We start from the raw sequence: 111,910 nt of genomic DNA, 5'->3' as shown, positions 1-111,910 counted from the left end.
AAAAAAAAAAAAAAAAAAAAAAAAAAAAAAAAAGGAACAAATCTAGAGAAGTGGTTTCCAAGTTTCAGGGCAGGGGTGGTCATGACCTTCATGCTCTTTCTTATGTCTGCACTTAATATGTGAAAGTGCTGGATCCAACTATCCCCAGAGGCCCAATCTCATTAACTTCACCTGAGCCACTATTCCTACTGATGGGGGAAACTTAAGGATCACCAAGAGGGTCATATAATTAAGTCTTGGGTGGGGAGGAAGTTTGTGAACCATTGGTATAGAATATTAGTTATTTTCCTTCCCCAAGAACATTTGATTAAAATAATTCCTAGACCTGAAGTAATAAGCAGTCTTGTATATGGTCCTGTGGATTGGTCCCTCTTTGAAAGGATTCAAATGGAATGTGTTCATCTGCATTAAGTTGGTCTACATTTATATTCTTAAATGGTTCCTCAGTAGCTAACCCAACCAATGTATTAGGATTTTCAGTAGGTATAATTAGATCCCCATCAAATTGGCCTTGCCTTCCATTGCTAGATGGAGTTCCAGTGCTGGAAGAGTGAAGCTTTGCTAATTTGGAGTCAAAGCATGGTAAGTGCAGGATGCTAGGTGGTCTTTGTTGCTGTCTCTCACCCTCATTTTCTTGGACTTCATTTTGAATGCCTTCAGGCTTGGAGCCTTCATCAATGGTACCAATAACAAGTTGCTCAGGAGTAAGGGCAACAGATCTTTCATTAAGCTGGTTTCCTTCAAAAATTTGTTCTAGAATATTGTTCCCATCTCCTCCAAGATCATTCTTGAGACACGGTATATTTTTTGATTGAGGAGAGCTGGTCTCAGAAGAGGACATCATTCCTGTTTGGTCCAGTTGATTCTTTACAGAACATGGTGTATTCCTTCTCAGAGTAGACACATCATCTCTAAAAGGACTTGTGTTTTGGCTTTCGCCAGGCAGTTTCTTCTCTGAGCTGTTTCTTTGACCAGGGAGAATGCTTGTTGGGGAGACAATAGGTCTTGTATGCTTGGTAAGACTACTTTCTGTGTACATAGGGTTGGTGGCTTGGTTCTCCCCTGGTGCAAGATCATAGGATAAAGTGTAATCTTGAAGAGCCAGTGGATTGTCCTTGTGTCCCGTGGAGCCACTAACACAGCAAGAACCTCTTGGGCTGTGGTGAAATAAATGTGCTTCTTTTTGTCCTGATGGGTAGCTTTGAGGAATGAAGTCTGGGAAAGCCAAATGTTGTCTCTCTGGTGAATTTAAACTAGTAATTTGCATGTCATAGTTCAAATTCTGACCTTCCTGCCATGTTGGATTTTTCTGAAGCCCGGCTGGGGTATTACCGGAATAGGGATTGTTCTCTTTCTGGTCTGGTAGACTAGCTTTCTGTGAATTTGTTGCCTGATCCCAGAAATTTCTGTTGAAATATGACTCTCTTTCTTTCTGTCCTTGGGGTTGAATCCTGTGGTCCCAGGAATTCCATGAAGGAAAGAAAGTGCTTTCTTCTTCTCCAATAGCGTTATTACCATAATAGCCCCTGTTCTCCACAGGTGGTGATATAGTGGGACCTGGATTATATGATGGAAAAGTCTCTTCTGGGCTCCAGGGATAAAATTCACTATAAGGAAAGTCTTCCCTGGGTTTTGATGGATTATCTAAGGAATAGGGAGGATACTGCTTTGGTTGATTTGAAGCATATTGCTCGCCTTCATAGAGCCTCACTGTTGGACTTCCTTTAAAGCTCAACTCTTCCTCACCCCATTTACTTCGTGCTGGAAAAGATTCATCTCCAGTTGGATCTATTGGGTCCTCTTCATTGTAATGGACTGTCTCTTTCTGGACTAGAGTATTCATAGAATACCGTGGATTTTCTGGTTGCCTTATAGTATTGGGAGAATCAATTCTCTCATCCCAGATATTGCTTCTAATGTATGGTAAATTTTCCCTGGGATAATAGGGGTTATATTCATGGTAGAAAACACTTCCTCTAGAGCCTTGGGATGGCTGTGGCAAATGTTCTTCCTGCCTCCCAGGATCTTCCTTAAAGTATGGAGGAATTTCTTTGTTGCTCCAAGTATTTCTTCCAGTAGGAAAATGTTCTCTTGTAGTAGAGGGAATTTCCTCAGGGTATACAGGCTGTTGTGTACTGTGCTTTAATTCAGGCTGATTAGTTTCTGATTCATACGGGATTCTTCTTGGTTCTAAAGCAATACCTTTGGGCAAATTCTGACTTTGGGTTTGTACATCAGAACTTGGTGCTTTTCTGGAATCTCCTCTTGGAAAATAAGAATTTTCATGTTGATTAATAGAATTAAAATTTGGACCTAGCATATTGTCCTCGGGGCGAGGTGATTTATAATTTGGTTTATTAACTCCATGATGTTGAGAGGTTTTCCAAACACCAGCTGTATCCTTTGTAGGACTGATTATTCTATCTTTTTGGCCTAATGATTTTTCTTGTGGATTTTGAATTTTTTCATTGCGGCCAACAGTAGCCTGTTTGGGGCCCAAGGGTACGACATTGGTTCCCATAAGGTGTTTATTTGGCGCCTGAGGCTTTCTTCTGAAATTTGCTGGATTTCCTGCATAATTGGGGTAATTGACTCTTGAAGTGGGAGGATAAGCTTTACGATAAGTTGGATTTCCTGGCCGAGTTGCTTGTTTGCCTTCCCAAGCTAAGGAATTCCACCGAGGACCCCTTTGAACTTGTTGATTTCGGTATAAAGGCCCATACTGTCTGTGTCCCATGGCAGTACCAGTGGGATGCCATTGTCTTCCAGTAGGAGGATTTCGGATGTTAGGATTTGGGTAAATTTCATGAATATTTGGCTGACTTGGTCTCCATGGGATTTGACTTCTGGGCCCTCCCTGGCCTGAAACATTAACTGAAGGGGGTGGGAAGACACCATTTTGAGCTGTAGGGTTGCTCCCAGTGTTGGGTACTGGGGCATTATTTCCTATTGAGTAGGTGTCATTTCCACCTTGACTTCTTCCAGGATTTGGCTGGGTAGAATTAGTCTCAGTAACTGTTGAATTAGCTGAGGGTTCTGCGGGTGGGCTCTCAGTTTTAGGAGGATCTTTTTCTTTGGGCTTTTCAATATCATCAAACATCTCTTCTGAATAATAAGGGGGGTGACCTCCAAAGCCATGATATCCAAAATATCCAAAATAAGGATTCTGTAGGAAAGGAAATGGAAATCAATAATTATTCTTTGTTTCCTACCATGGTGTTGCTTGGAAATTTATAGTGTAATAGGGAAATCTTATCAGCCACATTCTTAATTTAATCGGCTGTGTTTTATTTCTTGAAATTTGATTCTTCTTTTTCCATGACCCTGTCTGTCCATTTTTGGTTTTCTTTCCTGGTATTCTTTCTGACCATTAGGCCTAGATTTTAAATCTGAGGGTTAAAAAAAATTTTTTTTTTTGTTCTATACTTTATCCTCCTTACTCTGCTGTTCTTGTTTTACACACATACCTGGAGCAGAGTGCATGCTAATACTTCCAGTAGGAATCCATACTGATAACCCCCAAAGGCCTACAATACTTTCTCTTGAGGGTAAGACAGCGAGGCTGCTTCACTAAAGATCTTGTGAGTACTTTTAATTGAATATACCTAGAACTGGAATCATTTCCTCTAAAACCTCCTTCAACATTCTATATTTAAGAAGTACAATCAACCCAGTTCCCAGATTTCTGCTCTAACCCTTATTTCCCCAATGAACTACCAAGTCCTAGAAAATATAATCTTTCATATTGTCTCATCTTTATCCCTAGTACTACTGAACTGTTTTAATGATTTTCTTAATGCCTGCTCTGTATGTAATCTTACTTTCCTCTAATCTTGCCTCTTAATTGCTATCAGAGTAGTGAAGGCTAGGGATGGGCATGTGGAAATCCTTCCACTTTCCTCTTTTAATATAAATGTATTTAAAGTTCCTTACAGGATAAAACATAAACCCTTTAGCATAAAATAGAAAGCAGTACAGCTTAGTGCTAAAAAATGGGGCTCTAGACAAATGTGGGTTAACACCTGTATTCTACAAGTGTTAGTACTGTGACTCTTGACTTACCTCAGTTTATTCATTTGTATTGTGGAGATAGTAATAAAATAATATCAACTTTATAGCTTGTTATGAGGGTCAAACGAGACAACATGTATAAAGTTCTGTGCCTGGAACTTGGGAATTGATAATAAGTGTTATACATAAGATGATGATGATGATGATGATAATAATAATAATAATAATAATAATTTTTAATGATTGTCTGAGCTATAAGTATTACATTCAGCTTCATTTCCTCCTCCTTGTACTTAATGCAATTGTAAATCACTGTTACTATTAGTTTTCTGGGAACTCAGTTCTCTTTATGAACATAAATGTTTCATGCCTTTGCACATGGCTTCTTCATATCCAACCTTCTCCCACCTACACGTTTATCCTTTCTGGCAAACTTGACTCATCCTTCAGGACTCAACTTGACTGTCTGTCCTGACTTCCATGGGCAGAATTAGGCTCTACTGCCAGGTGTCCACAGCAATACCAATTTTTGTCTTATAATCATCCCACTGAATTTCAGTTGCTTATATTCCTAGGTTCTCCCACTTGATTTTTCCATGTGAAATTTTTGAATGAAAACATGTTTCTCATCTTAGTTTTCCAGTATCTAGCACAGTAGGAAGTGTGTAATAAATGGTCATTTAATGATTTAATCATCATAAACTCTGTAAATTTCTAGACATTTGTGAAGCATTTAGGTAACTTAGTTTTTGTTTTAAAACAAATTCAATTCCAAGAAAAAGTATTTTTATCCCCATTTGTGTATAGAGATGATGAGAAAGATGAAAAATAAGAAATCCCCATCATTCTGGCGATGGTGGCAGTGCCCCAACTGGTAGAATATGGACTTAATGTCTATACTAATTGCCTGGATTATTCTGTTTCATTTTCTCATGTCATATTTGTGAAAATCTGAAGTACCAATTTTTAGGTTAGATTGCATGTAATTATATGAATCATTTTTATTTTGGGTTTTTACAATATTTAAAGTACTTTATTTTTTTAAAAAATTTTTAGTTGGGGATGTAGCTTTATTTATTTATAAGAGGTGCTGAGAATCGAACCTAGTGTCTCACACATGCTAGACAAGCACTCTTCCATTGAGCTACAACCATAGCCCTAATATTTAAAGTACTTTATATCATCATTGACTTAGTAATCTTCACTATCAACTGGTTTAAGGACACTTTTTCTCTCTCCTCACCAAACTGTTCTGCATTTCACTAAGCACATATCATATATTTAGAGTAGGGAAAAAGAGGAAGTAAGCTCTAGGGGTGGGGTCTTATGCCATAACTGCTAAAATGACATTTTTGATGACATGGTGCTAGAATATTTTAAGAGTATATTACCCTGTGACAGAGTGTGAGGTAGTAAAAAAAGATTGGACTGGATATCAAAAGACTTAGATTCTGGGTCCAGTTCATCCACTAAGTAAGTAGACAAAACTAAATCGTGATTTATCTTGTCTGGACTTCAGTTTATTTATACAATGAGGGATCTAAATGATCATTAAATTCCATTCTGAAAATAACATTGTATGATGCTCTTAACTTCCTTCTCTGTATATCACTGTCTGAGCTTATTAGCTTTCTTAACAAGGGTGTGAGGGAGATCTTTCAATGCATGTAGAAGAGAAATGATGTGTCACATTTTACTTAGGCTACTGACTTGATTTGTTTCACTTTTTTTTTTTTTTTAAGTTTTGGGAACGTGAGCTATAGAAAGTTCATATGTTGGATTTGAGTTTTCTTACTAGATGTAGATTAAAAAATAGTACCTTAGGGCTGTGGTTATGGCTGGGGCTGTGGTTGTGGCTCAGTGGTGGAGCATTTGCCTCACATGCATGAGGCACTGGGTTCAATCCTCAGTACCACATAAAAATAAAATAAAGGTATTGTGTCCATCTACAACTAAAAAATATTAAAAAAAAATAGTACCTAATAGACTGTAATTTCTAATAGAGAATGTAACTTACTCCTTCTTCATTGCTGAGTGGTAGACGTCCATAACGTGGTGGCGGTACCCTCTGAAAGGTGAAAAACACAGGGAATACAAGAGAAAACCCCCTTATGCTGCCATTTGTTTATAGGACTGAAGGTACGTTAAATTAGCTCAAGTCAGTATTGGATGTTCGTACTATGAACTTTTAGCTTCTGAGTCATTAGATCTCACTAACTATAAAGAGTTATCCTACTCAAAATACCTTGTATAGCCACATATGTTAGCCATCACTCCACCCTACTACTTCCAGCATTCCTAACCTCCACCCCCTCATCACACCTTGCCACACACCACTCCACACATGGGGGAGGGAGACTGTGGAGGGGAGGGAGGGAGAGAGATAGAGAGAGAGGGAGGGAGAAAAAAATAAAGGTATTGAAATTTTGAGATTTGAGTGATATTAAACATTCATATTTAAACATCTAGTAATAGAGATTGAATAATGTTATTTTTAGAATGTGTGCATCATATTTAGGGTCAATTTTCCTAATCAAATTTGGAGGATGAATTTCTGCTCAGTGATTTGCAAAGTGGGAGGGTTTAGAAAAGTAGTTTGGTTCCTATAGACTTTCTTTCTTTCTTTTTTTCCAGACAGGGTCTTATTAAATTACTCAGGCTGGCCTTGAAGTTGTAATTCTCTTGCCTTAACCTCCCAAGTAGCTGGGACTACAGGCACATGCCATGTAGGGGGATAGATTTTCAAGAAGTTCTATGTAAAGGAGATTAATAGTTACTTTGGCATGAGAATGATGCTATTTTAAAAATCTTTACCTTGAATTGCTTTAATTTTTTTAGTTTATTATGGCCAGTAAAAGGAAGTTGCTTTTTTAAGGGGGAGGGAAAGGAACTCAGTTGGGTGTGGTGGCATGTCTGTAATCCTAGCAACTCAGGAGGTTGAGGCAGGAGGATACCAAATTGAAGACCAGCCTGGACAATTTAGGGAGTTCCTGTCTCAAAATAAAAAAATAAAAAAGGGTTGGGGATGTAGCTTAGTGATAGAGAACCTTTGGGTTCAATCTTAGTACTGCAAAAATCAAAAACAAAACAAAAAGTAGAACAAAACAACAAAAGAAAGGAACTCATACTCCTTGAAATGAATTGTTCTTGTTGATAAGCTCTTTCCATTAGAGTTGTGAACAACAACAACAAAAAATCCATGGTATAGCTGAATGTACAGTCACCAAGTATTTCTTGATGTTGTTTTAGGTTTTTTTTTTTTTTTAAGATAACTAGTCTTTACTATTAACTTAGTTCAAATAGTTTATTTTGCCATCCATATTTTTAATGCCTATGACATAATTTCAATATTTAAAAATTTTAAACTTTAATAATTCTTTGAGTGTTCTTATAAATATCATTTTGGAAGGTTCTGTATTATGATGTATCTGTGACTAGAAACACTAAGGTATGATGAAAAGATCGTGTAGTTTTAGTTGTAGATGGACACAATACCTTTATTTTATTTATTTATTTTTATGTGGTGCTGAGGATTGAGCACAGTGCCTCACACACACTAGGCAAATGCTCTACCACTGAGCAACAACCCACCCCCAAGATCTTAGCTTAATCATAGCTTACCCTATGTTTTTCAAACTCTGTTTACAGTCAATTTCCCCATTACATTAAATGAAGACAGTCATTGTGTTTTGTAATCTCATAGGGAAGTGGGGTCATAGCTGTTTGGTGATTTAGGCAGTGTTCATGCCATTAATTAGTCTGAACAAAAAAATTCATTCAAAAATTATCGCTTTCCTGCATGGTTACAGATGTGATAATTTTTGTTTCATATTCTATTGATTAGAATGTGGCATTCTATTACAGCATCTGAACTTGTATTAATTTAAGATATAACTTGCTAATACTATTTTTGTTTCTAGTGTAAAGATAAAACATTTTTACCTGTGGAATTGGCCAGGGTGGTTGGCCATAGGGAAATAGTCCATTGCCAAATGGTGGGAATGCCTTGAGAGAAAGAAAGAATCAGAGTTATGTGGAAGTGAGAAAAATAAATTAAAAATGAATATTATTATTTGAATCTTGGGGGACACTTGAATCTTGGGGGACTTTTATTTCCTTTTGCATTAAACCGTGTTTATTTTAGGGCAGAGATAATAATAATAATTACTATATTGAACCTTTATGTTTCAAGTACTGTGCTTAACATTATATATTGTTAAACTCATATAATGCTCAGATAACCATGGAAGATAGGTACTTCATTATTCCCATTTTATTTAAGAATCTGAGACTCATAGAAGGTAAGTCACTTGCCCAGATTCTCATGGCAGGGGAATGATTGAAACTAGGATTCAAATCCAGTGGTGTCTTTTTATTCAATTTTGTATTTCCTGTATTATAATTGTAAGTGATAATAAATGACCAAAAACCATTGATTGAGATTTTGAGAAACCATTTGCACATCTTCTTGTCTTATTTCAGAACTGCACTTATGTCATCTGAAATACTAGAAGAAGTATTTATTTTAGAGCAGTATTTTAGGTCATCTAAGTGTGGATCTAGAAAGGACTTAGAGACCATATAGTTTATTCATGGGGAAACAGCTGTCTAGAAAGGTGGAGTGACTTTCTCATGATCATAAACCAATAAAACTTGGGGGTAGAACTTAAACCTTTGTTTCTTGACTCTTACTCTCGCGGCCATTTTTGTTATACCATATTGACTCTGTATTTTAAAAGGATCTTCTTTAAGTCAATGTATTTGAATAATTTTGAACCAAACAAGGTTGGAGTTGACTCTTCAGACAGTTTTGGATAAATGTCACAACTCAATATCATATTACATATAACAGAACCTGTATTAAGTTTCAGAGGAAGTGTGTATTCAGGGATGATATGGACCTCCAAATACATTTTATGGCTTTTACTGACTTTGATTTGGGATTTTTTTTATGGGTGAGCCTTACCTGAGGAGGTTGGGTTTCTTCTTTGCCCTGAGTTGTGGCTTGTGGTGGCTGCTTTAAAGGCTGTTTTTGTGGTGGATTTTTTGGCTGGGTTTGGTTGGGTTTCTGTGTCTCTTGGGTTTGATCAGTCTTGGTCTGGTGTTGGGGTTCTGGGGGATTCTGCCATGCATTGGGTGGTGGCTGAGGCCACATGGGCATCTGGTACTGTGGAAATGGCTGAGGGATTTGAAAACCATTTCCATAAAGGCCCATATGTGCCATCTGAAAGAGTAACAAAAAACAGTGAAACCACATTAGGGTTGATATTTAGACTCTCCCTACCCTCTAATATTAGTCTCCAAAACCCATCCTAGGAGCTTAAAAATTCTATGGAACTTGGCTCCACAATGGAAGCTTCAGACTCTTTAGCAGGAAGTTTTTTACATAAATGAACTTCTCTATAAAATCAAACTAACCAAAGCTCAGAATTCAATGAGAAGTTTATTTCAGAATTTGATAATTTTCTAACTCTGAAATCCTGACTCAGGTAAGCAGTGTAAAGTTAGAGACACTTCTCAGAAGAAAATATACAATGGATCAACAAATATATGAAAAAATGTTCAACTTCTCTAGTAATTAGAGAAATGCAAATCAAAACTACTCTAAGATTTCATCTCACTCCAGTCAGAATGGCAGTTATCAAGAATACAAGCAATAATAAGTGTTGGCGAGGATGTGAAGAAAAAGGTACACACATATATTGTTGGTGGCACTGCAAATTCTTCCAACCACTATGGAAAGCAATATGGATATTCCTTAGGAAACTTGGAATGGAACTACCATTTGACCCAACTATTCCATTCCTTGGTCTATACTCAAAGGACTTAAAATCAGCATACTTTATAGTGACACAGCCATATCAATGTTCATAGCAGCTCAATTCACAGTAGCTAAACTGTGGAACCAACCTAAGTGCCCTTAAACAGATGAACAGATAAAGAAATTGTGGTACATATACACAATGGAATATTAGTTAGCATTAAAAGAGAATAAAATTGTGGTAAATAGATGGAGTTGAAGATTATCATGCTAAGCAAAGTAAGCCAATCCCCAAAACTAAAGGCCGAATGTTCTCTCTGATAAGTGGATGCTGATCCATAGTGGGGGTTGAGGGGTGGGCATGGGGGAGAATGGAGGAACTTTGGGCAAAGGGGAGGGAGGGAAGGATAGCAGGCATGGGGGCAGGAAAGTTGGTGGAATGAGATGAATGTTATAACCCTAGGTACATATATGACTGCACATGTAGAGTGTACATCTACATCGTGTACAACCAGAGAAATGAAAAGTTGTGCTCCATTTGTGTACAATGAATTGAAATGCATTCTGCTGTCATATATAATTAATTAGAACAACAACAACAACAAAAAAGAAGTGTACAAGTTAGGTTCCAGGGAGTTTGATGTCAAACTCAAACCCAGTGTGACTTGTAATAAGGCAGAATAAAAAGAACAAAAAGGAAAAAGAAAATAAAGTAAGTGTGACTATAATGCAAAGTAGAAAAACAAGCAAAAAGGACAAAACAACAACAAGAACAAAAACTCCCAAACAGAAATAATTAAAATTCTGTGTAAACACCCTTATATGGTGCATATATTTCTTGATTACAGACGGAACCTCTTTAATGCTGCTTTTTTTCAGAATTTCCCCAGTTACAGGGTTGAACAGGAAAGCAAAAGTCATTATAATCTGAAAATGATTATTTATGAATTGATGTTAGTCTTGCAATATCAATCCCCATGATTTCCTCCCTGATTTAATGCCAGTCTCTATCTCCAGTCTTCATTAATTAGTCTCTTACTATCTGCTGGATGATTACATATGACAATGCATATGATACAATCAAACAAAGGTTATTGATGGAAGGCACTAAAACCAAGAATGAGGATGTGAAAATGTTGGACCAAAGAGAAATTGAGGGAGAGAATATTGAAAATGATTATGATTTTAGGCGAAGGTCTTCAAGAGAGAATGACTGGATAAGTTCATGCCCCTGCCTGCCATCAGTGGCCATCATCATCATGCCACAAAAGTCAAAAGTGACACGTTGGGTTGTTTTGCAAGTTTGTTAGAAAATTACACCAAAATATACAACTGACACTTGATTCATGTACTAGTTTTTTCTAAGAATTAGCACAGTGATAAGAATAATCCACGTTTATTTCAATAAAATAAAAAAAACCTCTTTCACAATTTTAGTGTTATCTGTCAAGACAATACAAATAAAATTTACTACCCCCCAAATATTTATTGTTATTTTTTATTATGCTATTTTTATTGTTGTTGTGAATATGTTATCTGTGATATTTTCCTAGAACAAATTTTTTATATGAAGAACCCTTGTAATTACTGGATGATTTTGATTTATGGGAGAATAATAGTAATGAAAAGGAGGAAAATTTACCAAGGAGGGACAAATGAAATGACTTTCCCCTTTGAAACTTTTATAGCAATTATATGGTAATTAAAATGTATGTAGCTATTAATGTCTCTATTAGCTAAGTAAAACCTTATAATGTAGTTATCTGGATTTAAACAAGAAATCCTCAGAAATGCTATAAAGAAGAACTTACATGTGGGGCGTTCATAAAGTTGAACTGACCAAAACGCATCATCTGCAATGAAAGGGATCCATTAATGTGGAAAAGGTTTTATTTGGTTAATTCACAATTGATAAGCAAGTTGAATTTCTGATTTTTAAGGAACAGTAATTATAATGTCTTTTACTAGTTACACACAGATTTAAAATAAGTATATATAAAAACTTTTAGGGCATTTTACGTTAGAATTTTCAGAAGAATCAATATAGAATGATAGATATAAACATCTGGTCTACTTTGTTGTTTTAAAATGTTCTGTTCTCTTCATTTGAAGTTCAGAATTAGAGAACAAGATAATTCTATGATAAGATGATTCTTCTTTCTGATGTGCATTGAATTTGGTTAGTGATCCCTGTATGAGTATATAAAAGATATTTATATGCTTAAGCATCTACTGTCTAACAACCTTTGGTACAAGTGACTACTTTTTCTAGCTAACAAAATTATCCAAAAAGCTGCTATGAACTAAATTTTAACATAAATCCACCTTTAACTTAAAAAGAAACATTGAAGCAACCAGATAGGATCATGCTGGAGGGAATTAGCCATGATTTGAGAGTTTAATACTTGCAATGCTTCCTCCCTTTACCTTTTTCATTAGAAATTTTAATAAGAATTTCATAATTCATGAGAAATTTTGCTAGTATTCTAATTTTTTTGAACTTAAGAGGATAAGGCCCTGGGAAACTTTTCCCCTCATACTGAGCATACATACCTCTTCACTTTTACTGCTAAATCCAGGCATTCGGGGCATATGCATCTGGAACTGAGAGAATATCAGTGACAAATGCAGAACCTTAGTTGAAATAAGCCCAACAGCTATTCCCAAGCTATGTAACAATAGAACACAAAGAAAAGGCCTAATATTTAAAAAAATACTCACTGGCATAGCAGCAGAATTACCAAGAACACCTAGAAAGACCAGGAGAATCTTCATTTTTACACTTGGTACCTAGAATACAAAACTGAATATTATTTTTGTACTGTGAAATATTGTGCTTAGGGCACTCTGCAGTTATTTAACTGCCAATCAACTTATCTGTCAAGGAAAGTACAGAAATACAAGGGGTCTCTGTTCTTTCTTATGTTAAGAAATCAGTATTACCTAGTACTGTTCCAAGTTGTCCAAAGTATCAGATTAGAAAGGAAAGATAGGAGAGAGCAAGAGTGAGAAAGAGAAAAAGAATAATGATGCTTGGGAAGATGGTTCATAACATTAAAATATGGAAATTAGAAATTAAGAAGTAACCTAAAAATAGGAATATTTATAGTTTTGAATTTCTAGTTCTAAATTGGATTAAAAAGGCATAATAATATCCAACTACATTCACTTTAAGAAATAATTTCAATTTCAATGAGTATCCATTAGGACTTTGTATTATTAAGATGTTATAAACAACATTCCATTATATAGAGGTTAATTAATATTCGAATGAAACTGGAATATTCCAAAATCCTATTTTTCTTCTTTCCTCTATTATTCATTTTATTATTTTTAAAATAATAAGTAATTTATTATTTATTATAATAAATCATTTCTGCTCAAGGGCTGGTCAGGAAAATAGGAAGAAATAGGCAGACATGCAAGCTTATCTCTTCGTTAGATAAGTAACAGTTGTGACTTGTGTTTAGTATAGGTTACAACAAGTGGATGCTTTCTAAATGTTTCTAAGATAATAAATCAAGATATGGGGAACCTTTGTTTAGTTTCTCTCAATCATACATTTCATCTGTGTAGTAGCTGTCACAACTATTTTTGCTAGTTCTGCACGCTTATGAAGGAAGATGTGGAATTTTATTTTACTAATATAAAATGCCACTTACTTTCTCTTTTGTAAAGTTGATGTATTATGTTAGATGATTCTTAATATCCGCATTACCTCTAAAAGTGCAATAATTGGATGTAAGTCTATGATATTTTTTGAATTGAAAATGATAGTGGTTTATTTCTGTGAAGTACAATGACTGTGTAAGTTCTTCCATTTCGTTTGTGAACACAGATATGCTTTGGTTTTTCTGATGTACTTAAATAGTGTTTTGTGCTCTCAAATATACTTCTGGTAATGTCTAGTTTCATAAGATAGATATTAGGAAAAATAAGTGAAAATACTCACCAAGTTATATAACTTAGGAAAAGAGGCTCCATTCCTGCACTGAAGCAGCAACATTTTTCACCAAAATTTTCATAAGCTTTTGGAAAAATTAAAGATAAAGTATGAAAAGAAACTCAAATATAGAAGCGGAACAAAGAAACAAACAAATAGCAAAGCTTCACCTCTATGGAAGCACATGTCATGTTAACCCTTTTATCCAATCACAGCCTTGTTAGAGGATCCTCAAAATCAAGCTTAATCGTCCGTTGTTTTAAGATTAAGATGAGAGCTCAATGAGAGAGAAAATGACATAGGTATTGTATTTTTGAGATTACTTGTAGTACATTGTTGACAAAGCTTGACTTCCTTATGGGGAAATGTATAAAGATACAATATTAAAGGAGTTCAAGTTAGGAAGAAAATGCATAGATAAACATACCAAATAAACCAAAGAGTTAAATTTTTTATCAGAAGATTAGTCTACAAATATGATGGTACAACCAACATAAATGCAATAAGGAAATCAGTTGACATCTATGAATTCAGTTCATTATTTGGCACTATAAATTTATGTTGACAATATCTAATACTCACCCAATGCCGGTTGGAAACTGCAATATATAAAAAAATAAGCGTTTACTTGAACTTTGTTTGCCTGTCTTTGAAATATATTCCTAATGATCTATAGTGGAAATTAAAATAAATTGCTGAAGCCAGGGAGATCCAAGGAGCAAGACAAATTTATTTTTAAATAACAAAACAAAAATTCTTCATGAATATGTCATGTTCAGTACCAAAAGGCTTAAAATAAAAAAGATTCCTCCTTCACAGAAAGCTTGGCATAGCAACATCACATTTAAGCACTGTTGTAGACATATATAACCAATCAGCTTTGAGGAAAAAGGTTTTGCCATCACAAGAGTTTAAGTTAATACACACACACACACACACACATACACACACACATCACACATGTTATTACAGGAGTTGTCAAATCAAGTCTCTTATTATATATAATTACAGTTCAGGGAAATGAGCTTACAGCAGTAAGATTTAGAAGATGCTTTCCTTGTGAATTTGGTTTTGAAGTATAGAAACATCATTTATACAAATATTTGGGGAACAAAGGTGAATATTAACTATTTACTATTGTCATCAATCACTGGCAATCACTAGAAGGCAGAACAATATATATATATATATATATATATATATATACACACACACACACATATATATATTCAATTTAATATGTTTAATATATAATCAGGATGAACTGCAATGTTATATCCATTTATAACTCAATGACTTGACTTCATTTGTATTATGTTAAGACCATGAGGACCTAGTTTCTTTTTAAAAAAAAACATTGTAAAATATGTTTTTTTAGTTGTAGATGGACACAATACCTTTATTTTATTTATTATTTATTTTTATGTGGTGCTAGGCATTGAACTCAGTGCCTCATACGTGCTTGGCAAGCCCTCTAGCACTGAGTTACAACCCCAGGACCCTAGTTTCTTATTAAAGTCAAATATAGTTCAGTCAATGATTTAGAATTTTTAAAAAGCTGGTTAAAATGGCAAGTGAACTCTCAGCTATTCGTGACAGTACAACCCTATGAAAAGAGGAACAAAGAAATTCACTGAAGTGGTTATGTTATGGATTTTTTTCTGCATTCTGATTTTTCATGAGAAAGATTTCACTTCTAAATAAATCAAATTATACTTTCCATTGACAAAAGCAAACTTTGCTATCTTTATTGAACTTTGTTGTTTCCTTATAGTTCCATGAGATAAAATGTTTGTCATGTTGATGCTTGCTTAGTTTAATGCTGGTATTTTACAAATTGAGAATAATTGAATTTGATGCCAAAAGCTGGTTTCTACTTGGTATGGTTGTGTATGTGAGTTCATCCAGTTTTTGTATATGGTGCTATTCTTCCAAGACATGAGAAGTGCCATGTCTATTATTTTGGGCCAAATAACATTGCATTTCTTAGCAGTCCTGCTCCCAAAGTTTAGTACCACAAAGAATAAAATTGTGCTAGAATAATCACTTTTAAGCCAGAAATATTTAAGTTTGTATGTATTCAAGATATTCAAAGTGTTTCTGCTTCAAGTATGTGGCTGCCTTTGTCTGGTTTTGTAGAAATGAGTAGCAATTATAATACTTTACATTGAGATGAATTTGCAAGTGGTAGGACACCTAGGAGACAGTATATTCTTAGAGATGAATGGGACTTTTGGTGCTAGATGACCCTACTATATGCCTGTACCATTCATGTAAATTGGATTTTTAATTTTGACTTTAGCATACATTAGGTTATTGGGAGTTGCTATTAAACCTCACTGTTACCTGCTTTTTCTATTTACTCTTGTTTCCATTGCCACAAGAGTTATTGGTTGTCATGAAATAATTCATATTTCTAAAATCCATGCTAATTAGTGAGTGAACTTTTCACTGTTGGATTGGATTCAGATAATAACCAAAGCTCTTTTTTCTTAAAAATGAAAACCCAAAACTAAAGAACTGTTTTGAAACAGTTCTTTGTGACTTTCCCCCCTTTATTCCAACCATCACTTTTTATTTTATAAATTATTTTTGTCTCCAAACAATTTAAAACCATTGGTGAACATGTTTTTTAACTTAGCTTTAAAATTTTAAAAAATATACTCTTTGTTGTTTTTCATCTGTATTTCTATTTTATGTAAATTTTTTATTTATATATGACAGCAGAATGCATTACAATTCTTATTACACATATAGAGCACAATTTTTCATATCTCTAATTGTATACATAGTGTATTCACACGAATTCATGTCTTCATACCTGTACTTTGGGTAGTAATGATTATCACATTCCACCACGATTAATTACCCTATGCCCTCTCTCTTCCCCTCCAATCTCTCTGCCCCATCTAGGTTCATCTGTTCCTCCCATGCTCCCTCTCCCTATCCCACTATGATCAACCTCCTTATATCAAAGAAAATATTCGACATTTGTTTTTTGGGGATTGGCTAACTTCACTTATCTTTATCTTCTCTAACTCCATCCATTTACCTGCAAATGCCATGATTTTGTTCTCTTTTATTGCTGAGTAATATTCCATTGTGTATATATGCCACTTTTTAAAAAAAAATCCATTCATTTATTAAAGGGCATCTAGGTTGGTTCCACAGTTTAGCTATTGTGAATGGTGCTGCTATAAACATTGATGTGGCTGTGTCCCTGTAGTATGCTGTTTTTAAGTCCTTTGGGTATAGACCAAGAGGAGGGATAGCTGGGTTAAATGGTGGTTCTGTTCCCAATTTTCCAAGAAATCTCCATACTGCTTTCCATATTGGCTGCACCTATTTGCAGTCCCACCAGCAGTGTATGAATGTACCTTTTTCCCCACATTTCACCAACAAGAGTATCTTCTTCTCCATCTTGTTGTTTGTATGCATAATAGCTGCCAATTTGACTGGAGGGAGATAAAATCTTAGAGTGGTTTTGATTTGCATTTCTCTAATTGCTAGTGATAATGAACATTTTTTTCATGTATTTGTTGATTGATTGTACATCATCTTCTGAGAAGTGTCTCTTCAGGTCCTTGGCCCATTTATTGATTGGGTTATTTGTTTTTTTGGTGTTTAGCTTTTTGAGTTCTTTATATACCCTAGAGATTAGTGCTCTATCTGATGTGTGAGGGGTAAAGATTTGCTCCCAAGATGTAGGCTCTCTATTCAGCTCACAGATTATTTCTTTTGCTGAGAAGAAGCTTTTTAGTTTGAATCCATCCCATTTATTGATTCTTGATTTTAATTCTTGTGCCACAGGAGTCTTATTAAGGAAGCTGGGGTCTAATCCCACATTATGGAGATTAGGGCCTATTTAGGGCCTCTATTAGACGTAGGGTCTCTGGTTGTATTCTTAAGTCCTTGATTCATTTTGTGTTTTATCCATAAAACATGGCTTCTCAACCTGGGATCTGTCAACCCAAGAAATTTTGTATAAGAATTTGTCTGTTTATGTGTAAATGTACTGCATACCCGCTATGAAACAGAAAACATATCCCCAAGTGTCTATGATCTCTCCCCCTTTTTTTTTTGTTCCTCTAATTGTTAGTATTCCCTTGTTGATTTAGATTGTAAGCTACTAAGAACAGAAAAGTTTTTGGACTTTTTGGCTTTAGTTATGGTGGAAAGAGACTGGTTTTTGAGTTACCAGACTTGAGTTTAAACTTTTCACAAATTATTCCAACTACCCACTTTCCTGTTCAGTAAAATGGGGTAACATTACCAAGACTCATACTAAATAAATGAAATAATATTGTAAAATGCCTTGAATCTAGTAGTAGATAAGTATCAGCATCTGATTGACCAATCTATGAAGGTACTTGTGGTTTTACATTATACCTTGTAATGATTACTAATGATTTATTAATGATTTAAAAGTAATAAATAAAGTCATACTTCTCAGAGAAAATAGATCCTCTTCTAAGCACAGGTATTGATCAAAGTTCTGTGGCTTATTAGCAGAGCATTCTGCCACAGCAGGGTCACTCAGTGAAGGGCCTGAGACTAAGTAGTACTTAAGGCTTCCATTACTGGTGCCAAATAATGTCAAAGGGTCCACAACCTTGACTTCTCTCTGAAACCATTCAGTATATTTTCAGGACCTAAGTATGAGAAACTCTTCTAATAAACAGAAGAGGAAGAATAGTTTAATCTCTCATGGACTAAATGGCTAGTTATCATATTTTATACCATAGTTGTTGAGCAGCTACTTCACACAAACCCCTGGCTTAGGTGTCTGCCCACCCTGCACAGGATATTAGGGTAGGAAATTTTCTAAGTAGGGGCTTCAAATTCTGTTTTCTTCAACTTACTTATTTTAAAATCAGTTTCATCATCTGAAAATGGGGGATAATAACAAAATTCCTTTTATAGGTTTGTTGATAATTTAATGAGATACTTCACTTAAATGTCTTAGCACATAAAATGGGAGTAGTGGCACATGCCTGTAATCCCAGAAACTCAGGAGACTCAGGCAGAAGGATTGCCAGTTCAAGGCCAGCCTCAGCAATTTAGGGAGGCCCTCAGCAACTTAGCAAGACTCTGTCTTATAATAAAAAGTAAAAAGAGGATATAAGTCAGTAGTAAAGCACCCCTGGGTTCAATCCCCAGTACCCTAACAAAAAGCAAACAATATCCCTCCAAAGTTCTTAGCACATAGTTCAAACGAATGTTATAGGTAAATAAATAGATAAGTAAATGTTATTTGTTATTGTTCTTATTAGTGCTTCTCAATATTTGCTTTATTATTCATCACTGACAAGTTTTCTCATGATTTCTGGGTACTAGGGATTGAACTCAGGGACAATTGACCATTGAACCACATCCCCAGCCCTGTTTTGTATTTTATTTAGAGATAGGCTCTCACTGAGTTACTTAGTTGCTGAGGCTTGCTTTGAATTTTCGATCCTCCTGCCTCAGCATGTGCCTCCATGCCCAGCTTGAGCAATTCTAAACAATTGATGTTATATTAAATGTTGAAGACTCAGTATACCAAATACTGAGATAAGCAGAGACAACAAGAGAGGAAGAGTGATAATGAAAGTATCATATATACACAGAGTCAGGAAGATAGGCAGAGACTTAAAAAAAAAAAAGAAGACAACAACAGAGATTGCTCTAACTATATTTATGCCTAACTACTTCTGATCCAGGTACAATCTTCAATCTTCCATGTTATTTCTGGGTTAATTTTCCCCGATTTATTCATGATTATATCACACCCTTGGAGTTTTCCTAGGAGCTATAGAACAAAAATGTATGATTCTTAGCTTGGCATACAAGTCACTTCTTCCTCCTGTTTTTCTCAACACAGCACCACATAATTTTCCCTGATATCTGACACTCATGTCATAGTGCTCCATTTCCCTTTCCAGATTCTTCAGATCTTTCTACATATTTGTCTGTCTACACATGTGTGGTTTACTGAACCTAAAATTTCTCTTCATTTCTTCTACATGAACACTTCTCCACATCATTTAAGAGCCAACTCAAAAATCCCCTTTATGAAACTTTCCCCTTCTCTCTCAGCAGTCAAGCTTTTCTGTCTTGGTGGTAACATTCACCACATAGTTTATGTTTCCAATTTTTGTGGCACCATTAGTGGCTAGCACAGTGCTAGGGCCTAGAAGTTTCCAAAATATGTTAGTTGAATGAATTAAGACCAATCACATAAACTTACTTGAATTGAATTCTTAGAATAAGTGGTTATGGGCAGGAAGTATGGGATCATGCACACTTTGCTGGTTATATAAAATAAAGTTAGGTTACTGCTTACCCAAACTTCTCCCCCCCTTTTTTTTTGGTACCAGAAATTGAACCCAGGGTCACTTAACCAATGAGCAATATCCCAACCCTTTATTTATATATAAGGGTTGAGGATATTTTATAAAAAAACAAATATATATATATATATATATATATATATTATTTTGAGGCATCATCTTACTGAGTTGCTTAGGGCCTTGCTAAGTTGCTGGGGTTGGCTTTGAACTTGCGCCCAAGCCATTTTGATTACAGGTGTGCACTACTGCACCTGGCTCAAACTTCTGCCTTGTGACAACAAATATCAAGTTCTAGATTACAGCTTTAAGTCAGTGTCTGTTAGTGTCCAATGGTTGTTTTTAATAGTATACATTTTTTACCAGCTTTGTTTTCCTTTCCAATGATTTCAGAAATTATGCATTTTAAGTCATTAATAACTTAAAAAATATTGAGCATGCATTTTTGTCAGTACTGTAGGGCTTGGGGACACTAAGGTAAACAAGATAAATAATAGGGTAGCAAATCTTCAAAATATTACCGAACTTTTTTTTCTTTTTCTTTTTTTTTACAATTGGGATAATAGGCAATAGTGTAAATGTAAGTAACTCTGAAAAAGCGCAGTAATACCTTCTATTTATTGAGGTATTTTTTTTGTGTGTGTATGTGTGTGTGTGTGTGTGTGTGTGTGTGTGTGCTGGGTATTGAACCCAAGGCCATATCCCAGCCTTTAATATTTTATTTAGAGATAGGGTCTTGCTGAGTTGCTTAGGGCCTCACTAAGATGCTGTGGCTGGCTTTGAACTCACAATCCTCCTGCCTCAGCCTCAGCCTCATAAACCACTGGGATTATAGGCATGTGCCACAGTGCCTGACCTTATTGAGGTCTTCATATGTGTAAATCACTGGTATAAGTTCTTTGCATGTTTAGTTTATTACTTCTGTTTGCCCTGAGTATTGAGTTCTATTATTATTGTTTTGTTTTGGCATAGAAAAATTAAGTAACAGGGCCACGGGTTGGCGAGGGCAGAATTTGAATTTAAACTACTGTGCTTTATTTCTGTTTAGTGCTTATATAAGAGAGAATATTTTCAAGTTCTAATGAAATCAAGTATGGAGTCCAGGTCAATTAAAAAAGTTTTTTCCCCACCAGAAAACACTAAAACCAAGAAGGTACTTCAGTATGTGGCAAATGTTAGCTCAGAAACCAGACTGAAAATGCTTTAGTCAGGAAGGCATCAGGCTGACTTCTAATTGTGAGCCTTGTTATCCTCTCTGGACCACCATAAGAAAGTTATTTAGCAATTGGGTTTTGAAAAAATGTATGTGTTTGACTAACTGTTCTTTAAGGATATTTCAGTTTTGAAATCATTGCATTCAAATGTCACTTCCTCAGGGAGATCTCCCTGACCAGTCCACATCTCTTTGTCTTCTCTCTTCTCTCACTGTGCTTTTTAGTTTTCGCCACAGAATTTATCATAACCTCACATTGTATTATAGATTTGATTTTTTTTTAAAAAAACTACTGTTTATATAATGCCTAGAATAATGCTTAGTATGTAGCATTTACTTGGATTTTTCCTGAGCAAATATGTCTTCCAGGAGAGTGAGATAGGTAACAACCCTCAGAACCCACATGGGATCTTTCACAAAAATATATGCTTGGAACTAATAATCCCCAAACTGTAGAAAAGTATGCAAAACATTTTTTTTTAGAATCTTCCATCAAAGGGAAAACTACATTTTGTGAACTTGGCTTGACAGAAGTTGACTTGGTATATTTGGCCATTGGACAGATCTAAATGAAAGCCTTAGAGAACGAAACAGAAAGTCAGTCTCTGTCAGTGTTTCTTTCTTTCTTTCTTCCTTCAGTTTTTCCCTATGAGTGGAGGAATAACAGTAGCCTGTCACACTAGAGGTGCTAAATTTCTGTCTTTTGGGGATCTGTCCTCCTTGTTTCGTGGAGGTTGCAAAGTCTTAGACAGTCATATAGGAATGATATCCAAAGTGTGCTAGACACATAACTCCAGGGTTGACCTTGTTTTAAATGCCAGTTTTCCCAAAACACATACTCAGCACCCATGCATTTCTAGTTTGTGAATAAATTAGAATGTAAATCCCCATCCACTCTAAAAAACTCACCTTCATTTCCTTTGTTGTGCTCACTGCAGCTTATCGTTAAGTCATTATCAAACTGGTTATTAGCTGGGTCTCTGGGTAGAAAGCTGCTGAACCTTAGGGGAAAGATGAAAGTACTGGGAGAGAACTGAAGCATCAGCAAAAGTTGTTTCGACAGACAGCTTGATAATGGTCATTTCTCAAAGCTAGAAGTTTTTGTTTCTAATGTCTGGCTTCTATGAAGTGTGGTTGCTGCTGTTTCTACTTTTCTCCAAGTCTGTAATGTTTATGGAAAAAAGAAGTTGTCTAAACTTCTGGTTTGGGCTCCCCATTGTAAAATGCATCACTGCTGTCTGTTGATGTCATTTGACAGATAGCCACATGCTGTTTACCACAGTCAACTTTTTAGTGCTGAGCAGTTTTGGATAGAAGAGGAACACACTTAGAAACTCAAAGCTTTAATGTGTTTGAGACTTATTTTTCTGAATATAATATTTCAAGTTCTAATAAAATGTAGACAGTAAGTCTAGGTTACTTTTAGTATTTGCTTCCTCTCATTTAATATCATATTAACACTAAATGGAGTTTGAAAACCATAGGGCAAGCTACAATTAAGCTAAGATCTTTCCATTATATCTTACTGTTTTTCGTCACAGATGTATCATAATACAGAATCTTCCAAAATAATATTTATAAGAATGCTTAAAGAATTATTAAAGTCTTGGCATTGGTCTCCTCAATCATAAGTGAGAAGATTAAATTAAATTAGTGTTTTCCCCAAGATTATTTATGTGTACAATCATAGTCATCTTTATGGTTATTGCCACATCCAGTTACAACCTAGATTATTTAATATTTTTCTTTCATAAAAACATTAAAAAACTTATTTCAAAAGGAACCTCTTCTTTAAATCTGTAAGTGGAAAACCAGTGTCATTTGTAAGTTAAAGAGGAGGTTGTGTATATGTTTCATAAAGATTATTTTCTTACTGGCTTAGTGATATACTCCTATAATCCCAGCTGCTTGGGAGCTTGAGGAAGGAGGACCACAAGATTGAGGCCAGCCTAGAAAACTTAGTAAGATCTTCTTTCAAAATAAAAAAAAAATATTGAAAAAGGGCAGGGGAAGTAGCTCAGTGGTAGACCACCCCTGTATTCAATCCCTAGTACCTACTCCCCACCCCCACAAAGATTATTCACACAGCTGATGGGTGTGCTGCACTTGATATTCTGGTATCATGGAGATGTTGTGTTAATCAGTCCATATTTGCTCTTCACCCTTTCCTTTCCAGAAGAGCCCAGAAAATATTCCTTTGTCAAAACATTAAGAAACAAAAATCTTTGTGGTCAGGTATAGAAGGATTTTCTTTGGATTTTCAAAGTGGGGAATAGGTAAGGAAAAATAGAGGTCAGATAGTTGGGCTTATCTCTTAAGGACAAGGAGGATGTTAAGTACCATAGAAGCCATAGGATGGAGTTTGTTTAACTGATGCAAAATATTTATTCCAGGTTAGTCATTTTATGCAGCAGTTTTCCCCCTCAATAGACTTATGCTAACCACATATTTTAAATTTATAGATAATGTTGTCAGAATAATATTTGAAATCTCACAGAAGTTTATATTTTACAATGCACCCTGATTATCAAGGCTGCAAGAATAACACAACATTTCCTATATCCAAATATTTCACAGCTATACCCAAAAAGGAAAAGGAAAAAAAAAAAAACCAAACCACTATGCTTTGTAAGGACTAAAGTTACCCAAGCAGCCCAAAATAAAACAAAATATCCAAATTATTAGCATTAATTTAATACAGTTATAACTTCAGTAGTCACTTTGTCTTTGACAATGATTGCTTAAGCACAGGGTTGAGTACTCTAAGGACTGGTTATAGAAGCTGTTGCTGCAGTGTCTCCTCCTCTATATACACTGTGTGGGTGCATTGAAAAAATCTTTCCCATCACATAAACTCTAATGAAGAACAAAAACAAAAGCTAAACAAACCTACTGCTCTTTCTTTGGGACATGATTATTTTCCTTGTACATGAAGTATTCAGCAACAAAAGAAAAAGTAAAGGAAAAGAACAATTTCTTTGTATATTCCCTAAACATACAAGACAAGTTTGCTGGGTCAGATTTACTGTGGCATTTACTCTGATTCCCTCTAGACCAGGTGTCATATTTATCATTTCCATGGTTGTCATTTATGTTCATTTTTATTATGTCTACTTCCGGGCATTGTCATCTGATGTTTCATTTGTTTCTATGTGTGAGACATCAAACTCTGCTTTATAGGTACTTCTCCAGGGGGAGAGCAGGCTGGAACTGCAGCTTTGCAAGAAGCCATTCTTTGCAAACACATTCTCTGGGAGAGGAAAGCAATTCTCATCATTTTCAGGATATTCCTGCCATCCCATTGCTTTCAATAACATGTGCTCTGCTTTTAGAGAGTATGACAGGATACCCCTTCCATGATGGAGAGAAAGACAGTTCTGAAGACAGCCTTCTTGTCCATTTTCTTTTGGTTCAGATATGCTGTTGTCCTTTAAATCCTCCAGCTTGCCTCAGCCTCTTTTCTTTGAGAAGTCTCCATTCTGGTCATCCTTGAGTCTTCAGGCACTCACTCTTCCTATTGGTGGTCTTGTGGGTCAACATGATCAGATGAGAAAGGGTGATCTTAATTGGAGGGGTGATATTAGAGGGAATCTCCTTGGAAATGGTTAGAACTATGCCATCAGCTAGTACCACTGCTTTGGTAGCAGACTGGATTGGTAAATGCAGACTTTGGGCTAGAGGAAAGGGATTCTTATTTGGGTTCCAGTCTGTTAGATTTCCGTGCATCAGGCTTAGAAGGAGGTGGTACAGGCATAGACCCTTGGAATCATGGTTGATGATTTGTTCCCATTTGCATGGTGAGATCTTGGTGAGGTGAATGTAGCAGAGAAGGCAGCATCAGGATTCTCTTTAGAAACTTTTTTGAAAACTAATGTCTTGGAGGGTTGCTTTGCACTATGTGATTGTTTCCATACTCCAGAAGGGGTCCCAATAGGTCTGTATGATTGACTCTGTTTGCCAGCTTCTGTCTTCAAAGAAGGAAATTTTTCCTCTTCTAACTGCAACTTTTCCTCCTTGTCTTCTTTCTTTTCTTCCCTAATCTCTGTAGGTGGGGTTTTCCTGAAAGGCACAGCCTTTCCAGGAAAGGAATCTACCATTCTAGTGTCAATGGTTCCCTGTGCCACCTCCACTATGCTGGCTCATTCCATCATGACTTTGGGAGGAACTGTGCCAACTAGAAAGGTTTCCTGTGATTTCAGGATATGCTCCCTTAGAGATACCAGAGTCTACAGAATTATGGTGGAACAGGGAGGGCTGGTGCCAGGAATCTCCTGTAGGTCATAGTGACTCATTGTTAAAAAAAGCTATTAAAAGAAATTGTGTGGATAGCTCACTCCAAATACACCTTCTTTTAAAAAAATTTGTTCTAATTAGTTATACATGACAATAGAAAGCATTTTATCACTCATACATAAATGGAGTATAACTTCTCATTCTTCTGGTTGTACATGATATAGGATTATACAGGTTGTGTAATCATATATGCACATAGGGTCATAATGACCAATTCATTCTATTATCCTTCCTGTTCCCATACCCTTTCCCCTCTGTTCACTCCTGTCTGTCTACCCAAAGTACCTCTATTGTTTCCTAGCCCCCTGCTCCCCGCGGCCCACTGCACCCCCACCTTATTGTGAATTAGCATCCACATATCAGAGAAAACATTTGGCCTCTGGTTCTTTGGGATTGACTTTATTTTGCTTAGCATGATGTTCTTAAGTTCCATATATGTACCAGCAAATGCCATGATTTCATTCTTCTTTAAGCTGAGTAATATTCCACTGTGTATACTACAGTCTCTTTATCCATTCATCTGTTGAAGGGCACCTAGGATGGTTCCATAGTTCAGCTATTGTGAATTGAGTTTCTGTGAACATTGATGTGGCTGCATCATTGCCGAATGCTGATTTTAAGTCCTTTGGGTATAGACCAAGGAGTAGGATAGCTGGGTCAAATGGTGGTTTCATTCCAAGTTTTCTGAGGACTCTCCGTATGCTTATCATACTAGCAATGTATGAGTGTATCTTTTCCCCCACATCATCACCAACATTTATTGTTGCTTGTATTCTTGATAATTGCCATTCTGACTGGAGTGACATGAAATCTTAGAGTAGTTTTGATTAGTGTTTCTCTAATTGCTGAAGATGTTGAACATTTTTTCATATATTTGTTGATTGATTGTATTTCTTCTTTGAAGTGTCTGTTCAGTTCCTTAGCCTATTTATTTATTGGGTTATATTTTTTTGGTGTTAATTTTTTGAGTTCTTTATATATCCTGGAGATTAATCCTCTATCTGAGGTGCATATGGTACAGCAAATCTACCTTCTTTTTGGGGTGGGTGCTCTCCACATTTTTCAAAGGGGGCTGGAGGTGACTTAACTGGCTGGAGTATTGCAAAATTTACCCAAACAGAAACAAAGTCATGCTATGACATTTAGGCCCATTGTCTGTTTTCAGCAAGGTGAGGCATCCAACCTCATGGACAAGATCCTAGAGTATAACCTCTGTTTTCTGAACTCCTTGAATCTACTACTTGGATATCCCATGACATTTTCATGTTTAAAAAGGTGCTGAAATAGTTTGGATGCTAATATGCCTTGTGATGAAACACAAAGAAGCCCTGCTTTATGTGGCTCTCACTCTTAGTCCCCTCAATAGCTTACCCTAAACCACACACTTCCAAAAGGGGTGGGAAACATAAAAGTATTTGTCACATTTGAAAAGTGGATTCAGGGAAAAGAACTATGTCTATGTTCACCTCATTCAACTTCCTTGAATAATGGCACCATGATGCTGCCTAAATAGGTAATGCATGGACATTTGCACAGTGAGTGCAAACTATAACAAGGTAATAGCAAGAAAGACAGGTGGCCTCATGTATGGACAAGTAGTGCCATTCAAGTAATAGTTCAAAAATATAATATTAAAACTCTAGAAAAGATCTTCTGAATAGTAAACTCCAGTGGCAAAACAACCACTCAACAAAGCTCTTAAAACACCAATGCTGTTACTCTTACACAACATGTGCAGATATGTTCATATTTGTCTTAATCTTTAAAATATGAAGATATAAGAAATCTTGTTTTAGAAAAGAACCAGACGGAAACTTGATACTTTCACCCCCACAGAATAGCAGGTTTCAAGGCATGTTTTCAGTATAAAGCTCCTAAATGTGTGTTCTATTTCTTTGGTCTTCACTATTTATAAATTCAGAACAAAATTTGAACAAGTAGAAAGATAGGGATTGAGGAGTAGTCAAGGAGAAAGATAGTTTCAAAGTGAGATTTTCTTATCTTCCGTTTTCTGTTTCACTTGTTTTATTTCTGTCCCAAACTGAATTCAGCTACTGGATGGTGGTATGAAAAATTTTCTACTGCTTGATAGAGAAGTCACTTTTAATTTTGGATCATTTTTTGACATTATTCAATTATTAAAAGATCACATGAATCTACCAATTGGGTGGTAGTGAGGCTATTGCCAAGGAAGAGATGTGGCATCTGAGGACATGTCCCCAACTTCTTGGCCCAGCAGAGGTGACTAGTCCCCATAAAGTAGTTCTTTCTGAACTAGGATGGAGTGATAATCAGGATATTTGACCAGTAGTGTTCTGTTTGGATCATTAGTTGGTCACAGGACTCTAGAAAAAAATGGATGAACAATCCGTTACAGTGCTGTTTGAGTTTAAAAAAATTCTAGGTTCACTGAACCTAATTCAAATTATCATAGTGGAATTCATAGTCTCTTATTCAATTTTCAGATCTGGAGTCCCTCAACTGGGGGATACCAGATCCCTATAAGGGAGGACCTTGTAATGTGGCCATATATGTGCATCACCAAATTTCCTGAAACTTTCTCTAGAGGGTCCTGAAAAAATTTACTAGGGATACAGTGTAGGGTGGGATGGGGAAGGAAAATACCCAGGCTTTCTGTGGGTTACTAGATAGTGGTTATGAATTTAAAAGCCTTTATAGTTTATTAATTAATGCTTATAGAAGTCATATTAGAGATGGAAATTTGGTTCTTATTCATCTAACAGTGGATCTTGTGGATCTATCATGTGGTAATTTCCCTAGTCCCAGAATGTATGGTAAGAATAGTTGTACCTACTAATTGGCAGGATTCCACAGTGATTCCTTCATCAGTTGAATGAAAGCTGTAGTGGGAAGGGACAAGTGGAAGGAGGCCCCTGGAACTATACTCCTTCTTCTTTGTTCCTAACAATGTAGTAAGTACTATGGGTGAAATGGGGAGATTAGTGTTAACATGGAAGACTTGAGAGATACAGTGAAATGTGTCCTAACACTTCCCCATTTAACTCATTATTTGGCTGGTAAAAAGCTAAATGGATTATGGGGTGTTAAATTGGAATATTTCAAACTCAATCAGGTAGTGTTGCCAGTTGCAGATGTATTTGCAGATGTAACCTTCTTGGAGCAAATAATGTAGCCCATGGCATTTGTATATATCTATTGATCTGGCAGATGCTTTTTTTTTTCTAATTCCAATCCACAATAAAAATCAGAAGCAGTTTGATTGTAAAGTATACAAACAATACCAGTTTTTAATGTTTTGCTTTAGGATTATATCAACTATCCTGCCGTTTGTCCTAATATGGTCCTGAGGGTACTTGATCATTTTTACATTCCAGAGGACATTCATGACTGTCCAGGCATTGAAGACTTAATGCAACAGGATTTGATTAACATGGAGTAAAAAGTCATAGGGTGGAACATAAATACTGTAAAAGTCTGTGGACTGTGATGGCATTTCTAGGGGTAGTTTGAGGCATACTGGGAGAGTGGAAGTTGTTGGCAAGTTGTTGTTTCTTATGTTATCCTATACAAAAAATGACGTGCAATGCTTCTTGGATTTCTCTGTGTTTTGAAAACAACATATATCACATACTATATAACTTGAAAGGCTGACAATTTTGAGTAGGATGTAAAGCATGAAAAAGATCCAGCCCAAGCTTTCCTATCACTTGAGCATTATGGCCCACAAGGCTCCAATTTGTTAGAAGTATCTGTAGCAGTATAGGATCTATGACAAACCATGAAAGGAGAATAACAACATAGAACTTTAAGGTTTTCTTTGTGAAAAGTAATTCTTGCTTTTTTTTTCTTATTAGACTCTAATAGAATAGAGACAATGGGAGGTCAAGTGATTTTTCCATCTGACATACCCATCTTGGACTAGTTGGTATATGATTCACTGAATCATAGTAAAAATGAACATAAATGACAACAGTGGAAATGATAAATATGACACCTGGTCTGTAGGGCATCATTAAATTGCAGAAGCAACTGTTCAGACTTCCACATTTTTTATTATTTATAATTTTGATGACTTTTCTTCAATCTACTCAGGTGTCACAGGAGTTTCATGAGACTAGAATAACCAGATAATAGGTTTGTCTTAGGTAGTACTAGTTTATACTTGTTGTCCAGCATAATCATTGATGACACTTCTTTTCATTGTCAAAAATGTCCCAGTAGAGAATAACTTATATGGCCACCCTTCCTGCAACCAGTTTATGCAGAGGAAAGAGTGTGTTCCTGTCTCATGGATTTCTGCCTGGGTAGTGTGGAATCAGCTGAAAGTGCAAAGTCAATGTACTCAAGGGGCAGAACTTTAAATGGTGTATCTTGTTTTTTAATTTTGTGTGGAAAGAGAGATGATCTGAGGTACAGAATTATACTCAAGCAGGGTACTCCATATCAGTCACCAGGGATTTGGAAAGAATAAAATTGGAAGATTGGTGGTAAGGAGGGTCCAGAAAAAAGTCTATTTGTATAGGCCTCTCAGGATGGGACATTGTATGAGGATATTTTTTTTCTCATGAAAATGTCTGCTAGAGGGAATGCTCAATAATTAAGATGTCTCTGATAGTGATATTTAGCCTCTTTCTCTGGCTACCTTGTTGTCTGTTCAATGTGCTAGTGTTTGAAATGACTGTGGTGTTGGGGAGAGAGATCATTCAAGGGCTCTATATGATACTACTCCTCACCAAAATTGATTTAGCTTTTACCACTGTTAGGCTCCCAGCCTACTAATAGCAGAAGCAAACTTTGGCCCTTGATATTACAACATTTGCCAGCATATGTGGTCTCACAAATGCATGATATGAATTATAAAGAAGGACCAAAAGGGCAATGTGTATAGTGTTCATGGAAAAACACAAATTCATTAGATTATGGGAATAATCCATTTTTGCTATGAAATGGATCAGCTGGAAAAGAAGGGCAGTGTTATGATTCAGTAATTTCATCTGTGTACTTTATTTCATATTATTCTTACATTAACCCTGTAAGCCAGATAGTAGCCCCCACTGTAGAAATCTCTCTCTCTCTCTCTCTCTCTCTCTCTCTCTCTCTCTCACACACACACACACACACACACACACACACACAGATTAAGTTTCACATCTAAAGGCTCATCGATTTTCAGGTGTGATGTCTAGGTTTGAACACAGATCTGTCAGTATATCTTTTACCATGTTTTTTTTTTTGGACACTGTTTGGAAGTCTAAAATGGGTCTAAGTGAGTATCTGTTGGCTACTATGGAAGTCATTCTCCTGCTTTTTCACCTTTGCTGGAGTCACCAAGATAGGTAAATTGAGTTTTTGTCTTCTGCATCTCTCTTCTAGCTCTAGTCGTGGGGAGAGCAGAGCCCTGCCTAAAAAGAGGAAGGCAGTAAGTTGTGGCAACATGCTCCTGCTAGGGTTCCTGAAGTATGCCAGGTTGGGAAGCATCTCAGGGATCTTTTTCCTTGGTTGTATTCCTAAAGTCTTCATCAGGGAATGGAGGAGAGTCTGAGTTCCATGGAATCTAAGAATAGGTTGGGCAACTTAGTAGAAAGTGGAGAGAGTAGAATAGGAGGCTAATTTTCAGGGATAACCAAATCTGGATTTATAGTCTCTTAATTTAGGCATATTTTCCATACAAACACATATCATACCTTTGTCACAAGCAAGGGTCACTTTCTATACCTCCTTTCCTATATTATATTTCATAGGATTGAACTCATTCCATGTCTTTTCTTGTTTTTCTTTCTCTTGGAGACTTTGTTCTGCAGTTTTTGATACTGTTCTGAGAATACTTGTCTGATTCCTCCTAGTCTTCCATGCCACTTATGCTGGATTAGGTGTCTCTTCTCTGTGATTCCAAAGAGCACTTTGTGCTTGGTCTTTTCATAGCAATTTTCATGTGTACTATAGGGTTGAGGGTATCTATTTTGCAATATTGATGTGAGAAAATATATGTAAAGTAGCTGATCTTGGCTTAGAGTGGTTGTTTTTTTAAATTAACATTGTGATTCTCTGTCTACATTTCGATCATGCCCCTTGTTATCTTTGAAGGAAGGGACTGTATGCCTGATGCCTTGCACACTGTGTAGGACTTAGGTAGATATTCAGTAAACTTTGAAAAAAATAAATGAATTGAATAAAATGAATTAATGACTAGCAAAGGTAAGGGATGAGTATGCTTTTCTTAACTACTCAAATATGTAAATAATAAGCATACAATTCCTCATATTTTCAATGAGAAAAAAATCTTTATTTAAAATAGGCTAATTGTTTTAGATTAAATAAAATACTCTAAAAATAAGAATTTAAAATCCAATGTATGAAACCCAGTAATACCAGGGAGAGGTTCTTTACGCATTCCAATTTAATCAAGTTTAAATGAAACAGCTTTGAATTCTGAGACTATGTGCTTCTTGCTTAGAAAAAAGAAAGCAGTGCTGCATTTCCTGGATATAATAGTGTCATGCTAGTAGGACAAATCCCATAATGCTGAAGAGAGTTAAGAAACAAGATTATCAAATGCTGAGACTCTTAGACTTGCTGTTAATAGTATTTCTAAATCACAGAGACAGTCAACACATTTTATTTCAATAAGAGAATGAAAGCAAGAAGGGAACCTACACTATTTCTAGCCACTTGTATTTATTAATACATGCTTAGCGTGTTTAATGCCTTTGCTGTAGAAGGTATTAAGTGTTTTAGCAAAAAGGTAAACTGTGGGGACAAAACTGGGAAGCTTGTGCATACAGAAAGTAGTTGATATCTCAAGGTTTTCAGGGCTCGTGGAAACGCCATGCATCATGTACCATCTGGGGTTGGTGGACTTTGTTTCCTGGCATTGATGTTTGCTGAGTGTCTGGGGTCATTGTGGTATCCATGGTTGCTTCTCCTGTATCCAGGGGTGTGGTAACATCAGCACCATAGGTTTCATAAACCTCAGCTAATTCAGGGGTCATCAGTGGGTCAGCAGCTGATGGAGTGACCCCAAGGGGTCCCTTTCTCTGCCCTGCAGGGCCCCTTGCCAGGTTGGGAATGTTGTCGTTAGGGAAAGCAAGGAGTCCTGCATGAGTACCAGGTGCTATCTGTGAAAGGAGCGCTGGGTTTTTTGGATTGGCTGGGTTGGCCTCCTGCACGGGGGAGGCTTGTGCCTCTCCTTCTCCCTTCTCAGGACCTTTTGTTCCCGCTGGGGAGTCAAATTCCAGAGTAAAATCTCCACCCATGGCTGGATTGGGAGACATTCTCCTAAGGCTGTGCCTCAGGCCTCCAAATCCTGGGAACATGGCTCCATAGCCCATGGGGCCTCCTCTTCCTCCCTGGAAAAACCAACATTTATCAAGGAAACCGTTAGTACATTCTATTAGCAATGTCATGCAATTATACCTGATCATATTCTCTGAGAATTTAGGAAAAAATTGATAGAGAACAGGGAACTGGCTGACAGCTTTGTGTAAACGTATTTCTCATTGAACTAGCTTTAAAATATAATAGAAAGGATTCTGCACACATCTAAGTGGGGGAAGGCAACTTCGGTGAAAGGTAGATAGAGTCTCCTTACCATGCTTGGCTGGAGGGTGAGGAGAGCAGCAGGCACAGGGCAGAAGAAAGAAAAAGTTAGTTTGAATTTAATTTTAAGAAAACAACAAACAGCTGAAATGGCTACAACCATCAGAAAACAAACAAAAACTGAAATCCATAACTGTGTTTGTTGAAGAATGTTTTGGAAGATCTTGTCAATGGCATTTCAAAGTATTCCCCAAATGAATGAAGCCCCATGTAAGAATTTTTCTTTCTTTTTCTCCTTTTCTTTCCTTCTCTCCTTTCCTCTAACCAGGTATAATTTTTAAAAAAGCTTGATTTGTCTGAAGAAACTAAAATAGAATTCCATAACTTATCATGTTTCTTTTCTACCTTTACTACAAGGTAATCTGGGATGTTTGTGGTGATCAGCAATGTGTGACTCATGTTTGTATTCTCATTTCCTTACAGTTTTGACTCACTTTAAATCCTACCTTCAATTTTCTTTGGCTATTTTTATTGGGTGTTTTTCATAAGCCACTACAAAATCTCTTGGGAATGAGTCAGAATATAAATAACTTGATTGATAGTATAAGATGGTAATTAGCACTTAATTTGAATTTTTAATTTGCAGCCAGTTGTGTTCATGTTATATAGATTCAACACTCTTTACTTCTGCCTTCTCTGACTCTGTTCTGAGTCTCAGCTCTTGGTGGGAATCCTTGGTCTGGGTTAGTTGTATTTCCTTTCTTCTTCTTTCTTTCCTTAATAAGACAGTGCTAGTTCCTTATCCTAGGAATTTCACATTATCTGCACTGTGCTTATTTTTTCTATTCATTCTGTAAAAGCAGGAATCTTATTTATCTTATTTATGGTATCTTTCTATGCATATAGCAAACAAAAGGCACTCAAAAATGTTGAGCTATGAGTTTTCTTTTAGTGATAGCATTTGTGTATATTTATTAATTTGATAGTATATATAGTTGACAATACCTTGTTAATTTAATAGAACTTTTGCTTTGTTATCTTTGTAAACATATGTAACAGGAATTTCTGAGAAAAAAAATGTTAAGATGTCTGGGTTTATTGATTTCAAATATTAAACTGTACTCTTCATATGTGGATGTGAATATAAGAATATACTATCCTTGACTTAGGCACTTTAAAGTTTATAATAATCAAATTTTAAACTTGGCTAATTTTCTTTTCCTTTTTGATCTTTTAATTTTGTGATCTGAATTATTTTTTGCTGCTATTGAATTGAGTGTTTAGGAGATTAAATGGTCCTAGAAAGAAAGGGATTGTGTATGAACTGCACATATCTTTTTTTTTTTTAAAGTGTTTGCAGTTCATTGCTGATGCCCTTTCAGGAGAGGTGTCTTTTCTGATCATACACAAAGAATGAGGCAGAACCCTATACTCAAGAATGGTTATCATTAAAAAATATAGGAATTCCTGGGTGAGGGCTGTAGCTCAGTGGCAGAGCACTTGCTTTGCATGTGTGAGGCACTGGGTTCGATCCTTAGCACTGCATAAAAAACTAAAGAAATAAAGGCATGCTGTCCTTCTACAACTATAAGAAAAAATTTAAAAATATAGGAATTCCTCCATAGGAAACGCTATGAAATCTTTTGATACTATTTCAGAGTCAAGCTTCTGGTTTGAGAGTAGAAAAATCTAAGTCCTGTGATCTTTTGACTGCTTTCATGGTTAGTGTCTTTTGTAGCTAGTCATCTATGACTGTTATTTCTTGGTCACTATTTCAAGAAGAGTTAGAAGACATTACTCACGTCCATTTCTTCTGAACTCATGATACCAAGTCTGGTAGGAGCATTCTGTTCAAAGAGAAACAGTGCATCATATTATGAACCAGCTGCCTTTTATTACCTTCTTATCTACTAAAACAAAGTTAAAAGTCATTTAGCATTTCCTTAAGGCTTAATATTAATGCAGTATCCAGGGACAGAGCAGAAAGTCCAGTCATTCTTGAAAAAATGTAGCCAATTTGTCAGATCTAAAATTCACTTTTCCTTAATGCTAATTGTTGTGTCTGGCCAGAATTATCCAAATAGGGAACTGTGCCTCCTTACCATTTCAGTTGATAATGTAGGCACTTAGAGAATATTTATTTGCAATATCTTGTGTGAGGTCTGGATTTTTATAATTTTAGCCCTCAAGATGATATTTAATTAAATATACTTTTAATAGAATATGAACTTACCAGTTGATTTGCTCCATAAGACGTGTAAAACATTCCTGGATAAAGCTACACAAAATAAAATGGTTATCACAAAATGCTTTTTCCAAGGAAAGAACTTTCAAATTAAATTGCAAACACTTAGAGAAGCTGTATTTTAAAAACAAACAAACTTACTGCAGATGGTTTGTTTTGTGGCAGTGGTCCCCGAGATATCAAACGGGCTATATGGAACAACTTTAAGTGGTAAAAAATAAAACAAATAATTTACATAGGCAAGTCCCACTATAGTAATATATAAGAGTTATATGAAATACATTTTCAGATGGATTACTATGAAGAATTGGTACTTAACGTTTCAGGAAACAAAAGAACCCATAATACTTCATATTTATGGACAAATGGAACAATTAAAAATTTCGTTAAATTTTTTTTGAAATACAGATATATTTTTCCTAGGAAAGTATCTCAGTGAAATCTATACTTACTGATGGAACCTGTGGACCAGCAAAATCCATTACCAGGAGCTATATCATAGATAAGGATTAAAGTTACCAGTCAAAATAAACAAACTGAACAGACGCTTATTTACGATTACAATAAAACAATTTAAAATATGTTTCTCTCTTTTATTTTTTTTAGTCTTTTGAGGGGATGACCCAAGAATTTACAATTGTCTTTTACTAATGTGACTCAAGTGTCCTGGCAGGACAATTTGCTAGATCTAAAATTCACTTTTCCTTTAAATTTTATTGTGTGTGTCTGGCCAGAATTTGCTATATCTTGCAGAATAAAAAGTAATGAATTTTGGAATTGGAACATACTTGGTTTGAATTCTGGCTCTGCCACTTTGATTTTATATAATCCTGGCCAAATTCTGTAATTTCTTAAAGTCTATCTTGTCCTTAAAAGGGATAATCATATCTATCTTTATAGATATTAAAAGGAATGATCATATATATATTTTATAATATGACCTTTATGTTGTAAATCTATCTTTCTAGATTGTAGGCAGGGTGACATGGGAGAATGTTAAATACCTCCAGCATAATAGTTATATGGTATATCTTCTTTTTTCTGTCCATTGTTTTTTTCTCTATTAAAGATACTTTATCAGAGATAAGATAAATTATGTTATAATGGCATATTAAGAATTGTAATGCAAAAATAAATAAATCAATTAAAAAAGATACTTTACTAAAGGTACTTTTGTACTTTTGGTTTTCATCTCTGCAGAGAGGTGATAATATAAGATCCTACTTGTTATGCTGAAGGATTAATCCTCTCCTCTGTCTTTCTAACAAATGAAAAAATGATGGTAGATTGCCTGGACTTCTCTGGGCTGCCCTGTATCCTATGAAAACTTTCACCTTTTGCAACTAAGAAGCCAAGTTTTAAAAGCACAGAATATTTTTTGAATGTGTCTTATCTCTGGTGGTAAAGGGTACAAATGAATATTTATGTTTTACTTAAAAAATAGTCCTCAAAATGAAAGGCTGATCAATAACATTTATATTTTCATGTATTAGTTCTGAAGGCTACGAGTTTTAGAATTGGCTAGCTAATTAGTTTTCTTTCATTAGGTTAGTAGGTGATCCTGATCTGAATATAGAGAAAAGAATTACCTTAGATGTTGGTGGTTTCTCTGTTGGTGCCACCTGTTGCTCAGTTGCTGGCGGTTCTCCATCCTGCAAGGGCAGCTGCCTTGGATGCATTGGAGGTTGAGGACCACCCTTTTGGGCTGTTGCCTGGATATCGGTTGCAGCAGTGGGCTGGAGGAAAGGTTTCAGTCCTGACTGTTGAGGCTGCAGGGATGGCTGTGATGGGAGAGGTGGGGGATGCACAGGCAAAGAATATTCATACTGTAGAAAAATTTGAAAAGAGTGTCAGGAAGGGATGTGGTGCCTAGAATTTCTACAGCAAAAGACTTGGGTAGTTTTTGTTTGGAAGGAATGTTAGGGGACTTAAAGCAGTATTTATATAGGAAGCAGAACTGATTTTATTTGAAGAAATTTTGGGTATGTTTGTTTCTTCTACCTCCTTTGGGATAAACATTGCTCTGGGAGATGGAAAGCTACTTGAACTTCCTAATGGAATGAATCATTCATTTCCTCCTCTGGGTGCTATGACTACCTGCATGTATTTTTATTTTACTACTTTCACTGCATTATAATTATTTGTCATAAATATTTGGTCTCCTGGTAACTGAGAAAAAAATAATGTATTTTATCTTTATAGCTCTTGTATTTAACATATTAACCTAGTTCCTAACAAGTGTCTGGCACATGGTAGGTACTTAATAAATTGTGAGTTAATGAAAAGATAAGACCTAATTAAATAAAATATACATCAAATCCCTTCATCATGAAGTTCATTTTGGAAAAATTAGTCAAGTGAAGAAACAATCACCATTAACATAATTTATTGACTACTAAATGTGGACTGTCGTATAATGCTCCTGATGAGGAAGACCATCTGCAATTAAAAGATACTGTCAAAACCACCATGTTTGTTTGATTCTTTTAGAAATTACTTGTGCCGAGTGGCTCCATATTGCTTGTAGATCAGTTACAAATTCCTCAAACTGGCATGGAAGTCTAATAATAATTGGCTCTGTTTTGCCTCTTCAACCATTGTACATGTGTAAACTCTCATGCTATTTATTATTTCTACAATGCAATTTAGCACCTTGTAATATGTTGTCTTATCTCCCATAACATTTGAAATGTTATAAGCTTGGAGTCATTCTAAAATGCATTTATTTTTATCCTAAAGCACAGTTTGATTAACTTTATATATGTTAGGCACCCAACAAATAATGATTAACAGATTGATATATTTATTGACTTCTATAGGGTTTGTTGTGTTTTAACAAGGATGTTTGTCATCATTTGAAATTAGCCTTTGGGAATTATATTTAGATAATTTTTTAAAATGAAAATAGTCCAAACTATAATCTGTTTTTAATTCCAAGGATTGTCTATCTATTATCCTTGCTAATAATTTTAGCATCACTCTTTTGTATTTTTTTCAGTTTTTTTTTTTTAGTTGTAGATGGACACAATGCCTTTATTTATTTTTATGTGGTGCTGAGGATCGAACCCAGTATCTTACACGTGCTAGTCAAGCACTCTGCCACTGAGCCACAACCCAAGCCCCAGATCTTTTGTATTTTGGAGGCCATTATCTTTCTATGTGGAATACATATGCAAATGGGTTGAAAATTTAAATTGCCTAATTAATAACAGTTGTTATAGGATTTATTTTATTTGGTATTAGAATAATTAATGGTAAATTGCTAGTTCTTATTTCTAATATAACATAACTTAAAGAAGACAAGTGGGGAAAGATTTTAAAGCTTGAAATTTCAAACAAACTCATGCTTACCTGTTGAGTTTCATGTTCTGTTGGTCTTAGCCACGGGAGAGAGGAATGTGGTGGAAGGAGACCATGCAACCACAAAGAGTTAAGTGATTTCCCAAAGCCAAATCTAGAAAACTATAAACATGGAGAAAAAGCAAAACAAATATACTTACATTTCAATCTTATGGAATACAAATAAAAAGTAAAAATAACATTGGTTAATGTAAATTCTCTCTTCCAACAGACAAAAATTCCATTCTGGGTAAGATTGCAGTATTGCTATAAATTTGTTTAAGATTCAGCTTTTTAGGCACATGTGTTTTGGGCTATATAATAAAACTGATAATGTAAGAAAGAATTTAATTTTTTTTAACTTGTAGATAGGACACAATACCTTTATTTATTTATTTATTTTTATGTGGTAGGCAAATGCTCTACCACTAAGCTATACCCCCAGCCCAGGATTTTTTTTTTACTAAAGAAAATTCAATATTGTGTTTGTTTTCCCCTGCTACCCACCTTATTTTGTTTTTGGCAATCTCAATTACTTATTTGTTCTGTCAGTATTTAAAATATTATCTATTCATAAGCAAATTTTTTGAATTATGGTGCTGTTGCTACCACCATCATCACCACCACTAATTTCTGAATTATAAATATTTGAAAATATGATTACCTGAGAAAGTGCATTCAATCCCTGGAGACTTCCCAACTGCCTCATTGTCTATTAAGTAAAAAATAAAATAAAATTAGTGTTTGTCGCATTAGTACATGTACTTTGGATAATGATGTCTATAATTTTCTGCCTTTTGACCCAGTTGATTTCTCATGATATTTAACATTATCAAGATAAAGTGTGGGATGGGTTAATTTGAATAAAAAAATGAGTAGACCCAAATCATATTGAGAGATGTACATGTGAAAGTGTGGATTTGCCATTATTGTTATTCTAATAAAAAATGAGCTTGCTTTTATCATTAATTAAAGAAGGAAGAGTGTCAGTTAAGTGTGTGTGTGGGTCACATTAAACATAGAAAAATGGCTCATTCAACTGAAATATAAGTGTAATTGTGAGGATATTGCTTCATTAAATCTTTCCCCCTACTTAAATTACTTTATCTTAAACACATTCAATTTGAAAAACAATTTGGAAAAATAGACACACCAAACAAAGCAAACCAATCTTCAACTTTTTCCCGAGAAAAAAAGACTTCAAAAACACAAGTATAAAATACATTGGAAGAAACATCTGGATAGATTATCAAGAATGTGACTATATTAACAAAAAGTCAATTTTACTTTTTTAATGGGAAAAGATTTAGAGTACTTTATAATGAGTTTAACTTGAAAGTGAGAAGAAAATTTCAAAGAAATGAGCTTGTATGTGAGATAAACGTCTAGCCCATATACCTACTGGCTGACCTCAGATTGTTATGAAAGAAGGAAATTTTGCAATGCCTTGTGGAAACTGTGGTAGTTATGAACTCCTAAATTTCTGTTTATAGCTGTAAATGTTTTATTGTATGGTCAGAAGTTTCTATGTTTCGGGGGTTGTCTAATCAGACCATATATTATTTATGAGAACTGCAGTAAGGGAAATACAGGCTATACAGGTGGTATTATAGTACAATGCTAATGCTATTTATTTATTTATAAAAAATAAATGACAGCAAATGCATTACAATTCTTACTACTCATATACAGTACAATTTTTCATATCTCTGGTTGTATATAAAGTATGTTGACACCAATTCGTGTCTTCATACATGTACTTTGGATAATGATGTCTATCACTTTCCACCATCCTTGCTAACCCCCTGCCCCTCCTTTTCCCTCCCACCCCTCTGCCCTATCTAGAGTTCGTCTATTCCTCCCATGTTCCCCCTCCCTTCCCCACTATGAATCAGCCTCCTTATAACAGAGAAAACATTCGACATTTTTTTTTGGGGGGATTGGCTAACTTCACTTAGCATTATCTTCTCTAATGCCATCAATTTACCTGCAAATGCCATGATTTCATTCTCTTTTATTGCTGAGTAAAATTCCATTGTGTATATATGCCACATTATTTTTAAACATTCATCCACTGAAGGGCATCTAGGCTGGCTCCACAATTTAGCTATTGTGAATTTGCTGCTATTAAATATTGATGTGGCTGTTTTCCTGTAGTATGCTGATTTTAGCATTTTTTTTGAACAAATAAATTTTGTCATGAAAACTTTATTATGTAAGATATTATAAATGGCATGACTAAATATAAACGATTTGTGACTATAGAGCAATGTGTTTTAATTAATGTCATAATTACATTAATGTGTACATAATATAAGGTATTAATTATAATTATTGCTTTGATTCACATATAGATTATGTTTGAAAGCTTAAAGCACCTGCAAATTTAAAATTGCAGAATTATAGAATAAAGCTCTAATAAATCTCACTAATGTACCTAGAACTGCTCGGGATGACAGTCACAGACTTCTGACTAGGAAAACTAAAAACAGTTTATTATGTTTCTCCATGATCAGAGATCATATTATATATACAAACTCTAGTAATACATACCTCAAGGCTCAAGCTAGCCATGCCAGGTGCCATGCCTGGTGCCCCAGGTTGCTGAGGAAACATCTAAATTGAAATAAGAATAATTCTGAGTTCTCTTAGAAACTTTCTTAAATGCATGTTTGGAATAGAAAATCACCCCAGTACATAAGGGCTAGCTGAGAGGCCACCATATTAGTTTATTACTCTAATGAATTGGTATTTTGAACAGAATGAAGAAGAATTTAAGTTATTTAGGAGAATTACCATAATATTTAATAATTTTGCTACCTATGCATCATTTATTTTTGTGCATAGCTTACTCCTATGTTACTTTAAAAGCAAAATTTGATTTAAAGCTAAACACAATGAGAAGTAAAGCAACAAAAGAGTAGTAAAATAGATAGAAGTAATAGTAGTAAATAGATAAAGCAAAATTTCTTAAAAATTATTACATAAAAAAGCAAAGGGGTTACACATGAGCTGAATTTTCATGTGATTTCAACAAATCTCCATGTTTTTGGTTTATGGCATTGAGAAAAATCATGTGCAAGACCTAACTTGCTTCCCATTCAAAGGGCTTTAACAAGTCTTCCATCATCATCTTTAGTGGATGATTACTCTATCAACCTGTTGATCTGTGTTTTGTATTCTTAAATTACATCCAGGCTGGTTTTCCTTAAAGAAAAAGCATTCTAGCACTAGGTACTGTGCTATTATACTCAATATGTTGTTAAAATTATAGCTGTATTTACAGAAATTAGTTTAAAAATATAATTATTTCCTTTTTAAGCCTTCCTTACATTTTTACATATTAATATGTGCAAATACCAGGGCACAAAATGGAGAATAGAAGAGTAGGAATTAGGGTAAATGGATTTTTAAAGTTTTTAGTTCTTTGGATATTTACATTTCTAGTGTCAAGGAATGCCTTCTTTCTTTCATTTGTACTACATATATTTATGGAATGTCTACTAAATATATTGGGATTTTTTTTCCTTTAGAAGTAAGAAGTTCAGGAATTGTACCCTATATCATTTTACTCCCTACTTTTTCATGTAAGTAAAATCCCACTTTCTGAGTCGTGGTGAAAATTTTTCTAAATAATTCAGTTTTGGACATGAATAGAAAGGAAGACATTATAAATGTGTAGCAAACATATCTGGGTGGAGAAGGAGGTTAGTTGTTTAGATAGGAAGAATGATTGTGAGTACCTGTGTATATATGGGTATGAGTATGTATGATACAGCAGACTGTTCAGAATTTGAGAGGACTGTAAGAGCGCAGTTTTCTTCCTTCCCATTGGTCAGAATACAAATAACACATCTTAGATAGGTTTAACTACAGGACAAAATATAAGTATATTCTGGAACATATATTTCTATATGTTCCAAGGCATGAATTAAGGAACAATATTTACATAAATGTAAGTAAAATATATTTTCAATGAGGAATTAAAAGGAGATGAATATCTGATTTGAGGACAATTGTAAGGAATTGTCATGTTCCTCAGAGTGGGCCTGATTGATATAGATCAGATAAGGTTCATAGTATCAATGTAATAGATAGTTGAAGTAGACCCTAATGTTGGTACCATATAAAGTTAAGTTAGGGTGGCAACCTCAATTTTTCTTTCATTTAAAATTCATCTTGCATGATAGGACAGAAATTCTACTTTTATTGTGGAAATTAAAATTTTCATTCTTATAATTAGTTTTCATCCTCTTTAAAACATTTAAAAAACTCAAATAGTTATAACCTTTTCTCTCAAGGAATTAAAATATTCTGAAGCTCATTTGAGGCCAACTATGAGCTCCTCAAGATAAGAGATCATGGCTTAATGTATTTTCATGTTTCCAGTGCCTACCTCATAGCTGGATGCATGGTATGTGCATGTAATTACATGTAGTCTGTGTGTAATTGCTAATGAATATAGCAACTGAATAAAGTCTTTGACATATCAGAAGTGCATGCTTAACTGAAGTAGTTTAGTGCTCCAAGAGATCATGTTTGTATGAGATCCTTACCCTATATGATAGTGTGGATCGGATGACATGTAATTAGCCCCATTGCCACGACCTGTTTTGAGAAATTGCAGCTCTCTGTCACACAATTTCACCCCTAAAAGGTAAATTTGTTATTTAATTACTAACTTTAACTAGAATTACCTAGCTTAGTTTTGTAACCAAAGTAATTTGGCCAATATTGTCCTTTTTAAAATGAAGAAGTATACTTTACTTTTTTCAGAGAAATTTTCTCTTTCCATTAAATTTCATAATGATATAGCAAGGAGTTAATAACAAAATTGTGCCATGGTATTGTGGATGCCCCCTAAGTCTTTTAACTTCAAATGAATGAAATAAAACTTAGAAATTGTCTTTGGGATATTTTAAATATTGTTTGGAATAGAAAAAATATGTGACGGACTTATTGCATTTTGATAATAAGGCTGAAATGTGAGCTGCATGACTTTGATTCAGTAGAATCTATACCAATAAATTAAATCAAATGAGTTAATGAGTGGACTCTTAGCCAATGTCATTTCAGTGATATCAAACTATCAGGAACCCATGTAGGGTATACTCTAGAAGATAAACTTACCGGCACTGCAAAACTCATTTCCAGGAGGCACAGGATCAGTATCAAGTCTTTCATTTTGAAAAATGAAATCTAAAACACAATTGGTGGAGAATTAAATCAGGTAAATTTTTACATCATGGCTAAAAGACATTTAAAAAAGTGAATCTGAATCTATGCTCTTCCAAAATAATAAAGTTTTAAAAAAATATCCAAAAAGATTTGTAATTTAGTTGTTCCTGGAATGAATTGGCAAGCAATTAAAAATATCTAAATACTTTATTATGTAGTTACAATCTAAATGACAATTTAGGAATGACCTCTAAGGATATTCTTTAAATTCTGTGCTGCGTTTCATAAAACAAATTATAAATAAATCCCTTCTAGTATGTGAAATCTTGGTCTATCAAGTACTATTAACAGAAAACTATAGTTTTCTTAAACTTTGGGACAAATTTTGAAATACATTTACAATGCAATTTCAATAAACCTTTATTTGCAGATGTATGGGATATATCATTTGATGTTTAGATTATCTACATAAGTATGCCAAAACTTATCTTTGTCAAATTAGAGTAAATGGAATATTTTAATTTCCTTTGGCTTTAGTAGAATATATGTCTCCCAATTCAGTTTTTCCTCCTAAAATGAACTATCTTTCTAAATTTATTCTGTAAGCTCAAAAGGCTCTTTGCTCTTACATAAGTGGAGATCTGAATAATAAATAAATTTGCTTATCTCCTAATACTTTTCTAAATTAGGTACTGTCACTAATAATCACAGATAGTAAAAAGAAAAGGTCTATAGTTAAGCCTTTTTTTTGCTTAGCTGGATGGTTATTAGTTATGTCTTCTCTGAAACATGCTAATGGATTATAATAAGCTATTATTCAGCATCTAGTTGACAAATGAAGATAAATCTTCTTTATAAAGGTTGCCTGAAGATAGGAAAAAAGAACTTACAGGAAATATATGGAAACCATAAAATCACATTTTACCTTAGATGCTGACATTCACTGTGTTCTCAGGGTCTGTTGATGCTAAGCAAGATAGTTCTAAGGAAAGAAGATTAAATTTTTTTTCTGGACTGTGCCTAGGACTTGCTCTGTACCTCTCATTCAGGGAAGATCAGAAACCTTTATTTAAAGTGGTGGTCCACCAATCAAAGTGAAGCAAAATGCAGGAAAAAAAAATCTCTGCTCCTGCAATTAGCCCACACCCTTTTATTGCATGCAAGGACATTGACCCTGTAGGGTTTCATTATTTTTAATTGTAACTCAACCCTTGTGTTTATTCAGAGAACTGAATTACAGGGAAAACAGCAAGGGAAAAACGGACATAGGTTCTAAAGACAATCATTTTGGTGAGTTGAGGGAAATATACGTAAAATAGTTGCAAAACAAGCCATTATCTGTTTTGTGCAAGTATTTATCTGTAGATAAAGCTAGTGACCCAGTGCCAGCAATCTCAGGAGTTTCAAACTCAGGTTTATTGTGGTAAAAGTAACTCCTTTCCTTCCCTCTAACAGACATTCACTCTAGAGGTAAACACTAAAGTATCTTTCTGGGTTTGAAAGAGAAGCTGAAAATATTAGATGGATAATGAAAGTGTTGTGTTTTTTCCCCACAGAATTTTCTAGGTATTTTCATATCCAAAGATAACTGATTAGAGAAAATCAAGCTTTTGTAAGACATTTTAATTCGACCTTCTGCAATAATCACTTTGGGTAAGGCTTTGAGTGCATATTCTTTGTGGGGAGGGGAGCAAGATTCAGAAGATTCTTCATGAACCAATCAGATAAATGGGCACAACTCTCACTTCACTCTTTAGATAAATCCATTTCTAGGCATTGGTATCAAGCCAGATTAATAAGGCAAATTTGGGTCACTTGAAAGGTTAACATCAACATGGATGGGTTTTTCTCCATGAATAGATAAAAATATTGTAGCTATAGATAGAAAATCATCTGCTTTTGTTACATCTCTGCCCCTCTTAGTCTTTCCAAAGGTGTGATTTAACACATGGTAGGGTTAAGCACAGAAGGAATAGTTTCTGAAGAAGGGATGACTCAGTACACTCTAGGGAAGTAGAGATCTTGCCAATTATAGGGGATATGGAGGAAACTGGTATTTTGGGAGAAAGACATCTCCATAACCAAGTACAGGTCTAATAGCTTCAAATAATGTTTATCTAATAAGCTGTCCTTGGAAAACCCTTTCTCTCACTTATAAGAAAATTACCTTTAGGATGCAAAGAAATAATATCAGTGTGTTTTGTAAACAGTCAGATATTATTGAAATAAAAGTGTTATTCTCCCCACTCGCCCCAAACTCTGTTGCTTGATCAAGTCCCTTAGTCTCTATGAGCCATGGTTTCTTTTTTCATAATATAATGCTAATAACTTATAGCCACAGGCTTGTCTTGAAAATTCACTGAGATGATGAATATGTAACAGTTGCCAAACAGTGGATGCTTAATAAATGTGTTGACTGTCCTTTTTGTGGGAGAAACTGCTTGAAACATGGAGCCACAAGGACACTGAAGTGTGTGTGTGTGTGTGTGTGTGTGTGTGTGTGTTTTGGAGGAGGTGGTATGCTATAGTTAGCTTCATGAACTCCAAGAATTGCTAAAGGAAAGACCCAATGGTAGGCATTTCCTCTGTATGGAAAATGATGCTGAATCTATGAGACTGGAATGATGGTATGTGTATCTTTTACAAGTTATGAGCATGATTATGGAATAGTGATAAAGTTGTTTTGGTAGGATTCATATGTTCTACTTTGCTCTTAAGCAAAATATCCAATTCATAGTTGATATTGCTTCTTCTTATCTTCAAAAGTCCTTCATGCTTACTCCTGTATTCTTCATTTTCAGATGTTTACCTGGTATTTATTTTTCTCTTCCGATATCTTGCATATCAACAGCAAAGTTTTCTTAAATACTGGTTTCAGCACGTTGCTGCCCTACTCACAAACTTTTTAAGGATCCTAAGGCTATCATGTAAAATTCATTCTCTGTAATTAGACAGTTAAATTAACATTTCAACTTACCTTTCCAATTTTTTCTCTCACTTTATGTGAGCTACTGTGCATTGATACAGTAATAATGACTGTTGCAATCAGTTGGAGTTGGTTTCATTTTGCTGTATGTTTTTGGGAAAGTTGATAATTATCCTAATAAATTCTATGAATCATATTTTAATTACAAGAAAATTGGAAATTAGTATAAAATTAATTTCTTCTAGTCATTACAGTTGTTGAAGCAATAACTGCAGCTGACAAATAATGTTGGTCATGACTGTACCTATATGAAGAACAACCAGAGTGCCGATAAAAAGCTATAACATGCTTGCATCCAGAGTACAGCAAAAATGAACAACAAACAAAAACCCTCATGTAACATGCTACAGAAAAACTCATACAAAAAATTCTAGGGCAAGGAGATCCTGCAGAAGATGTTAGTATAGTGACTAAGAATACATCTGTTTAAATTCCCTCTGTTACTTACATTTAATATTTTCATTTGTAAAATGTGATTTATGATGTCAACATTAGTTTAATAAAATTTAAATGTAATAATAAATATTAAGTACATATTTTGTATGCAGAAGATGTCTATTGATCATGAATTATTATTATTGTTGAAATAAAGAAACATGTATGCTAAGTGTACTTCATATTGGACTTTTTAAAGGATTATTGAGGTAGAAAATAAGTACAAAAAGTATATCAGTACAAAAAGTAACACATATTTAGTGTATACATACTCATGATACCATCATTACAAACAAGGCAGTAAACATATCCATCACCTCCCCAAATTTCCTTGTGTTATTCTGTGGGGTGTTTTTTTATTTTTGTAATTAACTTAGCATGAGGTCTATCTTAATATATTTAAACATATTTTGTGGTACTGGGAATTGAATCCAGGGGTGCTTAACTACTGAGTCACTCTCCAGCCCTTTTTAAAATTTTACTTTTGAGACAAGGTCTTGCTAAGTTGCTGAGGCTGACCTTCAACTTTCCATCTTCTTTCCTCAACCTCCTGAGTCACTAGGATTTCAGGTGTGCTCCATGGTACCTGGTTCTTGACATATTTTAGAGTGCACAATATAGTTTTCTTAACTATAGGCCCTACTGTATGTTGTACAGTACGTCTCTAAAACTTATTCATCTTGTAGATGAATAACATAACTTTTATCCATTTTCCCCTCCTTCTAGTTCCTGCTTCTGTGTGTTTAGTTTAGATACCTCATATAAGTAGAATTATGCAGTATTTGTTCTTCAGTGACTAGCTTATTTCACTTGGCATGTCTTCTAGGTTCATCTACATTGTTGTCCATGTAGGACTTCCCTCTTTTTGAGGATGAATAATATCCCATTATATGTATATACCATGTTTTCTTTGCCCATTCATCTGTTGATAGACATTTAGATTGTTCTCTATCTTATTGTTCTCTATCTTATTCTTAGATATTGTGAATAAAGCTGCTATGAACATGGTGGGTCTTTCCAACTTTTCTACCCTCTTAAAACTTATTGCTTAAAGTTCTACTTAGATTTTACCTCTTTTATAACTCCTTCTCTAACCATTCTATTCCACTGTGATTTTTCCCTTCTCTGAATTCCAAATATTTGTTTTTTCCATATTTTTATTGGTGCATTGTTAATATATACAATAGTGGGATTTGTTGTTACATAATCATCCAGGCACCCAATATAACAGTCTAATTTGATTGTTCCATAGTATTTACCTATTACCTGACACCACTTTCTCTTCTGATCTCCCTTTGATTTTCATGAGATCCACCCTTTCCACATTTCTCTTATTTTCCTCTCTATCTTCCACATATGAATGAAAAGATATGACTCTTAGCTTTTGAGTTTGGCTTACTTAGCTTAACCATAATGTTCTCAAGTTCCATCCATTTCCCTGCAAATGACATAATTTCATTCTTCTTTTTTTTGGGCGGGGGGGGGGTACCAGGGATTGAACTCAGGGGCACTTGGCCACTGAGCCACATCCCCAGATCTATTTTGTATTTTATTTAGAGACAGGGTCTCACTGAGTTGCTTAGCACCTCACTTTTGCTGAGGCTTGCTTTGCACTCATGATCCTCTTGCCTCAGCCTCTTGAGCTGCTGAGATTACAGACGTGTGCCCCTGTGCTTGGCTCATTCTTCTATATGATTGAATAAAACTCAATTTTGTATATATACCATGTTTTCTTTAGCCATTCATCTCTTGGTGAACACCTAAACTGGTTCCATAATTTGGCTATTATGAATTGTTCTGGTATAAACATGGGTATACATGTATCAATATAGTATGACTTTAATTCTTTATGTTAAATACCAAGGAGTGGTATAGCTGGATCATAAGGTAGTTTTACTCTTAGTGTTTTGAGGAACCTTTATATACTGATTTCTGTACTGGTTGTACTAATTTGCAGTCCTCTCAACAGTATAAAAGTGCTCCTTTTCCCTATATCCCTTCAAGAATTTATTATTGTTTGTATTCTTGATGACTGCTATTCTGATTGGCATGACATGAAATCTCAGTATAGTTTTGATTTGTGTTTCCATAATTGCTAAATATGTTGAATATTTTTTCATATATTTGTTGGCCATTTGTATTTCTCCTTTTGAGAAATGTCTGTTTACTTCATTTGCCCATTTATTAATTGGATTATTTGGTTTCTTTTTGTGTTCAGTTTTTTTGAGTTCTTTATGTATTCTGGATATTAATCCTTGTCAGAAGAGTAGCTAGCAAATATTTCCTCCTGTTCCATAGGTTTTCTCTTCAGAATTCTCTCTTAAGAATATTAACTGGGGCTGGGGATGTGGCTCAAGCGGTAGTGCGCTTGCCTGGCATGCGTGCGGCCCGGGTTCGATCCTCAGCACCACATACAAAGATGTTGTGTCTGCCGAAAACTAAAAAAAAATAAATATTTAAAAAAAAAAAAAAGAATATTAACTATTCTTAATAGTTTCCTTTGCTGTGCAGAGCTTTTTAATTTATGGGATTCCATTTGTTAATTATTTTTTCCTATATTTTATTTGTTCTAATTAGTTATGCATGACAATAGAATGCATTTTGACACATCATACATAAATGGAGTATAGCTTCTCATTCTTCTGGTTCTACATGATGTAGAGTTACATTGGCCGTGTAATAATATATGAACATAGGGAAATAATGTCTGATTCATTCTACCATCACACCTGCTTCCATATTTCCTTCCCTCCTTTTACTCTCTGCTCATCCAAAATACTTCTATTCTTCCCTAGCCACTTATTAATTTTTGATATGATTTCCTGAGCTTTAGAAGTTCTGTTGAGGAAGTTGTTGCCAGTGCCTGTGTTGGAGTATTGGCCGTATGCTTTCTTCTAGGAATTGAAAAGTTTCTGGTCTAATTCCTAGATCTTTGATACATTTTGAATTGACTTTAGGGAGGGGTGAGAGACAGGGATCTAGCTCATTCTTTGACACATGAATAATCAGTTTTCTGTGCACCACTTGTTAAAAAGGCTCTTTTTGCCAATGTATGTTTTTGGCATTTGTTGTTAAGGATCATGTTACCCTACCTATGTGGGTTTGTCTCTGTGTCTTATACTCTGTTTCATTGTTCTATGTATGTGTTTTTATGCCAGTACCATACAGTGTTTGTTATTATAGCTCTGAGTATATTTTCAAGTTGTTCATTGTGATTTTGCTTTTTTTGGCTTAGTTGTTTTGTCTATTCTGGGTCTTTTATTTTTCCCAAATGAATCTTAGGACTGTTTTTCTAGTTCTGAGAAGAACGTCATTGGTATTTTGATGGGGATTTTATTGAATCTTTAGATTGCTTTGGTAGTATGGCCATTCTGACAGTATTAATTCTGCCTATCCAAGAACATGGGAGGTTTTCCCTTCTTTTGGGGTCGTCTTCAATTTCTTTCTTAAGTATTCTATAATTTTCATTGTATAGGTTTTTCATCTTTATAGATTTATTCCCAAGTATTTTATTTATTTATTTATTTATTATTTTTGAGGCTATTGAGAATGGAATTGTTGAGAAAATTTTCCAAGATGGTGAAATAGAAATAGAGAAGTTCACAAAGTTGTGCCGCAGTCTGGCTGGGCACAAATCACGAGCCACTGAAGCAGGAACAAATTTTATTTCTGAACTCCACCAGCACGCTCCACACACGCTCCACACACGCTCCGGGGACTCCTCCCGAACACCACGCGGCTGGTCCAGGAACCAGCAGCCGGAAATATCCTCCAGAAATCCTTCCTCCTGCACTTCCCCAACCAATGGGAACTCTTCGGGAATCCCCAGAGAACTCCAAAGTAGCATGAGAACTGCAAAGTAGCAGCCAAGGCAGATAGTAATGCCTTGCCTGTCAATCAATACTATTGGCAAAATGCCAGGGGCCATTCCGACTCAGCTGTGGCTCTCAGCAAAGTTGAAAAAAAATTACTATAAAATGCTATCATTAATATGGAGACTGCAAATCTTAAGATGTATCAATGGCATGGTTATTGATGAGCTTGACAAAAACAATTTTTATGGACTTATAGAAATAAATTCCTGGATAGATTAGGTTGAAGAGAAAAGGGAGTAGAGGAATTGGAAAGTATAAGATGACATATCTCTCAAGGATTGTTGCTAGAAAGACAGGCTAATTGGGACCAACAGAAGAAAGTGGCATCAAGAGAGGGTTTGTTGTTAGATGGAAAAAAAAAAAAAGAAATAGAGAAGGTCACTTTCCTGGTTGCTCCATGGTACGAAACCCAGAAAGCAGACAGGCAGCTTCTCAGCAACGTGGGCGAAAAAAAAAAAAAAAAGGACGGGGAGGACTTTATTGGGATTTAATACTAGACATTCAAAGCAGATTGGGGACTCAGGAGATTGGATATCATAAAGTAAGGAACAAATCCCCAGCACTACCACTGCTGCAGGAGGTACCAGGCAAAGCAGTCCCCCCACCAGCAAAATGGAAGGGTAAGGGAATTAAAGGAACACACAATTTTAGGAGACCTGAGGTGTGTCAGTGTATGGAGAATTTAGAGATCAAAGAGACTGCATGACTGTGTGACTAAACTGAAAGGCATTCTGCACAACATCCTTGTGTGGGAAAGAAGCCCCATCTTTCCTGACTGTGTGTGAAGGACAGAGGGAGGAACCATTTTGCAGCTGCAGTGTTGTGGCCAGCAGCTGGGAGACCAGCCAATTCCTGGCAAACCAGAGTTTGCCCCAAAATACAGACTTGGCAAATGCATACTGCACAACATGGAGTGTGCCTAAGTGACCAGAAAATCAAATATGGACAAGGGTTTACACAGGGGAACACTGGTCGTGGAAACCCACTAGCTCTCCCCCTTTCCCCCCAATCTTGCTGCCTCCAGCTGGGCTGGGAGAGATGCTCCTGGAATTTGAAGGGGTGGGAGAGATTGAGTTTGGAGACTAAACCCAAGACCAGGAAACATAGGGTCTGTAGGTAACACAGTGGGCTAAGAATTGGCTCCTCCACCACACAAATGGAGCCCAGGGGAAACCTCTGGGGTGCAGTCTTCCAGAGTGGACTGGCAAATTTCCAGACTAATTAGCATTCAGTGAAGAACCTGGAGCCTACCTAAGCCTAAGCTCTGCTTCCAGGAGTTCTGCCTACAAGATTATCTCTCTTACTCCAACAACCCTACTACAAGGGTGGAGCAAGTATCACATTCCAGATGACCCCACTTAACACTGCTGAGAAGGGAGCTGAGAATCTTTTGAACTCCAGTGGAACAATGGAAACAATTTTTGAACTTTTCATCGAGATCTTTTTTTTTTTTCCTTTTCTCTGTTTAATTGTGACCTTACTGGTTCATGCTTATACATATTCATATTTGTTTTTTTCTAATTTCTAGCATTTTTGAAGCCAGTTATTTTTCATGAGTCAGTATTTTGAGGCATAGGATGTTTGATTAGAATATTTCAGTTTTGTTTTGTATTGTTTATTTTTAATTTTTAAAATTTTTACTTTATATATATGTATTTCTCTCACTTATGTTACTCTTGATTCTCTTTCTTTCTTTTCATCTGATAACAGCCCATCTCTATTATTCTCTCTTTAATTTTTCCTTCTGTCTTCTCTCTTCTTCCCTCCTAATCATTACATCCTACATCACTTCTATTCTCTCTCTGTCCACCATTCAAAATTGTAAACCCTTTTGCAAACTTACTGTTTCTACTGTAGGCAATAACTGACTATATCATTTCTATTTATTGTGACAATTAACTTTGTAGATGTTACAGCAGGAACAATTTGGTAATGCTTTATATTGTTTGCATTGGTTATTGTTATTATTTGTCTCCCCCTAAATGGTGAGGTACTGGAAACTTTCAGGGGCACTATAAGTCTACAGGGTAGAAACTCCACTGCATCAGATCCATAGTGTTAAATGGGTAGACACACGAACAACATGAAAAAGCAAGGGAAAAAATTACCTCAAACCAAGATACTTCAATAACAATCCATTAGCATTATAGTGGAAGAAATGTCAGAGAAGGAGTTTAGAATGTATAGAGTTAAACTGATCTGCAAGGCAAAAGACAATATAAGGAGTGAAATCAGAGAGAAAATACAGGAAGTGAAAGATTACTTGAAAAAGAGAGATTCTGAAAAAAAATCAAGCAAAATTCCTTGAAATGAAAGAATCAATAAACCAAATTAAAAATTGAACGGAAAGCATTACCAATAGACTAGACCACTCAGAAGACAGAGTTTCAGGCAATGAAGACAAAACATATAATCTTGAAAATAAAGTCAACCATGGGGAAAAAATGTTAAAAGAATGGAATTGTTGTCCTGATTTCTTTCTCAGAAGTTTCATTATTGGAGTATAAGAATGGTATTAACTTTTGTAAATTGATTTTATATTCAGTTACTTTACTGAATTTGTTTATTAGCTCTAGCTGTCATCTGATGGAATGTTTTGGATCTTCTAAGCATAGGATCATATAATCTGCAAACAGTGATAATTTAACTCCTTTCTTTATTATTTTTGTCCTTTTTATATCCTCCTCTTGCCTAATTTCTCTGTCTATAATTTCTTATACTATATTGAATAGTAGTGGTGAGAGTGGGCATCCTTGTTATTATGGTTTGGATATTAGGTGTTCCCTTCAAAGCTCCTATGTTAATTTAGGAATGTTCCCAGGAGAAATTTCTGAGATCATAAGAGCTGTCACCTCAACAGGAATTAATTCATTTGATGGATTAATAACCTAAATGGACTGAGTGGTAACTGCAGGCAGGTGGAGCAGGGCTGGAGGAGGTTGGTCACTGGAGGCATACCCTAAAAGTTTTTATATTCTATGTAGCTTCTCCCCCTTGCTTTCTGACCACCATAACCTGAGTAGCTTTTCTCCACCAGACCCTTCTGCCATGAGGCTGTGTCTCACCTTAGGCCAACAGCAATGGAATTGACTGACCATGGACTGAACCTCTGAAAATGTGAGTCAAAATAAACATTTCCTCCTAAGTTTCTCTTGTTGGGTATTTTGTTTACTTCAATTAAAATATAACTAAGACACTTGCCTTTTTCTGGATTTTAGAGAAAGTGCTTTCCTATTTTCACCACTTACCATATTATTGGCTTTGCGTTTGTTGTTTAAAGCTTTTGTAATGTTGAGGTAGGTTACTTCTAGTTTCTAGTTTCTTCAGTATTTGTATTATGAATGAGTGCTGAATTTTGTTGAAGGCTTTGTCTGCATTTATTGAGGTGACCAAGTGACTTTTGTCCTTGATTCTACTTACGTGGTGAATTATTATTAATATTTTTTACTGATTTTCATATATTAAAACATCCTTGTATTCCTAGAGTGAAACTAACTTCACTATGATATAAAATTTTCTTAATTTGTTGTTGAATGTGATTTGTTAATATCTTCTTGTTTATTTCCTTTACCATTATGAAGTGACCTACTTTGTCTATTCGGATTGATTTTGAAGTGAAATATGCTTTGTTGGATATAAGAGTTGTTACTACTGCTTGTATTTTGGGCTCCAATTACATTATACATTAATTTCCATTCTTTCACTTTCACCCTGTGGCTGTCTTTGCCTGTGAGTTGCATCTATTGCAAACATAGTTTGGTCTTGTTTATTAATCCCTTCTGCCAGCCTATGTCTTTTAATTGGAGAGTTGAGGCCATTTACATTCATCATTATTACAGTGAGATGTTTATTAATTCCTGGTAATTTGATTTATTTTTAATATTTAATTTGGACCTCTTTCTCATTTGCTTAGCTACCTTTTAGATGACATTTGTCTATTTACAAACTCTGGAATTTGTTCTTTATTTCTTCTGTGTATAGTTATTTCTCTCAATATAATGCATAATGTATCTCAATATAAGCAATAGTTTCTGCTTATCTTAAAGGTATTTGTTTCTTCTTTAATTCTGAAGGATAGCCTTGCTGGATGTAGCAACGTTGTTTGACAGTTATTTTTTTTCAGGGCTTGGAACATCATTCCAATTCCCTTTGGATTTTAGAGTTTGTGCTGAGAAATCAGAAGTAATTTTGATTGGCTTGCTTCTCAATGTGGCATGATGTTTTTCTCTTGAGGCTTTAAAATTCTGTGTGTGTGTGTGTGTGTGTGTGTGTGTTAGGCATTTTAATTACAATATGTCATAGAGAGGGTCTTCTTTGATCTTGTCTGTTTGGGCTGCTGAATGCCTCCTGAATCTAGATGTCCATCTGAATTTCAATGTTTTTAATCATTCATTTGGCATTTATATACTATGTTGTGACAGTTTGCTTATTATAGATATTTAACATTTTATTATCTTCACTGTCTTTTAATGTTTTGGATCTAGTTTTCATTCTTTTTAATGCTATGAAACATTCCTGTAATATTGAAATAATTCTACTAACTTGTATCTTTTGGTGTTCTATGTGTATTGTAACAACTAATATTTGGATGTTATTTACTGTGAGTAGGTATTAGTTTGGATGTTTTTCATATATTAATTTAATCCTCATAAGAACTTTATAAAGAAGTTTCTATTTTATCCTTTTATGTACAATAGAACTCTGGCATCTGGATCCAGTGCCTTTGCTCTTATGTACAGTTTCAAAATGAATTCAATCACCAAGTTAAAAACAGGGACCTATCAGTCATTGGCAGATGCAGATGAACATTCACTTGTCTATAGGGTTTTATTAGATATTTACAAAAAAGATGATACATACAAAAATCATTAATAAAATATACAAGTACTAATAAATTAATAAATTAGAAAGCATATATATTATCAGAGGCATAAACCCATGTGGGCTAATCTTCAAAATAAGAATGCTACAGGATAGTGATTCTCAATTAGGGAATATTTTTGCCCACACAGGCAAAATTTGCCATCTAAGAAATATTGGAAAGAGATTTTTAATTGTCACAATTTGCCCTGGGTTGGAAGAATGGAGAGGATTTTCTCCTGGCATCTAGTGAATAGAGGCCAGTGTTCAGCCCTGCACAAAAACATTCTGCTCCAAATGTCAATAGTTCAGTTCCAAATGTCATGAGATTTGGAACTTCTAGGAAAGAATGCTTTATAATTTTGGAAGTGGAGAAATTCTTTGGGGCTTTTGGGCTAGGTGTGAGGAGAATAGATGCAAGCTGGTCTTTGGAGGAAGGATGAGATTCAACAAGATATTCAATTAATAGTTGGTGACTGAATGGATAAGTATTAAGTATTTCAGGGAAAGAGTCTGATGGAATATCATGTATAAGCTTGAGTAGAAGGGAAAAATGGGAAGAGAGTATAGTCATATTGGGGAATGGCCAATATTTCAAGCTTCCATTGTAGGTCAATAAAAGCAATAATAGAAGTTTCTAGAATAGTGCTGGGTTTGGTGGAGCACACCTGTAATCCTAGTGGCTCAGGAGGTTGAGGCAGGAGAATCACAAGTTCAGAGTCAGCCTAAACAATTTAGTGAGGCCCTAATCAAGTTAGAGGGACCCTGTCTCAAAATAAAAAAATAGAGAGGACTGAAGATGTGGTTCAGTGATTAAGTGCCTACGAGTTCAATACCTGGTACAAAAACAAACAAACAAAAATTTTAGGAATCTTATACTGAAATCTACTGTACATAATATTAGTAGCTTATTTTTATTGACCATTGCCATTTCGTCTTTATGACCCATCCAGTGAGATAAGTATTGTAAAAACTGTGCTTTAGAAAAGACACTAAAGTCTGCAGAGTTGGTAAGCAGTATAGCTGGTAATCCCATCTGCAAGCCCCTGTAGTTGACCACTAGGTCACTTACATTGGCAATTATTACTTAGCATTTTTGTATATTGTGCTAGTTTGGATTAAAATTTAGAACTGATTGTCAATTTTTAAAAAATGAATGATAAGTATATGTGAAGTCTATAGATGTATCATTACCATCTGGTACTACAGCATAGAAGTTCAATAATTTAAATTATTTTCACTTGATAATAAGGACAATCAAAATGATTTTGAAAACTACAGACAGTATTAGATGATGTTATTTTCCACTGGTTTCTATTTATTGTATAATTAAGAATAAGAACTAGAAAAACAACACAATGATTATATAATTATAATAGAAAAGCAAATTAGATGAGAATTTACTACCTCATCAAATTTTTGGATTTTTTCCCTTACAGTATTTATTCATGTTAAATTCATATTTAACATAAAAAGGTTATCATTCAGTACGAGTATCATTTTGTATTAAGCTTTTGTATTTAACATTATATCATAAATAATAATATCCCTGTAGGAATAAATATTATTTTTTAATTGTATTGTTAATAGAACCTTTATTTTTTCACAATAAATATTTAGATTAGTAATGGTTTAAAAACATTATATATTTTTAATTATTTTATTTGCACACTTTACCATAAATATGATTCTTAGTTAAATGTTTATATATTACTGAAATAATATTACTGAAGTTTATACACTACTAACAATTATGTATGCCAATTTTACCACAACTTTGCTGGAATTTGTTCATATAATTATCTCTTCCATAATATAATAGATATAAAGCACTGTTTCATTGGTAGTTTTTTAAATATTTCTTTGATCATCATCAATATCATAAATATTTTCCTTACATATTTATCTATTATTTTTCTACTTTGGTAAGTTTTTCATATTTTACTTATTAGCCACAGGGAAATTGATATTCTTATCAGTTTACATGTATTTTATGTATTATCAAGCTTATATATTAAAGCATTTTATGTAACTTACATGTTGATTCTTGCCATGTTTGATATAAATTCTTTTATAGACATTATTAACAGTTTACATTAAAATACCTTCTATTAAGTGGCTTTGTATTTCACAGAAATTTCTTACATAGTACATATTTCATATTTATAAGTTGAAATCAGGTTGATCTCATTTTCTGTCTCTTTTTGCCTTTCTTAATATAGTAGATTCTGAAGTCACATGTTTGGAAATATTTAACAGTGAATAGATTTGGCATTGCTCCTCCTTTACAAATGAGAGTATGACAGAAATATGTGTAATAGATACATTGGCTCTTGGTTGCTTGCTGAGTAAAACATCCACTTGATTTGTATGCTAAAATGTTGATTGAGTTTGTCTTTCCTGGATTATTATCTGCTATTGATATCCATAGTAAGGCCACTTCACAGGACTTTGGAAGAATGAGAGTTGACTACAAATCAATATAGAATGATTTTATCTTTTTCTACTTGATCCTGCAGGTGCGTAGAACTCTGGACCTGAATCATGAGCTCGTTTCCTACCCCAGATACATGCTCAACAAACTGGAAGAAAGGGTTGAGGTTCTTTTCACTCCCCTTTCTTTCATAATTGGAAACTAGCTCTATTAATGAAATCTCCGTTTTCTATTTTTCTGGGGCTTTTCTTTACATATTGCCAAGGCATAAAGTCCTCAACAAGCTCCAAGGACTTCTAAGACCAAATTTCTTCAAATCTCTCAGTGTTCAATCAATAACTATAGAATAAAAACCCACAAATTTTCTAATTCAAAAGCTTTTAGTTTAAAAGGTCCTGTCTCCAAACTTCTCTAGTTAACCCATATGTGCTCTACTCCTTCCTCCAAAGCCCATCCCCCAAGGTCTGTCAATTCTGTACCTAGGCAGCTTGGAGAACTCTTTCTGTGTTGGGTAGGAGTATGGTTCCATTTTCTCATCCTCTCAGTCAGGCTATCTATACTGCTCTGCATTCTTAAAGTGGACTTTTTCTTTTCTCCACATCTCCATTTTCTTCTTTGCTTTCTAGAGTAGTTGGGATAAGTAGGGTAGAATGTGAGTTAACTATGAACCTCATTTATCTGGAAAATTCACTTATGTGGAATAGCTTATTCTCTGATAAGTTGACTGAATTGAGCACTAGTGATTATATACTATATATGCTATATATAAATGTATTATTTTTTCTTAGTTTTCAATGGACCTTTATTTTATTTATTTATATGTGGTGCTGAGAATTGAACCCAGTGCCTTGCATATGCTAGGCAAGAGCTCCACCACTGAGTTATAACGCAGCCCATAAATATACTATTAAGGCTTATGTTTTTCCTAATTATTTTTTCAGATTTAACTTTATCACAAAAAACACTTGAACTATTTCTAACAGACATGGATTCTAGTAATGATTGAGAAATCTCTGTTATGAATCTTAGACACTGCATTTCAGGACATATGAAAGGATGGCTTAAATATCATCACATATATCATCCCCACCATCCCCGCTTTTGGAATTTTTTGGCCATGAAAAAGTTTGGAGGATTTTAGTGAATGTTTGATAGAGCAAGGTAATGCTTGGTTGTAAAAATGTAGGACTCTGTATAAATATAAGATCTACTTCTCTTTGATGGCAGTCAGAATTTCTTATTTGGACAAGATGATGAAGACATACTTGCTCTTCTGTTGTCTCAGCATTTCTGGCTGGAACACAGAAATGCAAAGAGGTACAAAACTGCAGTCAAAATGATAGAGAAAGTACAGATGATGAAGCATATGCTGCTGCCCTTTCAACTAGCAGGATATATTTATCTCTGACTGGTTGTACCATGGTTTCCAGGATATAATAAAATCTAGCATAAAATAAGGGAGGAAGGGAAGACTATCTATTAGGTTCTACTTCCACTCTAGGACTGTTTATTTCCCTATGTTATTATATTTATTCTTCCCAAGAACTCTAGGAGGCAGGTATTATGATCCCTATTAGAAAAGGAGATTCACTACCCAAACACTGGGAAAAAAATGCCTGCTTCCCACCCACCTCCCTAGAGGGTTTGCAAGAGCACTAGATAGGGAAACTTCCACAGTTCTATAGGTCTACTCTGCCCAAAATATTCCTGAAAAATACTTCTAGCCTCTGGAAATACTCCTTGAAGAAAAGGTCCTGTGATCAAAAAGAACACTGCATTTTAAGACCCAAGCAAATTACTGGTTCTGAAAAACCTTATAGTAAAGAAAATATAAAAACTTTCCCCCAAACTTAGTTTTCTTATAACATTTGCTAACTTGTGGAACTGGTGTTCTGTGGAATACATTTTAGGAAATGCTATTATGACCTGAAATGAGAGCTCCTTGAAGTTAGAGGAATATTTTACTATCAGTTATCTTCAGTGCCTGTCATATAAGAGGGCTTGGGAAGTTTGTTAAATAAATAGCAAGTAGACAAACACTGACATCTCTATTCCAGCCACTCCAACAAATCTACCTGGGATGAAGGGGTAGCACAATAACTCACAGGGTGAGGGGAAAGAACCCTTGTCCTTCAGTATTGCATCTAAGGACGTTTATGCCATCTCTCCTTCTCTCCTGAAATGTTTGAATAACTTGATTGATCCTCACATTGTGCTGGAGGATGATGGAATAAAAATGAGAAAGTAACCATTTATTAAGTGTCTGAAAAATACAATGGAAAGATACTTTTTCTGTTTTCATTTAATCTTCATATCTGCCTTAAAGTCAGACTTTTTGTCTTTGGAAATGGTAACACAGGTTCAGACAGATTAAGGAATTTACTAAAGATACATATCTGATAAGCATGTCAGAATCTGCATCCAGGTTAGTTTGACTCCAGAATCCATGTATGCTCTGCTCTACTCATACTGCTTGTAGGCAGGAAACTGAATTTGAATGGACTCTCCCAATATACCATTATATAATTTGAAACTTTCTTGTGATTTAAATATGTTGTGGATGTTCAGTTGTACAAGTTGGTAAAAGAGAAGGAAGTCCACAATTAACTTTCATCTTAGTGATGGGTTCTTCTTCAATTTGTTACAAAACAAACACAACAAAACAAATCAGTTGCTACCATTCTAAAGTCTAGAGTTGTAAATAGTGCGAAAGTGCTTGGCCTGTGTGCATATTGCATTACTTTGTTGTTTTGGAAGATAGTCTCCTCACTCATTTCTTAGTTAACTTCAGTTTTTAAACTGTCAAAGACAAGAGAAATCACTGATTTGTTTTGTAAGAGCTGGTCAGAACTAGTAGTCTCTGCTTAAAGGCCTAAACCAACTTGAAAATCACATTTTAGCCAATATGCATTTTTTTTTCTGATAGGCAATGTCTGAAGGTGTCTTTGGGGGTAATTATCCAGGGAAAATATAGGTCATAAAAACCAAGAAATGGGTAGGCTCTTGTTCCTTCAAACCAATGGATCATTAGTAGAAGCAAGCCAAAAGTCAGCATACCTTAAATTTTAGGGGTTTCATGAATCAGTTAAGACACCATTTAGAAACTTTTTAATATTTGTGAGATAAAAACATGCTAAAAAATTATAAAATATAAATTGCCAAGTTGGTTCATTTCTCCAGATGATTCCTTTAGATATGTGACAGCTAATGATTATAAATGATATAAACCAATAATAACTAATATTAATGAGCACTTACAGTGTATTGGGCACATATTAACCACTTGATATGCATTATCTCATTTACAACTTGGAAGTTCTGGTTAGCAGCATCTCTCCTTCTAAATGATAACTATGACCAAAGCTGGGAAGAAATGATCCCTTCAACAGGGCAAATGTCCTTTTTACTTTTTTATACCTCAGTGGCTTTATTCACATATGTTACTGTTGTCTGGGTAGACATTTTAGATTTTCATACATGCTCTAAATCTTAAGAGTTCACCCTTATCTCCCACTATACCATACAAGATAACTGTGGCTAAATTATTCTTCCCATTCACATAACAACCTGTGGCTTATACCATTATAAACTGTAAGAATAAAATATGCTTCTTAATTTTTGAAAGCAAAATAGGGGCAGATGAATTGTCAGTCTTCATGGAGACAGGATGTCAGCCAAGATTGTATAATTGCTGTGGTGTCTGCCAGCAGCTCTATGATTTTGCAGGCACTGTGATTCTCTCCTCTACTGACAGCCACTAGTATAGAGACACAGCTATTCTCTGTTTCATTTTAAATGATTCAGTTGTTACCAACTATTTCTAAGTCTCCAGTTTGAATTTTCCAAGAGAGGAGCACAACTAGTTGAACTAGTCATCATTTTGTGTAGGAGGCCAGTATTGGGCAGAGCTTTTGAGTGAGGGTATCTCATAGACTGTTGGCCAGGTAAAGTATGCATCCCTAATCCAGACATTTGTAGCCAGGGAGGCAGAGTAAAATGGTATAGACGTGATTAAGAAATCTCTTACAAGGGAAGTGGTCTTAGCAGGTATGTTAAAACTGCTAGATACTTTTCTTAGACTGTTTAGGATAAGTTTCTTGACACAATCATTATATTTTTTAAAAAAGTTAAAATCAGACAATTTTAGCAGTTTATAATGAGCAGCAGAGTTCTCATTATATATATCCAGACTACTCATAATATTACTCATGTCTCCCTAGAGAAAGACTTAAGAGAAATTTTAATCATATAATTCTATTTGAACGTAAATATTGGACATCAAAAGATTGACATATTGCTTATGTGAAGGATATATATAGTTCAAGATAGAGATGGATCTATCCACCAGGCCTAGACTACATGGGGTTCCTTAGCTTCAAATTCCTGCATCTTTCACATGTTACAGATGGCCTTACAAATGGTTTGGTTCACTGGGAAATTCTCCTTCAGGAGTTGGTGTTTGACTAGACACTGCCAGTGGTGTTCTCTATGACTTGCCTTTTTCTATTCTTTTCTTTTTTCCTTTGTGGTGCTGGAGATTGAACTTGGGGCCTTGAGCATGCTAGGAAAGTGCTCTCCCACTGAGCCATATCCCTAGCCCTTATGACGTGCCTTTTTCTAAAGATGGCATATTGGTCAGGATTTTCCAGAGAAACAGAACCAATAAGATTATATATGTGTATGTGTGTGTGTGTGTGTGTGCGTGTGTAATACATCTCAATACACACACATATACATACATATATTTTTATATACATATATTTTTATATATTATGTATATATATCTTTTATAAAGAATTGACTCACATTATGATGGAGATGAAAAGTCCTAAGATCTGTGGTTGGCCAGCTGGAGAAGGAGAACCAGTGGTGTAGCTCTAATCTCCAAGATGGCAGACTTGAGACCCAGGACAGCTAATGTTTCAGCTGAAGTCTGAAAGTAAGAAAAACCTAATGCCCCAGTTTTTATGTAGTCAGGCAGAAGTTCTCTGATGGTCTGCTGTTTTGTTCTATGCAAGCTTTCAATTGATTGGATGAAGACCACCCACACTGGGAAGGGCAATTTGCTTTACTCAGTCTTCTGATTCAAATGTTTATCTTATCCGGAAGTATCCTTACAGATATACTCATAATAATTAATATTTTACCAGATATCTAGCAACGTGGTGCCTGGTCAGTTTAATATACAACATTAGTCATTACAGATAGCATTTAGTATTTTTATTTTAGCTATAGAGTTGTTAGTTTCTTTTCAAGATAAACATAAAGATTTTATTTCTATATTGTAAAAATAATATATGACCCTCCTTGGCACTTCAACCAGTTCAACTCATCCCAGACAAGTCTCTGGTTGTTTACTGTGTCATTGTGGTTGTGGAATCTGAAGTATGGTAGTCTACTGCAAATTATTGTCCTCCAGGATTGTGACGTGACTATAGTCAAGACCAACATTGTAGCATTTACTTGGGAGACAAAACCAATACGGAACTGTATGGAATGCAACCTGCCCTTAAAGTAGGGGCCTATTAACATTTTCTCACACCCACTACTGTGGGCGAGTGGTTCTCAAGGTATAGTCTGGGAACACATGGAGGTTCTTAAGACTCTACAGGGGGTCCTGAGGTAAAAATTAGTTTTTTAACAATAGTAAGATGTCACTTAGGTCTTTTTACTCTCATTCTTTAAGGATTGCAGAGTGAAGGTTTTCCAGAGGCTACATGATATGCAATATAAAAACAGATGGATGCAGAAACAGATGTGAGGCTTTAGCTCACTTTGCTTTAGTTTGACAATAATGAGATTTACAAATACACAAAATCAATGTAATTATTACTACTATAATTTTTGTTTTGCTGGGGATGTAGCTCAGTGGTAAAGTATTTGCCAAGCATGGGAGAGGCTCTGCATTTAATCCCCAGTAATGGAAAAAAAGTTACTATACAATTTTTGTTTTGTTTTGGGAAATATGTTATTTTTCATGTAAATATTTTAATTATATTAAGATGTAATTTGGCTTATTGTTATTTTAAAATTTAATATGTGTGTTAAAATGTTTTTAGTTTTAATTTATGAAAACCTTTGGAGTCTTGGTTGGCTAGGGTCCTGAGACCAAAAAGTTTGAGAACTTATGTTAACAGGGGTTTTAAAGAAAACATTGATAAAATTTAAAAATTGGAAAAACCCTATTTATGTAATGTGACCCTAATTCTGTAAAATCGTAGACTACAGATATATAGAAAAACAATTGGAAAGAAATACACAGAACAAAGTTAAACTTTGATAGATCATGGATGATTTAAATCTGAATATATTCTTTTTTTCAACATAATGAATATGAATTATTATTTTAAAAAAATTTTTTAGTTGTTGATAGAACTTATTTTTTATTTATTTACATGTGGTGCTGAGAATCGAACCCAGTGTCTCACACATGCCAGGCAAGTGCGCTTCCACTGAGCCATAGCCCCAGCTCAGTGTGAATTATTTTATCATTAAAATACAAAAGACATTAGGTGTTATTTAAACAATAGCACATGCTAATTCTGTAATATATAGGAAAATGAGAGTAAATTCATTCAAATATTTAGGATTAATTCCAACTCTACATAATTTAGGCCTTGACTACATTTCCTCCTTTTTAAAAAAGAGGATAAAAATCTTTCTAACTCCAGGATGAAGTTAATCTTTTTTTTCCTTTAAGATCTCTTTAAAATGATTTCATTGTAGAGAAAATTTCTCCAGAGAAAAGGATTGAAAATTAAATATGGTGTCAGAACAAAGCAATAATGTGAATCAGATAAAATTCTAGGAACCTGTATTCTGAGGTTTCCTATACTGCAGTGAATTTAATTGCATTCATTCCTGTTAAACTGGCTCCATACATCAGAATTCCTCTCATGCTCTCTCTCTCTACTTCCTGGTAGCCATGTCCTAAGTGGCTTTCCTCTACTACCCTCTTCTGCAATGATGTCCTTCCTCACTTTGAGCTGTGAGGAATGGAGCCAGCAGTCTATGGGCCGAGACCTCAAAATCCTGAGCATCAAATAAACATTTCCTTCTTTTTTTTTTTTGATTTTCCAGATACTGTGTATTTACTTAATACATTTTCTAAAAATAATACAAACCTTGAGATTTTCAGAGACGTCTGAAATATTCCTTCTGTCCATCATGTGGTATAACAATTCTAAATAACTCAGACCTTTAAGAAGTATAGGGCTGCTTGTTTCATGTTGGAGATAGCGAGTCAGGTCCAGGGCTTTGTCCAAGGTCAACCTTCCTGCACTGAGGTATAAAGCAAATATGGGTAGTTTGTACAGATCTCATAGTTCTTAATATTTTTAATATTAAAGCAAGTGTGAAACAGAAAGCAATTAACAGAAGCAGTTCACCATAACCAGACCATTAGATTTAAATTCTAGTGTTGATATTAAGGAGCTGTGTGATCTTGGACAAATTACCTAACCTTTCTGGATCTAAGCTGCCTCCCTTGTATGATGAGAATCAATAATAGTATCTTCCTTATAAGTTTATTGCAAGGATCGAGTTAAAATTTGAAAAAAAAAACACTTAGAATAATGCCTAGTCTATAGTGAGAAGATAACAAATGAAATACATATTAGCTAACATTAAGATTTAGTACAGAATAATGAACATTTTTACATATTATGTCATTTTGTAATTGTTTCATTAGTGAGTCTCACTTGTTTCTTTTTTTTATATTTTTTTTTTTTTTTTTAAATATTTATTTATTTATTTTTCGGTGGACACAACATCTTTGTTTGTATGTGGTGCTGAGGATCGAACCCGGGTCGCACGCATGCCAGGCGAGCGCGCTACCGCTTGAGCCACATCCCCAGCCCCTTTTTATATTTTTTTATTGGTTGTTCAAAACATTACAAAGCTCATGATATATCATCTTTCATACATTTGACTCAATTGGGTTATGAACTCCCATTTTTACCCCAAATACAAATTGCAGAATCACATCGGTTACACACTCACATTTTAACATTTCCTTCTTTAAAATTGTTCTCATCAATTCATTTGGTCACAGCTGTAACTAACCTAACCGTATGGTTCAGAAGCTTTTGAAGCTTTTTGGAATTTGTGGGAGAAATTTTGGAAAGTTTAGCAATGCAAGCTGAAAAAAATTCAGAATACTGTAAGTGGACCTTAAAAGGCAATTCTGGTGAGAGTTCAGAAGACCAGGAATGCAGACAGGGCTGTGGACCGCAAAGACTAGGCTCATGACATTTCAGAGAAGGAGGACGCTTTTGGAAATTGGACTAGAAAACATTCATGTTATGTTCTGGCTAAGAAGTTGTCTACATTTTGGTTGTATTCTGAGATTTCTGTGAGGCTAATTTAAAAGTGATGCACTTCTTAATCTGGTGGACAAAATTTCTAGGTAGCACAGCATTCAGGCAGTGAAATGGATATTCCTGGAGCTTTTAGCCAAGTTTATTATGATAATCAGGAGCAGAAAGCAAAGCAGAAAGATCTGAAAGATTCACAGTGAGTAAAACTGGGGCTAAGGGATGTGTGGTTGTTGAAGACTTTATAGCTGCTAAAGAGATGCTGTTAAATACTTAACCAAGAAACCAGAGGAAAGATAGCTTAAGGGCATCTCAGGAATTGGCAAGGCTACACCTGCCTCAGATTCAAGGGTGTAAAAGTAAAAATTCTTTTGAGAAGAGATCATGGGGGCACTTTGCTTGCACAGGGTTACCTAGGAAGTTGTTTCACTATGCTCAGCTGCCCAGGCACTTGGTGGCTGCTATAGCCATGGTCCCTGGAGGCTGGGCCACTACTCAAGATGGTGGTACATCTTGGCATCAACCACATGGTGCTGGTTCTTCAGAATTGCAGAATGCTGAAGTTGGGGGTTCCTGGAGGCTTCCACCAAGATTTTAAAGGAGGTCTGAGAGGCCAATTAAAGTGCCCCAGGGTCAGTGTCCCAGAAAGCAGCCCTTGAGAGGGTGATGATGGAGAAATTGCAGTGGAGAACCCTGAGATTAAGAAATGCCAGTAATGTGGACTTCATACCAAGAAAAGCTACAGGAATTGAGTAGAGACAAACCAACAGAAAGGCCATGTGGGCTGCAACCAGCAAAGTCATAGGGGCGAAGGAAAACAAGTCCTTTGGAGAGAACTTCATGGTGCCTTGTGCTCTGGATGCTGGCCATGGAACTATAGGACTTGTTTACCCAGCTGGATTTTGATCTTGGTTTGGTCCCATCCCTTCTTTTTTTTGGTCCTTATTTCTCCCTTTTGGAACAGAAATGTTTACTCTGCCTTTATTTGTTGGGTATATATAACTTGCTATTGAGTTTTACAGGGGTTCATGTTGAGAATTTGCTTTGAGTCTCTTTGGAGGCTTTGGACTTGGACTTTTGGGCAATCCTGGAGCTATTAAGACTATGAGGACTCTTGGAAATGGACTAAATGTATTTTGCATTGTGAGATGAGCATAAGCTTTTTGGGGCCAGGGACAGAATGTTATGATTTGGATATGAGGTGTCCCCCAAAAGCTCATGTGTGAAACAGTGCAGGGAAGTTTGGAGGTGAAACAATTGGGTTGTGAGAGCTTTAACCTAATCAGTGCATTAATCCCCTACAGGGATTAATGGGGTAGTCTCACTGTGGGTAGGTAGGTTGTGGCTGGATGAGATGGGTCCCTGGGGGCATGCCTTTGGGGTATATGTTTGTCCTTGTGGAACAGAGTTCTTTCTCTGCTTCTGTGTTGCTCTGTCAGTAGCCACTTTCTTCCACCATGCTCTTCCACTATGATGTCCTGCCTCACCTTGAGTACTGAGGAATGGAATGAACTATCTATAGACAGAGACCTCTGAGGCCCTGAGTACCAAATAAACTTTTCATTCTTAAAAAAAAACACCTTTATGAATTTAATGCATTACTCTAGTCATTCATAAATACTCACTGATTTCTATTAACTAGTCAGTCTGCTCATATGCTGTGATTACAAAGGTGAATAATCATGGTCCCTTTACTCAAGAAGCTACCAGTTTGTGAGAGAGTTAGACATGTAAAGTTTAGTCTGTCAAATGGTATGGTAGAGGGATCCAAGAATTATGCTTCCATATAAAATCTAGGAGTTATTTATGTACTCATCCAGACTTTATTGAGTTCTAACTTTCTGTAGAGTAGTGGTAGGGCATAAGTCATGGCAAATAATTTTAACCTCTAGAAGCTTACAGTCTAGTAGGTGAGACGGCTAAACATATACACATACCGCAAGCCAGCTGTTACAGTTTAAGGCAGTCCAAGATTAGGTGCCCATTCCTTATTGCAAATAGAGCCATGTTTTGAGGAGACATTTTCAAGGTGTTTCAGAGAAGAAAATTCATAGACAGGAACACCTTCAAAACATAATTGTAAAGCATCTTGAAAGAGCTTTGAGAAGCAGATTGGTCTACAGCTCAGACAGGAGGAAGAAAGCGCTTTAGGGTTGTAGGGGTTGGTCATATAGCACCCACTTTCTGTTCTTTGCAGACCCAGAGTCCTCTTTTTAGAGTAAATATTTCCTTTTCTGAGATTAAATTCATGGCATAGCCTACCTGCACACATAATTTAAAACCTAAATTACATCACACAAAATATAATATCCTTAGTATAATTTAAAGGAGAAAGAAAAGTGTAATAAAGAAGTGTGTATTTCAATACATAATGCTTAAGCATGACTACACAAGTAGCCAAAATGAAATAGACATTTGCATCTACTTGTAATGACTAAGACAGGACCTAGAAGAAGCAAAATTAAAAGCCATGCTGAGTAAGTAGAGGAAAATGAAAGAGCAGAGGTATGGTGGACACTGGAATACAAACTATCGCTAAGGTAAATAATGGTAGACTAGACATGTCTCTGTGTGATAAGAGAAGGAGAGAAATACCTGTAATTGCAGTAGGGATACCATGTCAAGATAAATTATAGATTATCAACATGAGAAATGAGGAAGCATGGCATTCTTCCAAATTAACTGGACCTTATTTATGCATATGTGTCAAAATAATTCCATGTCTTATGTGGAATGGAGATGAGACAGAATATTCCAGAAAACAAATTCTATCTTGAAGCCACATGTTGAGGTACACATTCTTTCTTGAGTATCTAAAAGGACCAAAGTGATCATATGCTTTGACACTTAATAGGAATTTGGAGATTAAAGGAAAAACAAAATAGCAGTGCAGGGGAAAATAGAGAAATTTTGTAGTAGATCTGGGAACTAAAATTGAAAAAATAGAAGTTGATTGAAAAATAATAGGCAACTTCAAATAATTTCAAGTTGTAATTTTCATAACAGATTTTTTACATCACAAAATGAAAATAATAGAATTATTAAATTATTAAAAATGTGATGAAAACTGCATTTTATGTATATCAACAAACACTAATGATGTCTCAAATTTTCATTGAAAAATATTTGCCTCAGCTACAAATGTGATGATGCAAATTTTTACTATTATTGGCTCAAATGCCATGAGTGGTGCTTTTAGAGACATCGTTTTCCATACTGGTGAACAGCTCCGGAAAAGTATGAATAAAAGCAAAGTACAATTCTTCTCATGTTAAAAGGAAATCAGGTTTAAAGCATTTCATGTATATTAAATTGTGTAAAAACACATTTTTTACAGATAAAAAAAATTAGATACTAGGCTTAGATAAACAAATTTTTTAATTTACCTACATGAATTTCTGGTGGAGCATTTGAAAGTCGTGCAGGATGTGAGCCAAATCTTCCTTGTTTGTCATTTCCTTATGTACTTACTATAGGACATTTAGCAGCACTACCCCCTGCCAGTACATGTCAACTTCACTTCTAATCATTGTGACAGCCAAATGTGTCTATAACAGTTGCCAAAATGCCCCTACGAGAGTCCCATCTATATTATGAGATCCTATTACTTTACAGCAATGAAAAAGGCATGGGATAAGTTACACTGTAAAAGTTAACACATTATAGTGGATTTGAAAGAGAAAGGATAGGTCCTTCTGTTGGGTAGAGCCAACAGAAACAAATACAAATGCAGATATTGTTTAAAAAGTATTGAGGATCTGTTGGGACATTCTGATGTCTTAACTTACCCCCAGATTCTCAAATTTATAGCTTCTCATGTTTCTGTAATTTTTATACCATAATAGATATCAAAAGGAACACTCCTCTTGGATTAAAAAAAACAATAGTGAGTTTATAAATGGTACTGGCTTGCTACTAGAGGCTTAAGCAACCTTCAAATCTGTTATCGGCCATGGTCATTTGTGGTTAAACATCAACTGTGAGGAATTGTGGGGAATATTCATCTTAGGAATGGCATTCCTGGAATATCATGTTTGTTACCCACATCAAATAGATAGATGACTATTGGTTAGATAGTGAAAGGAGTAATAATACAGTGTCTATCAATTTTTTTTTGTGTGTGAAATTTTGTAGTCTTCCAATGATGTGTAAGTTATAAAAGAATAAAGAAAATACCTGATATTTTGGAGGGCACATCTGACTACATTTTCACCCATGACTTCTGATCCATGACTTGGGTCACTTTTCTCTATTTTTAGTCAGATTTCTTACTGTCTGTAAACTTATGGAAACTTGGTTTAAATGTTTCAGTAAATTCCAGAAACTATTGCATAGAGTACTCTTTTTTATTCATGAAGACATACATTCTTTTCATAGCCGAGTTAAATACCAATTCTCTTTCTTGTCGAGTTGGCACTTTTTTTTTTTTTTAATCCCATGCACAAGAACTCTGGGAGTTTCCTGGAGAAAAATATCAGGTGATTTAAAGACAAGGATGTGTCTTATTATTTTGTTTTCAGTACATATTCCAGCACCTAATATGCATTCAGTAAAGGTCTTTGATTGAATGAAATAAGAACAAATAAATGTGTATGTTGGAGGTGGCTGTGTTTTGATTTTTCTTGGCCTATTCTCAGTCTTCCCCTGAGGATCTTTTTGGCCAGTAGAGGGAGTCCAAGATCCATTTTAGGATCAGAGACCCTACTGGGAAGCCCGGGAAATTTATAGCTAAAGAAATACAAGAGTCAAAACCAAAGACCAAATGTTTTCTCTAATATGCAGGCTAATAAGGGAAGGAGCACTAGGGAAGATATGTATTACCTTAGATTAGGTAGAGGGAAGTGATGGGAGGGTAGGGTAGGGGATGTGGAGATAGGAAAGATAGTAGAATGAAACAGACATTATTAAGGTATGTATATATGTGATTATGACCAATATGATTCTGCAACATGTACACTCAGAAAAATGAGAAATTGTATCCTATCTATGTATGGTATATCAAAGTGCATAAATGCATTCTACTGTCACGTATAACTAATTAAAACAAATAAAAAAAAGAAATACAAGAGTCAAAAAGGAAACAGATGAATTTAAATGGTCAAGAGGTTAATTTAGGTATATCAATAAAAGATAACTTTTAGAGTGCTACTAATCTTGGCACAATGTAAATAATATATTAGAGGAAAATACCCATGTTTGTTTTTGAAATATGGAACTACCAAAAAGTTTAAAGAAGAAAATAAAGATTGCCCCAAACTAACCTTGATTCAAATTGGCTGTACCTACTTTTATTTTTAGATACATAATATTTAAGTTCCTCAAGGAATGGGATTTTTGTATTATTTACTGAATTACTCCAAGTATTTATTAGAATAGTACCTACACACATGGCACTAAATAAACTGTTGAATTAATGAACCAATCATTAAAATTATACTATATATAATAGTTTGTATAATTATCTTATCATTCCATCTCAAGTATTTTTCCATTTTATTTTTAATATACACACGTTTTCTTAATTACGTAATCAACTTTATCTTTTCAATAAAATGTTAATTGTATTTTTTATTGAAAATATTCATTAGTGGGCTTTACCTCTAAAGATTTTTAAAAAATTGATCTGGAATGGGATCTGGGCATTAATATATTGTAAAGTTTGCCAGGAACTTTTAACATACACTAGGGCTGGGAAACATTGTTGTAAACTACATAGCCAAGTTATTTTTCAAAAAGATTGTAGTATTCACAACAGAATTAGTTACATATAACACAAGCAATTTTTATCAGAATTCATCATTATGGTTACAGTTGGTCTGAGTATTCAAAGTGTTGTCTCCAGGTTTTGCAGCTTTATCATCAGTTGGAGATTATGAGAAATGCAGAATCTCTGGTTCTTTCTCAGCCTTACTGGATCAGGGTCTAAATTTTAATAAGATATTCTGATGATTTGAACACATGCTAAAATTTGAGAAGAAGTAATATATATCTTTTTATTTGAACTTACAAAAGTTCAATTTTTAAGGTAAAAATTTTCCTCCACAGTTAATTGTTCACTTCTGGCTTTTTACAAAAGTTGTTCATTCCTATCATTTGTTTGTTTTAAATTATGAAACATTTTTGCAAATGTGCAAATATATGAAAAAACCAATAGAGTTGAAACAGGATATGAATGAACTATGAAATAGAGATCTATTGACATTGAAATTTAAATCTGTTTAGAAGCAGATGATACAAAAAAGGATAGGGGAAATGTCCTAAACAAAGGAAGAACATTTAGGTCAATCCTCTTTTAGGACTTTTCCCTAAATCAAATACCCAGTTGTCCATTCACTCGATACACTTTTCTGATTGATCCTATATATCATACTGTACTTAGTGCTGTGAGTCTACGTGGCCATAAGAAGCCTATTTGCTCATTTTAGAAGCTTAAGTTTTTTGATATGGTTATATGTATGCAAAGTTAACTAATGACAAAAAATTTATTGATTATGGTTGATTGAGTGCTAATTGGATTACTCAGACCTTGGGGTCATCTAGATATTAGGCAATGAGTAATGGAAGGAATGTAACTTCCCATAATTGCATGCTTATAATGTATGTTTTATCTTATTTAATTTCTGTAAAACCCCTATAAGACAGTTAGGACTTTTGGATCATAAAACATGAGAAGAGTTGAATAATAATTATATGGGTGATAAATAAAAAAAACATTTTTGGGAAAAAGACAACTTTTTCTTACAGATTTCCAATTAATAATATGGAAGGGAAGAGGGAAATAGAAAATCACTATTAGAATATAACAGTTTTCATTGCTGTAGGCAAGATTCATGCATGAATGCTACCATTAGTGGTCAGAATTTCAAGCATAAACAATATATATGCATAGCATAAAAGTATCTTCCTGAAATATTTATTAATTCCAAAGAAAAAATAGTAAGTATGTATTAGAGAAGCCTGGCAGACACCACTTCAGCATCACTGTAATAAGACATTAATTTTATTTGCCACTGAATTATGCACTGATAAAGGCATATTCTGTTGTATCCTCAAAATCTATGACCTTAAATTAATCATGAGAAAATATCAGAAGAACCTAAACTGAGGGATAGTCTACACAATGACTGGTTAATACTCTTCAAAAGTATCAAGGTCATTAAAAAAATGGCAGGCAGACCCAAGAACTGTCACCAATTGGAGGAGGCTAAAGACATTCAGCAGCTAAATGAAATGTGGGATCCTGGAACAGAAAATAATAGTGGAAAAGTTGGAAAAACTCTGAGTGAAGTCTGTAATTTAGTTAATAGTACTAATGTTAATTTCTTAGTTTTGATAACTGCACTATGTTTAAAATGTTAACATTGCAGGGAACTTGTTGGAGAACATTTGGAAACTCACTGTATTATCTTTTTTTTTTAAATTTTCTTTTTAGTTGTAGATGGACAAAATATTTGTTTATTTATTTTTATATAGTGCTGAGGATCAAACCCATTGCCTCACACATGCGAGGCAGGTGCTCTATCACTGAGCTATAGCCCCAGACCCTGTGTTATCTTTTTAATGCTTCTGTAAGTCTAAAATTATTTCCAAATAAAGTTAAAACACATAAAACTATGCTACAAAATAAAAAAATTTACTATGCCTCTGTCTTTATTCAGTTCTTAGCATGACTGCAACTCTAAATATCTTTATGAAAAACTAATTAAAAAATAAATATAATTAGGACTCCTTTTGTAAAAAGTGATACTTTCATTACAGGATACAGAAGTAATTTTGGCTGTAAGCTGCCACATCTTCATTGTCAGGTCTGCAAATCATTGTTCTTATGAGATGAAAATTAAATTTTCTGTAGAACATTTTTATTTTGTTCTTTTTAGTTATACATGACAGTAGAATCTATTTTGATATATCATATATACATAGAGTATAATCCCGTTATTTTATATGGTATATGATGTGGAGTTACACTGGTTTTGTATTCATATATGAACAAGAAAAATAATGTCCAATTCATTCTACTGTCTTTCCTATTCCCAGTTCCCTTCCTTACCTTCATTCCCCTTGTATAATTCAATGAACTTCTTTCTATAGAATCTTTCTTGACATTTTCTGTAGAATATTTCTTTCTGAAACTTCTCTTTATAACTAATAGAGTTTTATCTTAGACTTATCATGTAGTCTAACTTGCTTATTTTCACTTTGTAATTAATGGAAAGAATAGAAATTATTATATAGTGATTCATATTTTGCAAAGTAGTTTAACATTCATATCTCATTTTATTCCTATACAACAGAGAAATTATTATTACCATCAGTGTTTTCTAGATTTCAAAATATAAGCTCTAAGATGCCAAGTTGTCTAAGGATACAGAGCAAGTTATTAACTGGCACTATGTATTGAAACTTTCCTATACTTTTTGAAAGAGAAAGCAGAAAGTAAAATTCTTTTGCCTTTGTGGGCCAAAAACCAGAGTAATACTTATAATGCAATAAATAATAACAGCCAAGCTTTATTCTAATCTTAACAATATACTAGAGAGTTTGCCAAGTATTTTCAAAATAGCCAATTTAACAAAATGTTCTTTATAATTTTAATAGGACATCAGTGCAGACATGGAGAGGATTGACATCTGACTGTATGGGATGGGAAGAAGAGGGAAGCATAAAGGTTTGTGATGATTATGAGTTTTAATAATGTGGAATATGGTGGAATTAACTAAAATAGAGTCCAGAAAGAGGAACATGAGGGAAGATTATTTCATTTTGAATATGTCACGTGTGTGCTACTAACTCTTTACTATGCCCCCTTTTTGGGCTTATTTAAAACACTTAGAACAATTTGTCAGTATAAAAAATTTTAAATGTGCTTACTCTTGTAATGATTTCAAAGACTGAGATTTGATCAGATATGAGACTATAAGCTCATAACTTTGAGCAGACTTATCTAGTAACTACTTACTTGGTGCAGTGTAAAAGCTTCCCTAAGCAAGTTTCTGATGATTTCATTGGCCTAATTTGCTTAAGTTAGTCTGGTGAGACATTCTTTTGAAAGCAAATGAGATCACAATTATAGCATGTGGGACAGACTGGGTGTGGAGGGAGTAAATGATTGGTAGGTAATTAACTGGGTGAAGCTTGCTGACATAAAGTCTGATTTGAGTAGTGATAAATGTGTGGGTACCAATCATAGTAAATGGGTTTTGCTTATCTGTATCCCCGCAACTACATCCTTTGGAGTGGAAGAGGGTGAGAAGAGACAGTACATTAATAAACAATCTCACATCAGCTGATCAAGCACATACACAGAGCAGTCTTCAGTCTGAATACTCTCTTAAACTCACAGAGTCCTCAGGGGCATAGGCATACTCACTCATCCTCACTGGTCATTTACAGATAAGAGATCTATAATTTTCATGAAAATAAGTCTGTATTTATTTATTAATTACTCTACACTTTGTAGGAAAAAATCCTTTTCCTTTGAATTTAAGTCTTTTCCATGGCTGCTAAATTCCTTTAATCTAGTGCCTCATACTTTCTTGTTCCAGATTTTCAGAGCAACTTGCCATTTCTGTCTGATTCCCCACTGCTGGGGTTGATTAAAGGGGTTTTATCCTGTGGATAGAGTGCCTGCAGCTAGTCAGATCTTTCACAAGGCTAGACTAGACCTCTTCTTATCCTATCTCCATTTTGATGTTATTCCTAAAACCTCTTCCTTTCCCTTACTTCTCTTACCTTTTACTTTGGGTACTTATTATGTTCTAGAAATGGGGAGGGTCAAAGGGAAAAACTACTGAATTATTGTGCAGTATTACAGAGATATCATAACAAAAATGCATTGCACTGGCATCAAAATAGACATGAAGACCAATGGAATAGAATTGAAGACACAGAGACAAACCCAGATAGATACAGTCTTCTGATACTTGATAAACAGGCCAATAACTTATGTTGGAGAAAAGACAGATTTTTTTTATATCTTTATTTTATTTGTTTATTTTTTATGTGGTGCTGGGGATTGAACCCAGTGCCTCATGCATATTGGGAAAGTACTCTACCACTGAGCCACTACCCTAGTCCCAAAGATAGCTTTTTAAACAAATGGTGCAAAGAAAATGAATATACATATATAAGAGAATGACACCAGATCCCTATTTCTCACCTTGCACAAAAATCAAATCAACGTGGATCAAAGACTTTGGAATTAGATCAAACACTTTGCAACTGCTAGAAGAAAACATAAGAGTCAACACCCCATCATATTGGTGCAGACACTGACTTCTTTAATAAGACTGCTAAAGCTCAAGAAATGAAACAAGGATCAACAAATGGTATGGTATCAAATTAAAAAGCTTCTTCTAAACAGCAAAGGAAACAAGAATGTGAGGATAGAGCCTACAGAATGGGAGGAAATGTTTTCCTGCTACTCTTTTGACAAGGAATTAATATCCAGAATATATAAAGAAATAAAAGAGCTTAGCATTGAAAAACCCTCCAAGTAACCCAATTAATAAATGGAAAGTAGAACTAAGCAGATATTTCTCAAAAGAGGAAGCACAAATAGCTAACAAATAAATGAAAAATTGTTCAACATCTCTAACAGTCAGGGAAATATAAACCAAAACTACCTTGAGATTTTATCTCATTCTAGTCAGAATGGCAATGATTAAGAACACAAATGCTAATAAATGCTGGTGAGGATGTGGGGAAAAAGATACATTCTTAGATTGTTGGTGGGACTGCAAATTAGGTCAGCCACTCCGGAAAGCAATATGGAGATTACTCAAAAAAACTGGGAATGGAACCAACATATGACCCAGCTATCCCACTCTTCAGTATTTATCCAAAAGAACTAAAATCAGCATTCTATAGTGATACAGTCACACAATTCACATTAGCCAAGTTATGGTCAAACCTAGGTGACCTTCAACAGGTGAATGAATTAAGAAAACAACAGTATACATACACAATGAAGTTTTACTCATCCATAAAGAAAAATTAACTTATGCATTTGCTGGTAAATAAAATAAGCCAGACTCAGAAAATCAAGGAATGTTTTTTCTCATAATCAGAAGCTTGAGAAAATAAGGGAAAAAGTGGAGGGTGAGAGATCAGATATCATAAAGATAGAGGGAAGGGGCTGGGATTGTGGCTCAGAGTGAGAGCGCTCCCAGTGTGAGGCACTGGGATTGATCCTCAGCACCACATAAAAATAAAGATATTAAAAAAGTCATTAACATTAGAAAAAAAGAGGGAAGATCAGTAGAATAGAAGGCAAATGAGAGGGAATGGGGGAGGAGGGACAGGAAAAGGGAGGAGATGAGGAATCAATTTGTCAAAATTATGTCATGTGCATGTATAGATGTATGACAGTGAATTCACCTTTATGTTTATCTGTAAAACACCAATTAAAAATAAATAAACAAGTGAAAGGAATACCAGTAGGGTAGAGGAAAGAGAATAAGGGAAGTGGGGAGGGAAGGGAAAGTAGGGGGATAAGGACTGAAATGGAGTAAATCAATTTCTGTGCATGTATGATTTTTTCAGAATAAACCCAATATTATAAACCCTATATTATGTATAACTATAGGGCACTGATAAAAGACAAATATATACAATGATAATAAAAGTCTTTAGCAATATATATAGTCATTCAGGAGGTTGTGCTCAAGAGTACTGAGGATGTAATTTGCAACATAAACATGTACATAAAACCAATGGTGCCTATCCATCTGGAAAGATAATGAGGAGGGAGTGCAAATATCTGAAAAGAAAATGAGCTCATGTGTGTTAACGTCCTTCCATGATTTCTCATATTGTTTTGTTTTTATTTGCTTAGGAACACTGAAATTAACTAGCAGTCTCTTTAAAATATAGACTCTTCAATAAAATATTGTACTCTTTTAAAAAATGTTTAGTAGATTCTAGCTGGGACATAAGTATACTACTTATTGAGATTTGTTTACATGTAATGTATTCTTGAGAATATACATTTAAAGGATGTTTAATTCAAGCTTAGTTGAATTATTTTTTTGATTCAAATGAATTATTATTGGAAATATTTGTCTATGTATTAGCCTAAAATCTATCATATACCCACTTCATACTGGGTAACTTATAGTTACCCACTTTAGTTTTGCAAATTTAAAGTTTTCATTATGTGAACAATTAAAAGTCCAACTTGTATATTCTTAGTCCCAGTGAATGTGGTTTCTTAAATCTTAGATTTCTACTGGTCAGTTCTGTCAGGAATTCATTGAGAAAATGAATATATGTCTATGGCCATTAAACTGTGACTTCTTTTCCTGACTCAGGGGAGCCTTCAGACTTAAGGAACACTTAAACACTTGAAGGAGTTATAGAATTTGGTTTCCTTCTTTCCGAGTCACTCCCAGGGCACTATAGGTATCACCTACTCTTTTACTTTGCTCATATACTCTCCTAAATGTTATCCTTAGTCATACTTCTTCCTGATTACTTGGAGTCCCTATTACTTGGGTTCATGGATTGCTATGATTTGATATGATTTGTTTCTAGTAGTTTTTTTTTTTTTTCTTCCTGTATTGCTTTCTTTTCATTGGATCTATCTAGTTTACTACTCTTTCAGTTTTTCTGTCTTAGGGCCACTAGGGGGAAGGTGATTTCTAGCAAATCATATCAATTTGCAAACAGTATAGATTAAAATTTCCAATATTAACTATTAATTTTTTTTGCGTGTACTATTTTTTTGTTCTGGGATTGAACACAGGGGCTGTTTACCACTGAGTATTTCCTAAGGCCTTTTTTCTTTTTCTTTTTTTTGGTAATTTTTAGACATGGTCTTGCTAAGTTATTGAGAATGGCCTGGAAGTTTTGATCCTCTGGCCTTAGCCTCCCGAGTCTCTGGAATTACAGGTGTAAGCCACCATGTCTGACTTACTTGTGTGTGTACTGTAAAAAAAATTAATAGATTTAATTTTTTAAAGTGGTTATAGGCTTACATACACATTGAGGAGGAATTATAGATATTTTCCATTTACCATATCTTTCTTTCTCCATAGTTCATTCTATTCTCAACAGTGTTTACATTAGCTTAGTATACCAGTTACAATCAATGATCCCACATTGATACATTATTATTAATTAAATTCTATGGTTTGCATTAGGGGTCACTCTTTGTGTTGTTTGTGTTATATATTCTATAGGATTTTCAAACAAATAAATGTATAATAACATATCTGTTATTACAATATACTACTGTACCCTCCCTTCAAACCGTTGGCCTTAGTGATCATTTTATTATTATATATTTTAGTCAGCTTTTTTTTGCCCTGTGACCAAAAGAGCTGACAAGAACAATGTAGAGGAGGAAAAGTTTATTTGGGGCTCATGGTTTCAGATGTCTCAGTTCACAGACAGCTGATTCCATAGCTATGGGCCTGAGGTGAGGCAGAACATCAAGGCAGAAGGAGGTGGAGGAGAAAAGTAGCTCAGGACATGGTAAGAAGGAAGCAAAGTGAGAGCTCATCAGGTACAAAATATAAACCCAAAAGGCACATCCCAGTAACATATTTCCTCAATCCACACCCTACTCTGTTCCTTCCCTATCCCATTAATACCCATCATGGATTAATGCACTGGTTAGGTTTAGGCTCTCATAACCCAATAATTTTACCTCTGAACTTCCTTGCATTATCTCACACATGACCTTTGGGGGACACTTCTAGACTATAACACCATATTTTTGTCTTTTCTAGAATGTCATCTAACAGGAATCATACAGTATGTATTTTTTTCACTTACCAGTATACACTTAAGTATACTTTATATCCTTTCATGACTTGACAGCTCATTTCTTTTTATCACAGAATAATAGTTCTGTTGTCTGGATATGCTGCAGTTTGTTTATCCATTCACCTACTGAAAGACATCCTGGTTGTTTTCAAGCTTTGGCAATTATGAATAAAGTTGCTCTTCATTGTATGGATTTATGTGTGAATATAAGTTTTCAACTCATTTAGGTTGAAATGTAACTGTTGGATTGTATGGTTAGGAGTATGTAGGTTTTCTAAGAAACTGCCAAATTTTCTTCCAATTGCATTTCCACCAGCAATGAACAAGAGTTTATGCTGCTCCACCTCCTTGCTAGTATTTATTATTATCAGTGTTCTGGGTTTAGTCATTTCAATAGATGTGTATTAGTGTCTTATTAGTTTTTGAATTTGCAATTCCTTGCTGACATTTTGTTGGGGGGGCCATGCCCGAGCTATTTGAATAGCCTCTACTTGGCCTTGGAGCAAGTCATTTTGTGGCTTATTATGCAAAGCATGTGGTAACCTCAGTCTTGCAAAGCACGTGTTAACCTCAGTTTTCACTAGGCTAGAGAGGCTGCTTTGTAGCTCTGGACTTGGGCATTACCCATTGGGCTTGGACAGTCCTTCTCCTACCTTATTTGGCAAAAGAACATTCCATTGAAATCCTTTGAATCCCCTTGTATAAATAAAGCAAATGCAGGCTCTTCTCCCTCTCTCCCTTCCGGTGTGGAAGCAGGACCCCTAAGGCTGCAGAGCCATCCTGCCCTTGCTTGTCAAAATTTTTTCTGTGTCGTGTGATTTTTCGCTTTATTTCTGAGCCAGCATATTTCATGCAAGGGAAACCCAAATTTCATAGCTCATGCGGAAAGTTGGAGAGAAGTTTAAGAAACGAGAACATATGATGGAGAACATTTTTTTAAATAGTATTGGGGATTGAACCTAGGACTTGGCACATACTATGCAAAGACTTTACTACTGAATTGCATTTCTAGCCCTTTTTATTTAATTTTGACACAGGGTCTTGCTAACTTGCCCTTGAATTTGTGAGTAGCTGGGGTTACAAGCATACACCAGTGTGCCTGGAAATAGTAAACATTTAAAATATGCTTATTTTCCATCTATGCTGATTCTTTGCCAAGAAGTCTGTTCAGATCTTTTGCCCATTTTAAAATTGGCTCATTTACTTTTTTATTATTGAATTTTATGTGTTTTTTTTTATATGTTTGGATATCAGTCCTTTATAAGATATATGTTTGGCAAAAACTTTTCTCCCAATTTATGGTTTCTTTTTTCATTTTTAAAAATACAGTCTTAGGCAGGACAAAAGTTTTACATTTTAATAAACTTCAACTTACTGATTTTTTATGGAAGTGCTTTTGGTATTGCATCTAAAAAGTTATCACCAAACCCAATGCCACCTAGATTGCTTCTATTTGTCTTCTAGGAGCTTTATGGTCTTACATTTTACATTCAGTTCTATGAGCTATTATGAGTTAATTTTGGTGAAAGGTGTAAGGTCTGTCTAGAGTCTAGAGCTCCTCTTCTCCCTTTTTTTATGTCTAGTGATTATTCTTTCACCACTGAATTGCTTTTCTCCCTTTGTCAAAAGTCAGTTGTCTATATTTGTGTGGATCTATTTTTGGACTTTCTATTCTATTCCATTAGTATATTTTAAAAAATTATTATTTTACCAACATCACCCTTCTTGATTACTGTAGTTTTATAGCCAGTCATGAAGTTGGATAGTGCCAATATATTATATTGGCTATTCTTGGTTTATTGGCTTGCCATATAAACTCTAGAACCAGTTTGTAAAGAGTCACAAAATAAAAGTGCTTTTTTTGGGGTGGGGTAGTAGGAATTGAACATTTTCCCATTTAATGATATCCCCAGTCCCTTTTATCCCTCATTTTTGAGACAGAGACTTGCTAAGTTGCTGTAGCTGACCTCAAACTTGTGATCCTTCTGTCTTAGCCTCCTCCTCAGTCTCTGGGATTCCAGAAGTGCATCACCACTTGGGGTTGAATGGACTGACTTGATTCTTTAGACCAAATCTGGAAAAACTGACATCTTGATAATAGTGAGTTCTTTTTTAAAATAGGTTTTTAGTTGTAGATGGACACAATACCTTTATTTTATTTTTATGTGGTGCTGAGGATCCAGCCCAGTGCCTCCCACATTCAAGGTGAGCACTTTACCACTGAGCTACAACCCCAGCCCCTTGATAATAGTGAGTTCTACTATCCATTTGTATGAAATATTTTTCTGTTAATTTGGATCTTCTTTGATTTATTTTATTAGAATTTTCAGGTTTTTAGTTTTTACCTATGTGTTTGTATTCCAAGTTACTAATTTTAATCTTATGGCTCTTCTTTCCTTAAATCTAGACCAGTACTTTCCAGTACAGTAGCCACTAGTCACATGTGGCTATCAAGTACTTGAAATGTAAGCTAGTTCAAATTCTGATGTAATTAGAAATATACATTAGATTTCAAAGAGTTAGTAACAAGAAAAAATAATGAATCATTAATAATTTTTGTATGTATATAAAAATTATATTTTGGATTTAACATATTATTGGGATTAATTTCATGTGGTCACTAAAAAATTTAAACCTACATGATGCTTACATTACATTTCTATTGGATAGCATTTCTCTAGATTTTGGTATACATCAATTTGTCAAAGTTTTCATGTCCAAAATAAATTAGGGTTCAGTTTTCCAAAGATTATTTTATACCTTTCCACATAAAATACTCTCAGAATATACTATTTTCCTTTGGTTAGTACTGCAAGCAAAATTTGTCACTTAAAAAAAGGAATGTGTTTTTATGACCTTATTGCCTTCAAATGAGGACATAAATAGGATTATTGCAAAAATAAAACAAATGCAGAGAAAGGAAGGGCAAATTGAATGGCTATAACTGAATAAAGTAAGGAAGCAGAGACAAATGTATTATGAATCTAAAAAAATTCAAGCTTAAACTTCATTTTTCTTTACTTGTATTGGCTTCTTTCAGGTTGTAAGATCATATTAGCAATGGGTTCACAGATCCTGCATTTTGTAGCATTTGAAAAAATAAGATACCTTTACCAACTACTTATGACCTCTCTTTCCAATACAACTTACTTTTTGTAATACCTTGTCTAGTGTCAAATTACATTGATATGACCATAGATATTTTTGGGATCCTCCTAAGAAAGGTTGAGTTGGAGACATCTTTAGTTTGAGTTTAGTGGAATATATTTTTGTGCTTTGTGAATAGTTGTTTCTGCCATTTCAGTATTAAAAATGGCTCCCAGGAATACTTCAATCACTCCCCAGTGTTTCAAAGTACCAGGTATTGGAACACTAAGGTGAAAGTCCAGAGACATCAACAATTTGTGTCTTATGGTGCTTGGTAGCAGAAGTATGTGGTGAATGGAAGAGAAAAAAGGTTTATAATATTTGAAGCTAGAAACTAGTCTTTGGAAAATTCTGCCAATTATCAGACAGTAAAATTGGAAGCAATAGTTTCAATTTTGATTGATGCCTCATTTAACAGGAAAATCTCTTCTGTTAGGAATATATTTGATATTGCAGCAATATAATTACACATTTACTATAGTTTTTTTTCTTTTGTTGGTGGGAATTAAATGAAATTGATTTTATTGGAATTACTATGTTTGTAGGACAATACCTTTAATATATAGTAAGCAAAGAAAATATCTGTGTGTGAAGCCACACCCCCACACACCCCCACACATACACACACACACACACACACACACACACACGATCATCATGTGACTTTTCAATATATATAACCCAGAAGAGAATAAAAATAAATAGATGTGGCATTGCTCAAAGTTGTTCTCAAAGCTTGATGAGGATCACTGGAAGGTCTTTGAGATCCTTTGGATAGGTCAGCAAGGTAAAATTATTTTTGCAGTAATAGAAACATTTTATTTTCCTTTTTTCATTCTCTTGTTAAGAACGAAATTTGCCATCACCTACATATGTGAAACCAAACATTTTATAAATTGTTTTAAAAACATAGTTATTTTTCATTTAAAAAGCATGTTACTTCACTGGGTGGTGCATGCCTGTAATCTTAGTGGCTTAGGAAGCTGAGGCAGGAAGATTTTGAGTTCAAAGTCAACCTCAGCAACTTAGAAAGGCCCTTACAACTTAGTGAGACTCTGTCTCTAAATAAAATATAAAAAGGGCTAGGATTGAGACTCAGTGGATCATTGCCCCTGGGTTGCCAAAAAAATTACAAGTAATTTAAATATTCTTGATATTTTAAGATGAATTCATAATTAAATACTTTTAATTTATTAGTTTTAATTTCTAACTAAAATAATAAATTATTTTTAATAGTTATCTGATAATTCCATTAGGTACTTACTTAATTTTATTGAAAACTGACTACCTGAGTTGCCAAATCTATCCATTCTTATTTTAATACCATCATAAATATTTCCAATTTGTCATAGGTTTTATGTCCTAGAGGTTTTCTATCCCAGAAAAAACTACTACAGTCAGATCAGTGAAAGATGAGACATAGGTCTCTTTTAAGATGGAGAAAAGGTAACTATGAAGGAAGAGGAAGAAAAGGAGTACAAGTTTTCAGGAAGATATTTCTTAGGAAAGTACATATATGGGAGTTGAGAATGGAGATTGAGTCCTTAAAACTGTCAGCCTACAGCACTTGGAAAGTCTTGATTCCCCTACCAGTAGCATATTCCACTTGGAATACTCTTGATTTGGATGGTCTGAATGGGAATCATACCCAAGCAAATAAGTACAGTATGTTCCTACTGTCATGGAGATATGATTGTAAAAGTTTAGGGCAGAAGTTGTGGAACTGGAAGGACAGATAGCCTCAAATGGTTTGAAGGATATTAGAAATAAAATTAATTTATATAGTGGTTTGTAGCTTGCAAAACATCTTCATGTATTATCTATTTTGATCATATTAACCTTATGAAATATCTATGAAGAGGACTTTTGCCTGCATTTTACAGATAAGAAAAATGTCTCAGAATTTTTTAAAATATTTTTTTAGTTGTAGATGGACACACAATATCTTTGTTTTATTAAATTATTTTTTATGTGGTGCTGAGGCTCAAACTTAGTGCCCCACATGTGCGAGGCAAACACTCTACCACTGAGCTACAGTTCCAGCCCCTCAGAATTTTTTTAATAGGAAATTCTTTTTCTAGGAAGTCTTCTCATTGACACTTTAAAGTAGTAGCACTAATAGCAAAATATTTGCAGAAGATTGAATCCTAATTTACTCTCATTTGGCCATGAAAAACTTGATGATTCATATATATATTATTCAGATTCTGTAAATCTGAAATACTGTGGATAATATATCTTCAACAGCAGTAAAACTTTACCTGAAAAACTTGCTGTGCAATATATTTCATGGATATATATTTAAGTTTGTTCCATACTGATGTGGCCAAATATATGTAGTGAGAAATGTAATTAACCTGATCCATTCTCTTCCTTTTTGGGGGCTCTGCTATAGTTTATTGACCTCACTCATTTCCTTCCAATCTGGATGAACTGCAATGTTCTGGGTTATATTTAAAGTAGATCTACCTAGTAGGTGGATGAAGCAAGAATATCAGATTGGTCTGTTTCAGTGATTATTTTTGTCAATGCCATTTCCCACTCTCAGATATATCAAAAGTAAACATTAAATGCCATGATCACTAGCTTTGACTATAAAGCAGCTTGAGGACAAGCAATAATATATAATTATTTGTTTACACTGTGTTATAGATAACCAAAATAATTTTCTTATTGAAAATTAAATTTGTGTCCCTTATGGGAGAGTAGATCCTTAGGTAGTTGTGAGGAGACTAGAATTTGTGCTCATATTGTTGAGTATCCTCTCCTTTGACAGAAATGCTGCCTACTCCAAAGTCCCAGATATAGAATGTCATGTAAATGTCCTCAGGTAGCACAGTTTCTGAAGGCATCCAATATCTTCTGTCCTCAAAGAAGAAAAGAGTAAGTTTTTAAAATATATTTTAATAGCTATATCATCCAGATTTGAAATGGCATAAAATAATATTTTGAAGACAAATAAATCCATTTAATTATCTTTTTCAGAAGGAATGTATTCTCTACATTTAATATAATTTCTAAAATATCAAGGAAGTTTTCAGGTAAACTGAGAATTTCTTCAGAGACCCTCCGCTGTGTCTCAATCTATTCCATAATATGATCAATGAAAAAGATTCACATATATCACCAAATTTGAGGATATTTAGTTGAAAAACTTTGAAGCAGTTTAATGAATTCCTGGAAGAAAACAAAACACTTCTTAAAGGTAGATAAAAGCATATGGAGTTTAAACATTTTTACTTGAGATCAAATTTCTCTTCCAGAAATATGAGTGTCAATATGAGGTCATTCTTATATTATCTAAGGATATTTGACTCTGGACATCCCCACATGTTAGCACTTCTTTTCTAGTTGGTGCTAGAAAAGCTTATTTTTGCAACTTTTCTTAAGTCTTATCGGAGGGGAATGCAGCTAGGTTTATCTACTGTGCTAACTCTATTACCAGTGGCTGCTTACAATAGTGTATTAGGAAGTTCTGAGTCTCATTCTAAGCAGTAAGTTGAAACTCAATCATTATGAACAAAAGTGTATCTGGTATAGGCTTCTGTGTGTGGGGGGGATAGGGTGTTGGAGGAGACAAGAAAAAAAGGAGCACTGTCTCCTTCCAAATATTTTTGGCTCTAATCTAACATGGGAAATATAGTATGCCAGCAGTTACATGTCTCTTTCAGAGTTAATACCATAGTGTTGGTGGCCCAGTAAAAACATTCCTTCACATTACTTGAACCAATGCTGAGTGAGTAAAGAGGGCTTTCTGATTTTATTAAGATCCACATTCATCCAGCAGCTAAGGAGGCTGAGGCAGGAGGATTACAAATTCAAAGCCAGCGTCAGCAATTTAATGAGGCCCTAAGTAATTAACAAGACTCTGTCTCAAGATAAAAAATTTAAAAAAAGGTTGGGCATGTTGCTTATTGGTTAAGCAGCCCTGGGTTCAATCTCTGGTAACAATAAAACAAAACAAAATCTGCATTTGTCAAAAAAGACAAAAAACTCTTGTGTCCCACTCTGTGAATGACTTTCATGGCTGAAGACATTTTCCAAGATGGGAGAACTTACGATTTGGTGATTCTGTGGTGGTTTCCTCTGTAGTTTGTGTGCCCCTTCTGATGCCTGCTGGGGTAGTCTCTCCAAACTCATCATCATCTGTGCCAGTAGGAGTTGCAAGGTGGCTCGCTGGGGTTCCGTGGTTGGTAGGATTTACTCCTGTTTGTCCTGCAGGAAGGACCCCATCCTGGGCATCTGGATTAGCTCCTGCCTGATTGGTGGGTTGGATGCCTCCGGGAAACAAGGGATGGATGAGAAGGCCTGTGAAGATTTGTGGGGCCAATGGCTAGAATGAGGAAAAGAAACAGAAAACAAAGTCAAAAGGAACATATTTTATGATTAGTCAATGAGTCTGTCTCTTTGGAGGGCAGCAAGTTGTGAGTAGGAAGGAGAGGGCAAAGTCAGAGAAGAAAACAAAAATTTGCCATTCCTCAGTGAAGATGCCTCTCTTGCCAAAGCCAAGCCTGATGCTGGTTTCATTATTGGGGTTCTTTGTTTGTGCTCTGTTTTCCTCAGAATGGGAAAACCAGAATCAAACTGGTCACAGGAAGAGGTATGATACATGCTTTGTTATTATCAGGTGGATCTGGAGATAATACTAAAGGAGAAAACTCATACAATAATAATGGTGATAACTCTGTTATTGACCTAAAAAATAGACTTTCTTTTGCCAATAAAAGTTTTTTTAAAAAAGTAATTTAGGAAATTAAAAATAAATGGAAAAATTAGTTTGGGTAGATTCACCAAACATCATCTTCATCCTTTTAAGGTTCTTTCAATTCAGCTGCTAGTGTGTTTTTTGAGGTTATTGAAGAAACTCCTCTCTGGAAGTTTTCCACTGTTAAAAAGATTCTGATTGAGTGAGTCTCAGCAGGATTCAGGAATCTGCATCTTAAACTGGTTCTCAAAGTCATACCGAGTTGGTGGCCAAGACTGAAGTTTGGGAAATGCTGTCTTAGATTTGATACTGAAATCAGAATTAGACTTATACCAGATGACATAGGAGTAGAGTGCACTAGAAAAGCTTTTAAACTGAGAATTATGACAACCACAGCTTTGAAGTAAGAAAAGTGGTGGCAGCCATCTTTAAAAAAAATAAAATGGAATAGATTATAAATTACCATGGTACATTGCATACAGTAAGGGGAATTTTTTTTTTTTCCTTTGGTACTGGGGATTGAATTCAGGGGCACTCAACCACTGAACCACATCTCCAGCTCTATTTTGTATTTTATTTAGAGACAGTCTCACTGAATTGCTTAGTGCCTCATTTTTGCTAAGGCTGGCTTTGAACTGGCAATCCTCCTGTCTCAGCTTCCTGAACTGCTGGGATTATAAGCATGCGCCACCACAGGGCAGTTAGAGGAATATTTATGAGTTGAACCAAAAAATGTTTGAAAACCACCAGAATGTTGGATAGAAAAGTGGTTTTGGATTTGGACGTAGTCTTTTTTTTTTCTTTTCTTTTGTTGTCTTTTAGACCTAAATTACTTAAGCTCTCTAAGCCTCAGTTTCTTGTATTTGTACAGCTGTGTCCAAGGTCTTCACTTTGTAGTTTGGTGAGAGTTAAAGGCCATGTATGTAAGGGATCCACTTAAGTGCTTGCCATGTAGAAGGTCCAATAGCTGGTAGATGTGGAAGTTCATGTATCAGTGTTGGAAAAATAAGACACTACTCCCATTACTTGATTATCATTTATGGAAAAAACAGAAAATCTCTACCTTTTTCATAATAGGAAAACTATTTAAAAACTGTGTTCTCAGATATTGCCTAGCTTTCTTATTTCTATTGTCATGTTTATATATCATATGAATTCAAGTCATTTTTAAAAACATGACTTATGGATGACAAGATATTAGTGTGTATTTGTGTTATTAAGAATGCCATTTAGGCACTGGGTTTATGGCTCAGTGGTAGAGCACTTGCCTCACATACGAGGCACTGTGTTCAATCCCAGCACCACATAAAAATAAATAAATAAAATAAAGATATTGTTTCCATCTAAAACTAAAAGACCAAATATATATATATTTATATATATAATGAATGCCATTTAGGTCTAGGCCTCCTATTACTCGTGTGTATAGGAAAGAGTATTTATCACTATCAGATGCTAGAAAATATTTTCTTCTCATAAAACTAAAAATTACAAAAAAGTAAATATTTAGATTACTCTACATTTGCATTCATTTCAATATTTTTTAATTATAGATTTTGATCAGTATAGAGTTAAAAATGTGTAATAGGTCTCTGAGAACCATAGAACTGAGCCTAATGGCAATGTGTGAAAGACCAGTGCTAAGTCATTATAATAGAAAAGTAGCTGCAAGATTATGATAAAATCCCCAGTTAGAGAGAGAATAATATAATTCAAAGGCATATAAAAATGTTCAGTTTAGTATACACCAGATTCAGGTTTGTGGCCAAAGAGTATATGAGATGATAGAAAACATTGTGGTAGAAGTAAAAAGAGTTTGGAATGATAGTTTTGAACAAAAAAAAATTTTTTTACCAATTCCTCTGAGCTTAGGATAGTACCCTAAAAACAAAATTTTAAACAAAAGATATTAGACAAAGTTTAATATACTCAAGTATATATATACATATATATATAAAGATACATATCATAACTTAAAAACTCAAAATACTTTTAAATATTATAAAGAGATATTTTGTTTTCAACAATATGTTAAACTGTCTTTGTGATCTGTATCATAAAACTGACATCAGCATGTGATATGGGGACTGGTAACATTTATTATTTGAATAATGTGAGGTCACCTACATTTTAAAAATTATATATTTTTCGTAAGTAATAGATATACATTGGAGGAAACTTAAAGATACAGAAAACATTAGAGAAAAAAATACTCTCACCATTCAAAGTTTACGGTATTTTTTCCAGATGTCTTCCAATTTTATTTTTTTACAGAATAGAAATTATGTCATTTATACAGTTTTCTGTCTTTCTTGCCTTTTCTTTCAGCATTCCTTAATTATCACTTAACTGTATTATTAATAAATTTTAACATGTGTAATTCTGAATGGCACATAGTATTTGCTTTTATGTTGCATAGCTTAACCTTTTTCTTTGTAGGGGGTCTTAAATTTAAGGTATATCCAATACTTTTCTCTATACTATTTTGATGAATATATTGTACATAAACCTTTGCTATATTTCAAATAATTCTTGTAGAATATGGTCCTACATATGGGATTGAGTTGCTAGAAATTTTATATTTGACTATGTTTTTAGAAGTAAAAGCTGTCACCTTATTCTGATATTGCTACTGGCCCTTTGTAATTTTATCAGTGATCTCAAGAATTATTTTCACTAAAGTAGATAGGAAGATGGAAAAGAAAGTAAAAAAAAAATTTAAGTACATATAGTTAAAAAATAAATTTGAGGTAAAAAATCCCCCAAATCACAAACAATAAGATTAATCCCATTAATTTATTTCTTTTTTAACAGTTTGGTTTAGAGGATTGACTAGTTGCCTCATCTGATGTATCAGCTACTATAGGTGCAACTATAGCTTAGAAACTGCTACTGTCTCTACTTATCTTTAAATTGGACATAAAAATAATGCCTACAGAGATGGTCTTATTTTTATTTTGGGGGGATGGGAGTTGGACCCAGGGGAGTTCTACCACTGCACTACATTCCAAGCCCTGTTTAATTTTTATTTTGAGGCAATGTCTTCCTCAGCCAGGGTGGTCTCAAACTTAGGATTTTCCCGCCTCAGCCTTCCAAGTCACTGGAAATACAGGTGTATGATCCTGTGCTTGGCTAAAGAGGCTGTTTTAAATATTAAATGAAATAACACATGCAAAGTACTTTTCAGAACAGTATTTGGCATGTAATTGCTCAGTAAGTGTTAGCTTTTATTATTAGTGGCCACACAGTAAAAAGTAAATCAGAAACTTGGTGACTGATGATTTGGAAAGAGGTTAAATATTTTATACCAAGGTGATTTAAAACAAAATCATACTAAAATAATTTTACCTGGGCTCCAAGTTGTGCTACAATAATTGGTAACATCTGAAAAAAATGGAAAAATTTACTAAAAATGTATATTCAAAAATGAGTTCTGGTAGATGGTATAAATCTTGAAATTTCCTTGAAAGGATTAAATATCTGTTTAACCAATGCTTGTTACTAAGTATCATCATAGATACAGAATTTTAGAGCTAGATGGGAATTGAAACTTATGTAGTGTGTAAAAATAAGATCAGACCCAGGTTGTTTTACATTTAAAGCAATACATTTAGAAGGTAGAAGTTATACAGTGGACGATGCTACGGTTTGAATAGTGTCCTCCAAAGGGCTCTAGAGTGTACGCTTGATCAGTTTGGTTCTTTGATAATTGGGAGCTGCCAACAGTTATAGGTTTTGTGCCAGAGAAAGTAAGGAAGGATTTTGAGAGACTGGAACTGCCTAGGAGATCAGGTATGGGGACCCTTGTTGGTAGAAGAATCAGGGAAATTAAAGAATCCCGTTAGAGAATGGAGATGGATATGCATTCCTGCATGCAGGGGAGTGTGCAATGGCAAACTTTATACTGAAAATTTTGTAACATTTACACAGCCCACTAATGCTTTGACTGAAGTGGGTATGTAATCTGGGGAATAAGTTGTACTAAGTCTGTCTTCAAGGTTAAAATAGAGCAGGGCAACAATTGAAACTGAACCTGGGTAGTCAGAACATGGATTATACCAGGATCATGTATTAAAGAGAGTCACATTTTATTCACATGTTTTTCAAGTCTTTTTCAGAGGTTCAACTTTTTTAACCAAGATTTTTATTATTGGGCTGGGATTGTGGCTTAGTGGTAGAGCGCTCACCTAGCACATTCGAGGCCCTGGGTTGGATTCTCAGCACCACATAAAAAATAAAATAAAGGTAAAAAAAAGATTTTTATTAAGAAGACATTTTATGTGTCTTCAGTTCCATAAATCCTCTCCTAAGAATAGATCCAAAGGAAACACTCACTCATTGATGTATCATAGACTTAGTTACAAGGATGTTCTCTGTAGCATTGTTTACAGAAGCAAAAAGTTTGGAAAAACCTCCATGTTTTCACTGTATGGAATTTGGTATAAAATGGCATATTAAGCAGTCATTTATAAATAAAGTTACAAGTGAATATTTCAAGGCATGAAAATTATTCAAGATATATTTAGAAGAAAAAAAATCAGGTTACAGAACATTAGATAGAGCAAGAATATGTGTTTTCTTTAAAAAATGTACATATAGCTATTGAATAAGGATTTGAAAGACATATCCTATATAGTGTTTGATTTTGGGTGAATTTTATTACTTCTTTTTGCCTGTATGTATTTTCTCAATTTTTTATAATTAACATATTATTTACATAATAAATAATCAATGTTTCTACAAAACAATTAGACCATTAGGTGGGTTCCTGGGGCTGAGATCACTTGCTGGGAAGAATAAGTTGTCCCAGAACAACAGTCCAGCCATAGACAATTGTATTTTTCTTTAGAGATTATTAAGTTGTTTAGAGACATTTCAAGAAGTTAAGAATTTTGTCTTTGTCTAGTGTTAAATGTGAATGCTTCTAAAGAGAGTGATATTTTAAGTACATTATGTTTATGTTGTGTGAGAGGGTATCCCAGAATTTTTTTCTGAAAGCAAATGATAGTGGGAGGTAAGAATATAGTAACTAAAAAGTCCTAGGAGACTTTTGAGGTGGCATGGAAAAAAGAGAACAAAAAAATTTAGATTTACTGGAGGTAAAACTTTACCCATCTCTTAGTTTTTCTTTGGGATGGTCTTGGTCATCTGGAAAGTATTCAACAGAAAACAGAATATGCTAGAAATAATTCTGGTTCCTCTCAATTTGTCCTTATATTCTTCACTCTTCAATATTCCCCAACTTTTTATGGTTTCTTGTTACTCATTGAAAATGTGTTCTAGGGAGGTTATTGGGCAGTATTCCCAGTTTTAGGGGCGTGTTTTCAACAAAAACCAAATTATCAAATACTATTCTACATTTAGTAGAACATAACATCTGCAAATTATTTGTTCAATTTTTCAAGAAAGCCTAAAAAATTCTTTGAATTCTGTAAGCTTTCATCTGAGAGAAAATGTTCTCTAATGTTGAACTGAAGTCCAGTTTTTGAACTTACTTGTGATTGCAGCTGCTGTTGTCCATTCAATGCTCCCAGGGTCAATGGAAGTGTTTGGGCACCAGGTGCCATTCCTATAGCAGGATTAAACTGTGGACAATGAAGAAGATTTTTATTGTGTTTCTTTCAGTTCCAACATTTGGGAAACTAATATGTATTTACTAAATGTAAATATATATTTAAATGGAGGATTTGGTATATAAACATAGTATTCTACTGTGTGTGTAATTTGACACAGAAATTAAATCCAAAGACTTGTTTAGTCTGCTAGTATACCTATAAGATCTATTTTTAACTTTTTCCATATTAAGTTTTTCTTTGGCATTTAATTTCATCTATTTGAGAATTATTTAGGTGATATTTTCCTTTCTTTCACCATCTGATTACAACAGTAATGGCTCTTAGAATTTTTTTCCTAAAGAAATTAATTCTTTCATTGCTATCCTCTTGAAAATTGAGAGGTTTGGAATTAAATATCTTGGCTGGAACATGAATTAATGCTTTATTTAAATCTGAACACTGGAAAAAAATCCACATCAATCAGGGAAGATTTTTCTATTCTTGAATAAATTATAGATATTCTATGAGAGGACTCAAGATCTTTCTATTCTTTTTAGTTTTCTCTTATTGGGGTAATAATGGTGATCATAGTGTTTATGTCGGTGTCCAGACATTCTAAGGGGGCATTCTGTAGTGGAGAAATGGAGAAAGAATCTTGTAGAAGAGGTTGGAGGAGTTGGAGAACTAAGATTTGAGTTAGATGAATTTCTTTGGAGACTCCTATTAAGAAAATCTTTTTGGAATGCATTGATTGCATCCAATGCTTTGACTCTCCTTTTATTCCTCTTTTACAATTTATCTACAGTGAGTATGTGTATGTTCACTTGTGGATGAACATTTCCATGTGTTCTTGTCTCTCCTCCATGCTGAACATTAGGTATTATGTTTATTGAATAATGGGTAATGACATAAAAGATTACTTACCAGTTGCAGATCTGCCCCCAGTGTGAGCAACTGTGTTAATGGTATTAGACTTAAAGAAGAGAAGACCTAGAGGGCATTGAAATTGGTGTATTAGACAAGAGATTTTCTGGTTTTTTTTCCTACTCTGTTAATAGTAGATGTCTTCAAGTAATCTATACTTCTATCAGAGGTGGATTGGTCCTGGGAGGTGTCCTATGTTCACACTTATGGTGTTTATCAGTACCTCATTTTGCATATTGATTTTTGTAATCTTTTTCTTAAAGAGTGTCTTGGAAATTGTATAAGCTTCAGATTCCTTAAGGAAAAAGATTGACTCCTAATTAGAGCGTTTTACAATGTCCATTGACTAAAGAAAAAACTTTAGATTCTAGTATTATCTGACTGTACTATTTCACAAAGTCTATATATAGGTAAGGCAGAGCCCTTATATATTGTCGAAAAGTTGGAGGGCCAGGGAGTACAGTAACCAAGCTAATGGAGTTTTCAAAAATATTTAAATATGCTTTGAAGAAACAGATTCTATAGAAACACATCAGCTCATCAACAGAGTAAAACTTAAGAAAGCCATGAAGAAACATGCTGTTATTTTTATGGCTTACCTCCTAATCTCTGCCATCCTTGTAAATTCCACATAGCATGTCAGAGTATCTCAAAGGCATACATGACCAAGCTTTGTAAAAAGGTGTTGTTATTGCTTTTCAAAGTTTACTAGAGTTAGTTGCTAAACCAACTATTCAGACAAAAGAAAAAGAATGAGAGCACTTTACTTTCTTTATTTATATATTTTTAAAAAGTGTTTTTTTTCTCTCAAAGGAAAAGCCTCTCTTTTGTTCAGTCATAAGACTATATAAGTCTTGATTTTAAATCCACCAGTCTTAACATGTTTCCTTTGTTGGTTTATAAATCTTCCCTATTATAAAACAGTTACCTGATTTGGCTGCTGTTGGTTTAGTTGTGAGGCCTGATCTGGAGCTGGTTTTGTTGGAGCAAGTCCCAAATTAAACTGCTTCTGTGAATACAAATATTTGATAAGTCAGGAATGTGTTTGAGGTTTTATATCCACTTATGTCCAGAAAAAAGCAGGTTGTCTCAAATAAAAATGTCTGTCTTTAAGCTTCATGTATTTTGAAACAGTTTTGATCCCTGAAACATTTTGTGTATGGCAGAGGCAGAATGCTAGAATGGAAAAATGCTGCATCAAAAAGGGTGTGGAGGACCCCAAAAAAAGGGTGTGGAGGGCTGGGCTGTGGCTCAGTGGTATAGCATGCCTAGCATGGCATGCGCAAGGCAAGGCCCTGTGTTCAATCCCCAGTACTGGAAAAATACAAAACCAAACCAAAATAAAAAAAATAAACAATAGCCTTAGCAGTAGCAGCAACAATAACCACCCCAAACAGGTGGTGGTGGTGGTGGGGTGTTTGGAAAGAGGAAAAGGAAAGGGCGAGGTTGTTCCTGGCTCTCATTTCTTTTCTGTAGCTTCTATCTTCCTTTGTTGGATATGGGATACACACTCTGCATCTTAGTTCTGTGCATATTTGCTTTTCCCCAATGCTTGACTTAAACTGCCATAAATCCTACTGCATTTTCATGAAGCCTCCCACCTTTGCCTTGTGCCTGACATGTTAATCCTGTAATGAAAGTTCATTTTCCCTCCTGGCCAATATATTCTCCTAGTGTATTAAGAATCCTTGACTTTTAAGGGTGAAAAATGTCCTTGCTACCCATATGATCTATTTTCATGGTTTTATTCTATAGATAAGAGAAGCCGAAGGTCACATAGTGAGTGGCAGAGTTAGTATCAGGGTCCCCACTGTGCTTATAGGCTCCCAAAAAATAAATTCTTCCACTCATATGACCTCAGACTGTCTTTGTCCTTGATGTAGCCAGAGGGCTGGGAGAAGTGGCACCCTAGCACTGCATAGCTCTCTTTGGTTTACCCTGGTGCAGTCAGCCACTAACTCTTGATTTTACTTTGGACTTTCCCGTTTAGTTATAAGAAGAACAATTGGCATTACCTGTCCTTGGATGTTCTTTTCAGCGTTAAGATTATGAAGATGTATATTCTGTAAACAATTTTTTCATCTGCTACAATCTATTATTAAACCCAGCAACTGGAGTGACCCTTTGAAAACGATTGCCTACTTTTGTTATTCCTCTGTTCAGTGCCTATGATGACTGCCAATTTCACAGGGAATAAAAACCAGAGACCTTACAATGGCTACAAGGTACTCATGTTCTGGTGCCCTAGTGCCTCTCTGACCTTCTGCCCCACCTCATTTCCTCTTGCTTACTCTGCTCCATTCATATAAGCTCTTTGGTGTTTCTCAGGTAGGTGCAGTCCACTCCTGCCCAGGATCTCACCTCCACCTCTTCTCTCTGGCTGGAATGCCCTTCCTCCAGACACTGGCTTACTCTCTCACTTGCTTTAAGTCTTTACTGGGATGCTCTTTCTTGTCGAGTATTACCATGACCAGTCTTCTGTGTATGCAAACTGATCCATTGCCAGTATGCAGCTACCCATAGGCCTGCTTCATCTAACTCTGCTTTGTGATTTTTCCCCAGTGCTTACTACCTTTTAATAAGAATGTAATCTATGATTCAGGATGTTTACCATCTGTTTCCTTGACAAAATATAAACTTCACAAGGCTAGAAATGCTGTTTTTTTTATTCAATGATAATCCCAAACAGATAAATCAGTATTGAGCATACTCAAAAAATACTCAAAAAATAGTTATTGAAAGAATTAAATCTTGTTTTCTCCGGCATCCACTTTCCATGACTTTGATTCTTCTTATTTCCTCTCTTTCTACTCGTAGTATTGTCATATGTCACCTGCATTCAAACTTTTGATCTACTGAAAATTATCACTAGGCTGTTTTAAGTCCTTGCATTTGCCACTGAGTTTCATTTTGTATGCCTTTATTATTCAATACACTTTCATAAAATAAGATATACCTTGTCCATATGTCACGATTTTTCATTTGATAAATATTGTTTCCATACCTAACACACATTTCAATGTCACCTCTCTATCTCCTACCCATTATCTATCTAGCTAATCTCACATTATTGGCCAATAGCAGTCTGCATTAGCCCGTACTCTATTCTTGAGTCCATTTTGCATGGGAGCTGTATTCCTGCAAAGTTTTATTTATCTTGAATTTTTATGAATTGTATGGTAATTTAAACATAAAAGAGAGACTTTATTTTGAAGATGCTTTTGGTAAACTTGTTTAGTGAAGTGAAATATCTGTTTTCAAAAATTAACTTCCTATTTTACCTTGTTTTGAAGATGACATTTGCACAGACAGCTTCTTTCAAGAACATATGTACGTATATATGCTCACCATCTCTAGCTGTCNTCAAGAAATTTGTAATGTTTTGAACAACCAACAATAAAAAATTAAAAAAAAAAAAGAACATATGTACATATATATGGATGAAGTAAGAGGGAGGTTGGTCCTTCATGTTTGTTTCATCCTTCCACAAGCTCACCCTATCCATTTCCTTCACAATTATTTATAAATTAACATTTCCTTAATACAATTACTTGATTGATACCTTCAGTCCTGTGAATACCATGAGGGATTATGTCTTTCTTACCATTGTATATTCAGCAAGTAGTGCAATGTCTGACTATGGACATGTTAAGTGCACTTGAGCCTCAACCAAGAATACTTTCTTTTATTCTGATATTTCAAGGAAAAGTCCACTTAGATATCCCAACCACCCATATCTATGTCTGCAAAATAATGTGGGACAACTGGAGTAATTGTGGAGTTCTAGTCCTTTCTTTCAAAAGCCCGTTAGACATGAACACAGCTTGTAATGCAAATATCCTAATAGAAAATGTTGTCCACTCTATTAAATACTTTTGATCTTATATGATTTGGTAGCCTTTTTAGAGTTCACATAATCTAGATAGCTTATGTTTTCAATTAGAAAAATCAGAACATGTAGTTAACTGTTTTAGTCATGAGCAAATAGCTGGTTGTTGAGAAAATCTTAATTTATTTTTGGAATATAAAATAATTATCAACTTTGGATAGATAAAATTGAAAGCATTCCCTGTCCCTCATTTCTACCCTATTGCTTTGCCCAAATAATAACTTATTACATGATATAGTACATGAATTTTTAAAATTCAAACATGTTGAAATATGTACCAACACCTTATTAATTTATCATCTTTTGCCTTGGAAAATAAAAACAGTAAACTAAAAAGTGGGTCACAAAATAGAGCAGTTTTGGGGAGAGCAGGAAGAGAGAAAGGTCTGCAACTAGAGATGCTGCTGAGACTGGTGGGTACATAAAAGTAAACATATTGCACTTACTGGTAATGACTGAGTTGATCCTAGAAGACAAAACAGTAGAATTGTAGTCTTCATGTTTCAAATTGCTACCTATAAGAACAAAATAGTGTTACTCCTTCAATCTATTTTTTTTCTTTTAAGAGAAGATTATGCTTTAAAAAAATGAATGTTCTACTTGAATCATGGTCAATTAATGTTACCTTTGTGTTCACCAGGCAAAAATGTAAGCTGAAATAGTGAAAATCCAGATTACTTCTCCAGTTTACTCTGGTGAAAAATTTTATCCTTTGATGACTTGAGTTTGTAGAAGGAATTTAAACTCAGCTCTAGGAGACTGGCAACTTGAGAGACCAATCAGGATTTAGCTGTCTGTGAAATCATTTGGTTTCTTTCATTTCCCAACACTTCATTAAGTGGGTTATTAGTTACAGACATTATATTACCCAATGTCTACTATATGACTAGAGGGTATTTTAGGGAGACATCCCTTATGTAATTAAAAAAGTGCAGAAAAAAATTAAAATCCTTTTTTACCACTATCTTTCCCAAACTATTTCCCAAAGCTATTTGTTTTATCATATAAGAATGAATATATAAATCAAACACCAAAATATAGGTTTCTCTGTACACTTAAAATATGAAGTCTATCTTTTGGATATTGCTCTGTAACTTATCTTGTTTACTTAAGAAATAATGGAAAAGCTTATATGTCAATACATAGATTAATTTCATTTAATCATTATGTTATATTGCTTAACATTTTCCTTTTAATGGACAGTTAATCCATTTCCATTGTATTTTACAATTATAAAAGTGTTACAATGAACATTCTCAATCAACTTTTTTTGCACATGTGGGATTATTTCTGTAGATGTTATTCCTATAAATATTATAATAAAAGATATGTACATCTTGAATTCCAGTAAGCATAACCATATTGCCTTCTAGAAATGTTGAGTAGTTTGCTTTAATTCAAATGAGAAAAAAAATACTATGATCTAAGCCAAAGACAAGAGGTCCATCAGAGTTTCTTCACAAAAACAACAGCTAAGTGCTACCCCACATATCCAAGGTCCTGGCCTTCACAGAGGCAGGTGGGGTCTGTTCAACAATTTCTGAAACCAAATCAATAATGAATCTGTATCATCAGAGGATTCACATGGAATCCTATCTGAGGTTTAGCTCCCCCGCCCCCAGTTCAGTGTCTGTTAATAGTAAATTGAGATGATAAAGCATTTTTCAAAGTTTTCCTCAAATTATACAGTTCATTTACATAATCAACTTTGATTACTATCAGTTATTCTAGGGAAACACAAAGGCTAATAGTAATAACATCTGTGGGAATGTAAATAGGAGTAAGCATAGGTGTGAATTAGAAAATGGTTAATTTGGTTTGGGACAGAAAGGCAGGGAAGGCCTAATCAAGAAGGCCACCCTTGAGCTGGGTTTTGAAGAATAAAAATAAATTTGTTAAGAATGCAAATAGGACATCCAGGCAGATCAAGAGTCTAGATATGGAGTGACATTATTGTTCCCTGAAACTGGGAAAAAATGGGGTGAGGGAAGCAGTGGGAGATAAGGTTGGAGAGATATCTGATTTAACTAGTTAAAACTGTGTTTTTTTTTTTTTTTTGGTTTGTTTCTATTACTTATTTTGACATTAAATTGAATACTATTTGGTATGGCTTCTTCATTATTTCCTAGAAAATTCTCTTGAACTACATGGGGAGTTCTTGAAGCCTTGTCTTAAATTTTTTTAGAGTCTTCTATATTTATAATATTGTAAAACACAATACGGTAACCACATGTTGATGAACAAATGGTAAGAGTATATGCTATGATGAGACAGATCAAAATTGAGTTGAGCAAGGACTTTGAAGAAGAGATGCATTATAAGAGTATACCTAAATGGCAAATAAAATATGAAAGATTGCTCAGAGCTTATTATTAGTCTATAACTTGCAGATGAGGGCCTCAAAGAGGTAATGTTTTATAGTCACTGAATTAATCAATATTAAGAAATCTGATAATACTAAGAGTTGGTAAAGATGCAAGTCTAAGGGCTATTATACATTGGTGGAGGAGATGTAACTGTGTCTGATCACTTTGGGAAAAATTTTAGAAGTATATTGTTAAATTCAAAATACCTAGCAGTTCCACTCCTAGGGATGTTTCCTTTGGGAAATTCTTACAAATTTTTACTGGCAACATTGCTTACAATAAAAATGAATATTAAAACAATCTAAGTGTTCAAAAAAGGATGCATCATTAGGTGGATTTGGAGAATAAATATGATTAATGAAAACATAAAGGTCAAAAAAAGAAATAAAAAATATGATTAATGAGATGGAGAATAGCATGGTAAAGATTGATAGTGAGAGGAGCAATGGAATGTAAATGCTGGGAAGGAAGCAACTTTATGTTCTGATGAATTTCCACAGGTAAGTTAGTTTTTTGTTTTTTACCCCCCTTAATTCAGTCAATTAATTTTTTAACCTTTCATTTAACAAATCTACTCTATATTCGCTATTATTATTTCAGTTCCTTAGAATAAAAACCCCTGCCCTTGTGGAGCTTACATTTTGGTGTATCTTTGGGGGTGGGGGAGATATTCAATATTAAACAGCCTCATTGTTTAACATACAGCCTATGACATTGGTTTTCTGTTTCTCTTGGGCTTTATTTTAAATGAATGTACAGAGTGAGGGTCTTCCTGTGAAATTATTTTTTCTTTTTGGTACAAGCAGAGTTGAATTTTATGCCACTGTTGTTTCTGGGCTATGATGAGACAGATCAAAATTGAGTTTGGTGTGGAGACTTGTGTTCTATTACCAGTCTAAAGTATGGTTGTAGTGAATAGCTCATTCAAATTGAAACATTGTTTGCAACTGTCTGGGCCTCAGGTGATTCAGGGACCTCACAGTGAGTGTATTTACCTACTGTAGACATGTCTCCAACCCCAAGCTGAACAGGACATGCCCTCTCCAGGAAACTGAGCAGTCAGTGGGATTAGAACAAAATAACAAGCAAAATTAAGAAGGCTGAGTAATTTCTTAGACAAGAAATGTTAAGTCTGAAAGCAGATAACTTGCAACAATATAATTATGGAGTTGGTGTCAAGAAATATATACTATAAATGAGGAAAAAATTTTAAATCATTCCAAAACAAGACACATCAGCAAAAACCAGGGAGATAATTTTTGTTTTTAAAATTACTTAGGATATCAGGTTTCATAAAGTGTTTTATGAACTATAAGTGACATCTTTTAGCCCTGTAGTCTTAGGCAGTTTTTGATTCTCTTATTGGTTTTCGTTTTAAGTTTCTTTGGGTTATGAACCCTTTTGAAAAATGTATCTATGTACCACTTCCTTAGGAAAATGTGCATATACTTATGAATATAATGTTTATCAGACAAGGACAGAGGTTTCATGATTCTCTGAGAGTGCTACTATGAAGATCTAAGTTAAGAATGTCTGGTTTACAGTAATCTTGATGGAATGTTCCAGTGATTTGCGTGATTCCTGAACTTTCTAGGATGTCTTAAGCCAACAAATGCACTCTCTTCCCAATTGTACCATGCCTAGTGGATACAGGAAGATTTAGAATTACCCAGACTCAAGACACTCTTTGTGAATTCTCATTAAAGAGGATCAGTTCAGCAAAGAAAGGATAAAGCAGACTGGAAAATCTTCTTATCTCTTTTCACTACTTGACAACTCAATCTCCATTTCACAAGGATACAAGATACATTATTCCTATTAATTATAGTGATTGATTGAATAAATTTAGAAAAAAATAATTGGAAATACCAGCTAGCATTTCGTAATATACTCTAATTCAATGGCATCTATTAAATATACATTTAAGTTATTGAAATTATAATATCTGGGTGAGGCCCTGGCTTAGGTGCTAGGGTAAACAAGTGAATAAGACAAAATCCCCAAACACATACAAGCAAAAAGTTGTTCAACAGGTACAAAATTACGATTTGAGGAGGAATAAGTTCTGGTTTTCCTTTGCATAGTAGGATGACTGTATTAAACAATAAAACATTTTAAAATAGCTAGAAGAGAGTTTTGAATGTTCCACTATAAAGAAATGATCCATGTTTACGATAATGGATTTACAAATTACCTTGATCACTACACAATGTATATGCATATAGAAACACCACAATGTACCCCATTCATTTGTAAAATTATTATCAATTTAGGATAAAATAAAATAAATAAAATGGAAAAAATGACAAAGTTCCTGCTGATATTCTTGTGGGAAGTGAAGCAGATATCTGACCATCTTATAATGTAGTGTAGGTAAAGTGAATCTGTACATAAGAGATAAGAAAATAGCTGCAGTATATTTTCATCTTGTCTTTCTGCATTTATTCATGTCATGGTATTCCCTCTGCCTGGAGTCATCTTCATCTCTGGTTGTCAATTTTCTATTCATTAATTCATTATTAAAGATTCGTTTTTTTTGGTAATGTGGATTGAACTCAGGGGCACTTGATCACTGTGCAACATCCCCAGCCCTATTTTGTATTTTTTATTTAGAGACATGGTCTCACTGAATTGCTTAGTGCCTTGCCATTGCTGAGGCTGGCTTTGAACTCACAATCCTCCTGCCTCAGCCTCCCAACCTGCTGGGAATACAGGTGTGCACCACTGTGCTTGGATAAAAATCCTTCTTTATTATAGCAACTTCATTAAGTCTTTCTTTGTTCCCTTCATTTGAGGTCAATCTCTTCTTCTCCTGAAGCCCCATGACTTTCTCATTTCTCTTATTCTATTTTGATAGATGCTATTATTTTTTGTTAATGTTTTGAGATATTATAATTTCAAGGAACATTATGTATCTTGATCAGCTATTATAATGCTTATAGTTCCTAGCATAATACTTTGCATGGGATAGATTTATAAGTATGAGTTGAACTGAATTTATAATTGTTTGCCTTTCCAAATTTATATAAATACTTGAAATATTTGACCATACATCTGGACTACAGAAGAGTCAGTTCTCTATGAAGTAGTTTAGTGGATGCCAAACAAACATTGAATTTCGTGTGTCTAAAATTTTACTAAATAGAATAAAACTATATATACTTTTACTAATATCTTAAAGTTTTGTTTCAGAGGGGGTATATGGAAAATATGTCTAGGTTTCTTGCCAGAACAAGTTGGCCCTTGTCATAGGTGAACAAGTTTAGTATATAAATGTCATTAGAAATGTGGATATAGTTTATCAGATTCCCATATGTGATAGGAATAAGCTTGATAAAATATGGTAACATTGTACTCTGTTTATATAGAAATATTTCAACTCAATGAGAAGTACAAACTTATTAAAAAATAAGCTTTGATGTGGTTTTTCAAATAAGGAAAATATCTTGCGAATGGGTAAGAAATGAAGAGACTGAAGGGAAGGATAAAAGAGATAGTTCAAGTATAAGGAATTAATTTACATTCAGTTACTTCTAATTTTGTAGTAGTAATCAGGAAAATATATAGTTTCAAAGACAAATGGAAGGTCAGTATGAGATTCTGTGGTGTTATAAGGAGATTCTGTCATTTCAAAGTTAGATGACTAATCAGTGTAAGGTTTAGTGAGATTTTTTTTTTTGTTTGAATGTCATTGTAGGGTATCAGCTTCTGGGATGTTGTAGGATGGTGTTGTTTGTTTTATGGTTGGAGGTATTAGCATGGGAATAGAGTAAAAGCTGGAGTTGTAGATGTGTTGGTGGTGCTAGAAATTGCTTTTAGAAGTAGTAGCAAGCAGGGATAGTGAAAGTTATAGCACTGGTTTAGATTTGAGAGTCAGAGCTTGGAAATCAGACACTTCTCAGAAGACATACAGTCGATCAACAAATATATGAAAAAATGTTCAACATCTCTAGTAATAAGAGAAATGTGAGTCAAAATTACTCTAAGATTTTATCTCACTCTAGTCAGAATGGCAGTTATCAAGAACACAAGCAATAATAATTGTTGATGGGGATGTGGGAGAAAAGGCACACTCATTTCATTTCTGGTGGGATTGCAAATTGGTGCAACTAATCTAGAAAGTAGTAAGGAAATTCCTTAAGAAACCTGAAATGGAACCACCGTTTGATCTAGCTATCCCACTCCTTGATCTATTCCCAAAGGACTTAACAGCATACTACTGTGATGCAGCCACATCAATGTTTATAACAGCACAATTTACAATAGCCAAACTGTGGAACCAATCTAGATGCCCTTCAATAGGTGAATGAATAAAGAAACTGTGGTATATATACACAATGGAATATTACTCAGCAATAAAAAAGAATAAAATCATGGTATTTGCAGGTATATTGCGGGTATATTTGCAGGTAAATAGAGTTGGAGAATATTATGCTAAGCAAAGTAAGGCAATACCAAAAAACCAAAGGCTGAATGTTTTCTTTGATAAGTGGATGCTAAACCATGATGTGGGTGAGCATAGGATGAGTGTAGGAACTCTGGATTGGGCAAAGGGGAGGGAGAAGAGAGGATGGGGCATGGAGATAGGGAAAAAAATGTCCAGAGTAGGCAAATATATGAAAATAGAAAATGGATTAGTGGTTGTTAAAGGCTAAAGAAAGGAGAAAGGGGAATGGAGAATAAACACTAACAGGCATGGGTTTATTTTGGAGGTGATGAAAATGTTCTGAAGTCAATGCCGGTCATTGTACAACTCTATGAAAGTAATAAAAATCACTGAATTATTCACTTCAGAAGATGAATTTTATGGCATATGAATCATATCTCAATAAATCTGCCATAAAAAAAGAAAAGAAATTTGGGTGTGTGTATAGAGAAGCCTTGGAAGAAAAAAAAAACCTTAAAAACCCTTAATTTTGATTTGAGTAGATTTGTCCTGGTCTTTTGATTTGTGGATTTACATGAAGATTGGTATGATAGGATATTTTTAAAGGTGGCTTTGTTTAAGATTGAGATATATGATTTTTTAGTGAATACTGTATTTTGGAAAATATTTTGGTAGATGAGCTTTTCAATTGATTGCAGAATTTTATATAAGTTTCTGGAGAGCCTGCTTCAGACTGACAGCAACACCTGATGAAACAACTGTGTTTGGATACATTTTAGATGGTTTGGCTCTTTTATTTTTAGTTATTCTTGAGTAGTTTTATATTGATTTGGATCATAACTGAATAGCTGTTTTTGGACCAGCCTTTAGCAACCAGAAACATCTTTCAGATGAGTTTGTTTAGAGGCAGCTGTTTTGGGATGAATTTTGGATGTGCAGCTCTTTGTGTTTTGACTTGTTTCAAAGGAGTTTGTTTAGAGGTGGTCCCCAGATTAATACATTTTTTGGCTAAGAAAATTTCTTGTAGATCAGTTTGTCTGGGATGAATTTGAATCTGCATAGAGCTAGATCCTGCTGGAAGAGGTGTCTTTGTATGAGCTTTGGACAAGAAAGGTCTTTTCTGATTAATTATTTGAGATGAGTTTGTATAGAGTTAGATCTTGATAAATAGCTGTTAAGGATGAAACAGTTCTTGTTGATTATCTGGTCTTCACTGGCTTTGTATTGGGCTAGTTCTTGGCTGAACTAGTGTTTCTGTATGACTTTTAGGGTGGGTCTATTTTGCTGATTTTGGAAGATGCTGAGTTTGGTCAGAGTTATACTGAAATTTAATTAAACTGAAAAAAGGCAAATCAGACAAGACTATTTCTTATCTTGTCCTGGCTTTTCTTTGCTGAATGTCCCTGAATTGACAAGAGAGAAGGGTAAACATCATAAACCATCACTGAGTCATAGAAGAAAATTGAGTGGACAAATTGATGGTAGTGTTTTTATTTGACACTCATTTAATTAGGAAGCTACCATTTGTCTATATAATTTGTATGATTTCCTTGATCATGCATCATTTATATGTATAATTTCCTTAATCTGATCCATGATTTAGGACCCCAAATACTCCAACTTCCTAATTGTAAGTCACCAGATGTCAAGAAGGTGCTCAAGTGTCAATTATTGGATCCTTGATCAATTGTCCAACATAAAGAGTTTATGTTAATTGGTTGAAGAACTTGTGAATGTATAGTAGAGAGAAATTGCTTAAGAACTTGCATTAGTGGCTTCTTTAACAATATGTCCTCTTCCTCCTACCCTAAGCCCAACTGAGTTTTTGTCCTGTAACTAATTAGTTGCTTAAATAAATAATCTATTCAGTGTTCGATAGTTTCCAGACATTGTACTAGACATTGAGGACTGAGGCTGTCCGTTAACTAACTCTGATGGAAAATGAAAATGAATGAAGCCTAAGATTCAGTCTTGTGGAAGTCCAGTGTTTTAGAATGTGGATAGAGGTGGAGAAGTCAGGATGGGAGATTGAGAAGGAATAGCAACTGAAGAGAAGCTTTAAGAGAGTTGTTTTACATGGTGAAAAGTTAGAAAGTTTTTCAAAAACAATAAAATGACCAAAGTGTGGAGAGCTGCTGAGAGGACAACTGAAATGTGTCCGTTTAAATTTGCAACAAGAGGTCCTTGATATTTTGAGGAATTGGAATTATGAAGATGAAAATGGAATTAGAGTATGTTGAATAGTGAATAGGAAGTAAAGAAGATGGTGTAGTGTCAGCAGACAAATAACCTTTCCAAGACTTGTAACTGAATTATTGAAAAATAGGGTAATAACTAAAGGGAGATATGGTGATTTTTTTCTTTTACTCCCCTTTCTCCCTACCCCAATCCCTGCTTCCTCCCAATTCTGTTTCCTCTTTTCCTTTTCTCTCTTCCTTCTTCAAAATAAGAATACACTAGAATACATTTAAATAATTATGGGGAGCCTCCCAAAGAGAAGGAATGACCAAACATATAAAACAGACGAATATCTGCAGAAATAAAGACTCTGGGAAGAAAGAGTGTTTTGGGATTTAGAGCACAAATGGAGGGATTGGGCTTTGACTAGGCCACCATAACAGGAATAAAGGAGAAAAATATGGGTACGGCAGTCAGATTTGTAGATATGGTGATGGTAGATTGAAGGAATCAGTTTGATGATTTCTGTTTACTCTGCAATGTACTAAGCAAGTTCATTTGCTAAGAATTGGGGAAGAAGAGAAAGAGACCAAGATTTTAGACTGAAAAATCTTGGAGTGTGGGTGAACATGCTAACAAGAGGCTAGTAATCTGGAGTAATTCCAGATTCTTTGCTGTGTGATCATCTCCAGTAACCTTAAGCATCTTGTTTACAGTGATATGGTTTAGGTAGTTGTGCTTCTAGTGGGATGACTTTACTACTTTGGACCCTTGAAAAATCTTTGGTAGAGAAGTCAGAGCTTTAGGGTGAGTGTAGAAATGGCTAGAGATCCTTATTTGGATGGTTCCTCCTCAAATCTCTTTCTCTTCCCTCCTCCAAGTTATTTCCTTACCTGAGGCAACATTGAGAAAATAAAAGTCATTATACAGGAACTCTCTTATCTTCTCAACCTACTTGCTCCTGGACCCAGCCTTTTCTTATTAAAATTTTTTTAGTCAGCTTTTCATCACTGTGACCAAAATACCCAACAAGAACAACTCAGAGGAGAAGAAATTATTTTGGTTAATATTATCAGAGGTCTCAAGTCTATAGATGGCTGAATCCATTGCTGTGGGCCCCAGCATATCAAGGGGGAATGGAAAGGAAGCTGCAATGAGGTGGGTTGAGGGGAGGGGGAGGAGAGAGAAAGAGGTGTCACAGGGAGAACAACCCTCCCAGGGTCTGCCCCCACTACTGTAGCCATGCCCCACCTTTCTGTAGTTAACAACCAGTCAGTCCACTCAAACTAGGATGGACTGATTAGGTTACATCTCTCATAATGTAATCATTTCCCTTTTGAATATTCTTGCATTAATAGAAGATTTTAGGGGACATCACATATCCAAATCACAGCAACAGTGGAAAAAAATGTTCTTCTTATTATTAAATTATAATTCCTCTACTTTAAAAAAATATTTTTAAAATTGTTAATGGACCTTTATTTTATTCATTAATTTATTTATATATGGTGCTGAGAATCAAACCCAGTGCCTCACATGTTAGGAAAGTACTTTACCACTGAGCTACAACCCCAGCCCCAATTCCTCTACTTTTGATTCTGTTATTTTTAGCTTCCTTAAGGACTTGACTTTGTTATTTTTCATTTCTTTTTTTATTTTTTGGATCATTTTCATCAACACACCAGCATGCTTCACATTCAGAAGCAAAAGTAAAGAAAACCCTCTTGACTCTGCATTTCTATGCAGTAGCTGCCCAATTTCATAATTCTTTTTCATAGGAATTGTCTGAATTTCCTCTTTGACTCTTCACCTCATTAACCCATTTCACAGTAGCTTCAGTTTCCACCATTCCACTGAAATTGCTCTTGATTAAGGTCACAGATGATCTCCAAGTTGTCAGAGCTAATAGACACTATTTGGGCCTCTTCTCTGTTCACCTTTTGGTGGCATTTATGCCATTAATTATTACTTTTTTTTTTAATACTGTCTTTTCTCTCTTGGCTTCCATGACATTCTTCCTTTTTTTTATGCCTCTGATTATTCTTTCTAGAAAGTTTTCTATTTTGTCTTTAGAAAAGTTTGAGTGCCTCAAGGTTTAGTCTCAGGTTTCTTCCTTTGTCTTTTCTTTTATTTCTTATCCTTTTCATTCCCTTTCCTTCTCGTTTCTTGTCTCTTCTTCAACATCTTTCTTGTGTGATTGCACTCAATTCTAAGTCTTTAAGTAAAATCCAAATGATAACAATTATCAATTTATTTTTTCCTATAAGTTAAAAACTTTTATGTATAACAGCCATCTTTATATAGATAGACATCTGGTGGTCATCTGGAATAAATGAACACTTGATTGTACTTGCATTTTCCTCAAATCTTCACTATCTTGGTAAGGCATACCCAGCTGTCCAACATCAGACATCTCAGAATTACATTTTATTTAATCCTCCTAATAAGTAATTGACAGTAGTCAGTAGTACTACTCCTAATATATACTTTAAATCTTTCAGTTTTTCTCCAGTTTTCCTTTTCTGATTTTTTTTTAAATTCCTCTAAGTATCTGTTTTTCAACCTTGTCAACATTGATATTATGGAACTTGTATTTTTTTTTGGGGGGGCAGGGAACACTGTTGTGCATTGTAGGATGTTTTGCAGTGTTTATGGCCTCTACCCCCTAGAAATGTGTAGCTTTGACAACCAAAAATATCTCTAGACATTACCAAATATCCTCTAAGTGAGACGGAACAGCATCATCTCTCATTATGAACCACTTATCTAGCGTTAGACACCACTAACTCTAAGATGAATTGCTTCAGTAGCCTTCAAATTAATCTGGATTCTTACCTTTTCTTCCTGGTCCCAGGTATCATCATCTATGCATGGGCTCCAGCAATGGCTTTGAAACTAATTCCCTGCTTCCACTCAGATTTCCCTGCAGTTCATTCTCCACCCAGTCCACATATAAAATGTCTATCAGATAATGTCTTGACTTATTTGTAATCTTTAGTGGCTTTTTATTGAATTTTGAGTAAAATGTAAACTTGTTACTATTGTCTACAAAATCTTAAAGTAATTTAATTTCTTTTAACCTTGTCTGGTACTAGTCTTCCTGTAGCCCATTATGTTCTTGCCATGCTGACTTCTGTTGTCCTTAAATGTGTTAGGGCCATTGTTCCTGATTTTTCTCTCTGTCTGAGATTCTTGGCCCCTAGTTTGTCTATCCTGCTTTCGTTTTAGCCTTCAGAACTTAATTGTCTTCTCAAGGAGGCCTTTTCTAGATCACTCCAGTGCCCAAGAAAGTGTTCTTCATCACTTTTCACCAATATCACCCTGCTTATTTCCCTCACAGTAATCATTACCTCTAATTATCTTATTATGTATGATTCAGTTGCAAATTGTATTGCTCTCCTGATAAGAATGAAAGGGTTATGAAAGTGGGGCAAGTCGTCTCCACTGCTATCTTGGTGCCTGGCAAACACTACGCTCTTAATAAATATTTATTGAAACAATGCATGAGATAATTGTTATAGTGGAAAGAGTTCAAACTTCAGTCAGAAATAAAAATAAACTATATCTTCCCTTGTGCAAGTATAATTTAGTGGAGAAAAAAAATCTAAGCATTCGGTAATGCGTATTGTCCCTGATATGTCTTCAACACTGTTGTAAAGTGGAGAATATATTTAAAATATTCAGGTGTTCCTTAAGGACAATTTTGGAAATTATCTGATAAAGTTGTGCCATTTTTCCATAGTAACTATGTGAGGATGTTTCCTACTGTTCTTTGTCCTCCACGGTCCCTTGTTGAGATAAAGGACTATTTGCTACCCCCTGTCCCCCACCATTGTTGCCAGGGTTGATCTGTTTTCCATGGAAGATTAGGGATCTGTGATTTGCTGCTTACATTCTCAGGTGGCTGATCTTCAGAAATCATGTCTGGATAATGTCTCTTTGTTATGTTTAAGTCTCTTGCTGGTGTAGCATGCTACTTTAGTTTTTCTATTTTAGCACTGTCCATATTCTATATTCTTTTATGTGCTACTGTAGGTTAGTAAGTTAAAAAATGAGATTAAAGTACATACTGAGTCATAGTAACTTAAAATGTGATGCACTGTGGCATTTATTGTCACTTCTACACTTCAGGGTTTTAGATTTTTATAAAACTATACTTTTAAAAAAGTCTTGGTCAGAGTTCAAACAATATAAATGAATATGTAAAATAACCTAGAAAACAAACTAAACAGAATTCGCACTTTAGTGGAGCCT

The 111,910-nt window shown here is 34.7% G+C and overlaps 3 protein-coding genes and 1 pseudogene across 3 annotated transcripts; all 4 read right to left on the bottom strand.

Annotated features, from left to right (window-relative positions):
• Positions 1-319: 319 nt before the first annotated feature.
• Positions 320-17,135, bottom strand: Enam (enamelin). The gene is made up of 9 exons (XM_048785746.1): positions 17,093-17,135; positions 14,298-14,314; positions 12,494-12,562; positions 12,326-12,376; positions 11,584-11,625; positions 8,978-9,235; positions 7,954-8,016; positions 6,029-6,079; positions 320-3,166 (listed from the first exon to the last, which is right to left on the bottom strand). The coding sequence occupies exons 1-9, from the start codon at positions 17,133-17,135 to the stop codon at positions 320-322; spliced, it is 3,441 nt and encodes a 1,146-aa protein (XP_048641703.1).
• Positions 17,136-24,367: 7,232 nt separating this feature from the next.
• LOC107158760 lies at positions 24,368-26,692 on the bottom strand (annotated as a pseudogene).
• Positions 26,693-31,576: 4,884 nt separating this feature from the next.
• Ambn (ameloblastin) lies at positions 31,577-51,098 on the bottom strand. Its single transcript, XM_048785745.1, has 11 exons — positions 50,949-51,098; positions 43,783-43,851; positions 41,206-41,268; positions 39,317-39,364; positions 38,665-38,775; positions 36,903-37,139; positions 35,766-35,804; positions 35,455-35,514; positions 35,302-35,346; positions 34,871-34,915; positions 31,577-32,878 (listed from the first exon to the last, which is right to left on the bottom strand). Exons 1-11 carry the CDS (start codon positions 51,096-51,098, stop codon positions 32,339-32,341), a joined length of 1,407 nt encoding a protein of 468 aa, XP_048641702.1. The 3' UTR covers positions 31,577-32,338.
• A 36,464-nt stretch (positions 51,099-87,562) lies between these two features.
• Amtn (amelotin) lies at positions 87,563-94,710 on the bottom strand. Its single transcript, XM_015505253.2, has 4 exons — positions 93,853-94,710; positions 91,706-91,741; positions 90,212-90,238; positions 87,563-87,985 (listed from the first exon to the last, which is right to left on the bottom strand). The coding sequence occupies exons 1-4, from the start codon at positions 93,922-93,924 to the stop codon at positions 87,674-87,676; spliced, it is 447 nt and encodes a 148-aa protein (XP_015360739.2). The 5' UTR covers positions 93,925-94,710; the 3' UTR covers positions 87,563-87,673.
• Between the last annotated feature and the right edge of the window lie 17,200 nt (positions 94,711-111,910).

The sequence above is a fragment of the Marmota marmota genome, unplaced genomic scaffold (genome assembly GCF_001458135.2).
Source record: "Marmota marmota marmota unplaced genomic scaffold, marMar, whole genome shotgun sequence".
Taxonomy (NCBI): domain Eukaryota; kingdom Metazoa; phylum Chordata; class Mammalia; order Rodentia; family Sciuridae; genus Marmota; species Marmota marmota.
The sequence above is the reverse complement of the archived record's forward strand: the minus strand, read 5'-3'. Positions and strand labels throughout refer to the sequence as shown.

Coding starts and splice junctions, on each gene's coding strand:
- Enam (XM_048785746.1), bottom strand. CDS start 17,135: ATGGAGAAGAAGATACTCTTGTTGGTGAAATGTGGGGAAAAAG. Junction 12,377..12,493: donor GTAATTCTGCTGCTATGCCA/GTGAGTATTTTT, acceptor ATATTCTCTCAG/TTCCAGATGCATATGCCCCG. Junction 8,017..8,977: donor AAGAAACCCAACCTCCTCAG/GTAAGGCTCACC, acceptor CTTTCTCTCAAG/GCATTCCCACCATTTGGCAA.
- Ambn (XM_048785745.1), bottom strand. CDS start 51,098: ATGCTACTTTGGAGTTCTCTGGGGATTCCCGAAGAGTTCCCATTGGTT. Junction 37,140..38,664: donor CAGAACATGAAACTCAACAG/GTAAGCATGAGT, acceptor ATTTTTCTACAG/TATGAATATTCTTTGCCTGT. Junction 34,916..35,301: donor CTTATGGAGCAAATCAACTG/GTAAGTTCATAT, acceptor CTCTTTGAACAG/AATGCTCCTACCAGACTTGG.
- Amtn (XM_015505253.2), bottom strand. CDS start 93,924: ATGGCACCTGGTGCCCAAACACTTCCATTGACCCTGGGAGCATTGAAT. Junction 91,742..93,852: donor AACAGCAGCTGCAATCACAA/GTAAGTTCAAAA, acceptor CATTTTTTTCAG/ATGTTACCAATTATTGTAGC. Junction 87,986..90,211: donor TCCTAAGCTCAGAGGAATTG/GTAAAAAAATTT, acceptor TCCTCATTCTAG/CCATTGGCCCCACAAATCTT.